The 144,179-nt window shown below is 37.8% G+C and overlaps 2 protein-coding genes across 3 annotated transcripts; one reads left to right on the top strand and one right to left on the bottom strand.

The window, feature by feature from the left end:
• Positions 1–12,743: 12,743 nt before the first annotated feature.
• On the top strand, positions 12,744–113,708 carry RFX3 (regulatory factor X3). Of its 2 annotated transcripts, XM_069880354.1 has the most exons (17): positions 12,744–13,051; positions 61,824–61,948; positions 63,573–63,670; positions 72,300–72,558; positions 81,210–81,284; positions 86,722–86,903; positions 87,460–87,579; positions 93,845–93,966; positions 95,205–95,317; positions 96,090–96,205; positions 96,698–96,852; positions 99,171–99,268; positions 99,578–99,727; positions 101,224–101,432; positions 103,869–104,022; positions 105,889–105,931; positions 106,915–113,708. In XM_069880354.1, the coding sequence occupies exons 2-17, from the start codon at positions 61,832–61,834 to the stop codon at positions 107,151–107,153; spliced, it is 2,250 nt and encodes a 749-aa protein (XP_069736455.1). In that variant the 5' UTR covers positions 12,744–13,051; positions 61,824–61,831; the 3' UTR covers positions 107,154–113,708. The 2 variants fall into 2 exon arrangements, with proteins under 2 accessions (XP_069736455.1, XP_069736456.1); XM_069880355.1 differs by lacking the exon at positions 81,210–81,284.
• Positions 113,709–118,206: 4,498 nt separating this feature from the next.
• LOC138733702 (uncharacterized) lies at positions 118,207–119,127 on the bottom strand. The gene has a single exon (XM_069881168.1). The coding sequence runs from the start codon at positions 119,125–119,127 to the stop codon at positions 118,207–118,209; it is 921 nt and encodes a 306-aa protein (XP_069737269.1).
• Between the last annotated feature and the right edge of the window lie 25,052 nt (positions 119,128–144,179).

Consider the following 144,179-nt stretch of genomic DNA (forward strand, 5'->3'; position numbering starts at 1 on the left):
TTTCCCCAAACTACTGAGAAAGTACAGAAACATGCAAACTAAATTTTTCTAAAAGCCTCCTCCTGGCTCCTAGAGCTTGTAGACAAACAGATAAGTACATATAACTATATACATATACATATATATATATATGTATATGACAACACAGTTACCTTTAATGCTTATTCTTCTAACATTTACCACAAAAAATAGGTTGAAAGCTTATTAAATTTGTGAAGTTATGCTTCGAATTCCAGAAATGCCAGAATAAAATTCTAATATACCATCACCATAGTGTCTTTGGTCTTCACATTAACAGCAACATGCAATGTTGGCATCCTGCAACTAAGAGTAACACACAGCAGAACTGCACCGTGTACAACGGTAACAGGCTACAACAGGTAAAAAACTTGTTACGTGTTAAAAAAATAAATATATATTTTATTTGTTTACAGTCCTTGATGGGTTAGGTTACACCTGCTACAAATTGTCTGCCAGGATCCTCACCATTAAAAAGCATTAGACCTGCTGCCGAAAGAATTTCTTCTTGACTACTTTTAGGCTTCGCTTTAGGACATATTCTCTCACTTCTCCTACAGGCCTAATTTGCAGAAAATGTTATCTTCATGCTGCTTTTTGTCCTTCTCCCAGGATTTTGTTCTCAGATATCCAGTGAGTAATGGTGAGCAGAGGGAATCAGTAACGTGCGTCATGGCTCTGCTAGTCCATATTGTAGCTTTACCAGGATGAAAGGCTTAAGTGCACAACACGGAGCCATGCGTGGGCTGAGAACTGCATGGGTTTCAGCCTTCAGAAGGAACACTAAATCCCTCCTGTGGCAACCAAATCTTCCTGTTAGTTGCATGGACAACATCCAGTATGCAAGCTAGGAACTAGTTTCTGCTTTTGGTAGATATTGCATTCTTACTTCTGCAACATTTATGCTTCTGTGTGGATCTAACTGAAAATATCTTTCCTTCCATCACAACTTCTTTTCCATTGCCTGGACAAGAGCTGCCCATGATTTTAGACAACTTCCTTCCCTTCTGTCCACAGTGAGACTATGAATGTATAAACATGTAAAAGCTGTTTCTTGTCTCTCTGCAGCCACTGAACACAACTTGTAGGTTGTACTCTATGAATGTCCAGAGAGATAATAACAGTGCTTGATCCTTGATAACCTGAAGCTCAAAGAAGAACTTTGCCATAAAATGTCTGCTTTTAAGTAGTGCCTTATAAACTTGTGTAATAATTATCCAGTTACAGGTGAAGTTAAATATTCTTACTAAGTTGCAGAATATAAGGATCCACATTTCTTGATCTCCCACTAGCTCAGTGTGTGATCCTGGAAAAATTTTTACACTTTCTCATGCTTCTATCCTCCTGTGTCCAAAAACTATGCTTGTTCTTTCCATGAAAACATTGTATTTGAATAGATATTAAAGTTGGCACTGAGCAACTTGTACAATCTAGATCTTACTGTTCCCCCTACATCTTGCCAAAAATAAAAGATAAACCATGCTACAGTTACTTTAAATAACTTCTAATTTGTGATACATCCACTTAACCACGGTCATTTTAAAATGTGTTCATCTGAAACCTTACATGAAATTCTGTAGAAGGGATGTCTAAATTCAGAAGTTATACCCTTGTTTTTCTTAAATGTGATGGGAAGTAAGGCTGCATGCTTATCACATATATTGCATTTAATACCTTGAAGCAAGAACTGGTGATTGGATGGAATGTCGGGATAGCTCACACAACATGGGTGCTGCAATGGGCAGATGCAGGGTCTGTAGAAAGGACAGGCTGGGAAGGTGAGAGGGGGAAATCATCTTTTATGTGAGAGAGCAGTGGGATGTATGCATCTCTGCCTTGGGATGGAGGCTGAGGTGGCTGATGGGTAAGGATTAGTGGGCAGATCCTAATGTTAATAAATGTATTTGTTCCGGGTTATGAAATTTGACTCTGATGAGGGATGTGAGGAGAAGAAGAAAGCTTTCTACAGGTAATTTGGCAGGAAAAGGAAGACTAGGGAAAATGCAGACCCACTGGCGAATGGGTCAGGGATCTATAAGTAACAGACATGCAGAAGGTCAAGGCAGACAATGCCTTCTTCACCTCAATCCTTAGTGGTAAAGTAATCCCAAGTCACTAAGACCAGTGGGAAAGACCAAGCCAGAGAATACTTATTCTTGGTGGAGGAGGGTCAGGTTAGAGAACTTTTGAACAGACTGGATATTGATACATCCACAGGACCTGATAAGTTGCAGCAACAACTGGGTTTCTGGGTGGAAAACTGGTTGGATTGCCGGGCCCAGAGAGTGGTGGTAAATGGTGTGAAATCCAGCTGGAGGCCAGTGACAAGTGGGGTTCCCCAGGGCTCAGTGCTGGGTCCAGCCCTGTTCAATGTCTTTATCAATGACCTGGATGAAGGCATCGAGTGCACCCTTAGCAAATTTGCGGACAACACTAAGCTGGGTGGAAGTGTCGATCTGCTGGAGGGTCGGGAGGCTCTGCAAGGGGATCTGAACAGGCTGGACCGCTGGGCAGAGTCCAATGGCATGAGGTTTAACAAGGCCAAATGCCGGGTCCTGCACTTGGGGCACAACAACCCTGTGCAGTGCTGCAGACTAGGAGAAGTCTGTCTAGAAAGCTGCCTGGAGGAGAGGGACCTGGGGGTGTTGATTGACAGCCGACTGAATATGAGCCAGCAGCGTGCCCAAGCGGCCAAGAAGGCCAATGGCATCTTGGCTTGTGTCAGAAACGGCGTGGCCAGCAGCTCCAGGGAGGTTATTCTCCCTCTGTACTCGGCACTGGTGAGACCGCTCCTCGAATCCTGTGTTCAGTTCTGGGCCCCTCACCACAAGAAAGATGTTGAGACTCTGGAACAAGTCCAGAGAAGAGCAACAAAGCTGGTGAGGGGGCTGGAGAGCAGGTCTTACGAGGAATGGCTGAGAGAGCTGGGGTTGTTTAGCCTGGAGAAGAGGAGGCTGAGGGGAGACCTCATTGCTCTCTACAACTGAAAGGAGGTTGTGGAGAGGAGGGTGCTGGCCTCTTCTCCCAAGTGACGGGGGACAGGACTAGAGGAAATGGCCTCAAGCTCCGCCAGGGGAGGTTTAGGCTGGACATTAGGAAAAAATTCTTCACAGAAAGGGTCATTGGGCATTGGAACAGGCTGCCCAGGGAGGTGGTTGATTCACCTTTCCTGGAGGTGTTCAAGGCACGGGTGGACGAGGTGCTAAGGGGCATGGTTCAGTGTTTAGATAGGAATGGTTGGACTCAATGATCCAGTGGGTCTCTTCCAACCTGGTTATTCTATGATTCTATGATTCTATGAACAAGTGCTGAGGAAGATGGCACATGCCAATGTGAGACCACTCTCAAGTATCTTTGAAAGGTCACTGCAACTGGGATAAGTTCCTGAAGACTGGGAAAAAAAGGCAAATGTCATCCTTGTCTTTAAGAAGGGCCCAAAGAAGGATCCAGAAAACTACAGACTGATCATCCTCACCTCATTCCCAGAGAAGATGACTGGAAGCAAATAATCCAGGACAGCATTTCCAGACATTTTGAGGAAAGAAGATGACTGGGAGTAGTCAGCATGGATTTATCAAGGGTAAATCATGTGTGACCAACATGATAACCTTCTATAATGAAATTACTGGCGGGGTGAATGAGCGGGAAGTAGTGGTTGTTATTTATCTCAGGTTCAGCAAGGGTTTTGACATTGTCATCTGTAACTTTCTCAGACAAAGTGATGAAGCACAGACTACAAAAACAGAGGTGGACTGAAAACTGGTTGAACTGCCAGGTCCGAATGCTTGTTGTCACTGGCACAGAGTCCAGCTGGTGCGGGGTGGTCACTACAGGTATGCTATAGAGATTGAGACAGAGTCCAGTAGTATTTAACAACTTAATAAATGGCCTAGAGATGGTGGGATGAGAGCGAAACCTTAAAAATGCTATAGAACTGAGATGAGTGCTTCTATTCAGAGGGGTTGGGACAGGCTGGAGAAATGCTCCAACAGGAACATCATGACATTTAAGAAAAGAAAATGCCAAGTGCTGCCCTTGGGGAGAAATAACCTCCCACACTAGCATAGACTGAAGGCCAACAGCCTAGAAAGCAGCCTTGAAAAAAAAAAACAAAACCAAAGACCTAGAGGTCCTGAAGGGTAAGTAGAACATGAGCCAGCAAATGTACCCCAGCAACAAAGACCAACAGCCTCCTAGTCTGCATTAGGAGGAGTGTCACCAGGAAACAGGGGGCTGCCTGCCTTCCTCTCTGCTCAGACCTGGTGCGAGACATCTGGAGCACTGTGTGCAGTTCTGGGCTCTCCAGTCCAAGAAAGACATGGACATACTCGAATGAGTCCAGCAAAGACGATTAAGAGACTGAAGCATCTCTCATACAAGGAAAGGCTGAGATATCCTGGAAAACAGAAGGCTCAGACAGATCGTATCAAGGTATACAAATACTGGATAGGTGCAATAAAGAAGATGGACCCAAACTCCTCTCAGTGGTCCCCAGTGACAGGAGAAGCAACAATGAGCACAAATCAAAACATACAGAATTTCATTTAAACATAAGAAAATTTTTTTTACTGTGAGGGTGGTTGAACACCGGAACATCCTGCTCAGAGAAGCTAAGTCTCCAGTCCTGGAAATAATCAAATTTGACTGGACATGGCCCTGAGCAACCTGCTGTGGCTGACCTTTCTGGGTAGGGGTGGGACTGGACAATCTCCAAAGATGCCAGCCAGCCTTGATACTTCTGCCAACCTGTCACCAGAACTTTAGTGAAACTCAAAAGGTAGCACAGTGCAGTGGTAGGAACAAGAATTTGCTATATTTTGCTGCTGCCAGTGTGATCTTAGCAAGGAGGAACAGGATCTGAAAATTGTATTTAGAAAATACCAGGGGCACATAGAATATAGATCTGTAGTCTTCAATTTTATACATTATGTGTTTTATGCAAACTCAGACAACACTTGGTAAAAAAAAGAGGGTTTAGGCTGAAGAAGGATAAGACCAAAATTCTTTCTGTCTGTATCTTGTAACTGCAGTCTGAGACACATCTTTTAACGGTTCACTTTTTGCCTTGAGTTTTGGCCTTCATCTTTCCTGGTTGCTGTGACAGGGGACTTACTGCCCAGGCTTCCACTCTGCTGGCTCACCCGCTGTGCTGCCACCTCACGCTCCTGCCTGGCAGTCCTATGGCCTGGGGCCTGGTGTGGAGGCTCTGCACACCCAGGTTGCCCCTGCTTCCCCTGGCCCACAGGTACCCGTCTTACTGGAAGCCCTTTCTGAGTAAGTTCATGCAATAGTCTCAGCAGGGAAGAAGTTCAGGCACATGTTTGTCAAACCACTGGAGCCTGCTTCGTCCTTAGGCTGATGAGCCAAGGTTACGGACCAGGCTGCTGGCAGCACCTGCACTTGTCCTGATTATCAGGCTCTTGGAAATATTACTTCTGTTCTTCCTGCTTCCTCCTGTTTGAAACAAGCACCAGGTTTGCCACAGCTCCACAGCGAAAGTTGCCTGACCACCCTACAGCAATAGCCCTTTTGGGCTGTCAAAGTCCGCCTTGCTCGACCACTACTGCTAGGACAGACATGTTTGCCCCCATTTCACAGCCCTGCAGCCACCACCAATGGACACAGCCAGCACCTTCACCTGCTCCCCAACTCCGCAAACAAACATGTGCCTGGCTTGCTGGGGTGCAGATCAGAACCAGCAAGGAGCCGCAAGGGTTTCCACAAAGGCTGATGTGCCCAAAGCCACCCCAATGTCAGGCAATGTGTCGTAACACAAGTACTTGCAAGGCAGCCTACAAACCTGTGGTTTGGACACAAAGCAGTCATGCTAGCTGTGAGTACAGTGCAGGATCAGCCTCCAGAAAAGGTATCACGGGACAGTGAAAATGAGCTGAGGAACCCCACAGAGCCCTAGTCGAGTAAATGGCACTCTACCTGTGCAGAAGGGGCTGCACATGCACTTCTGAGTCTTTTTACATGCTCGTAATTTTGGATGCTACCAAAAAAAAAAAATAAATCCCAAAACAGCAACAGATTTTAAGCTTTAGTATGTAACAGGGCTTGAGTTTGACAGATTGGATTGTGCAAATTAAGAACGAAATGAAAATACATGGAAGAGGCTTGAACGTTTTCTCCGGGCTCACTGCAAAAGAGGGAAAAAGCATCATGCAAAAATGTACTGTATTGATACTAAAAGCAGGCCCCAATGCCTATGACTGCATACCACAACTCCCACTGCAAATTTGTTTTTTCATAACATTGTATGAGTTTGGCTAACTGACTCAATATACAATGCATTATATCACAAACAACGGCTGTTGTCAGGCCTACTGAAAGACCCTAGATAGGTCTACTCTAGCCCACCCTAGTAAAGAAGTATCCCCATTTGACTTCAGCAAAGAAGCCAAATCTATGTAAACAAGTGGATGATTTTGTTTATACTTGTATGCTGAATTTAAATTAAGATCTACTAGGCATATGTTCTTGAGGGTGGATAGTTGTATTAGAGAAGGTCTCAATTAGATTCTTAAAATTCATCTGCAAAATTACCCAGTCCTGGAGCAGGTAGTATAGTTCTCACAAACAGTACTGTGTTGCATTCTCAAAAGACATTCATTTACTCCTTCAGCTATCCAACCTTCTTTTTTCTAGAAAGAGCAATGCTTACTTGGTCTTCATAGCAGTTACAAAGTCCAGTCACAGTGTATTGAAGACAAGGACTTGCACTAACACCACAGGACACCAGCGTGCAGAAAGTGACAATTAATTACATTATCCTTTGACAATGTCTGGAGTGAACTGATCTAAACAGAACAGATCAAAGGGATAATTCCATCCAACCCACAGATTTTTTTTGCCATGGTCTCTGAGCATACAGGATAAAATTTAAAGCCTCATGAATGGCCATACAGCTGAAAATCTTCTCTGGTGTCTGTACAAAAGCCAATGCTTAGATGTAGAAACATCTGGCATCACCAAATCTACAAAAGTCATCAAAGTGGCGTTATTCCCTGACATTAGAAAACCGAAGCAAAAATAATTCTGTAGTAATTGTCTAAATTACTATCCTAATTCTGGTATAACAACTACAAATTCAGTAATTAGAGGAATTTCTCCCAGGATTAAGGCTGGAGAATTTAGTCACTTTCTTAAGGAAAAGTGGATTCTCTGTAATTGGTATAATCTCAGATTTTGTGTGGCAACCAAGCAAATCTGTATTTGTTTATTTAATATATACAATGTGGCTTAACATATGCCTATGTTTTTTAAATTTTTTTTACATAAGATACTGAAGAATGATTAATTTATTTTATACTGGATTACTTTTATTTATTATATAGGTAAAGTCGCTTTAGGAATATATCCCAATATAATTTTAAAAATAATTACTGATGCTTCTGTGTATGATACTGGCTTTTTATACACTCAGTGTAACCAAGCTTTAAGAGATTTTAAATACTGATTATCATCTCAAGCTTCTAAAATAACTATGGATATGCCTACTACAGTATTTTAGTTCATATCAGCAGTGCATTGTCAAGGGAAATCTCTTATTATCCCCACTCACTGTGTTTTGACTCTCTTCGTAATGCAATCTTGGTGCATGCAAACTTCACCTGCTTTTTCATGACACATCTGCAATGCAACCAAACTGGAAGATGCATTCCACTGGTACACATAGTATGTTCCAATTTCTAACATGGAAGCAACAGTGAGAAGGCTGCACCCCTTTAAGTCCTGCAGTGTATAGCAAGCACAGAAGTAGCAGTGGAAAGCTCTCAGTACGTACAGTGTATGCCACATCCTGGAGTGATTTTCATGCACATAAAAAGTCAGATGTAACCAGTTTTACATTTGCTCTTTATGGTCAGCTTTTACGGTCAGTTCTTGTCATCTTAGTCCTTCCTTATCTCTGCAAATGATTGTATTGTCATAGAATCATTAAGGTTGGAAGAGACTACTAAGATCATCAAGTCCAACCAGCCCAGCACCACCATGTCTACTAAACCATGTCCCAAAGTGCCACATCTACACAGTTTTTGATATAAACTCACACTCATCAGAACCAAGGAATTCCAGTGCAGCGTATCAGCACTGTCTGCAAAACAGAGAGCCTAGCCAACAACGAGGTGGCCACACTACTGACCTTCCTGCCCAATAGAGCAGTGTGACCATCTGTTCCCATCGCCAAAGTGAAACAGAGATGCAGGATGCACTGGTGGCTGAGTTAGTGGAGAAAAAAAAAGTTTCCATTCCTCAGCTATCTGGTACAGGTTGATGGAGGAATCCTGGTGTTGCTGAATGAATGGCAAGGACACTCCAGAGTGCTAACTGAAGAAGAAAAGTCAACATTGAAAGCACATACTGTTCATGCAGACTGGAAAGGAACAGCTTATGGCCCAGGCTAACCTCAACTAATCCTATAAAACCACAACATATTAGCAGGTAGTTGGAGAATATGTATCACACATTGCTGGACTACAGGTATGCAGATCACTGTGCAAGAAGCAATGTCCACATCATGAGGGAGATACAGAATACCAGTGACTGACTTGTTATGGTTATAAGATAGCATAAAGTGTAAGAGTGTTACGTGTATTAGTATATACCAATTAGCTAAGTAATAAATAAGTAAATTCCGTGGTGATCTCTGTATTTACTACAGTATCCTAAAGAAAGATAACAAGCAGCCAAACAGTGTAGCCTCTAAATCTGCACTAAATTGCCTCTCCAGTAACATCAATGTCTATGTATATCTCCTTTGCTTTCTCCTGTCTTGATGAGCACTCACAGGAATGGAAAAGACAGCAACCAATGGGACTAGGCTTCAAAGAATGCAAATGTGCATATTTCTTCACATAACATTTGCTAGACAGTTGGCTTTTCTTGATGAAAGATGTTGCAAATGCAAAACTTACACATGAGTTTAAGAGGAGACTGGACAAATTCTTAGCAAAGATTTTCTGACAGTTATAAAACAGACAAATCATGCAGGGTTTAGAAAATCTCTGAGCTGAAACTCATCACATGCTAGCAAAATTACCAAGTAAAATGCACATATATGCTTGTTCTTGTATTTCTATTAGCATTAACTTACACTAACTGGGCTAATAAGAACACTGTATTAGTGTACTCATGGTCTAAATCAGTTTGATCGCTCTCACACAGTTTAATATTTTGCATTGTATTTGTACTGCTTTATAAGATGTATAGATATTGTGTTCTGCACAACACGGCTAATAGGAATGCTTCAGGGTATGTTTCAGATATGCCACAAACAACAGGCTATCTGAAAACCATCTGGAAATTCAAACAACCTAGGAAGTGGACTTAATTAAAAAATGGGCTATGCTGTGTGAGATTACTAGGCAGGGTAACTATGGCCTTATAAGGAAAAACCCAAACCATAAGATTCTGTATGTTAGAAAAATCCTGAGGAATGGTCATGTAATTCTGTTGAAGAGCAAAACCTGAATTACAAATCTAGTATCAGAAAAAAAGGCAGTTTATAGAAATAGCTTTTCTTCCATTATCATTCTCAGTATAAGAAATTGCAGTATTAGTTCCTGCATATGAAACTAGTTCTTTTTCAGTGATATTGAAGTTTTGATTCTGACAATCAAAAGCAGTGCTTTTCAAAGTACATGACCAACTTACGTCCAGCCCTGGTTTAGTTCACTGCTGAAGAACTTCAACTATTCTAATTATTCCTTATCTGCATAAGAAGGCATAAAACTGTTTTAAGATACACAGTATATTCTGTATCTAAGTATAAAATAAAAGACAATACAACAAAAAACAATACACCCACTTTTAATCAATAGCTCTTTCATATTTCAGTTTGGCAGGTTAATACTGTCATTAGTTACACAAGTTTTATGATGTGATTGAATGTTTCTATTTACTTTCCTGTAACAAGTAACTGTTGCCAAGTTCAAAAAAAGAGATCATGTCTTCAAATATCAAGATGTGATATGCATGCCTTGACAAAGATCAAATTTATAAAATTTTGAGAGAAAAATTTGCAGAAATGCAATTGAAATTATTTTAAATAGAACTTCAGTTTCCATTAGGCCCTGACTCATCTAAGTGGGTATCTCTGCAAAATAATTTCATAGACAGAAGCATCAAAACATTGAAATGATTAAATAATTCTCTTGTAACAAAAGTAGCTACTACCCTCTTCCCAACACAGCAGATGATTGTGCATTTATACACTGAAATGCTAGTATACACTAAAATATTCTGGAAATATACTGGCTCACGAAGTGTAGTGATATTTACATGTGTGTATATTCTGCCAAGACTGAATAAGGTTTGATTTGTTCTCTCCACGTAGAGATTTAATGTTCCATGATGTGAGAATGCAAATCAATGGGCCAGTGCTGTTATCATTCAACTTTACAACAGCTCACACTGTTCACCTTGCCAAGCAAATAAATATGCAAGTGACAATGGACATGGTATCATGAAGTGGAAAACTTACAATCAACACTTTTAGCAACATGGATGAAATGAACAGTTCTAAAGCTTTATCATGAAAATGGGTCACATTGCTTTGGGAACAACTTTCTGGTAAAACTACTCAGCGTCCAGCACTCCTTTTTGTTCTACACATTGTTCACATGAAATGAAAACACAAATCTTCAAGCATTTCAAGGTATTACCAGCTAAATAAAACTACCTGTATTTCCTGGATAGATAGAATGAAAGATGCTTATTGAAGTATCTTTCACTTTCAAATGCATTTACAGTGACTGCTTAAATGCACTGCTACGCATTGTTATTAGATTAGATTGGTTATGGTTGTGTATCATTTCAGAATTTCTGAGTGACAAGGTGACTATTGCAAGCGTGCAAATGTGAGCTCTTAAAACACCCAGCCAGCCACTGAGGTTGAACATCCCACCAGAGCAGTTACTAATTTAGCACCTTAGGTAATTAGGTTCCACTGTAGGAAATACTAAGACATAGCTTCAGCTGCAAAGTGCACAGTTTTCTTAATTCAAGATTATTCTGTTATAGACTAAGCTGTTTTATTTTTATACATTTACGGATTTTTCAGTGTTTTTAATAAATACGTGTAAGGTTATGACGGTTAACACAGGGCCTTGAAAATCACAGTAAATCTATTAATGTTTTGAAAACATTTTTGTAGCATGCAAGAGGTAATTTGATTTCTTTTTGTAGGGACAGGTGTAGTGGAGTGTTTCTAGGGTACATGAGGCAAACATTTGGTGCTTACAGTAAGAGAGATGAGAAAGATATCAAGACTGTTAAACCATGTGTTGGTTGGTAACAGCACAGGCGAGGATACAGACAAGTACATAGAGAAGAATTAGGAGGGAATTACATGGTCTATACAGTTACAAGCAACCACTACCGGCTACACAGGCAGGATCAGTGTGTGGAGCTGGAGAGATATGGCCTGAGCAGCCTTTCATGTGAGGTGTGGAGTTTTAATTTCCTTTCATTTATACAGGCCTTTTTTTTGGTCCAAAGAATGATAACTAATCTTATTTTGTGAAGAAGCAGGTACCTTATCCTGGATACATATTTCTTCTTTGAGAACTAGTTTTGGTGTAGCAACCTTCCAGTACCTGAACGGGCTACAAGAAAGCTGGGGAGGGACTGTTCACAAAGGCTTGTAGTGATAGGACTAGGGGCAGTGGCTATAAACTGGAGAGGGACAGATTTGAACTAAACATAAGGAAGAATTTCTTCAGGATGAGAATGGTGAGGCCCAGGCACAGGTTGCCCTGGGAAGTTGTGGCTGCCCCATCGCTGGAGGTGTTTAAGGCCAGGCTGGGTGGGGCCTTGGCCAGCCTGGTCTGGTGGGAGGTGTCCTTGCCCATGGCATGGGGGGCTGGAACTGGATGGGCTTTAAGGTCCCTTCCAACCCAAGCGATTCTGTGATACCATGATGGTCTTTGATACCTATAAAACTAGATTCAACGTGGAGGTACCTTTTTGGTCATTGAGTGGGATCAGTACTTTTAAGCTAAAGGAATATCAAAGTCGGTCACATTGCATACTTGTGGAGACTGTGAGACAGAATACAGTAGTAATGCGCGTGTGGATATTTGCTCTTGGCAATAGAAGAGAGAGCAGCTTAGAGGCTGGGATTCGCGGGGCCTAGAGACTCACTGTAGCGGCCACGAGAGCTGCGGGCATCGTATATGGACCGGAACCCCGCACCTCCGCACCACGCGCCGCCCAAGCGCACCCCTAGAGCCAAGAGACGCGAGCTGCCGGGACAGCGGCCGCTGTTCACCGCCGCCGGCCCCGGAGCGCGGCCACGGGCTCCAACGCCAAGCCTCAACTCGGCAGGGCCGCCGCGCAGCCCTAAGATGGCGGCGTCCGGGTAACCGCCCCGCCGGGCCTCGCTGCCGTGTCCCGAGGCTAGCGGGGCGCTGGACGGCCGCGGCGGAGAGGCGGGGGGAAGCCTCCCCGTCCCCTCCGCCGGCCCCGGCGCCCCGCGGGCCCCAGCGCCTCAGCCCGGCCCCCTCCCGCTCGCCCACCGGAAGCGGCGTCACCGGCCGCGGCCCGCGCGGGCCCTTCGCGGCCCCGCCCCTCGCGGCGCCCCCGCGCCCCCCGCGCGCCCCCGCCACCACCCCAGCCCGCGCCGGGGTTTGGGGGCGGGGGGGCGGTCCCGCAGCCGCGCGCGAGCCCCGCGGCGCGCGACCCGGCGGGTGGAGGTGGGTAGCGAGCCGCGCCCAACCGGCGCCGCGGCGTCCGTTAGGGCAGGCCCCGCCTCTTCCGGGCCTCTCCGGCTGGGCCGCCGCCTCCTCCTCCCTCGTTCGCTCTCCCTTTTGTGAGTTATAGCAACCGTTGCCTTGTGAATCAAGCGCCATAGTCACCGTAGTCCTGGCGACTGTTACCCATCAACAACAACCGCTCCTCGCCTGCTCCTCCTCCTTCTCCCGCCGCTGCTCCTCACCCCCTTCCTCATCGTCACCCACAACAACAACAACAACAGCCGCCTCCGGCAGCGACGACAGCGGGAGCAGCACCACCGCCCGCCGCAGCCCAGGTGAATGTGCCCGCCGGGCCCTCCCATCGCAGCCTCCGGGCCGGGGCCGCTCCCTCGGCCCTCCTGGCTCCCCCCCGCCGCCCTCCGCCTTCCCGGCCTTCCTTCTGCCTCCCCCCCACGGTGTCCTTTGTAACAGAGCGGGACGGCGGGGATGGGGGTGCCCGCTGGGCCGCGGCGGGGATGGAGGCGCACTCCTGGGACCCCCGGGACAATCGCTCGGATGCGGTGGGTATGCGTTTTACCGCGGTTCCTCGTTTACACCGATGGGGCAACGTAGAAATCGGAGAACGAGGCTCCGGCCGCAGGCTAAGGTTACTTACTTTAAACCTGAAAAAAAAAAAAACCACCGCGGGAGTGGGAGGAAAGATGCAGTCGGAGTCGGATCCTGTAGCGCTGCGAGCAAGGGCTGTTTTTCCCCTTTGCCTCATAGGGGCCTTTTTCTGATTCGATGCGACTGCCGAATTTTGCTGATTTTTGTGAACTTGCTCTACGTTTCAGTCATATTTTCGTGCTATTTATCACCTCGATCGCTTTTCTGTGCTTTATGTAGCTATGCACTTTTTTCCTTTAATTCATAATAAGCGTTATTTATTTTAGTGCAAGCCGTATTTACTTTGTATCGCGGAGTGGATGTTTTCGTTTATTCAGTACCCCCACCCATACACACACAGAGTAGCAGATTTTTTTTCTTCTTGCCTTCGTTCTGCAGCGGGTTATTATTTAAACGATGTTTTCATACTGGCGGTGTAGTATGGAACAGTGCATGTGTAGATCTATTTTATGCACAGTGAGTTATGTTCATGTGGAGAGAATCCATATCAATTTCCTTTAACTCTTCACAATGAAGGAAATCCAGGATATTGGCTGTGAGTTTGTGTGTTGAGTAGCAAAGAAAGGAGAAAGCAAGAAATACTATTAAAAATAGTCTTTGTGGTTTTGTTACTACTACTGTACTTCTAGAGTACATTTGGAAAGAAGAAAAGGGGCAGCTTTTAACCTTTAAAGGAGCTGTAGTAGAAATTGTATTATCGATAAGGAAGTTTTGCAATATTTTTTTCCAATCCAAAATGATCATTTTTTTTCTTCGTTTTTGTGATTTCTTATTAAGATCTAAAGATGTATGTTGTCAGTGGCATTGAATCATCTTTTATATAATTCTTAAATTCTTTCAGGTAAAGTGATTTGTTGACCCTTATTAAAGCAATGAAATTCTCTTTCAGCACTTCCATATCCAGTTGTACTCTCCTGTTTAACTTGTCAAATCCTGTGTCATTGTGGCAAGCTTTTTTTTTTTTTTTTGAAGTGATGACTTATTTATTTCCTTATTGCTTTATTTCATAAAATAGTTAGGGAAAAGGATGTTCTTATTTTCAATCTAAAGTCTCCATCGTAATTGAATATATGCTTTTTCTGGGTTTATATCTGTAGAATCCTGTGTAAAATGTAGGCTTTCCCATTACAATTTCAACAATATATTAATTTGTCTCACATTGAAACTACCAATGAGTGTAACAGGAGCAGTTTTTCCAAGTGCCTGTCTACTCCAAAATGTGCCAAGTAGTGAGTGCATTGTTGATATTAATATTTCTTGAGCTAAGGCATATTTAATGTCTTTTTTTTTTTTTTAGATGTCTGTTTCATGGGCGAATGAGAACTTAGAAAATACATTAGTTTGAGTAATGACCAAAGGTCTCTGTGTTGTCATCTTTTTATTTTACTCAAGGTGAAACCACTGACTGCTAATTTTCTAGATCCTACTGTGGTATAAAGACATGGAGAATTTTCAGTGTGAGTTATAGTACTAAATCAGTTGCATGGTACATTTAAATTTTAATGTATTTGTTATTAGTTATAGTGCATCATTTATGCAATTCATTAGTTGTGAAATCATTCCTGGTATTTACTGTTGTTGAAGAGAGAAGATGTCAGTTTTGCACTATGCCTTCTTGAGTAGCCTCTTAGAGCGGGACAAAGTACTACTCCAAAAGGAATCCTTGGGTGTTGAAATCTGTCTTTGCATAAAATGTATCCAGACACTTGGTAGCAAGGGAAGGTGCATGCATAAGGTATAAGACAAACTTTCTGTTTTAACTCTGTGAGGAGGCATAAGGACACTTCTTGAAAATCAGATTAAATGTACATGATTTTGTCTAAAGACAAAGGCCTTTGTAGCACTATTTACCACATTTTCTTTTTTTTCAATTTGGAATACAGTAATGCAGCCATAATCACCTCTTTTAATATTATGGGCTTCACTCAGAAAAGTATTGACTCTTTATTCTCTCTGAAATACTGTAATGGTTGCAGATGAGATCTGCATTATGCGTTCTGATTCCCTAATGCCTGCAGCTATCAAAATAGTTGATGTTTGTCATGCTAACCAATACTTGAAAATGAGGTTGGCTCATGGTTTGTCATTTTTTTTATACATTGGGGTTTTTTTGTGACTTAGACTATGTAACTGTCTAATTGTGTTTCAGCATATCCTTATGATCCTATCTGGATCGTATTCTCTGTTGTGCTGTTCGTGAGCAAACCTACGTTGTGCTACTGTGGAGAAACGTGTTCAGCAATGTAGCATAGGTAAATTAGATGGGAATCAAAGGTATAAAGCTGTTAAAGAGTTTAAAGTCAGGGTACTTTATGTGATGATTAGGTTCAGCTTTGTTAGCTATCTCATTTTTTTATTCCTGACTGGTACAGTAGTTTGTTAGTCACAAAACTTTCTACAGAAATAGATGTTGCAGTTTCTTTTCATTTACTGAGCTTTACGCTGAGGGAGAAAGCTGTTACTGTTTTCCTCTCTTCTTACTTGAAACCAAAGCAAGTATGTAAAATGCAATAATCTTTTATCATTGCAGTTCCTTTTGGTGTTTTTAGCTGGTGTTTCTGGTTTTCATGCTTTACTTTGTGCCCTTATGAATGGCTTCCTTTCCTCTTAAAATGTTTTATGTTAGTTGTATTTTCACCTGCAGTCTCCAGAAGTGTACCAGCTGCAGGTATTGTCATGTGGAACACTTAAAAAATGAATAGGCTTTTAAAAATAGTAGTTACATGACTCTCTTAAGTCTCTTCTTAAAAATCATCTTCAGTTGAAACAACATGTTGTGAATGTGATACAAATACAGACAGAATAAAAAAAAAAAGCTTTCAGTGATACTGCAGTGTCTGTGTTGTTGGAGTTCCATTTCAAAATTAGGCTCTTTGTCAAATGAATGTATTAGAATACCAACAGCAGTGCGTTTTTAAATTATAAATTAAACTACCTATTTTTTTGTTAAGAATGAGGGCTAAAAAATTAATGAGGCTTTTAAAATGAGTAGGTTAATGTTTAAGATTGTTTTCCTGTTGGCCACAAGTTTGTTATTTACATATTTCTGTTAAAGTCAGTTGTCAATTATAACAATACTTCTTTTCTCACAGATGCTATATACACAGCCGTGTTGTAGAAATTCAAGGAGTAGATGTACTGATTTGGCTAAATCTAGCTTGTTAGGGACAGATGGCTAATTCAAACAGGTGTCGCTTTCATTCCTTGTGTATTGTATTGAGACTTCCAGAGGTTTACAAAAGAGCTGACTAAAGCAGGTGGTAGTCTCTGCTTTTGTAGGAAATTATTTTCCTGGTGACTAGGTGTGTTTTAGTAGTTAGCATATCAATCGAAGTTTGAAGTGTTCTATACAGTACAATCATGTTATTTTTTGATTCTTTTCTCATTGGACTTTTAAGGGAGATGTGATTATTTGGGTGTAAAATTCAGCAGTTTATGTCTGTGTAGGTAGGTGTAGCCATAATAATTTTCATGCTTACAAAACCAAGAACTGATGTATTGCTTGATGTAACATTTTGTTTCACTGAATTACTTACCTTTACTTTGTTTTTCTTAAGAAATATTTTCCTTGAGAGTATTTTTTAATAAAAATGACCAGTTACTAAGAACACAAGATTAGTTTCAAACTTCTGTCTTTTTTTCTGGTACCCTTCTATATTAGCATACCTGCAGTTTCCTTTCTTTTTAAAATTTTATTCTTCAGTAGTTATTATTTCCTCAGTTATTAAAAATTTTAATAGGAAAGAACAAAATGAAATTTGATTTGTAACAATTCGTAGGCATTTTTGTTTCTGAGGGGCTCCTTTTTTTTTTTAAAGGTTATCTCTTTTACAACAATGACTGATGTTCATTCTTAGTTACTTTCTTTCTTGTAGATGCACCAGAGGGTGCTGTGCTATTTGAAATACAAAAAGGAAAGAAAATCCTAGAACATCTTTCATTGAAATACACTGATAATGTGTATGGGATTTGACTAAATCTTACTGAAATTTTTCTACTTATATCTGTACATTGGAATATAGCAAACTTGCTATTTTGGCAATATTGTGCTAAAAATAATTTAAGAAGTTGGCTGTTCTGTATCTGAGTGTGCTTCTGTGTGTATATACATATACACACACACTCTTAAAATACAATTTCTGCTCAGTGAAAGAGAACAAATAGTTATATATAAATTATGTCTGTATAGCATATAGTTGAAACAGTTTATCCTCATTGAAATAAATTATTGTTTACTGAAAAGCTAGGTGAACTTACCTACAAATGCATATATGTATTTTGGAGTGACATTTATTGTACATTATTTTTCATTTATAGATCTGTATTTGCATTTTACATAGCTTGTGCATTTATGGCTGAATTCTTTTTAAAAATGCATTGCTGTATAGAGACTGTTTTTCATTCTTGCTGAAACTCTTCCTGGATGAAACTCGGGTTGAAGCTTACCTGTTTGTTTGTGAATTGCAGAAGAGATGGGAACTTTAATTGATTAGGATAGATATCTTTCTCCATCCATCGTTACTTCTGGGAAAGAAAAAAAAGCTACCCCAACCTAACCCCCCCTCCCCCCAGCCAATATAATAGTAGTATCCTCTATATATTTATAAGTACCACTGTGTATAATTTGAAAATTTTTTCAATGGATACATTAACCGGATACATTAGAATTGCATTGTTGTAACTTCTGTAGTTTGATAATATTGGGTTTTTTTCTATATGCTGTAAGGATAATAAGGGAATGCTTTTTTATGTGTATGGATAGATGATGGTGTATAGTTCAGTGCAATTTCCCTTTGGAAACTTATGAAAAGGTGCAGTCTGGAAATGGGATAGTACATGTTAAATTGTTTGGCTTTGCACACTACTTATAGTTTATTTTTTCTGTTTTACCATGGTAAGTTTTTGTCTTTGGCCTTCTAACTTCAAATTTAGTGTTCTAGAATCAAAAAGTCATGGATGGATTATATTGTTAGTTGTATTTAATAAAGGAATTGCCTATTTTACAGTATGAATTGTAACGAGGCTTGGAAGTTTAAGTTCTAGCAATTCAGACTTCCTCTGTAAATGCTTAACTTATTTCTAACCTTTCTTACTTGTTTAATTCTTGCGTAACATCCATAATAATGCTATTGGTCCACCAAAGACGTGTACTAATCACTAAATTTGAGTGTAACTTTAACATTTGTGACTTATTCACTATGAGAAAAAAAGTGTCTAGCGCTGTTTTTAAAGGTCATTTCACCCACCCATGGATCCAGTACCTTGAGTATGTATTAGCTTCTTGGACGTTTTCTGAGTAAACAATTTCTTCAGTTTTTTTCATTTTTTTTTCTTATTGAAGTCTTATTTCAAAAAAACTTTAAAATATCTTTAAGGCAAGAGCCACGTCCTTGGATTTTGTTCAGGCTTCAGATGCTGTCACTACAGCTAATGACTCAAAGCCATGTTTGCTGTTTATCTGCCAAGTAAATGGCTTCTTTCTTCTGTTGTCTCGTCATAATTAATCTGTGTTTTTTCTCCCATACCACCTCAGAGGTGTTTTCTAAACACTTAAATTTAGTGTACTTAAATCATGCAACGTTACAAAGTAGAAATAGAAACAAACATACCTGTTAAGAGATGCAGCTTGCCACTTTTGCAGGTGTCTTTGAGTCAGTTTATTCTACTTTAGTTAAGGTGTTCTATTTTCTTGTCTAATTACTTCTTTTTCTCTGTTATTAGCTATAATTCCCTTACAAACAACTGAATAAGTGTAATAGGATTCTGAGCCAGGACTACTTACAACATGGTTAAGGTTATAGATATTTAATTATTATAGTTCTGTGGAGCTATAATTAAAAAATACATTTTTACTTCCAAAAAGCTAATTAATGTCTGATGAAATTTCAGATGATGCATTATATATTGTTTCTATTGGTTCTAAAATGTACCTAAACTGGGATGGGGGATGGAGGAATGGAGAGGGTGAGCAATTTTACTTACATAGCTGTCTTAGCCTATAAGCATCCACTATTACTGTTATATTATCTAAGGGGTTTTCTTGCTAGTGTATTAAATGACTCTGGTTGTGAATTTGAGCTAGTGTCTTTCTGTGTGACCTACTGCACATGCATATCCTCGATGCATTTTCAAGAGTTGCTATGGTCTGTGTAGCCTCATCTAAACAAAATTAGTACTATCACTTGAGCTTTTTCTTCCTTGTCTCTTGGTAGCATTCTGCACTGGCAGCAGCTGAGGGTGCAGTTTGACAGAACACGCCTTAGATGGGTTGAACTACAAAAAGTAAGTGGTATTTACTAAGCAGGACTAAGCCTACTCTTTGTAGCTAGGTGAAAGCAAAAATTACAACATAGTTGTCCTCATGCCATTGGGAGGAGTAGTGAATGTCAGGATTTTGTCTTATGTTTAATGTGTCATAGATCTGAAGATTTGCATTCTATTTAACTGCTGTGAGAAGTTTTCAGAATTCTCAATCCAGATCTCTAACTGCTTGTTTCCAATAAGATCTGTGCTGTATTCTTACCTCTTCATTGTTTTGTACCTTCATGTAAGCAGGGGCGACAAAATAGTTACAGATTTAGTGAAGGTTGTTTCCTGCTTCACATTCTTGGGATATAAGTAGTTCTTCCATTAGGAAGAATATGTGAATTTACACATAGGGTTGATAATTTGTATTTCTAGCTAAGTTTTTTTCACACCATGATTATTGTTGGTATCCAACCTTAATTGCTTTGGGTCTTTTGGAGGTTTTGGAATGATTCAATAAAGAAAAAACGTGTGCTAAAACTGCTTACTTTAAACCCCCATACTTGCGTTTATAAGTGGTTTTTTTTAGAAAAAGTTATTCTATAATCACCATTTTTAAACTAAATTTACTCACAATTTATTATTAAAAAATCTAAAGTAACTTACTGATCAGATCATACACATTTTACAGTTCAGTTATAGTAAATTAATGTTTAACTAAATATCTATAGCTCTACAGACTATTACACTAATTTATAAAAATAATATATGATTTATGAAAGCTATTTCAATTACTTAGACAGTAGAGTCTGGCTGTATTCAAAATTACGTTAGCCTTGTCTAGTGACGAGCAGTTGAACTACCTGAGGAGTAGCTCACTAGCCAAATGAACTCTTGGCCCTGAGCTGACAATGACATGTTAATTTGTTGAGCACGTGGTAGCTAAGGTCATGCCAACGTGCAGTTTTCTGTTTAGCGCTTAGTTCTCTCCTATTTCATTTGGTCCACTCTGTGTTAAACTCCTTCAACTGAGTTGCAGTTTGCAAAAGAATTGATAAATAACTCTTTGTATTCGTTTTGTTGTTATATATCAGATTTAGAGTCCAGTACATTTTAAACTCCTCAGAGATGATTTTGTGTAATAGCAATTCCCTGTAACTTCTGAGAAGACTATTCTTTGGACTTTGTGAAAGGCATGAAAGCTATTCTGTGAGCTGCACCATCATCAGCATTGTTTCAGGGAGTAAAAAAAACATGCTTAGCTTTAGAACGGAGGTAAGTAGCACAAAAATATGCCTCCATTACTTATTTTGTGGAGACCCTTTTGTGCTCAGATTCTGGGTTTTGAGGTAAGGCAAGTGTGTATAGAGGCTCTGCAAAGGGATCTGAACAGGCTGGGCCACTGGGCTGAGACCAATGGCATGAGGTTTAATAAGGCCAAATGCCGGGTCCTGCACTTGGGGCACAACAACCCTGTGCAGTGCTACAGACTAGGAGAAGTCTGGCTGGAAAGCTGCCTGGAGGAGAAGGACCTGGGGGTGTTGGTTGACAGCGACTGAACATGAGCCAGCAGTGTGCCCAGGGGGCCAAGAAGGCCAATGGCATCTTGGCTTGTATCAGAAATGGTGTGGCCAGCAGGTCCAGGGAGGTTATTCTCCCTCTGTACTCGGCACTGGTGAGACCGCACCTCGAATACTGTGTTCCGTTCTGGGCCCCTCACCATAAGAAGGATGCTGAGGCTCTGGAGCGAGTCCAGAGAAGAGCAACGAAGCTGCTGGTGGGGCTGGAGAACAAGTCTTACGAGGAGCGACTGAGAGAGCTGGGGTTGTTTAGCCTGGAGAAGAGGAGGCTGAGGGGAGACCTCATTGCTTTCTATAACTACCTGAAAGGAGGTTGTAGAGAGGAGGGGGCTCGTCTCTTCTCTCAAGTGACGGGGGACAGGACAAGAGGCAATGGTCTCAGGCTCCGCCAGGGGAGGTTCAGGTTTGACATCAGGAAAAAATATTTCACAGAAAGGGTCACTGGGCTTTGGAACAGGCTGCCTAGGGAGGTAGTTGAGTCACCATCCCTGGAGACATGTAAAAGATGGGTGGATGAGGTTCTGAGGGAGCATGGCTTAGTGATTGATAGGAATGGTTGGACTCGATCATCCTGTGGGTCTTTTCCAACCTAGTGATTCTGTGAAGTGTGAATGAGCTAAGAGGAAAGCACAACTCTTTATGGTATTGTCTCTTTCCAGCTGATTTCTGAATGAAAGTTGTCCTGATCTGCTCTGTTTTTCTCCAATTGCTCTGAAACTCGTTTCTACTGTTAGGGATATAGTTCTGACAAGGTATTTCAAGGAACATTAGTGAGCAAAGTTTTAGTGCTCTGGGTCTGTAGTTATGTGGAGATGAGAGAGGCATAGGGTTTTCCAATCCTCAGGCTGGTTCACTAGCAAACTCGTATAAAATCAAGGGAGGTTTGATTTGCAGTGGGCTGAGAATTAGAGCTGGTCTTTCAAAGCCATAGCATAATTTATCATGGAACTAGCAATGTAGGCCTGTCAAACGGGGCTTCTCCTTGTATTTTGAAGGTTGTGTTTTTTACGCTAGTTCAGCTGAAGCTGTTTGGTGTGTTTTTTTTAAATGCTGTTGTTTCAGATCATCCCAGATGGTCAGTAGTGAAACAGTATAAGCTTATGAACTTGTGCAGTCTGGGATATTCAGATTCCAGTGACCATCTTTTATTACTCTTTGTTTGGGAAGGAAGGTCTTGCTAAGATTTCAGATGAGTCACTGAGTTAAGTTTCCTGTCTTTGACAGGGAATGAAGGTATTCATGGTCTTCACTGCTTTAGTGTGTGTTTCTCGTGATCAGATTTTGAAGAAACTGACATTTCTTGACTTAGGGGAAGAGCTAGGCACAGGATCCTGACTTCAGTGCACTGTCCAACTCTGGTGACCTAATGAAGATATATTCTTTATGCGGTCTTGGGTCACAAGTTGTGTATCACAAAGTTATTTCAGGCAACTAAGATGAAGGGGACTTTTAGGATTACTGTGCATGTGGAGAACTGCCTTTTAAGGATTCCCACTGCTTGATTTTGGGATAATATACTGGGTTATATGGTTACAGTGTTGAACAACTCAGTCCTGTAAATCTCAGCAGCCATTAATGGCTGGCATCCTCAGTACAGTCATAAGTTGGGATACTCAAAAGTTCTTGTGTCAGCATACTTGTATTGTTGTTTACATCTTATGATCCAACGATCGTAACTCTTCAGATACAGCTGAATTTTTTAAAAATTCAACATCAGCAGGCTGGCCATCTGTAGCCTACTGAAACATGGTTAAGCTGGAATCAGCAGTACATTTTTTTTCCTGTATTGTAAATAACTAATATTTTAATGCATTTGAAGTTTTTTCTTCTCGGATTTTATATCTGAGAAAAGGTATAACGTCCAAGGCAGAAAAACACATGTGTCTGGCAGGTAGGAAATCAGAAATTATGTTTTGGTTATCTGTGATGACGAAGGAGGGGGGAGGGTGCAGAATTTTGATCTTTCTGTCCCCCTCCCCTTTACTGCAATGTGAACAAAAAGTCATGTGGAAGTTTTTTTGAGTTTTTGGCTTTTGGAATTTTTTTGTTTATTTCCATATCTATGAATTTATTTGTATTCTTACATTAGAAGTATTTCTTCATTGTGTGTGATGCCAAAATCAAGCTTTAGTTTTGAAACATTTATAGTAGTAAGTGTCTTGTGAATAAATATGCATTTGCAAAAGCCAGTATGTTTGGAAAAGTCACATGAGAAAGCAAGCGAGGTTAAAATAAGTATCTTAAATGTTTTCCAGGGTGATACTGAATTTCAAGCATGTTTGGTAAAATGACGCTCATGCAGGGAGAGCATTTCTTTGTTGTTGCTTCCAACAGAATAAATTTCTTGTGTATTTCCTGTAGAATTGCTGTTGCTTGATTTCCTCTTAACTTGAATATACATTTCTTTAAAAAAAAAAAGCCCGAATAAAACAACGTAATAAACATGGTGAAATATTAGCCATCTCATACAACTATCATCAGATGGCAGAGGACTTGTATGCTTTCATCATCAGTTACCATCTGGCTTTGGCTTTTTATCATATTCTTTTACTAAAGCAGAATGAGATTGTTTGATTTTCTTTTCAGCTGACTTTAATACATTATTAGGAAAACAATAAATTCATTTTACAATGACTGTATTTTTAAATATATAGATACAAAGCCAAGCGGTAGATTTTTGAAGACATGCTTACAATTCAGATGATGGGGCAAGGTGAAGGATATCTTTAGGACATAAAGCAGTATTAAGAAATAAGATAGCTTTTTATTGATGTGTACGGGGTTATGTGATTTCACTGTGAATACTTGTTTGAAAGTTTTCTTTGTATACACAGTTAAAGGTTGGTTGTTTGTTTTCTGTCTTTTTGTTACCTTTTCCTAGACAGGAAATTAAACTATATACCACTCTTTAAGTCTTCCTTTATGTCAACTTTTTTTTGTTCCTATGCAGCATATGATTTGGTACGTTTTTGCTGCCCTGTTATATTATCATTGATTGCAGTGATATCTATTCTTGTGTATTTAGTAATAACAATTATATTTTCAGTATTTTTTGGTACTAATCTTTAGTTATTAAGCTCTGCAGTTTGTTTCTTTTTTCTGTTCCTTGTTGGATGCCTAGATTGTATGTGGTTTAATATTTAACAGTTTATCTGAAATAGTGGAGTGTGACAGGGCTGCTAAACATCACTCATTGCTGACATATATCTGGCTGGGTTTTGAGGGTGGCCTACAGCTACTGGTCTCTGGTTCCAGGGACTGCATGATTCCTTCTTTGCCAGCAGTCACTTTGCTTTTTTTTTGTTTGCTAACTCTAGCTTTCTCTCAGGGTGTTTTAGCCTGCTTCATATCAATGTAAACAAAATTGACACTTAAAAAATAATCTGAGGTACATTCTCTTAGGCAATTTGATGTAATTGGAAAGAACATGTATTGAGAAGTTCAGAATCAGTTTCTTTTACCAGGAATATGAGAATAGGTAAATCTCCAGACTTGGGGGGAAAAATAACCATGTTGAGTAGTGGAAACCTCTGAGGATATCTTAAAATAAGATCTTGTGTCATTTGGGGATTTTTTTTCTTTTTTTTAAATCCTTTTGAACTTATAAAAGTGTGCTCACTTGGCACTTATGAAGATTTCCTGCAGAGTCTGTTGATATCTGCCATCTTTGTGGAATGACAGAGCAAAGCTCTGACACCTGTTAGGGCTGACTGAGGAGCTGCTACTTGCTTGGATTTGCTAGAATATGTCCTGGAAAAAAATATGCACAATCTTCCAAGGCAATTAGAGGCTAACTTTTGAAAAATCTGCAACTAATCTCAAGGTATCATTGTTTATTGTATTCTTTATAGCAATAATCTTTGCACTTTACATAAATGATAGTTTCATGGTCAAAGTTTTGAACTGTTCATCCACAGCAGTTTTTAAATATTTAAGTAAGTCTGACCATATTCATCAGCTTTTTAATACTAGCTTGGTGTTGTTTAGTTCAGGAACAAAAATGAACTCTAGGGTTTGAAATGTTCAGATTGGGTAATTCCATTTTGGTTTGGAAGTCTTTATAATGGAATGAGAAGTGTGTTTTTAGAGGTCCAGGTTTATTTAAGAGTTGTAGTGGATTCTCCCAATCCTTTGTAGTCATATACATATTCATATTCATAATCCTTTATATGCTTTATGTGATAAATTTTCATGTGTTTTCATATTGGAGTGCATTATCCATACACAGTGGTATAAAGTCTTTTAAATGGTTTACAATTGCCATTTTAATTTCCCATCCAAGTATGTTAATTTGATAATGTTATGTTGATAGCTTAGACTATGACTTTAATTACTAAAAGGACAAATTCAGGTTTTCACTGAAACTATAACAAATCAGATAGCTTTCTTTGTTATTGATTGCCTAGAGAATATGCAAGCCATATTTAAGGCCATACTTCTATGTTTGAAGATGTGAAAAGAAGAACTTCTTTGATATAATTGGTTGTAATACTGAAAAACCATTGCAACATAAATTTTGCCAAAATTTTTGTTAGCATAAAAATAAAGGACATATTTTTTATATCCCTGTGGTCACTGTTCCTGTAGCACTTGGTTTTATGTCCTCCTAAGTCTGTTATTTCTAACTATGATATTGGTAGCTCTCTGAAAATTTTATAACTTTTGCAAATGGGAGGTGATATGATTCAACACAATAATGTAGTTTTCATAAACAGAGATTAATTCTTGCTGAAATGTAGTACCTTCTTGTAAGCAATTAGTGAAACATAACTAATCTTGTTTAATTTTAAGTGAAATAGTTTTATTATTGTAAATTTTGTACACTTTTAACCTCTCTGTATGGTCAATGTGTTCTGTATAGTAAGGATAATCAAACTTGTGCCTGCTATGTGTCTGTTTTTTTTCTTGTGTACAGTAGACCAGTTTTACAGTCATTCTGAGGATATATGGACAGTGTCTTTTAAAAAGTAGCTTTGCTCCTTTTTAGTTTTAAAGGAAGAAAGGTGAGATTTTGAAAAATCTGAGGACCATGAATTCCTATGCATTAATTTTAAGTGTATTCTGTGCTTTTCACTACTAGCTTTCACTTGTATCTTAGCTAATGGCTGTTTTCTACATATCCTTTACATCCCTTATCCTGGTCACTGTCTTATGTTCTTGGCCTTTTACAATTCATTATTGATCCTGCTTCTGTTCTTTTATTTGTCTTCCACTTCTTCATGCTGCTTCTGTGTTAGCTGTGGGAGTGCTGGGGAACAACATTTTCTCAATCATTGTATTCAGGGTTGGACATCATAATTAATTCGTAGGAAGGTAGTTTAGGAGAAAATCATAGCTTCTGCTGTTTACTGGTCTACGGGTGTGGTGTCAGTAGTATGTATGTGGAAGATGATTAAGTGTACAATTTTTGCACTGTTAAGCAGTGTCTCAAGAGAAATTTAGCAGTTCAGTTGAGTGACAGCTAAAAGCCTGATATTGCCAGTTTCTGGTAGAGAAGTTTAATGGCTATGCCACTTTTAAATTACTGTTGGAATTTTGTGCATTTGCTAAAACTGAGTGTTGAAATATCTGTGTTTTAAGTATCATAAAATATGTATACATTTAAATACGTAGAGGCAAATAACATTTTTTTCCCTGTACCCTGTTCTGAGCATTGCTGTGAACTTTAATCTTCTCAAAGTGCTTTTATGTGATGGGAACTATGATTTTTTTTCTTTTAAGTTAAATGAAAACAATAGTATCATGGAAAATGTTCAAGAATGTTAAGTATGAGTAACAACATATTTGACACCTATTTTGGATGGTTGGATGTCTGTATCTTTTAAGCATGAAGCAGCTGTTTTGTTTGTTTATATGTATTTGCATATACACTATATGTGTGTGCAGAGCAACAGTGTGTATGCATATATCTCTTGTTTACGTATATAGACAGTACATAGAACCGAATGTAGTTGATCTTCATTAAGTAATTTGACATCTAGAAGGACATAGTGGAAAAGACTTTCCGTGGGATCCCTGACCCCATGCACTGTTTCTGATGGCTGAAACCTTTTTGAGCACCTTAAGTGATTCCGTTTTTTTCTGCTTGTAGCTGTAGCCATAGCTTATCATTTTCATGTCACTCATTAAATTCTTTTTTTTTTCTGAACAAGAAACGTAAGGGAGCAGCTCTGTATGTGTTTTCTCAGGTATAGTAGTGGTGATTGGGAACTATATGCTAAGAAGAGGAGTTACAGAGTTGTGTGAGACAGCATTAACTTCTTAAATTAGCTTGGTAATGTGGAACTGTCTCTTAAAGCTAGCTGCTACTTGCTGAGTGTACACAGCTTCCTTGAATGGCCAGTTCTACCTGTGAGAGATCACCTGTGTTAAAAGATAGAGGAATGCTAGGCTAGATCTTAGGCTGCTCATGGCCAGATTCTTGTCAGATTTCTTTTACTGAGTTGTCAGTGAAGACAACTAGGGTATATCATCAGATTTAATAAATCGAGACCCTATTCTATTTTATGGAAATAAAACCTTGATGTCTGCAAGTTTAATTTATTTACTTCAGTGACATTGAAGGGAATATCAGACTTATGAAGTATCAATTAAAGAAACATGGTAGATGGACATTGCATTATATCTCTGCTTTCTAACAAACTGTTGACTGTAAAACACTTCAGGTAATCAATAGCTAGTTTTTAATTATAAACCAGTAGGTGGCTTTACAGCATAACATGCTTAGATTGTTCTAGCTGTGCCTCTGTTCATGTTTTCCAAGCTGCCTGTCATCTTTGAGATCACAACCACTAGGGTAACTTAACATTACAGTAATCTTTTCTTTATAAAGTTACAAAAAGTAAACTAGCTATGGTGATCATATTCAGTAAGTCTTTAGGTTTATGATTTTGGCTTTAGAAGCTGTTGGAACGTGCTTGATTGTGTTATTGATTGTAGACTCTCTTAGTGTAATGGCTGTCAACTTTACTAGGCTAAATCCCCCAAGTACAGGGGATAAGGCAACTTCTTTGTGTTTTGAGTCTAATTCTAACTTAGATGAGAAGTTTGGGTTTACTTTAGGGAAGGATTCTGCAAACTTAAAAATTCTGGAGAAGCAGCAAAGTTCTAGTTAGAAGAGTTTGTATTTATGGGTGCATTCTGATGAAGTTTGCTGAGTTTTTTGTCTTCAGAACAGTCTTCATATTTGTTATTGTTTCCAAGGTTCCTCTAGGAAACCTCAACCACTAAGCAGTATGAAGCATTTTGGAAGGATAAACCCTTCCTCATCTGACTTCTTGAATCCATTTTGTGGCTCTTACTGTTACGGCCATTGTGTAGACAACTAAGCTTAGCATTTCTGATAAATAGTTTGGGAAGGTAAACAAAAATGTTTTCTGCCGCTGCAGAAAAGGCAGTTACAACTGATTTTACACACCCAGCCTTCTGTTGGGTCAGTCAGCAAACACTCCCAACCCATGATGATGTGTTGTAATATGGATCCATTTAAAGGACCAACCTAGTGGAAACATGACTTTTTTAATTCTGGTGCTGAAGAATGGCTTATTCTTTGATACAGTCTGGAACAGCTTCACGTTATTAGAAAGTGTAAAGAAAAGCCATAAATCAGCTCTTTTGCATATTATTTCTTTGCCATTCTCCAGAACATCTGCAAAAATATTGCCAAAGGAGGTGGATCTGTGGAGATGTGAATAGGTGTATAATTTGGCTTGCATAATCTGTAAAGGTGACAAAGACATACAAGGCCTGAATTCATTTTGACTGCAAAATCTTAAAACCAAATTGCGGGCCATCTTTTGATACCAAAAAAAAGTAGTATTGTTCTGCCATTTTAGAGTTATTTAGACTTTTTATTTTTTTTTTTCCACAGTGTGAAACTCAGTATATTATTCTGTCAAAGTTTACTATAGTAATATCTGTGCAGAGCATGTTGTGCAACTCTGTTACACTAGCTGTTAATCTCTGAAGGGTTTTGAAGTTTATGTATTTTAGCATTCTTATATTAAATGCTGAATTAGAGGAAATATTGCTGCTTACTTTGTCATAGCATGCAATAGAGATCAAGTTTATGATCAGTTTATATGTATATCTGATGATATATGACCAGTATTTTTTCTGGGTTTGTGTTTCTTTAGATTGTTCAAATCTGTCATTGTAATTTTTTTTTAAGGTTATGCCTGGAGTTGAGAGCTGACTGAGGAGAGTGTTAATCTATTTAAATAAACTGTTTAGAGACGTACAAGGAGGCCTGTGGTGTTTTCAACGCTTCTCAGCCTGAAAGCACTGCATAACTCCTTTAGGTTGCATAGCAACAGGCTCCTAGCAACAATAATAGATTGAATTTCCAATAGTGACCAGGCCGGATGTAATAATAAAGCAAGAGTACAAACAATTGTCATGGTTTCCTTTTTGTAATAAACTAGTCTCAATTTTGGGAGGTTCTGTTTCTCAAAGTGGCAAACCTCTTTGCAAACTGGGAGGTACTTTTGAAAAGTTGTACTACCGGAACCCTGACAAAGCTACTTAGAGTGAGTGACTTTGAGGTCCAGTAGCCTGAAACCTAGGAGAAAACAAAGAATATTGCGTGAGTTATTGAGGAAAGAGGATATTTAATACCCACTTTAAATGACTTGTAAATCTCAACTTCTTTTATAAATTTATCTGTCTCAGGACTTAGAAGTCCCTAGCTATACAGGTAAATGCATATTATGGGAAGAATATGGTCAGTGACACTTGAATTGATGAGGCTGAAAAGAGACTTTCCTGGAGAAGGTTATTCTGTAACTGCCTACTTTTTGGATTCTTGGTGTCTCTCTTTGGAGTATGTGGTATTGGCTCCTCCTGGAGAGTGGTTGCTAGTCATAGTCAGGCTTTTCTGAAGTTAGTATTTGCTCGGTTATCGTCTCTTGATGCAGCAGTTCTCATTTTTTAGAGATACATGTGGGTATAAAAATCTACATAAAAGGTCTTGTTTTGTAAGGTGTACAGTAAAATAGTTTATTTTAAATCACTAAAATTTTAAAATGCTGTTTGGGAAAGTTTGGAAATGTCATGTGGAGATACTGTAAAAATGGGTAGTGAATAAAAAGGAGTAGCTGCCAGAGAAGTTTATCTCATATCATGCCAGTTTGTCACTATTTCATGTTTTCAAGACCTGTTATGTATGAAAAGCAGAAATATATGAGCAAGCAGGTGGTTTGGGATGCGAGAAAGAAATTGTCTCACAAAATAGTAATATGTGTAATTCTAGGTGATTACATTTGAGTTTAAATGTTTTCACTTTGCTAACTGATTTGAAAATGGAAGCATACATTGTTGAGTAAAGATGTAGATCTACACTAGGTAAATACTGATTTTCAGTTCTTATGTTTGCTTTTGGGAATGGTGGTTCACATGTCACTATGTTAAAGGCCAGTTACTTTAGCAGAAAGCCAAGGCAGGTATTTGTAACTTGTCAGTATTGCATTAAGAGGGCACTGGGGTTTTTTTGAATGTGTGAAAGCTGTTCTAGGACTATAAAACATCTTTAGTTACTGATAAAGCGGGCAAGTCTAGTAGCTACATAGTGTAGAAGAAGAAAATAATAAAATGTAAACAACTAGGAGTTACAGGCTTGACTTGGGACGTTTCAGTGGATTCCACAGTTCCAGTGAGTTCAGATGCTGATCGATAGCGTTTTCTTTTATCGCAGGAATTTTAAAAATTGCATTCTGAAAAAAACTTTTATTTTAAATAGATAGGATCCTCCAGCTTACCTGTTCATCTCAGAATATCTTTTCTCAACATCATTTAACATTGGAATCCTCACTGCAAAGGGGATTAGTATGGTGATGGAGAGATATTTTGGGTGTGTTTGATGAAACAGGATGATCTTGAAATTTATATTAAAATGTGGCATATATGAATCCAGATCTAGAAGGATGGCTTAAAAAGGTAGTTTGGTTCATCTGAGTAGTCTTTAGGCAAACTGCTTAGCTGGCACTAATTTTCATGTATGTGAATTGTTGGTTTAAATATGAGTTAAGTGCTACTCTGAACAATTTCTGAAATTGTATGATGTTTCTAATTTAAAATATTGATTCATTTAAACTCTAGACTTGTAAAATTTAAAAAAACTGATTTAGCAGTGTGATCTAGTCTGAGTATGATATCTGTGCTAGTAGCATTTGAGTACTGTTTGAAGACTGCTAAGTAATTTTGTGCATTACAGAGGTATTTGTGGTGAAGAAACAGCTTCTTCTCTGCCACAGCTGGAGAGCTAGGAGAGTTTGAGAGATTTAGGAAAACCACAGGCTTATAATTTAGAAAGGGGCTAAAATCTGATAATGTAATTTTAGATAGTATATTGGATGCAGAAATTTCAAAAACCAAGAACGTACTTTTACAGTGTTCAGATTTGTGGATGATATCTTTTTAAAGTGTACCAAAAGTTGTGTTATGTAGTACAGTTGTGACACTTTCAGAGGATCCTGAAGCATTTTAATCATGCATTTTAAGAAATAGTATCCAATATCTTTTATGGCAAATACATATTTCCAAATATTGTAGATTACTCTCAGAATTTCTGTAAGGACATCATTTACTTCCAGAATTGTAGTCATTATCTTCGTTAAATTCCTTGCACCGCTGATCCCAAATAGCTATATTTCTATGTATTATATTGGTGCTTATCTTTATTTCTTTACCAGAAGATGTTGCTTAGAATAGTTACTTACTATTATTTTTTATATTGGAGTAACTTAATAATACAGTAATTGAACAACTGTATTTGCAGGTTAATGCTTCCATGGCGTCTAGACCTAACCTACTGGACTATTTGCTTCATGATTAAAGAACAAAACCAAACTCCCCCCAAACTTCCTCCTATTCAAAACAAAATAAGCAGATGTTACAGATAGTATACTGTGCTAAATATCATTGCAATGAGTGTTTCATTGCTGCCTGTCTTTTCAATGGAGTTCAACTGAAAGTTGTATCTGAAAAGATACTTTGCAATTCTTAGAACTTTACCATATTTATAAAAGTGAGATTAAAAAAAATCAGTATTTAGGATAATAAATGAAGACTGAAATGTCAGAAAAAAATTGTGTATAGAGCGTTGTAGCAAGTAACAAAAGAAGATTTTGGGGACTAGGGAATAAGAAGGAAAATAAGCAAAAGAGAAAATATAACAGACTTATTCCTCGTTTTATTTAAGTTTAGGAAATTAGAGTGTTTGGAATTGCAGAAAAATAGGCTTGGACAAAGGAGACTGGAGGAGAATAGAAAATAAGTTTGGCAAAAAATCTCTGCAGTCTGCTTGCCTGTGCGTCTACCCCTCCAACTGAATTTCCATGTAGTTTAATGTGTTGTGGCGTTGCATTATGTGCTTACTCTTAATTTCTTTCTTGATTACTGCTGTTGATAAGCATTTCCCGGAAACATATTTGATTTAGTGTATGAACCAGTGTATTAAGGTTGATATTATTATTTATTTGTTTAATGTCTGTAAGCTGAAAGCATAGCTAGAAATAATCAGCCAGATGCCAATTATGAAACAAACTTTTCAATCTGCTTTCAGTTTAATTTTTGTACTGATTTCTTCCTTTCTTCAGTACACTCACTATGACTGAAACAACAAACACAAACAGTAATGTTAGTTTATGTAATGTTATTGAAATGCTGTGTAAGATTACAAGGTGTTTAAAAATACAGGATTTTCTTTTAAGGGATGAAGGAACAGTTTTAAATAGTAAATGTTTTCAAGCATAAACATATACTGGCATTAAGTGTACTTACTGTGTGCTAGAGAATTTATGATATTTTTCCTGAATGAACTTAGCAATATACAATATTCTGTGTGGGATCATATACTGTATTTATGCCACAGTTATCTGCCAAGAAGAGTGAAGAATGTAAATGAGCTGTTTTTCTGCTTAATTAAATACTTAAGACCCAACTTAATGGACCTGCGTCACATATACATAGCATTTGATCAGGTGTAAGCACAAAATGCTGTTTGTGCGTTGAAGCTATGTTTGTGTATGTCAGTATCTCTCTTGTTGATATGCCCTTGAAGATTTTGAAGTGACTTGTACGGGAAAGGTAGGTGTAGGAAGGTACAAGGCAGTATTCTTACAAATCAGCCCTACTTTTATCTAGAGAGGACAAAGCTATACAAAAATAATCTTTACCGATGAGCCTTTGAAGAGATGGATAGAATTTTCAAGTCAGTAGATTTATATCCCTTCAATCAAAAATAATAATGTTTCAGGAAATGGACACACCAAAATGAGTTCCCTTGTGAACCTGGTACAAGTACAGAAAGGATGCAGAATTTTCAGAACATCATTGGACATCTTTGAAACTGGAGAACTATTTGAAAAATTATTTAAGGAATTATTTTAGTTTTATTTCTTAAACTTCAAAGAAGAAAACTACTTCCCATTGTATGGGTGTATTTCTCTTGACTTCAGGAAATATGAACATTGCGTGGACACCTATGTTTTCACTGCTATGGATGAAGCCAGATCATTGTCAGGTTCAAGTTCAGGACAGCACTTTCTGATTATTAAAGTAACTTGTATTTAATTGCAAGAACTTGTAAATCTGCGCGTGTGCTTTCCAATTGTCTGCAAAACAAACTTAATGTTTCTTGTTTCTTAAGAAGTGAAGAGATATTTCAAGGACTAATGAAGCCAGAAAGTTCTGTTGTATTATGATGTTAATAAAAAAGTAAAAAAGCTTTTCATGTATAATGTGGGTTAATATTTAACATTGTGTATTTATAATACTGACCTATGAAGGGGATCTGGCAGTTTTGTTTGCCACTGGTATTATCTGAAAGAAAAATAGTAATTAATACAGGGATTTGACTGTGTGCTCAAATAGAAATTAGAGCAGAGATGTATAAGAGTTCAAAGGTGTAAGTGAAGATAAATGGGTACCTGAAAGTTGTAGGCTTTCCTTTGACTGTTCTTTAGGTTGAGAGCTTTGAGTAGGTTCTGTGGTTTAATTGTGATTGGAATTTATTCAGATGTTTAAACTTCTTTTGAAAATGCCACTAGGTGTGTATGTTGTACCAGACACAACTTAATTCTTGAACAAGTTTCTTCTGGGCATCAAAAACTATGTTCAGTGCCTGTTTAGATGTACTAAACTTCCCAGTCGTCACTACAGTTAGAGTAAGGAGTTGTGGCTTCTGCCAGATGAACAGTCCTTGTTTAGGCCTTTAGCAGTCTAAGTAGAAAGTTGGCCAGAGTGGCTTCTTTAAAGGAGTAGTTGCCATCTTAATCCAACTGTTTTGTTGAGGTTTTGTACTGAGAAGGGGTGTCTGTATTTACGGGTACATGTGCTTGTCCTCCTTTCCTGCTCTCCACTTGCTCATTGTTCAGGAACTTCTGACAGTGCTCCTTATTGGGCTAGTTTGTTAAATACTGCTCATATTAAATTATTGTTGTTGGATTCTCTTCCCTTCTCTTCCTGTATTTTGAAAGATGTCACCATGGGATTTCTGGAAAGTGATTCTTCAGAATATGCGTGTTTTAATGTTGTTCTGAGGGTTTTTGGTACTCCAAAATTATGAGGTACCCAAGTTTTATAGGTTTTCCTTGGTGCTTTCTTATATTTGTGCTGATGGACACTACCTCAGATTTCTTTAGAATTCAGAGAAGGAAAATATTAGATGTTTGGAAGCAAAGTGGCAAAAGAATACTTTAATAACTAGGAGGATATCTAAATAATCTCACAAAATATTTAATATAGCTTCATATTCATAAACTAATTCACTGCATTTCATTTTGTTAATAATTTTTAATAGCATTTTTGACTATTGAAAATGCTGACTGTGATAATACAATATTAGATAAAATTCTCACAGCAGAATAACTTATGCTGCTACGTGTTTTGTATTAGTTTATTGATGAGCAAGTTGTCAGTAAGGATTTGAATTTTGAAGCATACTAGAACAAAAAAGTCCTATGTTTGAAACTTGGGTAAATTGTAGATAGAAGCACAGGCATTTCCTGTTATAGTGGTTGAAGGCACTGACCTTTAAGACAAATTCTATTTTAGTTTTCTCTTAGTTAATAATGGAATTTAGCTATCAAGCCAAAATTACAGTCAGTAACACAAAGTTATTCATGCCTTGAGAAAATATGCCATTCATTTCTTCTGTGTAGCAGTGATACCACCTTTCAGTCATTCTGTAGATTGAAATAAAATAAATCAAATAAATAATATTGTAGTTAATTGAAATGTCAGTAGCTAAGGCTTTTTTTTCCTTTTCTATAAAAGACACCATCTCTTTTGAACTTCAGGATTGCATTGACATGACAAATGTGATATTAAGCAGTGTAGTTCTTTTGAATAATAAGTTGGCGTGCCAGTACACTTACAAAAAGTGGTGAACATGGGAAGTATCTGCTGTTATTGCTTCAAAATAATGTTGTTTAATAACTATGGGAATGCTCAGTACAGAACAAAATGTAGGTTTGACCATGCATCAGTCCTTTAAACAACTTCTGCTTCCTTAGATTGTTTGGCTAAGTTATTGTATCTAAGTTTATTAACAATTATGCCATGTTTTGAGTTTGTGGGTTTTTTGGTTTTGTTTATTTATTTTTCAAATAAATTACAATGCGATTTCAGCTTTCCTTGTTACTGCTGTTTTTTTCATATCTGAGGTGGAACCGCTGGAGTGTTGAAAAAATATTTACCAGGTAGTGAAGCCCTAAATACTTAGGCTCCCAAATTGTGCCTTTAGTGAGTTCTGGCTACAGTTCTTTTTCCTGCACTTGTCACTTTTGTTCCTTCTTTATTCTTCAGCATGTAAGACAAAAATGTAACCAGTAAAGTGAGTTGTTTAGTTTTGAGTTGAATAAGCAAAATATCATTCAAACTGAAGTTATATGACTAAAATGATTTTAATATTGCAGTCCTACATACCCTGCAATGAATTTGCTCACAAGAGAATGTCAGGTCATTTTAAGAAATAAGTTGCTTTAAGTAGTCTTCTTCAGGGACTACTTAAATATTGAACCATGTAGAAGACAGAAGAAGGAATGAAATGTCCGGACAGTAATAAGTTTTGTGGCTGCAGTTTGGGGCAGATAAGGTGGAAGAGATATGGAAGAGGCCATGGTACCCAATGCCTTCTTCATCTTGGTCTTTATTGGTAAGACATGCCTTCAGGAGGTTTAGGTGGAAGAGACCAGTGGGAAAGCCTGGATGAAGGAAGGCTTGGCCTCTGTGCCGGAAGACTAAGTTTTAACTATTTGAACAAATAAGACATACAGAAGTCTACTGGACCTGGTATCCTGATGGAGCTGACAGAAGTTGCTGGGAGGTCACTTTTGCTTATGTTTGAAACATCATGATGATTGGGGAAGTTCTTGAGAATTAGATGAAAGCAAAGGTAACCCGTCTTCAAGAGAAAGATCCAGACAACTATGAACAGAACATCATGACCCTTATCACGGAGAAGGTGATGGAGTGAATAATCGTGGAAACAGTTCTGAACTGCATAAAAGAAAGGAAAGTCACTGGGAAGTTGTCATATCTGAGCAACCTGATAGCCTTTTACAGTGGGATTACTGACTTGATTGATTAAAAAAGAGCAGAGGATCTTGCTCATTTCAACTTTAGCAGGGCATTTGACACTGTCGCATTACATCCTCATAGGCAGACTGATGAAGTATAAGTTAGGTAAGTCGACACTGAGGAGAACTGGAAACTGACTGAACTGGTAGGTTCATAGCATTGTGATCAGTGGCACAAAAGCCAGCTTTGAAGCCAATCACAAGGAGGGTGCTACAGGAGTTGATACTGAGTTCAGTGTTCTTAAACATCTTTGTTAACCACCTAGAGATGGTGGAGCTGTGTGCTTATCAAATTTTTGAGCAATGCAAAACTGAGAGGAGTGATTGGTAAATGAGATGAGTATGTTGCTGTTCACAGAGTTATTGGCAGACTAGAGAAATGAGCTGATGGGAGCTTCATAAAGTTGGAGAAAAAGAAATGCCAAACGTGGCACCTGGACAGGGATAAACCTGTGCAGTAGGATGTACTGGGAACTGACTGGCTGGAAGGCAGCTTTGCCAGAATAAGAACTTGTTGCTCCTGGTGGACAATGAGTTGACCACAAGACAGCAGTGTGCTTTCGTAGTGAAAAAGGCCAGCAGCCTTCTGGGCTCCTTTACGAAAAGTTCTGCCACTGGGTGGATGGAGGTCATCCTTTCTCCTTAGCTTTGGTGAGAGGCATACATAGTGCTCAGTGTAGTCCTTGGCTCCTCAGTAGAACAGAGGAGAGAGAACAGATATAACTGGAGTGAGTCCAGCAAAGGGCGATGAAGGTGATGGAGCATTTCTGCTACAAAAGGCTGAGAGAGCTGGGACTGCTTAGTCTGGAGAAGAGAAGGCTCAGGACCGTATATGAACACCTGATAGAATAATGTAAAGAAGACCAGGCTCTTTTCAGTGGTGTCCAGTGACATAGAAATCACCATAGAAGTTCAAAACACAAGAACTGAAATAAAAGAAATCCTATCTGAATATAAGAAAACACTTTTCTTACTTCAAAGGTACTTTGAACACTGGAACAAGCTGCACAGATAGATTCTGGAGTCTCTATCTTTCTAGATATTTAAATGGACTGAGGGGGGCAATTGGTTCATTATGCAAAATGCATGAAGTTGCACATGAGGGCATTCACAGTTATCAGAAGGAATAGTTTGCCCATCAGTTGCATGCGAGTCAACACTATGTTTTGAAGATTGATTGTAATAGGAGTGTAATACACTTAAATTTCTACCACTTCTACAGATCTCCAGAGAGGCCTGGCTTGTTGGTGAAAATACATAGTAACAAAGCAGTAATCTTTGTTTATTTTTAGTAGTCTTTGAATACTGTTTCCACTCTAGATGTTCTCCTGGTGGCTTCCATCTTGGGTGTGATGTTGCAACTCTTTTCCTATACAAAGGAAATTGAGAATTTCTAGTCAACTTCATTGACTGTTCTCACTGATTCTTGAATCAGTCAGGATCAACAGTTTAAGTTTTTTGTTCATCTGCTTCCTGACACTAAGTTTGAATATACTGGTTTAGTTGCAGTCTAGATTTCCCTGATGTCTGGACAGTTGAACAGCACAGCACCTCCCATTGCCATCCAGTGGGAAAGCATGGAGCTTTTGGGAGAAATCTTGGCATAGCCTGAAGACCGCAGAATGGTGTGGAGGAGGACAAGCATGCAGTCACAGCAGAATGATGAATTCTTCTGAGAAACTGTTGAACTGGGTGCTAACGTTCCAAATCTGTGTCAAATGCTGCATGTCGTCACTTTGATTAATTTACAGTTTTTCACATTGCCAAATTACCTTCACAATGCTGAAAACTAGATGATATTTTTATAAATGAAAACTACAGTTTTGGAGCATACTCTCCAGTTAATCTGAGAGTCCTGCCTAAGTGATTGATTTAGGTATATAATGTCAAACTGCCACAGTTAGTAAAAAACAGACTTAAAATTTTGTTTTCATCTTCAGGTCACTCAGTTCACAAGCCATATATTTTGTGGATCAGGATACGTGTGTTAATTGCATTTTTATATCCATACGACTGCTTGTATTTAAGTATCACAAAGACATAATTAGTTTTTGTATTCTCGTCTTTTTATGTGTATTAATGTTTTATTAAACTTTATTTCCTGATTAATGGGAAAACAGTGTTCACTTTTACTTAGAATTGTATTAACTTTTCTAATACTGTACAGATTAAAGAGAGATTCTGGTAATCTTAAAGGCTTCACTGTTTTCTTTTCTTCCTTGCTATTCTAGCATTGTACAATTGAGCTATTCAGTTTTCCGAGTTTCATAAAATTGAGATTAATTCTGAACACAACATATGATTTAGTTGGGATGTTATAAAAGCTTGTTTGCGATTTAGTTCTGATTTAATGAAGCTGCTTTAGGCTAGTTCAGAATCTGCTAGTAAAAGACTAATATACGGAAGTAAACAAAGCAGTAGAATTGTCCACAGTGGTTGGATTTCATGAGTGTAGTCAGTTAAAAAACTTAATTTTAAAACATATTGAGCTATATTGAGTTAGAGTCATAGCAGAGCATAGTGGTAGTATAGGTAAAAGTAGATTGTGTGGAACAATTAATGGAATCATAGGATGGTTTGAGTTGGAAGGGACCTTAAAAATTCTCTAATTCCAATGCCCTGTTGTGGACAGAGATGCCTCCTACTAGACCAAGCTGCCCAAGGCCCCATCCAACCTGGCCTTGAACACCTCCAGAGATGGGGTGTCCACAACTTCCCTGGGCAACCTGTGCCAGTGTCTCACCACTCTCATTGTGAAGAAATTCCTCCTTATGTCTAGTCTAAACTTGCCCCTCTCCAGCTTATAGCCATTGCCCCTAGTCCTATCACTACAAGCCTTTGTGAATAGTCCCTCCCCAGCTTTCTTGTAGGCCCCATTCTGATACTGAAAAGTCACTGTAAGGTCTCCTCAGAGCCTTCTCAAGGTTGAACAAGCCCAACTCTCTCGGCCCATCCTTGTATGGGAGGTTCTCCAGCTCTCTGATCATCTTTGTAGCCTCCTCTGGACTGGTACCAACAGCTCCATATCCTTCTTATGTTGGGGATTTCAGAACTGGGCACAATTCTCCAGATGAGGTCTCACAAGGGAGGAATAGAGGGGCAGAATCACCTCCCTTAACCTGCTGGCCACACTTCTTTTAATGTCGCCTGGGACATGGTTGGCCTTCTGGACTGTGGGTGCACGTTGCCGGCTCATGTCAAGCTTTTCATCAGTCAGCATCCCCATGTCCTTCTCTGCAGGGCTGCTCTCAATCACATCATACCCCGTCCTGTATTGAAACTGCAGGTTGCCCCAAGACATGTGTAGGACCTGGGCCTTGTTGAACCTCATGAGGTTCTCGCAGGCCCACTTCTCCAGATTTCTGGTGTGGCAACTGCACCACTCAGCTTGGTGTCATCTGCAGACTTGCTGAGGCTGCACTTAATCACACTGTCTGTATCATAGATGAAAATTCTTTGCCTTGAGTTTATGCTGTCTTGATGAAAAAGATCACTGAACTTGTTCATATATGTGAGGCTTCATCACAGCATATCTTACTAAGTGATCTGATGTTCGGGAATGAGCTTATTCCTCTTGCTGATTTGCTTCTAAATCAGAAGGTTAAGTATTACAGATTATATAATTGTTATCAGTGTCTTGTAGCCATTTGTGGCTGTTTGAATTTAAATGACATGATAACATGGGAACTGGTTTATCAGTGCTAAGCATTAACTGGAGCGTTTTTCAATAGGAAATATGTCAGGACTCAGTTGGTCCTGTTAGCAGTTTCTGTCCTAGAAATCGGAGAATAATCTACTTTGTGCTGTATACTACCATTTCTTTATTACTGGATCTCAGTGGATCAGGTATCTCAGTGTATTTTCTCATCTGACGCATCTCTGAGATAGAAAAATACGGCTCTTTCCATATTAGAGATAGGAAGGCTGAAATTCAGGCAGGCAAAGTGACATACAAGTGGTCGTGAAAAGGAATATGCAGAAGCAGGGTAATGAATTTAAAGGTCCCAGCTCTTAGGCAAGGAACTTCACTTTGTGGACCAGGGCTGTTCTGAAAGTTATTTTGGTCTTTCTGTCCTAGAGGCTACATAGAGAATAAAATATGTTGTCTACTGGATATATTTAGAATTCCCTTTCTGCCTTTAAGTCACTGAAATATGCGATATTATGTAATCATTAAATGATTTATGGAGGTAGATATTGGTCATTGGTGTGTATATTATTGGAGTCTTGAGGTGAAGGGACTCCCTTCTGCTGTTATTTCGTAATTGACCCTCCAGTGAGATGAATAGTATCTCTTTTATGTCACCCATTAGAGAACTGAAAATTTGCTGAAAAGTGATGAGAAAAGCAAGTGGGTTAGTACACCAGTAGCATTCTAAATAAATTTATTAAAATAATTAAATATTTATTAATGATTTAGGTATTTATTTTTATCACATTGCACAGTGGACCCCTTCTGTAATGATCTTGCAGTTGTCTAAATCAGGAAATATACTGACACAGCATAAATAAACACAGCTTGTCAGAAAATGCAGTCAGTAAGCATTGAAAATATAGTTTCCATAGACTAGACCTTCCATTCTTACTGTATTTAGGTCTGTGTAATTTACAAGTTCATAATTAAATTTCAGAACCTAACATGAATGAATGAATTAATGAAAAAATTGACATTTATCCCTGATTGTAATGTAAGATAGGAAGAGATAAACTGGTTTATCAGCTTGTCTTCACTGATACTATTGGAGTTGACCTATTAACAACTTAATTAACTGAATTTTAAGAAGTAAGTTTCACATGCTTTGTCACTGTAAGGGGGCATTTAATATAGCAATTTTTTTTGATGGCCAGGTAACTGATTTGTCACTGTGACCTAGACTGAGAGAGATACCTACTCAAAAGCATTAAATAGCAGTGATTTTACTTTTTTTTTTTTTAATTAATCTTTCAGAGTATTTCATTTACATCAAATGTTTTAGGGAAACTTATGGGTATTGCAACCAGAAAAATCAACGGAACAGTCCAAATTAAATAAGCTTTTGCCTTGTGGCTTCAAATTCTGTATAAGTATCAATCTATCAGTCATCATGAGAAAGTAGGAAATAAATGAGATGTTTGATAGATTTCCTGTCCAAAGGCATGCATTTGGAATTAAAACCCACTAAGTATGTAGTTTTCCTGAGAGATGCTAGTCTTAGAAATACAAATTGGTGCGTCACCTTATTCTCCACTGAAATATCTCCACTAGCCTATTATATTTTTATGCATTTGCTGTTTAAGGGTTCATTGAGATTAAAGACTTCTTTTGAGCTTTTGTGCCATTAAGTCTTAAGGGATGTTTGTCTGAAAAACTGTTTTGCTTTCTCTGTATGGTACTTGTGCCATTGTATCATTTAGATGCTATGAGGACAGTGGTGATGGGTATCTTAGGAAATGTGAAATTCTATGTTATTTCTTGTTTCAGTTTTGGGTTTTTTTATTTCCTTGAAAATGTTTGGATCCCAGTCCTGACTATTTTTTTTAGGTTGAACTGGAATACCTCTATATCCATGCTAAAACTAGAACTAGAACTGTACAGCATTCATTGTAATGAAGCTTTATCAGAAATCCTAGAGTCTGGGAAAGTGTGTTTACATATTAAGGGTAAAACACAATACACTTCTGGAAACAGCTGTGCTTGCTAAACTGCATGTCTAGATACTATATTTAGAAACTATATAGGAAGTATTCTTAAATCATGTGGTTACTGTGTTATAATACACTGGTTTTCCATACTATAGTGAACGTGAAATTAAGTCCTGTGAATAAATTGATACCTTGCCTCATTTTTACCCCTAGCTTTTTTTTTTTTTTTGGTCTGGCTACTAGATGAAGTGCTACTAAAGCTAGATACTTTTCTTCAACTATGGTTTGGGAATTTTTCTTGGATTTTTTTGGGTGGGGATGTGTTGTGGGTGTGTGTGTATCTTTTCTGCCACCCTGTGGGCAAATTGGCCTTTATTTCTAGAATTGGTTCTTAATCTTTTTCCTGGAAGAGTTATGTTTTATCTTACATGGATTTTTCTGCAGTTGACATTTTACTCATTTCTGTTTTCAGAGCAGAAGTTTAACTCCTCCTGGTATTTTTTATCTTGCATTAAATATCTTGAGAAGCTGATCTGTTCAACTTCTGTTAAAGGGCTTATCTCTGTCCTTTTTTTCTGAGCTTTTGTGAGCAGATCAACAAAAGGAAGAGACATCATTTCTAATTGCTGTTCTTACATTATACACTTTAAGACAGAAGAATGAGTGTAGTTCAATTTATTTGTAATATTAATATTAATTTAACTTCTTCTCGTAAAGCAAACCAAGGATAAGTCTTTGAATAAGGTATATCTTATTTTACCAGGAGAATATGTAGACATAATACAGGAATGAATTTCAGCTTCTCACCGGAAATACTTATAAAATAGTCATAATTCTTGTGTAAGAAAACCTTTCAGTTCGATTATATACCATTTGCTTCCCTTTCATCCCTCGTAGAATTAAACAATTTTTTGTATGTTCCTTTTTATTCCCATGAAGACTGAGTATTCCAGCAGGAATTAATCCTGTCAGTTTAAAGTATGTATGTAATTTTAGAACATGAGAAAGCAAGGATGCTTGTTTTCAGCTATCTGTTCTGGAATAAGATTATTGTTCTGCAAAAGCATTTAAGTTTTATTTCAGTATATATTCCAGTGGAACTCCTGACTGTATTACATTTGCGTTTGATGAAACTTAACCTGTTCTCTGTCTACTGATGTAAGTTAATCTACAGTATATTTAATAATGATCAAGTTGTTAACTTTAGATCCTCCTCCAGATGTTTTTCCTCTGGATACATGAAGATTTTTATTACCTGTCTCTAAATCAGAATTTTAAGAATTCTTCACTTACTTGGTGTTTCAAATAGCTTTGAATTTAATGTCTGAATGTGTGTGCCATTGGAAGTCAGTTCACTGTAATTGAACTGAGGTTCCTGTACTGTATGGCTGATGAGCTGGCTGAAAAAATGCATGGAAGTAAATGATGAATATTTCAGCAGAAAACTGTCAAGCAAAAGACCTTCAGTCAACATTGACTGTGGTACACATGCTTGCCAGAAAGGATAATTTTAAGTAACTGAAGAAGTTTGCTGTATTATTTTTTGTTGTTGTTCATGCCATGTATGCCTACATCTGAAATACTATGAAAGTATCAGTGGCTAGAATTTCAAGGGATTCTAGCAAAATATTTTTTCTTCAGCTAATTAGTAGCAAATGGTTTTAATTGAAGAACAAAGATTTAAGAGTGGCCAAGTGTTTGAATTTTCAGATAATTGTCTGACAAAGTGGTCCATTTGTTTGTTTTCCTGTACTTGGGCAACTTCCTGTATGGATAGTTGACTGTGATTTGAAAGAGAAGAGACTTTGAAAAGAGAAGATCTTTTAGACAAGTGAAGGAGAACTAAGGAGTTTGTGAAAGCAGGCATGAGGAAAGGCAGTTGGTCAGACTTTGAACATAGCGTGGAGTATTGAGAAAGCATATTTTGGTAGGTATGTTCTGTAGATGAAAGCGGGAAAGGATCATGGCACTAGGTATAAGAGAAGGGAAATTTGAGAACTGCTGTGTCACAGATGGATTCTTATAAAATATAGTAATTCTTTAACAAACAGGTAGGAAAAAATAAAATTTTCTCATTACTCTAGATGTAGCAGCTTCTGTGTTTAACTGAATAGAATAGTGAGGAAAGGAAGTAACTTTTTCTTCTGTCTCTTCCCCCCTTCCCCTCTTCCTCTCTTCCATTCTTCCCTTTCCTGTTCTTTTCCCTTTCTTATTTTTTGCTGTATGAGAAATTGTGATAGAAGAAGACAGTAAAAGAAAAGAATTTTAAAAACTTACACCTTGGGTGATTGTCCTTAAAACTTTGTGAAGGACATACATTTCATAGTTTGTCAAGACTTTAGGCTTATCTTTGAAGTTTGAATCGAAGTATTCCATTTTTGTGATATATACCCAACCTCTCTAGTATAAAAATTTGAACAGTGCTACATTAAGTTTAAATTTGCAACCACAACTCTTTTTCTGATTTTTAGGTTTATTTTTTTTATACACAGAGATTCTTTACAACTGTTGAAATTCTGGATGTGAATGAAAAAAACAATATTGTAATTATATATGGCATATGCATCTTTAAGGTAATACAGGAAATAGTTCATGAATAATTAAATTCTTACTTTTTTATGCCTGATATATCTTTATGTGTGTTTTACAATAAAATCCTGCTTTACAGAAAGGAGGAAAACAATGTAGTTTAAATGTGAAAGACATTTTGGCTTGTCCAAGGCTTATGTTGATTTTAAATAGGTCTAGGTCTTCATGGTTGACTGCTGCAAATAATTGGCTTTTTCTTCCTTAACCAAGAAGGCAAGTGGAGCTGCAAGACATGTGTTGCCTTTTCTGTCATCATAATAATAATGTATGTATTTAACTTCTGTAATTTCTTAAATTGTTTTACTGCTAAGCTGCCTACATTACATGTAATGAGAGTGACAAGGAAAAGCTGCAAAGCATATCTGTGTTGCAAAAGAAGGAGTGATTGACAGCTACTTTCCTCTGCAGGAAAAACTGTGTTGTGAAGTCTAAAAAAATGTCCTAAATGTATAATCCTTAAAACTTTAGATCTCAGAAGTTAACTTTGAAAAGTGATTAGCAGTTCATTTGCTTTTAGTATGAAACAACAATAATTAAAATATTACTTTGAAAATTAGTTCTTTTTAGAAATTTGTTATTGCTACAAGTAATGGAAATTACAGGTAAAAGAATATGTATTTTATACTCTGAAATAATGTTTTTCCCTGTTTGAAAGACACAATATAACAATGTCAAAACTAATCCAAATATATACTCTGGAAGGCGCAGGAACGTCATGTGATGTATTAAACCGTATCATTTTGATATGAAATAATTTAGGGCTTATTAGTTTTAGTAGGTGAGAGATGGTTATTATTTACATTGATACATTTTTGTAAATTATAAGCTTAGCTCTACTATGTGACATTTCTAGTTAAACATGAAGGAAGATAAGATATAAGGGTGTTAGTCTAGAAACCCGTGGTTCATTCCTTCATGTTCTCTAGTAAGTGAGACACACTACAGAGGATACACTTGCTCCTTGCCAGCTTCAGAGTCTGTGGTACCCTCTCCTTCCATTCTCTCAGTCTGCTTTCTGGCTCCAATACAGTAATGCTGTGAATAACGTACTGCTTATCATGAACTAATACACATCTGAAGTTTTTAATAATTTGATTATAATAAAGATACATTAAGCTTCACACAGAAGTTAGGCAGTAACTCAGAAATTGAAATGTTAAAATGTTAAATTATGAATCTATTTTTATGTGATGTTTATTGCAGAATGGAGTAACAGTAACCATTTAATTTGTGATAGCTTGCTACAGGAAGTATGATATTATTTAGTTGAGGTCAGATTCTACTTTTGCAATTTTTATACTACTTGTGTGTACTTCCTGTTAAAATCACCCACTTCATCTCCAGTTTCTCTTTTCTTCTTGCTTAGGTATACTTAACTGTGTTATCATTTGTTGGAAACTTGCTAAAAATAACCCAACAAAATCTGTTTGACTGCTTTTTAAGCCATGCAATTTATCTGTGTACAGTAATCTAATAAAAGGCAAGGAACATTTGTATTTAAAAAAAAAAAAAGAGTATCACAGAACTGTTTAGGTTGGTAAAGGCTTTCAAGATCATTGAGTCCAAGTGTAAAATCATTTAAGTATCATTTAAGTACAGGTTGTTTCAGTGTCTGGACCCCACAGGAAGTTCTTTTCAGAAGACAGTCTGCAGTTCTTATCAAAGATGAATATGCCATGTAAAATTGGCATGCTCTTTTACCCCATCTCTCCTTGTTGCTCCTGGCTGCCACCATTTTGTGATTGCTGTTTCCCTGGATGGGCACAGAGTACCCTGGAACCAGCTGAAGCAGCAGCCCCTGACAATTTGTTCAATGCAGTGAGAAACTGGAGGTTCATTCCCCCCTACAGAGTCAGGGCCACCGCTTTGCTTCAACAGTCATCTCATGGCAGGAAGCCATCAGGTCTGGCCACCTCATAACCCACGTGCTTACATACTACCCTGCAACTGATACATTACCCTGGGCTGACAGCATCAAAGGCATGTGACCGTAACACACTGTCCACTTGGATGCATATTTCCTTTGGACCAGAAAGTTCCCAGATATATGTCTATTGATATGTAGGTATATTCGTAGTAAATCTAGATATAAAATGTTTTGCAAAGATGTAGAAAATATGTATTTTACTTATAGTTTGATGTACCTTATATATAGCTTTATAGAAATGTTACATACAGTCCAAATATAGATGTACTTTAGGTAGTGTGAGGATACATATATTGAATACATAAAAAGGTTATGCATAAAAGTAAAAACATTTGTTAGAAAGAGCTAAAGAAATTAATTAATTAAATTTTAAATGTGAATGGAAAGTAATAAAGAACACTATAAAGTAGGTTGTGGCCCCCCACTTCACAAGTCTGATGAACAAATCCTGACATGTTTGGGTGGAGAGAGATGTAAGAGGATGAGGAGAGCAGTGTGGAGAGAGAGGCGTGACGAAGTGGGAACATGCGCTGGGTTTAGCAGCCTGTCCTCAGAGATGGCCCACCAATGGGCCCCTGTGCATCCCCCTGCACAAAAGCAGCTGCCCAATCCTGGATCCTCACATCTGGCACCATGGCCTGTCAGGGTGGCCATGTACTGTTTGTTACTGTGGTAGCTTTGACACTTTGCACTGAGTCACAATACATGCACAGCACTGTCTGCAAAAGTGGAAATCCAGAACAAAAGGCCAACTTCAGAACGACACTGGTGTGGACACAATAAGGACAATCACCAGAAAGACTCCTGAAAAAAGACTGCATGAAGCAGGGGAGCCATCTGTAGGCCCATGAATCAGGAAATGATTTCCTGGTAAGTTTCACAGAGAAAGGGCAGGTGCCAGTGGAAGCAGCCTTTGCCTGCTTGTTTGGGGGAAACCTTGTAGTTCCCTTTAACATCACTGACAGATACAGGATTGTGCTATATCTGTTTCTTTATCCTCAAGTCTATGTCCTTGCAGAACATTATAAAAAGCTCCATCTGGCTAGGTGAGGAGGCAGAAGACAAAATTCCTATCTGGGCATGCAGCAGTTAAAGAACAAGCAATGAAAGTATAGTGGCCTTTCATGGAAGAGCAGAAAAAAAAAACCCAACAAAATCTTGGAAAATTTGACCAATGTCTCTCAATGCATCTGTCAGAAATGGCAGACTGATGGGAAAAGGATTCTTTTTCAGACAGCCTTTGTACTGCTTTAGCATCTTTTTTTAGTGTTAACCATGTTGTTACTAGCAAGAAAGCAAAATCATCCACTGCAGAGTACTTTTACTAAGATGCTGAGATACTTCAGTGTGCAGTGCTTCTTTCTTTGCTGATGTATTACAAGTCTTTATAAAGGATTGTAATCATAGTGGCTTCCATGGAGCTACCAGAGCCAGACCTGTGGATATGATCCTTTAAACTAGGTGAGGGTTTGGAAAATAACGTTCAATGATGGATTTAAAATTAAAGAATGTATGCCTTTTCTCAAAAAGGCAGACAATAAAAGACATTTGAAGAAGGTTATCATCAGATGTTCATGAGTGAAATTTTCTTAATAGCTGAAACTGTGGGAAGGGAGCAGGTACCCACCTGTGCAATTTAATAGACCATAGTCATGAAGCAATGGAGGGGACATTTTACTCTGAAGAATTCAAAAAAGTGAATCCCGGTGAGGTCAGAATCTACAAACTGACAAAATCGTTGCTGTGAAAGTGACAATAAGAGAACAGCAGTCCCAAGTCCAGGATATGTAGCAACTAGGAGTGCAGGTGGTGGTAAAAGGATAGTAAGTGACAGTTTCTACTTTATGCTGGCCTGTAATGCCAGCACTAGGATTTTCACACAAAATGTCTCTAACCCCACCACAGAGTTAGTGAGGACCCTGGAGCCCTTTGGCAAGTGGGAGCTGAGGTGGACAAAAATACACCACCTGCATAGAAAGAATAACATCAGTGAAGACAGCACCTTTGAAATAGCAAAGTAAGACATGTAATGCATGGCAGTATTCTTTGCAGAAATCCTGTTAATAGCTCTCGCACTGCTGATGGATTGTATGAACTATCTTACTAACCCCCATAATTAAGCTTCAGCCATGAAATCTCCAGCTGTTGGCCTGGCCTGTGATTCTGTCTTAAAGAAAACAGCTTAAAATGTATGAAAAATCCTTCCCTTTATCTCTTAGAATGCTATTCATAAAATGCATTGTGTGAAGAAAACTTAGAACCCAACTGGAAGTTTGTGTGTGTATGCGATGTTCTACTATTCCCCCAATTATTATTTTTTTCAAATGGACAACAAAGGTGGAAATTTTTATGATGATTTACTTGTTATGCTGAATGCTACAGGGTGTGGCACTGGGCTTTCTAGGTAGTTTTCTGACATGGTGTGTGTGATGCTTCTCAGTTGTCATTCACCTCTTACTGTTCCAACAAATCCTGATTTGCTGCATTACTTGTAACAGAAGGTGGGACATTTACCACAGACAGGGCATTAGTAAATATGTGCCAATATTTAGGTATTTTCAGGCTCAAGGGGACTTTGGGCAAACTGATGGGGGCAGCTACCTCAGCTGGTGCCAAAGTGCTTTGTTTACTTGCAGGGACAAAATGATGACAAATGGTAGCTCACAGGGGCCAAAAAGGAGGGGATGGGTGGAGCAAGCCAATGACATGGATAGAGGGCATGAGAGTTCAGACCAAGTGATGAAGGGGGCTGCTGAGGAGCGGGGCCTCCTTTCCAGGCTGAGTGCTATTCTAATACCCATCATGTACAACTCTTCAATCTGGCTGCATCTTTTTCTTTTCCTGAGATTTCAAAACACTGAATGGAGTGAGCAATCATGCTTATTCTTTGTGGACAATACTCTGAAGTTGTGCAACAGCACTTCACTGGCCTCTTGAAGGACAGCTTGTTGTCTTGCCTTTCCTGCTTACGTGGCCACTGTTTGCAGGAGGCAGGGTGAAGTTGTGGGATGTTTATTGATAGAAAGGTAATTCATTGGACGCTGTCATTCTAAGCCCATCTTCCATGGGTCATTGTAATAACTTATTTCATGGATAAAATGGACATACCAGAGAATCATTGAGGTTGGAAAAGGCCTATAAGATCAGAAAGTCCAGTGGTAAACCTGCATTGCCAAGTTCGCCACTAAACCATGTTCCGAAGCATGTTTTTACACATTATCTAAATACTTCCAGGGATGGTGACTCAACCACTTCCCTGGGGAAGCCTATTCCAATACTTGACAACTCTTACAGTGAAGAAATTCTTCCTAATATCCAATCTAAACCTCCTCTGATGCATCTTTAGACCATTTCCTGTTGTTCTACCATTTAATTACCTGGGAGGTGAAGCCAACACCCACCTTGGTACATCCTCCTTTCGAGTAGTTGTAGAGAGCAATAAGGTCTCCCTTCAGGCTCCTTTTCTCCAGACTAAACAACCCCAGTTCCATCAGCTGTTCTTCAGAAGATTTGTTCTCCAGGCCCTTTACCAGCTTTGTTGCTCTTCTCTGTATGTGCTCCAGCACCTCCGTGCCTTTCTTGTACAGAGGGGCCCAAAATGGAACTCAGTGTTTGAAGTGCAGCCTCACCAGTGCTGAGTACAGGTAATGATCGCACCTGTCATCCTGCTGACCACACCGTTTTTATACAAGGCAGGATGCTCTTTGCCTTTTTGGCTACTTGCACACACTGCTGGCTCATATTCAGCCAGCTGTGGACCAACACCCTGAGGTCCTTTTCTGCTGGGCAGCTTTCCAGCCATTCATCCATTGATATTTGTAAGCCTGGTTTACATATCTGCTTTATTGTAAACTTCCCATTCTGAGTAGTCAAAACCAAGCAGTAGTGTATGGGGTTTCCAGAGCGTGCTAGACCTCAGCAAGTTGCTGTGTTACAAGTGTAAGGACTATTACATGTTGATGCTGCTTTCTGTGACTCATTCTGTCTCTCTTTGCATAGTAAATGACAGCTTTTATTTATGTGATACACAAAACAAATACTCAGCCCGGTTATGGAATGCTGCACAGAATTCCCTGAAGCTGTCACAGCCTTTGATGAGAGGTCGTGAAAACCAGAACTGGATTCAGAGTAGTGGCTGGACATGAAGCAGCACAGCAAACAGGTCCTGGAGGAATGGCAGGCATCAAGGAGAAGGACTGTCCCAAGAAAGCCTCTTGTTTATATAGGCAGTGTGGAGTTGATGGTATGGCGTACTTCCTCTATGAATAGTTTGGGTCAGCTGTGTGGAACTGGCTCCTCCCGGCATTATACACCTGCAGAATTTGAAACTGCAAGAGTTCTTGGGTTCCATGGGGATCATATTCCATGGCTGATAACAAAACTAAACCAGAATGTCTTCTCAACTTTGTTCTTACAGAATCTGAAATGCTGCAGCTATGTAGAAATGTAACTTCTGAGAGGAAAACTTACTCTATCCCAGCTGAAACCTGGACAGAGATAAAATAAGAACTCCGTCCACAACCAGTTTAGTGAACAAGGACGTTTGCCAGACTGGCAGGGTGCTCCCCTGCATCCTGCTGAGTGGCAGTGTGGGGATCCTTGGAGCTGTGTTCCCCACCACTGCTCAGTCCCTCTGAGCACGGATCCTTCTCCTCCCAGTGGGCTCATCGTCATTGTTGTTGTTGGGCCTTGAGCGCAGTTGGTAGTGATGTTGCAGGGATCTGCTCCTTACCCTCTGCCTTGCTACAGCTGGATGGCGGTTGGACGATCTGACCACATAAACCTTGTAGTCATTGTCTGCCCTCACTGTGTGCAGGATGAGGCTGAAAGGCAGCCTGCAGACTGGGCACTCAGCTCTTTCGGCAGCCCATTGCAGAATGCAATCATAGCAGAAGGCGTGGAAGCAGAGTTCGATGTAGGCTTTGTTATCTATCGTGTCCAGGCAGATGGCGCACTGGACTTTTTCCCCTTCCTCCAACTGTCCTGCCTGCTGCAGCTGTTTTGTGCCAGCCGTGGCGTCAGAGTCGCTGTCCTGCAGAGCTTCCTCAGCTCCTGATGCCATGTCCTGTCAAGAGACATACCAAGTGCATGAGCCTTTGTGGTGCCAGGGAGTATGCTAAGTTATTTCTTATACCTTATCAACTGGTTTTGAACTAGCTGGTTTTTTTCCACCTGTCAAATGGTGGAGAAATTTGAGGCATCTTCCTGTTTTTATCTAAGAGCTCTCTTCTCACATTTTATTTGTGAAGATGATGTCCAGGTCCAAACTGACTTTTAATTGGAAATTTTCCTACCTTAAAAACTTAGATTTTTTTTTTCTTATGTGTAGTGTTTACAACTTAACCTTCCAGTGTACTTGCCTAATTTTTATTTCCTGCTATTCCTTTGTATATAACCACAGTACATCAGATGCAGACAAACTGTCACTCTTAAAGCCCAGTAGAATCTGGAACCAAACTGTCAGTAACTTCTCTTTGATTTTGAGTGCATTTTCTCCTTAAGCAATCTTGTCGGCTGCTGCAGCCAGTATGTATTTTCACTTTCCATATATAGACTTCTTAAATGTAAGTGAAGCTATCCGTAAGAAACTAAAATATGCAAGATTGATAAAATCTCCACTCTTTTGATGCCTAGAAAATAACAATGGCTAAGTATCAAGATGGCTAATTAACCTGAATATATATTAATGTATTATTCAGTAACTACTGATTTACTTGTTTTTTTCCCAGGATGTTAGATCAGTTAAGAAGAGATAAACAAGTTATGGAAAGAATGTTGCTAGCATTTTCTAGATTGGATGAAGAAATATAGCTACTCTGCTTAAGTGTCTACCTTTTTCAATCAGGGTCTAGGTTGTCTTAGCAAAACTACTGATTTACTCATGTGTTTGAGAATTAGAGTCATTGTGCTACATAAGGATTGTCTTTAGCATTTAGAATATATGTAATCTGGAAATTGGTACGTTTTAAGACTGAGTGTGTGGGCAGTCTACCTCAGGTGAACTCTGGTAACAAGAAAATAATCTTACTGCTGTAAGTACAGTTTGGTCAGCCTTTTCTACCACATCAAGTATTCTTGGCCCCTGACCATCTTGGTGACCCTCAGCTGGATTAATTGCCCATGTTTTTTGTTAGGTTGGTGTTACTGGACAGAGCATTCCACGTGTGGTATCAAGTGTGAAGCAGGCACTTGCTGGCTACAACCTTTCAAATGCGATCAAAATTGATAATAATGCAAGAATATATCTGTCTTTTAACTTTCCATTTTCTCTACAGAGTACCAGTTGTGTCTGATTACTTAGTGGTTTTTAACATGTCTGGACTTAATACTGTTTTTCAATGAGGTTGTTTAGGGAGCTTACAAAGACTTTAATGTGTACGTGTTTCAGTGAAGCAAGTTAATGTCAAGAATGATTACAGCTGCCAGCACAAATATAGCATGAGAGAATCTTCTTTTCTGTGATTTTCATTAGAATAGACAGCACATAATGTGTTGAGTTTTGTACCTTGTAAATTTCACAGAGATAAATTAATAGCTACTCAATTATCAATCCATTAAACAGTCCAATCCTTGCAAATTCTCTTTGCAATATAAAATAAAGCTTTCAAAGTATCTTGAGACAAATGTTCTACTATAGTAAATGCTCTCAAGCCAGGGACAAATATTCTACCAAAGCAAATGTTGTCAAGCCAGGGACAATCATAGATAGTCTTAAAAAGAGAGAGGAACACTGTCTGTTGATACATAAATTATACCAGATTATGGCTTAAAAATGTACAAGCATCCTGTTCTCCGAAGTCTTAAGCCATGGATTTGTGGTTGGTTTAGGACCTATCTTATTCAAAATGTTAATGTTTAAAAATACTTCCATTATAAGTTCCATAATTTCGGGTTCCAGACTGCGTGAATTATTTGGTCGTCTTGTCATACCAGAAAGTTTTCTTAATTTCCTTGATGTAGTTCAGAAAATGCTTTTCAGTAATGGTAATTCAGAGGATAAATCTACATAATAGAGCCCAGACAGAGCTGAGCAAGCTATGCCAGTGTTCAGGGCTAACAGAATCTCTAAGGCTGAGTTAATTACTCTGGTGCCAAGGAGTAGTTCACATGCCCTTAACCAGAGCATTCCAGATTTCTAGTCTTAATATGGTGACCAAAGAACCTTTACATTGAAATTATTTCAACTCAGTAAATTTTGTCGCATTCTGTACTCATCCAGTATAATTTCTGCCTTATTTCTGGTGCTTTTTATTCTTTTTTTGTCAGTGCTTCTGAGCAGAGTGCACTTCTGCCCTTTGGAATAATTTTTAATTTTAAGGATTACATAAATTTAACCTTCTTTTTCCCCCCCAAATGCTCTTTCAGCAGAAGCATAAGCAATGGTAAGTTAGGATATAAGGGTATTTAGGAGGAAAATATAAAGATAAGCAAGGCTTGTTTGACTAGACAGCTACCAGGTGCAGAATGGAAGATGTAGATGAACATGATGCAGTTCCATCTGGACAGAACTCACTATGTGTCCTTGTCCCATTCCACACTCTCTGCCTGTTGACATTTTAAGTCTGTTTTAGTTGTATTACAATTCAGAATTATCTTGCTTTTCCAGTGCTTTCCTCCCCATTTTGCAGTGTTGGCACCATGCCAAACAGATTTCCAGGTGTAGTTGTAGTGTAAATTGGTGCAAATATTGTTATTGGGTAGCTGTGGACTGCTGTAATGGCACTATTCTGAGAGACACCAGACAAATCTCCAGACTTCAGGCAAGCATTTATTCATGCTCAACTACTAGCCAATTAGTCTAGTAACAGTTTAGAATCAAGCATTAGTCAAATATATTAGTTAAGCCATAGGTTTGCACTACTGTAAATCTGATGGTTATTGCTGGCTTTGGTGGCTAGGGTCTTTGATGGTTCTTACTCTCTGAGGTCAAGAGCTTGTGAGCTCTCTGGCATAGTAAGCTGGAGTAAAATTAGGCATTTTGTCCTCTTTCCTAGGCTCTGCTGGATGCCACTAGCATTTTAGCAGTACTCTGTGGGCCAAGACCTATATGGTCCAAAGGCAGGCTCATGGGTGTTGATCTAGTCTGGTTTCTTCAGAGGGTTGTTTCCTATTTGCAGACTACTTTCTAGTCTTCTGTTGCCTTCAAATAGTTGCAGACTATACCAAGCAAGCAAATATGATAAAGTATTGTACTTGGTATTCCAGTTCAAACAATCTTTTTAGGTGTTTGGGTGTAAGGCAAACAAGAATTTCTCATTTTTCTGCTTTAAAGAAAAATGAGTAAGAATAAAAGGATATGTTTCACAAATAGGCCTTCACACTACAGTGAAGAAAAGCTCCAGTGAAAGACATATCCAATCCCTCTATCTTTAGCGTGGTAAAGTAATCACTAATTAATCTGCTGACCTGCATGACATTCATCCTTCTCCTGCAAAATGATGTTGAAGTCTGAGGAAGATAGGAATGGGAGAAACTGTTGAGATTTTATCTTCTCCATTCATTGTTTAAGCAGATTACATATAGTTATCCCTGCAGTAAGCCTGGAGATATCCCACTTGTAAGCCTATTTGCGTGTGTACCAGTTCAATAGGGAAAGGATTTGCTTTAGCTTGCTTATTTGTTTTAAGCCAGTATTTTTATTTACTGATATCAGTGTTATTGCATTCTTGTTGAAGTCTTCCTTTTCACAACTGTAATTTCTGTATTCAGTAGCTGAATGGATTTTGCATAGTTCTTTGTCTTTTTTATGATGTGTTTTCCTGACCCTAGCCCTGATACATTTAGAACACTCTTCTCTAAATGACTTCCAGTCAACGGTATTTTCAGTTAAGACTCTGAAATCTCAGAAGTATTCTATATCTTGGTAAGTCAGGAAAAGAGTGTCATGTGGAAGAAATAGGATCAGTGGAAAGTAAGTGACTAAAAGCTTATACAATACTGTCAGAAGATGTGATACCTTTTTCTTTAAACACTAACATAACATGGCATATTAGTAAAATTTTCTAGCATAGACTTTGTTTTGTTGATTGCTACTAACTACTGAAACACTGGGGTTTTTTTTAAAGAATTGGAAATTTTCTTTGTATTGTAATGCAGTTCTTCCAGTAAAGATGGCAAAACCAGAATATAGAATTTTACTTACTTTGAAGGTGTTGCATTCATAGGGTGCCATAACATAGTTATCTAGTTACTGTAGTACATAACATTAGGTATTGCAACTAAGTGTCCTATGGATTAGGATTCTAATATGAGTTACCAAGAGTTACCACTTGCATTGGTTCCTTCCAGTGTCTTGTCTCAGTACCTAACCCCTTCTGTTACTTTGCTGTTGTAGGGTTTTGCTGCTGGAAACTATAAGTGTATCCAGAGAATTAGCTTACATACTTCATTCTATGCCATTCAGTTAACTATTATTCCTCCCATAAATCTGTAAAAAGCTGAAGAAAGAGTAATGAAATTCATGTTGCAAACTGAAACATTTATAATGCGTCCTTATGTCAGCAGAGTCCAGCTGCCTACCAAGGTATCCCTAAAACCTTGGGAGAGTACAAATAATCAAATAGTGTTTAGTAAGAAACTGGTTTTCTAATACGAAAATACTTTGGTACCTAAAATTTATTTATAATATTAGTTTTTTAAACCAATGAATAGCATGTATAAACTGTCTCCTGCTTTACTGCTAACACATGAAGTTCATAACATCCCTTGTTTGAAGGCATTTATTCATCAAATTTTTGTTTACACAAAAATTGAAAAGGAACACTTATCTAAAACTCTAGTGTATTATTGATTCCATTTATAGTATTGTCCAGGAGCCAACCAAGCATTCTGCATTACTTGTTGAAACTTGATGTTCCTAGAAATCTTCTTTTATTGTGAAACACATTATGTTGCTGGGAATTCTTAATGAGAATATTGGTAATTCTTCATTATGAACAGGTTAGATCTTAAGATTAGCCTTTTATTCTGACCATTAAAAGCCTGCCATTACTGCATGTGATTAAGAGATCTAGTTCACTTTACCTTCTGTGATGTTTTATTTAGCCCTATAGAGGAGGAAAAAACCTTCATACTGCACTTGAAAGTAAATTACAGGCTTTCATTTTCTGCACTGAATTAAAGCCTGCTACATTATTTGATCTAGACAATAAAGCATATGTAGCTGAACAAAACTTCGTAAACTCTGGTAGCTTAAATAAAGTAAATTAGTTCAGCATGAAGTAATCTAGGAACAAAATAAACAGTAATCATGAATATGACACATATTAACAATCTCATTTAGTAAGAAATTGATCAAGTTAGACTCTTTAACCTTTCAGTCTTGATATGTCAAGTCTAGAAAATAGAAGGATTCCTACAGAGAATTTGAGTGTATTAGAAAATCTTTAGGGGACTTAACAGACACCATGAAATTGCACAAAATGTACAGGAAGGGAGTAATTTTCAGCATAGCGTCTTTGCCTGAATTGTTATTAAACTAAAGAAATACTAATCTTGTCACATTCAGCACCTGGGCTTGGGCAATACCCTTTGCCCACTTGGAGGGGTTAATTAACCTTCTCTCAGTGTGGCCTCTTTAGCTTACATTGACATGATGGAACAAGCACTGGATATACAAAGCAAAACCATTAACAAGCTGGAGTATCTGGCTTAATTAGCCAGATTAAAAAGGGTCATTGTCAAACACTCATCTGTGGCTTGTGATACACCTGACACTCCCATTAGGCAAGGCTGATGTATTTTCTTCAGTAATGTGCGGTTCCCTTTGCTTATATGCAGTATCAATATCATTTAGATTATAAAAATATGTTCATATGACTGCTCAATATTGATGCAATGTAAAAGAATTATTACAGCCTCACTAATGTGATGCTAGAAAAACTTCCAGTGAATAGGAAGATGATAAAGGCTGCCTGCCAAACATATTGTATGGCACATACCAGGAAAAATCTGTACTGTGTAGTGAGCTATAGTAAATAATTGCATTTAGAGTGGAAACTTAGAGAAGAATAATGGAAGCAAGCTAAACACTTTTGCATAAAATAATATTAAGTCATTAGGTTTATTTCTCCTTAGACGAAACAGATGGCAAAGTTTGTCTTCCACAACCATGCCTTAGCAGTCCTAGTTTACCTACTGATAAGTTAGTCTACAGAGCAACTAGTTAACTTGCCTACCAGATTATTAGTAAAAGCATATTGCAGTTCTGAAGTGGAGCAGCACATCAGATTGCATGCTTAAATTTAGGGCTGACACCAAATTGACAGTGTTAAGATAAAATGGAGTCAATCACCATAGCACTTCAATCAAAACTATATGAGCAGTTTTCAAATTACATGGCTTCCCTGTCCTGTGGATGGGATTACATAGCCTCAAGTTTCCTTGGTCAATGTAGCAGTGCCAGCTATATGGTGGGAAGTCCTAGGCTGCGCTGTGAGATCCTTTGAGGTCTTCCTACTTCTCTCTGAGGATTCTTTCCTACCCAACTCTGGATTCTCTCTCGTGTGTTTCATTATGTCTCTGGAAATCATCACTTCCAGGACTGGGCAGAGTATACCCATTCTTGGTTATCCCCATTAAGCATCATTCAGTGCCTAACAGCAGATTGTCAGCTGTCGCTAGCACTTGCAGTCTGCCCATTTCAGAGCTTCTCTACAGTGACTGACAGCTGGTTTACAACCACAGTATTCTCTGTTTTTGTAATGAAGCTGCCCCCTTTTCCTGAAGAACTAATGCTAATGTCAGCCAGACACAATCCATGATAATTGCCGCAAGGAAATTAATATGTTATTCTCCTTACTTAGATGAGAATACCTGGCTCTGGTTTCTGGAGCATTTTGAATTGCAGCTGTAATGCAGAAGTACTGCCTGGGATGTGATGTAGTAACTAATATCTGTATGGCAATACAGAACTGTCTTTGACCACTCAAAACTGTATTTGACTGTAGGTAGTAGCATTGCTCCTTCCTTCCAGTGATTGATGTACGTGTACCCTGTAACCACAAAACCAGTATGTAGTAAAGTAAAGCTAGGAACTGGTACAAAATAATGCCTTTTTGATTATTTTCAACTGTTGATTTTTGCTTTCCATTGGGGCTGCAGTATCTTAAATGGTCATTTATTGGAATTGGTCGCTTAAATTGACTCATTTAATTGTGCTCAGAAGCTGAGCGGAAGTGCTTTCATAGCAGAGAGGTGGTTTAGGAAGTTACTTGCTGTTTAGGTTTTGATTTCCACTGTTATGCCAGCTTGCTGGTATTTTTGTCTTCCTTTCCTGATTTCTTACACCTGGAGACTGAGCACTCTTGCACATTATGGAAAGCATTCTTAAAGATCTGCCAGCTGTGTTCTGCTCTCTTGTCCTTGAGGGCAGTTTCCCAGGGGTCCTTTTGACTAGCTCCTTGAACAGCTGGAATTTTGCCTCCCTAAAATTCAAGGTCCTGACTTTATTCTTTGCTAGGACTGTCAACTCCACCAATCCATGATCACTGCAGTCCAGGCTGCTTCCGAACTTGATGTCACCATTTAGCTCACTTGTGTTGGTGACCGTAAGGTCCAATATTGCATCCCCTCTGGCAGGGTTGTCTATTACCAGGCTTAAGAAGTTACCCCCAATGCACTCCAGGAGTCTCCTGGATTGCCTACAGCTCACCGTGCTACTTTTCAGCACTTGTCAGGTTTTTTTCAGCCTAGCAAGATAAGAGTCTGCAAGCGTCATGCCTCTTGTAGCTGGGGTAAGAACAATTTGTCAATATACTCCCCTTGATTAGGTGCTCTGTAGTAACCACTGACCACAAGGTTCAGTTTGTTCCCTTAATCTCTGATTCTTACGCATAAGCTTTCAACCTGCTTGTGGCTGTTTGAATTTCAGAGACAGCTCTTAACACTCTATCCATTTCTTAGCACTGAGAACAAGACCTCTGCCCCTTCTTCCTCTCCTGTCCTGTCTGAACAGCCTGTAATCCAGTCATGGAATTTGTCCCACCAAGTTTCAGAAATGGCAACTAGGTTGTAGTTTTCTAGTAGCATAGTGACTTTCTCATTCATATTTATCTTATGGACATACGTTTTCATTGTTGGGATTTTTTAACATTTCCGCAGTAATCTGTGTAGTTCTATTCCTTTTTTCTTTTCATTTTGTATCCTGATTTTGTCAGGCATGCTGGAAAGAGGTGGAGGGTTCAACCATCATAGCTCTGAGGTTCTATTGATTAATCTCAAATAGGTTTTATCAAAAATTTCTCAGTCTTTCTGAATATTTCAGAAGCAGTTAAATCTGTCAGATGCCATAGGCATGGTTTCTTGTAGTTTAAACCCATGATCGTCTCAGTTGGCAAGGTCTTGCCCCTATCCCATACCCCCATACTAAATTAATGTAGGCATTTCTTGCTTTACACTGGCTGTATTTGAATGGAAAATGAATTAAAGGTTGTTGGAGTGAGGGACTGCAGAAACCCAGCTTTAAATCAGCTTAAATTGCTGTAGAACTCAGCCTTGAAAGGGAGGTCTGTGGTTGCAGCTTCTTCAGCGGTCAAGCAATTTTCTGAGAGGTTCTGAGGTTTTTTTGGTACAGGAATGGATTCCTCCTACTATATATTGGTATGCCATGCCCCTGAATAGACACATTTTTATTATGTTTTTTTCTCAAAATATTGGGGTTTCTTTGGTGGAGGAGGGGCATCTTATTTGTTTGTTGGTGTTGGGGATAAAAGTCTGGTTTCTTCCTTGTCAGCGGTCTGTGCAGTTACACTGAAAAATCACCCTAATTAGGCATGCTAAGTTTTAGTAAAGTTTTTTTCATATAAACTTTTCTATTATCCGTGATAATACTACTAACTTTTAGAGACATTGGTGCTCCAGTTGCTGAAATATTCTGTAGCTAGTGTAGATTAATAGAGATTAAGGACAGTAAAATTTTCAGATCACTGAACATTTGGTAAACTGGCTAGTAATTTGTTTGCTTTAGTTCTTCACAGAAGCATACAGTCTTCTGTTTTGAAGGTACAACATGAAGAAGAACCTGCCTCGTCTCATTACTTTCATTGGTTAATCATCTACTGCTTAAAATAATTTTTTAAGAAAGGAAATCTAATTCCTGGTTTTGAATTAATATTTATTTGTCACCCAGTCAATTTTACTGCCATTTCTGCTCTTCAAAATTGAGAAATCCTGTAGTTCCCCATATATATTTCCTATGAAGGCCAAAGTTATGCTTGATTGTCTTTCTGATGTTTTCTTTGTAAGACATTTTCCTTGATTCTTGGACTATTTTTGTATTCTATTCAAATTTCCAGCATGCCCTTAAAATGCCAGGGTCACAATCTTAGGCACTTTTCTACCACATCTGGTTTTGGTGTCAGAAATGTCCTCTCAGGTTTTAACTACGATGGTTGCATCAGTGCTTTCTATGGAAGAAGGCTATTTGAGTTGCATTTCCACTGTGACTCATGAAATGCTTTTAAGATTACAGCTGTTCATTCTGTGGCCTGCCAGAAGTTTAACTTAGAATTTGAATGTATAGAGTTCTTAGTGTAATTCAGTAAGCCAGAAGAAAAACCAAGTTTTTCTGAGTGATGGCTAGTTATTTACAAGCTGAGAGAAGATTTACTGCTCAGTTTTCTGAGCCACCCCTAAATTGACAAGACTCAGAGAAGTGACATATGTTTCAGCACGTGTAAATAAAAGATACTTTGAATATAAGATAAAAATAAGATAAAACTCTGTCTGTACTAACTTCTGTGCTAGGAGGGGGAAAAAGCTTTTGGCTAATAGCAAGATTGGTATTAGCTAATTTTAAGATCCAAGTACAGATAAGCGACAAATTAATGTGGTAATGTAAGTGACAAAATGAAAAAAATAACGCACTAACCTTTTAATTTTACTTCTTAATTTTATTCAGAGATCACGATGCAGACACCAGAGACTGGGTCGGATACAGGTTCAACTGTGACTTTACAGACGTCTGTGGCTGGCCAGGCAGCAGTGCCAACACAGGTAGTACAGCAAGTGCCAGTTCAGCAACAGGTAGGTGGCTGTTAGCTTTGGGAAGATTGAAAAAAAGAAAAATCAGTAAGGATTGTTATTCACAGTGCAGTGAAGAACTTGATTTTGTGCAAGGCTGCTAAGCGAACTTTCTTGCCCTGCTTTTATCAGCAAATATAGCCAGAGAAAGGCAAGCTGTTTGCAGGATCTTCTATGTGTTTCTGTTCTATTTTTGTCACAAACAAATGAAGAATGAGCAGGGCTTTGCTGTTTTTACTTGTGTGAAATTTCTCCCCTTCTGAAAACCTGAAGGATAGAATCGGCTCCTTATTTTCACACATAAGTAATGCATTAATCTTTGTCATGAATTTTCTATATCTTTTCTAAAATTATTCCAGTTGTCCTTTATTAATATGATACTCATGTCAAAACACAGAAGCCTAGGAGTAGCTTGTTTTTTTCCTGCTTTATTATAACTTAATGAGAACAGGAAACTAATTATTTTATTGCAGTGTCTGAGCATGTAGAACTGTCCCTTATCAACATTACATACATCTCCATTAGTACTGCTGCTTCTGAGTATTCCCTTTCACTGAATGCTCCATCATAATTTTGGACTATTTTTCCCTGTGGGGATATTACATTATATTTTTCCACTTGACTCTTAACAGTGACTGTAGGAATCAGCATAATGTTCCAGAAGGGATAAGGGGTCAGCACAGCCAAAGAGTAGAAGGCATTTTTCACTACTGTATCATTGTTTTTTCAGCAAGCACTCTTTAGCATGTTGTAGGAAGCTTCTAAGGATTCAGAATTAACCTCACTTTTTAGTTAATGCCATGCAGAGTGGAAGGATTGGAGAAATAAAACTAAAAATGGTAATATAATCTATTTTGTAGAGTTATATCAATGTATCAGAAGGTGAGCAAAGCATTCCTTCATATTCACTGTAAGTGATGAACATTGTGTTCACTACGTGTTGTATGATTAACTGACACTGCAGACTTCTGCTAATCAAAATTGTTCTTAATGCAAAATCATGCTTAGCATATGAAAAACATAATCATGAATTGACATCAGCCATTATATAAATATGAATGTACTTAAAATATTACAGCATGTGCTATTTATATGTTACTTGCCAAAAGTAATACAGACGAATGAAAGTACAAAAATTATTTTTATGTCTGAGAACAGAAAATTATGCATATCCAAGCTGTTTGCATAAGCACTGTAGATAATTATATGTTATTTTCTAAAAGAAGTTTAAAAATCTTTATATATTTTTCCTGATTGTTCACTTTGCTTAGTAGTACTTTGAACATACGTACTTTTTTCTTGGAAATCAAAATTATCTTTTCAGTTTTGGTTTTGCGTTTCAATGTAATTTCTGCATTTCAGTATGCTTTTATGCACTTTATTTATTGATTTTTAGTTAGTTCCATCTTCAATGGTATCTATGCTTCATGAGCATGCATCTTCAATGTTAGGGCTCAATATACGAGACTTTCAGCACAAATATTGTGCAATAACAGTAACTTTGTTTGCTATTGCTATGGCATACTTTTAGTAATATGGTATCCCATATTATTTAAAAGTCATTAGGTGCACTGAAGCATTGATTCTTCTTTACAATATCTCAGATCTCTGGTGTTCTTGTTTTCAGGTACAACAAGTGCAGACTGTGCAACAGGTACAGCATGTCTACCCAGCACAAGTTCAGTATGTGGAGGGAAGTGACACAGTCTACACTAATGGAGCTATGTAAGTTGCCAGATAATGGGAATTTGAATGTTTATCAAAATGCAAAGTTATATTTTTTCAGTTGCATTTCACCAACTAGTGTATTTTAATATGGAAAGAAAAACAATACAATCAAAGCTTAGTTATTGTCAGAATAGGTTTTTTGGCTGAAAAGCTTAATTCACACTGTTTGTTTTTAGTAAGGAAGAATTTTTGTGTAAAAAGAATTCTTGTGAATGTTTTAGTTGGACTTACATGAAATTATATACACAGCTTAGTGTTTTTTGAAAAAGTACATGTCTGCTTATGGGTACGTTCTCTCCATAGGATGTACTGTGTCACTTCTCAGGAAAGAAGTCAGAGCCTTCAGTCTTGCTGACTGCAATTCTAGTAACAAACGCATAGGAAGGTGCAGCAACTGCAGTTATCATTTTATCAAAGTAGTATTGTAATATTATACCTGTGTTTAATAAAATAAGTATTTTTTTTCCAAATCGGTCAGGAAAGGCAGAGGAAGGATAATAACACTGGGTTTTTTTACTGCCTCTTTACCCTCTTTTCTGCATGTATTGTGCATTTACTGCTTCCCCGAATATGCTTTTCCACTATGAAGTTCCCTTCGCCAGTACATAAGGTGAGAAACATAGAAGGAATAGTCTAGGTTTGGTGGGACCTCTGGAGGGTACCTAGTCTAATCCCTGATGTGGAGCAGCACCACCTTTGAAGTTAGATCAAACATTGTGCTGCTTGGGAAGGAGCTTCTCTACCTCTTGTTTTCATTTACCTACCTTTTACCTTTTTTGCTGTGTTACTGGCTTTAGGAAGAAATGATTTAGAAAACTTCTTTATTGTCTACATCTACTTGTTTGTTGATAGTAATCCAAAACTGAATCAAAAGAGCAATATTACTTGGATCAAGACTTCTGATGTTAACATTGATAGCAGTCTTTGGTCACATCTACTAGCATATTTTGCTTAATTCATTTTCACATACTGTCTTATCTGAAAGCAAACTGCGGCCTGCTCTCTACTGCCACGTGGCTCAAAAAGAATGTGTTAGGGCTATCAGATATAGCATACCACTTGGCTGCTTTTGATTCTAATTCTTACTGAAGTTTTAGTATTTCCTGAACAGCAGCACTCAGTGGTGGTATGGGCCTTGGGCAGCCTGGTGTAACAGGAGGTGTCCCTGACCATGGTAGGGGTGTTGGAACTAGATGATCTTTAGGGTCCCTTCCAATCCAAACTATTCTATGATTCTGTGATTCTATTTACTGTTTTTATCATTACCTAAGTTCAGTGGTTTAAAAAAAATTATATTTGTGTCTCTTCTTGTTTTGCCACTAGATTAGCTTGATCAGAGCTGTGTCAGTGTGGGACTGACATTTTAGAATTTTTTGAAGTGAACAAAAAGCTTATCATATCCCTAAACAAAACTAGCATAAACTGTTGCAAGTTCTGTCGTGACAAAAAAAAATGAAAGACTAGCCTCTACCATGCTAAAGCACTTAGGCAGGTATTCAGATTGCAGTTTTTCTAATCGTACTGAAATCTGTGAAAGAAGATCCATATGAATCCTGACAGGTTCACAGAAGTGTGTTTCAGCCAGTTACTCCTACTCCAGAAATTTTCTGTTTCTCTTTCAGAAGATAAGATTAGGTTTGAAAATTATGCGATTGGCTGAAGTAATCACTTTTTCATCTCTTGAGTTATCTTCCTATGACTTTATGTTTGATTTATTTTATTACGATGCTAAATTAAAATCTTAATTCTAACTCAGAATTAGATATAAGATGCTTCCATATTATACCAGGTGACAGCACTGCTCTAGCAATGGAAGAAAAAGTCTGCAACTCATAGTTAGGGTAAAGACATTAATTCAGTGCACAGGCATCTCTGGAAAAAAATATAGCAGCATGTCTGATGAAAGAATTCTTCTGTATTTCAAAATTAAAGCACTTGCAAACTAACACTGGTTTAAGTCCATATATGATGGCAACAAAAAAATACAATTAGAGTATATAGGAGGGAAGAGTTACCTGATTCTTTTGGTTTTAAAGGTAAGAAGTCTGCCAGGTAACTTTTGTGTTTATAACACAGGTCTTCCCATGCATTATATATCATGCTTTGTCTGTGCTTTACTGTTTTATCATAATTGGAGGCATAATGATAATACAAGGAGTGTATCCTAAAACTTGTCGCGTACATTGCAAGATATGAGGCTATTTGAATTATGTTACTTATGTTCGTGTCTGGTTAATAACAATTTTGCTTGTCAAGTATGTGACTTTATCCTGAAACAATAATGCATTGTTGTTGCAATGTCACGTACAGTCTGCCTTATCAATACAGTTAAAATTGTTATTTCCAGTGCCTCCTAGTAGCCATTGTCTTTTCTCTGGCATTATGTGTACGCTTTTACTACCTCTCAGTACACTAAAGAATATGGCTTCTGTCTGAGAAAGGGTTGCAGCAAGTTACCACCATCACAAGTGTTATGTGTGGAGAAGTGTGATGGATGGTGGAAGGCTCTCTCCTCACACTAGGTCCACTTGCAGCTGTTTTTAAAGTTTTGTAGCACAGTCTACATCTTTGTTCTTCACTGGCTTCCATTTCCAGATTACATCTGAATTTACTGGATATTGTGTCTTCTACATTTGCTGGATGCTTCTTGAGTACTGTCATGCCACCCTCATGATCCTGTTTGTTATATTTTTAATCTATAAAACAGTCATGGATTGTTTATTCTACACTGAGTAGCTATTTGATATTACTGTGTGCTAGAGCAGTGTGTCAGCACTTTAACAATAGCATTTATACCACACAACTGTGGAAAGCTAAGCTAAAACAGAAACATATTAAGTAACACTTATCTGATTGTTTGACAACTGCTGTTACAGCTAGGCTAGAACAAAGCTCTAGACTAGCACAAACAAGTCTAGCAAAAAAAAAAAAAAGCCTGAGAAGCCCAAGTCTTGAGGTCTTGCAGATTGTACAAACCCTGTGACATGTTCCTAGCAGTGACAATACCATATTTCTTGGACTATAGGTCTGCAGTACTTCATCAAAATTTTAGAGTTTTGTAACTAAGGTTTCCTTTTGTGTCTAACATACGGGTTCTGAGAATATAATTTTATAAGATTACTCCTCTGTTTTCGTTTACTTTGTTCCCTGTTTTACAGACTTTTCATTTCCATGTGCAAAAAGATCTTGGACCAAGTGTTGAAGATTGCGGTTCTTTTTTATTGATAATGAATGCCTGTCAGTAAGATAATTACTTTGATTTTTGAATGTGACAAGTAAGAATTCCTTTATATGGAATAATGCAACTCTATTTTAGCTAAATTTTCTGGCAGATAGATTTTAAGTTGTCCCTGTAGAGAAAATGTGTATGCATAAAGCAAGTCAGCTATTCACTATTACAGAAGGAATTGCTTAGTTTGACTTTTGTGCTCTAGTTATAGATGCATTAATTACCCTTTCTTAGTGCAGGTGTTGATCTTTGGTTTTAGCAGTTTCGTTTGATAAACGTTAGTTGGTGACTGTACGTGATAACTTATCAGTTTTCCCATCTATTTCACCAGTTCAGCTGAGGAGGGGTTTGTGGAAGAAGGTTATTGCTTAATTGGGATTTGATCTGTTATTAAAAAGGCTTGAATCAGTTTCCTCTCTATTGTCATTTGGCTGCTGTATCATGTTTTGTTGTGTCAGTGTTAAGGGTATATGGAGCTTCCCCTCTCCCCATTACTTATGATCCACCACCTCCAGAGGCTGCAGCAATGCATTTGTTATAATAAGGCCTTCTCTCAGAATTAGACACATGAGTCTGTTCTCCTTAGTTTCCATGAAGCTCCTATCCCTTTAGGATCTAGGATTATACTAAAATCTTAAAGGAGTTTGAGGATATTGTTCTGGCATGAAAGACTTTCTTGGCTTTAATGCATGCGGATTTTCTACCATATTGCAGTACCATAGCATTCATCATGAGCATTAGCTACTATGCATATAAAAGTGTATCTTGAAATATTTATTTTCATCTAGTGATGATCACATCTATATAAAAGGAAATAATACCTTATTTGATTAAATACTGTAATAGATTAACTTAAAATGCAGAGATGGCAAGGAAAATCTGCTTAGATGACTGCCTGCTATGCTGTGTGGATAATCCATACCAAAACTCACAAGAGTGATTCTGGGTTTCTTACTTGATGAGTAAGATAATAATTATTATTTTACCTATTTGTTTGAGTTAGAATTACAGAAAAATTTAAAAATTGACACTGAATAGTTTTCTTGTTTGAATTAAGATGCTGTTCTTGTACAGCCACTGTGGAGAGATGCTGGTATTTCAAGTTACAGTATAAAAGGTATACATCTTAAAGTAAAAATAATAGATTTATGTGTGTTTGACCCAAGACATAAGTTTTCCAAGTCAGTGCCTACAGCTAGTGATAAGAATTCATTACTTAGTTACTTATTTTGCAAGACACAGAAGTTACTGGAATATATCTTCAAGGTAAAACCTAATTTAAAACAAACACAAACTGGACTTGAGTTAACTTGTCTGTATTCTAATCTGATTTGAGAATTTTTATGTCAAGACACTGCATTTCACAGTTCCTGTAAAAGGAAATAAATCTGGTTTTTTTTACTAAAACACAGAGCGATGGAAAAATCTTTCAACAAGGCAGACATTTGTAAGACACAAAGAAGAGTGGGATAAGTCTGTACATGGTGTTCTCTAGGAAAATATAGATATGGGAAAGATAAGTCTCTCCCATCAGCTACTTACTCAAAGAAAATTTGGGGCCATAAATTACTGAGACAAAACGGATGGCAGGAACACTGATTTATAGTAGTCAATAGATCAGATTCTTGACATTTACATAGAGCCAAATGATAGGTGCAGCTGGGAATGAGTGATGTCCCATGTGTGCATGTGCACACTGAAAACCAATGGCAAAAAACAAGGTTTAGTCTTCACGAGCCATTGCTTTTATTTATCTCCTTTCTTCAGTCTGTCCATGTCTTTGAAGAGAAAAAAGTGTCTTTAAAAGTTAAACTCATTAAACTAACATTATGTGAGTGTCTGTAATATGGCATAGAACATTGCACTTAATTTGTGTGGTATGCTGGGGCTTACCAATTTGCAAATAACTATAAAATGTATGAAAGCAATAATAGATGATGCCTTGAACTGTTTTACCTTGCAATCCTAGCCCAACTCATACTGGTCTTATTAATTTCTAATGTGGGATCTCAACATTGGATCCATTTTCTGGGCTTGCTTAATCTAAACTGAAATCACACAGCATCTGACTTTGTGTGACTTTCTTTCAGGGTAAACATCATCTAGTTTGTACAGCCTTCTGGAAACTAAGTTGGGCTTCAAACTTGTTAGTAGTTCTGATGAACTTTCTAATTCCATGTTATAGTAAACACTGAATTCTAAGTGTTTAAATAGGAAGAACTACTAGATTCTGTTGCCTACCTTGCATCTCAATCCACTATATATCACCAAGGTGTTATCATAAAAAGCCAGAAGACTTTAGTTACACTAGATTAGTCGTTAAAGGATCTTTGCATGCAGCTTTGGAAGGAAAGAAGAGCTAGGAGTGCTTTTACAGCCTTTTCAATGGGAAAGAAGTCACTATATAGTACGTGTCATTATTTAAGTATTGCGTGTTTGTGCTACAAGTGCTATGGAGAAGTAGGAGATCACTTCCTTGTTTCAATTTATCCCTTGTCTGTGTCTAAAGAGGATAATATTTTAGCTTCCCTTTGTTACACTTTTCTGTGGAATGGTCGTATTATCATATGCAATGACCTTAAAAACTTTGAGTCGCAGCTTTTTAAAACATCATCTCATTCCGATGAATTTTTAATTTCCAGAAGGTTATTGCATGTAATAATAGTGAGTTTATCTCACCTATAATTACCCTGTTGCTCTCTATTTCTAAATATTAGCTTAATCATCTCTGATAATCAGGTATTCTGGAAGATCCTGCTGTTTGTTGGAACAAAGGGAAGAGTATAATTATCTTAGAGTGTGACCCATTGATGTTCTCCAGTGATTGCTTGATTCATACAGAGTACAGAGACTATCCATGATATACAGCAAACAAGTGATTTCCTCTTCTCTCCCTTTTCTGCAACAAGTCTGTGACTTGATTTTTTTTTATTTTTGGTGAAATTTTGAGTGTTCTGTAGGGTTTGCATTGATTGAAAAACCTGGCTCTTGAGTTTCATTGCTGCAAATGAGATTTGCCTTCTTTGTGTCTTTTGGGCAGTGTTTTTCTTCTAGATACATCTATTTTTACTGTCAGCAATGGCCTTGCCCTTTTGTTCCTTTCCTTCTGATACTGACACAAAGTATTTCTGATCTCTTTTGGGAGAAATTACAGTGTTCAGTCCCTTGATGATCAGTTGCATGAACTATTTCCCCTGACATTTTCCTAAATTGTCCTCTGCTGCATAGCACTGTTCATGTTCCATAAGGTGTGATTCTGAGACAGAAGCAACATCAACTCTGCTAGTGGTTGTCTTGCTTATCAGAAGATAAACAGTATTTCAGTGGTGCCACAAGGTATCACAATGATACTTTAGCATGCTAAAACAGATTAACTGGAACTTGCACAGTGCTTAAACGTGTACAGAGGTTATTACAATGCAAAGATAAACTAATTTAACTTCTTTAAAAGAAATGTTAATAGGTTAACTGTCTGCTTGAGCATTAGTCCCTAAGAGAATTATTTTGCTTTGTTTTCAGTAGACTGCAAGGCATTTCTTCCAGATTAATTTAAAGTTTCTTGCAGCTGATCTTGAGGCTTTTGAAATACTCAAAGTAAAAAGGAAAATGTTTAAGTAGCTTAAGAGGCATAAGAGTAAATAATGTAGTATGAGGCTTATAAGAAATTTAAGATTTTAAAACTGAAGTTTTGGAGTTTCTGAAGTCTCTGAAGAGAAAGGGAGCTATAATTAATGCAACAAAAGATTTTACTTTGGTTGTTGGTAAGATGCCATATGTTCTTCAGTTATTTAAAAGTAATGGTTTTCTGAAGCTGAAGAGGGAATCATTATCTCCAAGTCCAGTGTTTACTAATTAATTAATCTTGTGTAATTTTTTACAATTAAAAAAAAGCATAATAGTAAACACTAAATTATATGTTGATAAGTAACTAATCCCTATCTAGATAAAGGAAAAAAAACCTGACTTCAGATTTATGGATAAGTGTATTACTCACCAGCTTACTGCATAGAACAAGGATGCTGCTTCTTCCTCTTGTGTTGTTGGACAAAAGTATCTGATTTTTTTTGTTTAGCTTGTTTAGTTGCATCGTGTTGCGTGATTTTGTATTTTGATTGCACTAAACAAATAGGAGACTCATGGAGAGACTGGGCTGTTCTGTTCTCTCTGAATCATAATAGTTTTTAAATTTATTTACTTCAACTAAGTGCATTTCAGCATAAGCAACTCCAAGTTAATAGAGAACTTTGAATCTCAAATGGTGTTGCCTGTTGATTACAAGCAATATTACAAATTTTTAGGCTTAAATAAGAAAATTAATGATTGTGTAAACTGACTGGATTTTACAGTTGACCTTTCTGTTATCATGCTTGCCAAGACACAAGGCTTATCAGTCACAAAATAAGATAAAATTTCCAATTAGACTTTTCCAAAATGAGGAATCTGGCCTTTGAAGTAATGACTGCTATTTACTTACAATTTTGAAATACATTGATTTGAAGATCAAATTTAGTGCATGGGAACAAATGCACATTCAGAAACTATAAATAGATTATAGCCTATGAAAAGTAATGATTCATGATAAGTGATTAAGAATGTAAAACATATGATAGAAGGTTTCAGGAGCTGGATAGTTCATTAGGGTAAATTGGTTAACGAGGCAGGAATGTTTCACAGTTGAAAGAGATTTTTAAAATGTTACTGTTGCATTTCTTTAACTTTTTTAATCTTTGTGACTTACTTACAAGTTATAGTTCTGTTTTGATTCCTAGAATACAGTTTTTTATCATAACGTTCATTCATGTCCAATTTTGAGTTCACCTTGTAAAAATAATGGCATTTCCCAAAAGAGCAGTGAACTCAGAATTTCAAGCTTCAGCCAAGAGCTTTAGTGCATTTAAAAACAATAGGTAACATAGGACACTTGGAACATTGAACACACTCAGCTGACATTTGTATGACTTATTTGCAACTTGGCAACATTCGCAGTATGGAAAATATATAGTATCTGAGTAAAAGTCAAAATTATATTTTTTAATTACAACAAGTTAAAACAGAAGGATCTTTATAAATTGCTTTTCAATATGTTAATCATTGGATGAGCCCTTTCCACCTGTCTCCTCAGTTTTTGCCATACTTAACTTCTTTCCTCCTCTTCAGGTAAGATCAACAAATGTTTCTGTAAGGTTTGGTCAATATTTGGTTTGACGTTGTCACTGAATTAGTTATTTAGTGTTTTGAGTTGATTAAATGTTATTCTCTGAGTGGGCAGGGCTTGTTCACCAATCTTATTTAATATGGTTATAGCTATTGTACATGCATTTCTAAACTTATAGCGTTTCCCTCAGCTAAATGAACAATACAGATAATTTCTTTTCTTTTTGTTTTCTTTTCTTAAAGCCGATCAACAACTTATCCTTACACAGAAACCCAGATGTACAGCCAAAACACTGGGGGAAATTATTTTGATACTCAAGGAAGTTCTGCACAGGTGACAACAGTGGTTTCATCTCATAGCATGGTGGGCACTGGAGGAATTCAGATGGGAGTCACAGGAGGACAACTCATTAGCAGCTCAGGAGGGACCTATCTGATTGGCAATTCAATGGAAAATTCTGGTCATTCTGTGACTCATACAACGCGGGCCTCCCCAGCAACAGTAAGTATATCAGACTGATACATAATCTTTGGGACTAGTTTCTTAGTCACTCAGATGTTGTGGACTAATGTGGCTTTTGTTGTCAGAATAAGGATTATACAGTACTTTCTGTAAAATAAATAATCAATATACATGTAAGTAAGACCCAGGAATAAGAATACTGTGAAAACTTAAACTTTCCCTTGACAGCTTGCCAATAGTTACATTTCATGTGTTAAGTTTTTGCGTATATCAGTGAGTGGTTTGGGAGCGCTCATATGACATTTTGTCTGGGTTGAATATCTATTACATTGGAAACTACAACAGCCCCCATTAACATTTTATATTTTTTTCTGAAAACGTAAGAAAAACACAATGTTGTTGAGTATGACTATGTTACGATGTAAATATTAAATAGTATAACGTACAGATAGGTATCTGTAACTTCCCTGCCTTTTTTCAGTTGGTTTGCTTGATATTAGTGCAGGTTTTTCCAGTTGTTCAGAATATTGAGATACTACTTTTCAACTGTTTATTCCTAGTTATCTATGCTGTGTCTCCAAAGTTGTCTCCAGATTAAAAGCTCACTGTGGAAGTGTCTTACAGTGCTATGGCAAGTTGCATTCTGTTTACAACTGTGATAGATAATAACTATTGTGGATACTTAAACACAAAGTCAGAACTTTCTCTTATGAGCTTACTCATTCAGACCTTATTTCAGTTAGGGAAATGGGTTTATACTTTGCTGCATAGCCTTAATGAACACTTCTACCTAATTCTTCTGGGTATTCTGGTCTGGTAGTGAGGCAGGTTGCCCAGGGAAGTTGTGGAAGCCCCATCCCTGGAAGTGTTCAAGGCCAGGTTGGGTGAGGCCTTGAGCAACCTGATCTAGTGGGAGGTGTCCCTGCTCTTGGCAGGGGGGTCGGAACTAGATGATCTTCAAGGTCCCTTCCAACCCAAACCATTCTATGATTCTATGAAAATATTAAAAAATGTGCCCTATCAGAACTACTCCAACATATATATGCTTGTGATTTATCTTAGCATGTCTGAAGAACATTTGTTAGCGTTTTCTTTGGGGATTTCATTTCCATTTATTTCATTGCTTCTTTCCATTAAGTCCTTCGCTGTCCTATTAAAATACTTTTCTACCTACCAAAAAAGATTTTTTCATCAAAACAGAAAGGCATTCCGATTATAAGACCTTCTATATAAGATATTAGGAAATTAAACAGCATTCCAAGATGACTGTTTGCATGTGAATATATGTGGATTGGTCAAGAATAAATTGTCATTGTGTTGAAGAAGTGATTTACCCTAACTGGGTGTCTATTTGAAATGAGTTTGCATATTGAAACCTGTTTGAAAGAGTAGTCTGTTTGATTTATTGGCAGCTATCACTGAAGAAGGGGCAGCTATATTGAAGAGACTAACTAGAAAATAGGATTGGCATGTTAATAATAAAATCTGAATCACATTCCATTTTTTTCCATATGTAAATGTCTAAGGAGAGATCTTATCAACATTTCATAATATCACAAAGTTAAAAATTTAATCCTGTTTCTAGTAATAAATGTGTTGTTATTCTTGCCAGCCAGTAAGAGGCTTTTGTCTATTAGTCCTATTTTCTAACAAGCTTTATGACTGATCTGCAGTTACAGTTGTCATTCATCAGTCATCACTGACCGTAGGAGGTCTCCACTCATGCTGTTGCAGAGATATATTTTATTTCAGTGAAAATTTAAATTTACATGAAAATAAAAGCAAAATTTATATGAATATAATGTATCACCATAAGTTATTATTTCTCATAGTAAGCAAAGTATGCAAAATTTGCTCTTAACTTCTAAGGAACAATGATACCTACCCAAAATTGTAATTAATGGAGGGAGAAGAACAAGAAGTAAGAAGGCTCATTGTAAATATTATGTCTTGATTTGTAATTGTAATGGAAGTATTATAACTGTTTTAAGAACAAAAAGTAATATGTTTAAATGGTTCGTTAAAAGTGGAGGTGTTGTAATTTGGAAAATAGTTTGTGATGAGGTTTAATTTATCAAGCTCTTTCTTGGTAGAGGAACTTTGTCATCCTCTATACAAGAAGGCAGATAATCTTTTTCTTCTTCTTTTAAGTGAGTTGTAAGAATGTTTAATCACTACTACTGCTAAAAGAAATTTATGTGATATGAATTAATGGGAGGGGTGGGAAGAGGTTTTCTGGGTGTTGGGCCTTTATAAACTTCTGCCTCTGAGACTTTTCATCCTGCTTTGGTTTCTCCTTCAGAGCTGTGGATTATCATGACTTTTCTCTTTCAATCTAGCAATGTGGCCAAAATAGTTGTCTTTCTATGTGCCTTTGAGTGCCTTACTGCTCCACTGTAGCGTCTCGAATTAAGATTCTAGTCTTTTCACAGGACAAGGAAAGTGGGGGAAAGGGAGAATGACCCTACTAATGTCAGCCACACCTACGCTGTCTGATTTCTGGCTTCATCTGCCTGTGCTCCCTGTTTGTCTTCTGGTACAGTCTGGCTTTGGCTTTCAGTCATAGGCTTTTCTTGTGCTCCCTGACTAAAAAGCCCTGTAGCACCTCATAGGTTGTTTCTAGCTTTGGCAATTGAATATTTATTCTAGTATTTATGTATAAAAATCAAGATGTAATGCTGTTGGAAACAGCATTTATTCCCATATAGCATTGTAACAAATACAATTATTTTTATATTATAAGATATTAAAGTCAGTTGTCTTTGAATCTTTGGGAAGACTTTCTGTTAATTCCTGTTATTTGAAAATGCATAAGCCGGGTGCAGGAGGACTTGCCACTGATGTTCTCGTAACAGTCTGATTATCAATGGCATGGAGGTGTCACCTTTCTAATGGACTGGATATTTTTGTTTCCAATTAAGTACACATTTGTTCTAAAACAGCCGCTCTACCTCTTTCTAAGGCTGTCTTGGCATAAGTGTTTTCAAATTTACTTTTAGTAACAATCTGAACTAAACTTTTCTTGTAGTTTCTTGTTCAGATTTTCTGATGCAACTCTTAATGTGTTTGCATGTGGTTTTCAGTGTTAGGTTGAATTTGTATGTTCTAGAAGTCCTTATAATCAGTTTGACAAAGGATTTTCTTTTGGTTGTTTTCCTTTAAATGTTTGTACCCAGTATAGGGAAAACAACCACAAAGAAGAAAAGTTTAGAATCTGTTTGAAGATGAGTATAGTAGAGGTGAGCTGTAGAAGGTTTATGGCTGGACTTGATGATCCTAAAAGTATTTTCCAACGTAAACAATTCTGTGATTCTGTGAGATGGTGAATTGTTCAGTTTGACTACATGTTTGAGAACTTCTAGCAAGGAAGATAAATATAAGAAGCAATGTTTCATCAGAAGGTTTGGAAAGAGATAGTAGTCTGACCTAAACTCCTAATGTTTTTTGCTTTTCCAGCCTATGGCTTTTAGGTGTGCTTTTCCACCCTGTTTTGGCTCCATATATTCTTTTGTAATCACTAGAGAGCATACTGTATTCGTTAGTGAGTATGCATGTCTTATGTACATGGAGACTACTGGACGTGTGCATTTGCAGCAGGCATTTTGAGTAGTATATTTTATGTATATTTAACTTGGATGTTATATTTACAAATAAATCAACTTTAGAGGGGGGAAAAAAGCACTTTTTTCTGAGTTTCTAAGGTTTATCAGGATTCTTTTATGGTTAGCATATGTAAAATACCATGTTTATTTTACGTCTGTCTGTGTTCTTTTCCTAGTGAATATACTTAAAAAAAATACCTTTCCACCTTCATAGTACTGTTTAATTCTCTTGAGCTAAGTTTCATAGAACCTTGTACAGGTGTTGCTACAGCTTTGTCTGCTTGGAATGTAAATTTTTTTATATTTAATTCTTCCAGCTGCAAATGCTAGACCTCTATTCTTTTAGTTTTGTCAATACTACTTAATTTTTGAGCTTCTTTTTGCTGGGCAAGCTTGTCTGCCTAACACAATGCTCTTCAGAAAACAGTACAGCAGCTGTAAATACTCTTTTCTGAAACAGAATTTAGTGTCACTGTAAATAACATGTTTGTGACATCCTGAAGAGTGAAAGCATCACATTTTCAAATGCTCTCAATCCGTTTATATTCCAGCTTCAGGTTAGTTCATCATGTGTGTATGCTTTATTTAGGTAAGTTCAGTTGTCGGAAGTGCTCAGGACTTGGCTAGCTTTATCAAATTCATTGTTCTTGTACACACATGATGAACTAGTAATTCCTTTAAATAGAGAATGTGATGAAAGCTGCTTTAGAATTTCACTTCCTTTAAAGCTTAAAAGGGCAAACCTTTAGAATTGGATTTAAAGGCATTTTGACTGGGAGGTGCCTGTGCAGATACAGACAGGAGCTGTATTTTTTAAACATTATTTAGAAATGTATTGAATTTTAACTGCCTAAAGTTGCCTGCTTTGCTGCTGGTGGAGGGTGGTTTGCAGGGAAACAGGGAAAGAAAATAAGTTGTAGGACATCCAGATTAGTCACAAGACTTCAGTGCTTAAACTACTGCAGATTGTTTTCTTTGTCCTCACTTCCCCAACAACAACTTACTGTAAATAATTTGTGTTAATTAGTTGAATCATCAATTAATCAGTTGAATCATGAAAACATACTATTTTTCCCTTTTTCCTAAAAGGAAGGCAGTTTTTTCCAAAAAAGTAGGTTAGGGATAAGTATTTGCTATGTCTGTGCTAAACACATTTGAGACTATTATACTTAATACATTTATCTAGTAACATGTTGATGAGCACTAAGACATAAACTAGCAAGAATAGTCAGTAAATTCTAAATCAGTGAATCATGTGAAGGCTGAACATTGTAGGATTCTGGAGGCATATACTGGGATCAAACTGTTGCAGTTTTTTAACCACAAGAAAATACCCATAATTGTTAACAACAATGTCAGACTATAACGCAGTATTTTAGTTGGCAAGTGAAGTAAATTGAAGAAGTCTACAACTGTAGTTTTTCTAGCGATTGTGCTCTAGTTTATTGTCTGCTTATGTTCCTGTTACTTTACAAACTGATTATCTCTTCTACCTGTAGTTAACATTTAACATGATTTAGCTGGAGTTGCAGTGGGAATAATAGTGTATATTTCACTTATTATTCACAGCATTTTAATAAACAATGTTTTTAGTCTTGTTAAGAGAAGAGCAGGAGAAATGTATAGCTGATCACATACTCAAATAAATGAATGTGTAACTCGTGTTCACAGTAAGCATTTCAGATACATATCTAGTTAATTGTGGCTGGAATCTCTCATTGCTTTGCATTGCTAAGAATGCAAGGGTATCAATCTTCTTTTTGTACTTATGCAGAATGTAATTTTAAATCTTAAAATTATTTTCATATTCTTTCTACCGTATACTGTATAAAACCTACTGCAGTACCTGTGTAATTAATCTTTACATGGGCTTAACTGCTGTTATGAATGGAGATGAAATTATGTTCAGTTTTTCTGGAACCTGGATAGAAGTCTCTGTCCAAAACTTAGAACTTGAAGTCTCGAAGAAATAGATCCTTCACATAAACAACTTTTTGCTCAGGTAGCTATTATTCCCTGTACACATGGCACTCTGTGTCACATAGATCATCTTGAACACCCAGAAGTTTGGAATAAGGAAATAGAATAAACCAGACCATTTTGATTGGAAACAACCTACAACAATCATCAAGCCCAACTGCTGGACCACTTCAGGGATGACCAGAATTTAAAGCATAGCATTAAAAGCGTTGTCCAAATGCCTCTTAAACCACCATTGACCACCTCTCCACCTCGACCACCTCGAAGCCTGTTCCAGGGTTTGACCACCCTCTCTGTAAAAGACTTGCTTTCCAATGTCTAGTCTAAACCTTTCTTGGCACGCTTGGAGTGATTTCCATATGTCCTCTCACTGGATCCCAGGGAGAAGGGACCAGCAGGTCCTTCTCCACTTGCCATCCTCAAGAAGCTGTAGAGAGCAATGAGGTGGACCCACAGGCTCCTTTTCTTCAAACTAGACAAACCCAAAGTCCTTAGCTGCTCCTTATAGTACATGTCTTCCAGCCCTTCAGCTAGCTGTGTTGCCCTCCACTGTATGCATTCAAGGACCTTCACGTCTTTTTAAAATTGTGGGGCCCAGAACTGCACACAATACTCAAGGTGTGGCTGCACAAAGGCTGACCACAACAGGATAATCACCTCTTTTGACTGGCTGGTTATGCTGTGTTTGATGTCCGCCAGGATGCAGTTTGTCCTCCTGGCTGCCAGGGCACTGCCAACTCATATTGAGCCTTCTGGGTACCAGCATCCCCCGGATTCCTTTCTGCAGGGCCACTCTCCAGCCACTCCTCTCTCAATTTATACTTGTGTCCAGTGTTAGTCTGTCCTAGGTACACAATCTGACATTCATTCTTGTTAAATTTCATGCCATTGATGATTGCCTCATGCTCCAATCTATCCAGACCTCTCATCTCTCAAAAGAGTCCACAACACCTCCCAGTTTATCATCAGCAAACTTGCTAATGGTGCATTCAACTCCTGAATCCAGACCATAGTTAAAAATATTTAGTAGAACTGGCCCTAGAATTGAGCCCTGAAGAACACTGATAGAGGATAACAAGAAGTAGCCAGAGATTTTCACAAAGAGCAAGATGAATGTTTTAATATCTAGAAGATCTATCTTCAAATCAAGCATATTTTATGCTCAGAAGTAGTTAAAAAGTGATTGTGTAGCCTACAGAGGAAGAAGGTTATTAAAGAGATGTGTATTGGTCAGATAAAGCTGAAACATTCATTTTATCAAAATCTAGACTAGAAACAATGAACAAAAAATTAGTAGTGATAACAGTTTCTCTTGAGAAACTTGCCCTAGTAGAATCTGATGAAGATTCATTTTAAATATAGATCACATAACTTCCTGAGCCCGACAAAGTAATTAACATGTTTTACTGATGACCAGCACTGCTTGGCTTACGCTGTGCAGTAAAAGTGAACACAGATTCATTGTCTTTGGTGGCCATACTGGTGAAAATCACTTCAGCAGTTACTACTGCTTTTTAACAGATTGATTCTCTGAACAAACTAGGCCACAAGTTGTAGCAATAAAATGAGAGTCATGTAGTACTGGGAATAGGCAACAGGAGGTGTAACTTCAGCGCTGTAGTACTATTGTGGACTAAGCATTGTAGAACAAGTAACCTAAAATTCAGAATTAGGGTTTAAGTGTGTATACAGTGTTACTGTTTGATTGTAGCATTATGTTATGAAGGGAACTTCTATGGCTACCGGTATAGGTAATAGTAAATTAACTTTAATGATGTTTTAAGCTTGTAGGTTTTACTACGCTTCATTCATTTAAAATTTTATCTTTCCTATGTGCTTGAACATTTTGACCTTATAGTATTTTCAATTGAAGTAAGAAGAAATCAGAATATTAAAAATCCCATTATTGCCATGAAATATGTTTTCTTACTTAGTAGTTGTGTATTTTCAATAATGTACTTTTTGTTAAAAGGCTTGTACAGCTAGTACTAAACTAGGGTTTTTCAGTTTCTGTGATACAGAGAGTGAATTCAGCCAGTATTGATAAATGATGTCACTAAAATTATGGATGCTACTGTGGCAGTTGAAGTAGGGTAGAGAGGACTCATTAAAAAATGCCTACTTGAAATATTATAAGTGTTTTTAAAAGTATAGGTGTTGGTTCCATTGCTTTCATTTTGGCATTTAATAAAGCTAATTAATTGCATGTGTTTTCTTACTGTACATCTCGTTGTCTCTGTCAGTTTCATTGTTGTTCTTTTAGCTCCCCAGTTAAATTACAGTCAGATTCTAATTTTTTTCTTTAATGCTATTTTTGTTATGAACTGACCAGAATATCCATTGATATTAAAAAAAGAAAAGAATGTGAATGGATGTAAGATATTTGTTGATTTGCATTTGAAGAAATACTACCTTATGCTTTAGTAGTAATGTGTTTTCTTTTCCTATTAAAAGGCAGAATTATTGTGAACAAATCTACTTTTCCAAAGGCTGGATTCTACAGTCTGTATAACTGACTTTCCATTTACTTGGACAGCTGGAGCTATTCAAAGGCTGATGGTAGTTGTAAGGGTTATGTCTTGTGGAACTAATGGAGGCAAACCTATTTTAATTATTTGTGTTGGGGATTTAATGTTGTGATTCCAGGGAGCTGAGGTTTTATTTCTAATTCAGTTCTTATTATAAGGTGTGAACATCTCTTTCTGATACAGTTGGAGGAGAAACATATGGAGGCCTTTCTTAAAATTCTGTTTAGGAATTTTATTTTTTTTAATAAAAGATATTTTTGTTCAGTCAGGATTATTCCTGTTTCAGTGCAGCTCGCTAGTAAATCTACTCATTTAATTTCCTGAGCAGCTTGGAAGGCAAAATGGAGTTTGAGACTGTGATCTTGCAGTATACATGCAATCAAAATGCCTTTCTGACATCACTGGGGAGGCTTGTGTTCACTGGGACTCTGGAATATGAGGCTTTTTAGTAGAACATATTCCTTAGCCAGGAATAAAGCAGGCATTTCTGTTGATCTGTGAGAAATCTGTCAAAACTTCTCTGATCAGGCTTTTTTACTATCTTGTCTTGAGTCCTTTTTTTAATGACATCTATTATCAGATTGAAATGGCGATTGAGACACTGCAAAAGTCTGATGGGCTGTCCACTCACAGAAGCTCTCTTCTCAACAGCCATGTAAGTTGTCTCTTCTTCACATACGCTCTCTCTTGCTTGTTCTGCATGCTCAGCTTGCCTCTAAATGTTTGTTTTATTTTATTACCACTTTTTGCTCTTAATCTTCTCATCTTAGTTGCTTGTAATATTCTACTACATCGCCCATGGCTTTATTTGGTCAGATGGAATGTCTTTATGCTATATTGCAGAGTGTTACCTGTTTCCTATGCTCTACATCCATGCTAAGACAACTTAACACATTTGACTGTTTTGCAGATTATGGTATAAATGTCAAGTTCAAATAATTCTTAAATAGCTGGCTTTTAACATTTTAAGTGAAGTTATCTACAAAGCAAAGTTTGCGTACTCTATATTAATTTCAGGGCATGTGAAGAGGAAGAGAAGAAACAAACAACATGCCTAAATAATATCTTTAGATAGTTTTTAAGCGTTTCTTCATTTATTTTGAGTAGAGAATTTATTATTAAATTACATACTTGCAAATCCTGAAGATCCTTATGATTACCTGGAAAAAAGTGAAATTATTAACTTAATTTCAAGTACAGAAAAATGTTTAATTCAGCTGCTTTTTGTTTTGTTCTTATTCTGTAACTCTTTTAACAGTTAAGAACATTCTATATAAGAAACTAAAAGATATTTGGGTAAAAACATGATCTCCAAATGTAGTGATAAATCCATTATGGGTAACTTTAAAGGAAAAAGGCCCAAAGTTAATTTTAAACTTATTATATAAATAATAATATTGCTTTGTAATTTCTTAGTCTTTCTTGAAATGTTGGGTTTGGGGTTTTTTTCTGTTGGTACTTATGGGTTTATATTTTGAGTTTTTGCCATGTCGATTAATTTGTATCTATCTTGCCTCTTTTTTCCTTCTCAGCTTTACTGATTATATGAATTCAAATTCCTTTATTGCCTTGCAGAGGACATTTATGTTTGAGTTGTGGTCTTAATGTAAGAATATGGTGGTAGAGGCTGTTCCTCAGAAATGAAATTAAGAATGTATGCCTCAGCAGGTTTGACGTTTGGATTATTACTGTATAAGTCTGGTCAAGTCAAAACTAGAATTATTTTGTGCAAATTTTAAGCAACCTTTTTCTTGTCTTTAGAAAATGCCAGAATTGAAAGAGGAAAACCTCATTTTAAAAAGTTCTAGAAAATGTTAAATCAAAGGACTTTTAGATTCCACCTTGGATGCTTACAAAACAGTTTTTTGGAAGATAAGACAGTATCAGAATTATTATTTAAATAATAATAGATAGTACTAGACAGATAATATCAAAATCATTATTTAAATATCATTTTTAAAGGGGCTGTAGCTTTTTTGGTGAAGTGTCAGAATGTTGTGTTAAGACTTGAAATGCTTGAGTTGTTGATAAGCTTGTGTTTAATCCTATTATGAAGTCCAGAATCTTGGTATATAAACAAGAAGAATTCAAACATAAGCTGCTGCACCCCAGTAAACTATGTTCTGCTTATTGCAGATGCTCTGCACTGTTGACAACGTGTTACTAATAACGAGGTTCTCATCCAACTATTAATTCTTATTATGATATTTCTTTCTTAACTGTGAAGGTTTTTTCAAAATGACCCTGATAAGGATATATCTTTGACTCTGTAGGGGAAAAAAAGATCCCTGTACATATTTTTGTTCCTAGCAGTCTTTCTTAGCCTTGTTACTTTGGAAGAAGTTTACAATCTAGATGAAACTTCCTGGACGTTATGCCTAATTTTAAAGCAATGCTCGTTGTCTTTGAAGTCAACTATGAACAGTATGGAGGAGGTTTGAGTATAGATTTAGTCTTTGTTTCTTTAAGCTGTTCTTGATTTTTTACTTGGTTGGTTTGGTGTTATTAGAATAATTGCATTTAATAGGTATAAGATAGAATTCCAAATTGGTTATTAAATTAACTTCACAGATTATATTAATCTGTTCAAAATTACTAGTTTTAGGATTGGGATACCCTATGATACTTCTATGAGGTGTTCTAGGATTTTTTTTCTTGCCTAAATTCTTGTGTGCTCATTTTAAGGTGTTTGTAATTTCTTCTCTGTTTTCTGTTCTTTCCTGACTTATTTCTGCATGAGATTGACTTATTTGATTAATTGCTAGTTGGTGTTTTATAAATGTTGCAACCTAATTGTCAATTACAGTTACAACACAGTCAATTTAACAGGTCTGACTCTTTAACTGTTTGATGCATCTTACCCGTACAGTACAGTCAGCACTAGGAATTTAGAAGTCAGGATTCAAACCTGAATAATTCCACTTAGAATTATGTTTCATCTTAGTGGAAAATTTTAAAGTTGTTTACAAGAATTTTATAATATTTGGATTTACCCTTTTAAGTCATATATTAACCGCACTTTTTCTTCCAGGCTACAATCTAGCAAATAAAGACCTCAGGACTTTGCTGCTGAGTAACTCCATACAGAAGCAAAAATCTTTATATTAAATTTATCGTCTCATATGTTGATTTGGGGTTTTTTTTGATGTTGAATAATGCAAGTTATGGTTGAAATAACATCTGTTAGAAATTAATATCATTAATGAAGTTCTCTTAAAGTGGTCCATAATAGGTTAGAAGCCATCTGGAGGAAAACATCTTTAATGCCACATGCCAAACTTAATCGGAAAATAATTTCTTTTTGTTTGTCAGTCTGAGATTAACAGAGTTTTTCTCTTTGGGGAAAACAGAAATAGGTCACATACCATATCTGTTTTAATTAAATTATTGTTTACTAATATATTACTAATTATACATAAATTGATATGCTATAAATGTAATTGGAGATTTAAAATATAGATAAAATGCACAGTTGAAAGATATCATTACCTTTGTTTTTAAGTCCAGACAAGTTTCTGCCGGGTTGTTAGGGAAATAAATTTAATACATTCAGATGAAAGTTAATATTTATGTTTATACTTTTTCTTCAGCTTTATGTCAACATGACAAATGCTCAGTTTGGAAGCACTTCTGAATGCTAAGACACTTAAAGTGATTCAATGACTAATATAAAGATGAACTGTACTTTCACTTTGTCTATTTGAAGTGCAAAGTTACCTGCAAACAGAGCTAAAAATTTTATGTCTTGGAAGCATTTACATCTTACTTCTGTGTATGTTTCTAGATCTTATGCTTATGAAACATGGAAAAGTTTTGGGCAAGTTTTCAATAAGGAGCAAATATGGAAATGGTGTTTGAATGGTCTAGAGTAAATTTTGTAGTATTATTTTTGCATTTTTATTGGTGGATTTCTTACTGTGACTAAAACTTAGCTATACATTCAATATATTTGTTATCATCTGTACTTTAGTACGTTAACAGGTCAGGACTGCAACATTTCATGGTTATTGCACACTAGAATATTAATGTTGTTTGCATGATGAGCTACTCTAAACATTGATGGAAAATAATTTGTGCACTGGTCTAACAGAAAATTTTGCAAAGCAATAAATAACACACAAACCATGTATCTTTTACTGTCACTCAATAATTTGTGTTTCGGTTATGCTAGTTACTGCTTTACTGGACTAAAATTTTTACTCATCTATGTGAAGACACAATATCCTCAGTTTGTGTTTTCACTGGATAATCAAATTAAATCTGGAGATTTGGTATGATCTCTAATCTTAGCAAGCTTGAACATTTGCACTGTACTGTTTTGGTATAAGTACTTAAGAAAACAGAGAAATAAAATTCAAACAGAAAATTAAATATGTGAATCATTCCGGCTATAACTAAAGGAGAATTTCAGGGAACTGAAACCAAGTGTTTGGGAAAGATAAGGAAAATGTTAGCATATGACAAAACTAGAACAGCAGAATTGAAATGCATCCTCAACCTGTATTATTTTTCCCTTGTATTGTGATTCCCCTATAAGTTCAATCTAGGAACTTTTTTTTTTTTTTTTTTGTATTAGTGAAAGCTAGAGGTGTTTCTTGAGTGTGCACTACTTGAAGAATTGGACGGGGAGGTGATTAGAGGCAGCTAGCATGGCTTCACCAAGGGCAGGTCCTGCCTGACCATCCTAGTGGCTTTCTGTGATGGGGTGACCACATCGGTGGACACAGAAAAACCAACAGATGTGTTCTATATGGACTTCTGTAAAGCCTTTGACACAGTCCCCCACAACATCCTTCTCTCTAAATTGGAGAGATATGGATTTGATGGGTGGACTGTTCAGTCGATAAGGAATTGGTCACGTTCAGAGAGTAGTGGTCAACAGCTCAAAGTAGAGATGGAGATCTGTGACAAGTGGTGTCCTTCAGGGGTCCATACTGGGATCAGTGCTGTTTAATATTTTCATCAAGGTGATTATAGACAGGCTGAGAGAGTTGGGTTTGTTCAGCCTGAAAAAGAGAAGGCTCTGAGGAGACCTTATAGCGACCTTCCAGTATCTGAAGGGGCTACAAGAAAGCTGGGGAGGGCCTTTTTACAAGGGCATGTAGTGATAGGATGAGGGGGAATGGCTTTAAATTGGAGAAGTAGAGTTTTAGACTAGAGATTAGGAGGAAGTTCTTAATGATGATGGTGGTGAGACGCTGGCAGAGGTTGCCTGGGGAAGTTATGGATACCCCTGTTCCTGGAGGTGTTCAAGGCTAGGTTGGATGGGGACTTGAGCAGCCTGATTTAGTCAGAGATGGAACTGGGGCTGGAACTCAATGATCTTTAAAGTCCCTTCCAACCCAAACCGTTTTATGATTCTATGAAATCCAGTGGTTTTACATAAAGTTTTTCTTGCATGTGTCTAAATTTACCTGCCACAATTACATGAAAATATAAATATTTTTCCAGGAACCTCATTCTGTTCCTCCTTGAAGCTAAAAGCAAACAGGATACAACTGAAAAAGACTGTACTAATGCTTTATAGATGTAGCAGTTCTTTTCAATGTTATCTAGATTTCTTTTTGAATTGTATGCAATCGCTTTTTTGGTTTGTGTGTCTGAGAGTGTAAAAATATCCTGTTAAGTGTCATAATGTTTTTTAACATCACACAAAGGAAAACAGTATGATAGTCCAGGTTTACAAATGCATTAACTGACCATTGTTTGTCCAAGGAGTATGTTTTCTGCAATTTATGTGAATTACATTCATGATTACATTTTTTCTTTGCAGTACTAACAGTTTGCCTCCACAGTATAAACAACTATAAAGTATTGGTGTGTAGTACTGAACCAAAAATATTTTGAGAAGTAGAATCTTATCTGAGGTCACAAGTGCATTTCTGCTGCTGCCTGGTAATTTTGAAGATCCTAAAGCACTGTAGTATAGCCAGCATTTGAAGAATCTTTGAAGAAGGAAGTAATTGTTTTAATAGACCTGAAAAGTGTTTTCTAAACTGTCATAAGTTAATGTTGTGTGGCTAAGGTATTTTCTAATAAAGTAATAATAATGATTTATTTTTTTTTTTTTATTTTTGTTTTATGTGATGTAGCTTCAGTGGCTTTTAGACAACTATGAAACTGCAGAAGGAGTGAGCCTTCCAAGAAGTACCCTTTACAACCATTACTTGCGACACTGTCAGGAACACAAGTTGGATCCAGTCAATGCTGCCTCCTTTGGAAAACTCATAAGGTCAATCTTTATGGGATTACGGACCAGAAGACTTGGAACTAGGTTTGTGTTGATGAAATTCTGAACTGTAACAGAAAATACATGTAAGAATTATAAGTAAGAATTTTGTCTGCTAGTCAAAGAATAGATAAAATCTATGTTTAAATACTACAGTGGGTTTCTGTCAGTTCTGTCTCTTAATATTAAACAGCTTTATGCTTTTTGAGGTGTTAGGATACTTTGACTTCTATTTTTGACTGCTTGGGTATTTACATTTTGCAAAATACACTACAGATTTTCATCAGTACAAATAAAAGGTACTTGTTTTATGGAAATTACTAAGAACCCTGTTTCCCCATGGCTAGGTAAGTTGTATTTATTTGCATTTTATTTTTCTTACACAAGTGGATTACAAGTTAAAATGATGGATAATGTTTGTTTAAAAGTGAGTTTATTTCGCAAAGGTGATAAAATGACATCCATGTTAAACGGGTATGAAAGGAGAGTCAGGCCTGATTTAAGTGTATTGTTTTACAGTCAATGTGAATTGTAAAGTAAATGTAATGTAGATGCATAAAACTAGTGTTACTGTTCTTTTAATTTGTGCTGTTTTGTAAAGGGGGAACTCCAAATATCATTACTATGGGATTCGTGTCAAGCCAGACTCTCCTCTTAATCGACTGCAAGAGGACATGCAATATATGGCTATGAGACAACAACCCATGCAGCAGAAACAGAGGTAAAGTGTGAAATGAACATAGGTACTAGTTTATTTCACCTTACTTTATTTCTAGTTCATAGCACCTTACTTTTCCTTATATGGACGAACTGAAATTCTGAGGCACTTTTGTTCAGCTTCTCTGCTGTGTAAAATAGAAGTTTTCTAGATATCCAGTTGACATCACTCAAGTTAGTTATCAGTCAACATGAAAGACTATCTAGAAATTGTCATAAATTTGTAAAAAGTAACAATAGTAAAGTGATGTGTGATAAGAGCACTCTTAACTATCTTGAGTTCTTGCTCCACAAGCTGAAGAAGAGCAGTAAAAGCTTGAACTTCAAATTTTGCTGTTCACTGTTGTATTATTATAGGAGAGCTTATGATTAACTTCAATTTGATGTTTTTTGTCTCTCCCTGCTAAGAATGAATGTGGCCATAATGGCTTGCCTGTAAGCTGATTTTAGTATTTTCCTTTGGCATCTGTTTTTCCTGACGATCAGGAGACATACTTGAAGTATTTGAAAACAGTGGCACAGTGGGCCTAAATGGTTATGCTGGCAGTGAAAAAATGTATGAATATGCATATTCTTGAATACATGATTTTAGTAATAAAATTCAAATAACTACATTGATTTGAAAGTAATTTTTATTCATCTTATGTCACTAGCCTCCCATATTTTGCTAAAGAGAAATATGTATGATTTCATGAAAATCATAGGTAGAACAGCAGCTTATCAAGCAAGACATCTTTAGAGCTATTGCCCCAAAAATTCCATTTGATTGAACAGTTTGGTACAGTGTAAAAAGCAAATTTTATGGCCTGTGACACAATTGGGATATGGAAAACACCTTTAACTTCAAACACAGATATCAGTTTATTCTGAAATTATTTTACCATCACTTCTAGAAGTAGTTACAGCCCTAAATACGTGTTCATAGTAAGATATATGGTCTTAACTATTGTGCATGTGGAATGATTTCAGTTTTTTGTTAAATAGGTTTTCTTGGCTAAATTTTTCTTGAAGTAGCATGTTACTGAATTGTTTATATGATACTAACAATTACAGAAGTGTGTATTATTGTCTTGTTTACCAACATAATATGTTTAACAATGTGATAATGCCTTAATGATTTTATCCCTATTTCATCAAAGGGGAACTACAGTAGGAGAAAGGAGGTACTCAAAAGCTTGCTTTCTCTAGTAAACAAACCGCCTCTGTTCTTCATGAAGATGTTATGAGGCCAAGACATTTTTGTTTAATGTAATAGTAATTTTTTTTTCAGGAGAATGATCAGGGTCATTGTAGTAGTGAGTTTACTTTTTACTTCCACCCCCCCCCCAATCAGATTTACACTATAAATTCTTTCCCTACTTTGTATCAAGGCAGTAGCTATTTTTTTCTTTGGCTTGAAGGTGGAAGATATTCTTTAGCTCTTGTGGAAGGTGTACCTGCCCATGGCAGGAGTGTTCAAACCAGATGATCTTTAAGGGCCCTCCAACCCAAAACCATTCTATGATTCTATAGTTCGGAAGCATGAGATGTCTCCCAATATTATGATGTAGGGAATTTTTGTTACAAAAATCATCACAGATCTGTATGGTAAGAAGGGTTGACAGATATTTACAAAATCTCCAAGCAAGCTTACTTTATCCACTCAAGCTCATTCAATTACAGATTTCATTCACTTACAGATTTAATTCACTCACATGTGCATACCAAGGCATATGCCACAATGGTCTAACTGAAATAATTTCTGTGAAATTATTTCTGAAGAATTTATGCCAGTTGTTTGATCATCATCACTTCTTTTATCTTCTTCATGATTCACAATGACAAAGTGATTTTGAACTTGCATTATTCAACTCTTAGGAAGGGATGCTACTTTATTATAATATTTGCTTTATTATTTTGTTTGCCACTATCATATATCTTACATAGTTCTTTGCCTGCATATGTAACATTATCGTTATGTCAGTTTGTTCCCTGACAGTATTTGAATGAAATCATGCATAAGGCGTTGTGCCACAGTTAAGTGCATACCTTGCTTTAACCCGTCTTTTGCATGTGCACACACACATGTAAAGGCACGCTCCCATTCATACCCAATTCATACCGATCTTAAGCTCTGCTGCAACAGGTAAAGATATTCATGAGGGATGGGAACTACAAGGCACTGGTTAATTATGCTGGATAGATAGCTGTTAAATGAAAAATGTGCTGTAGTAGAAAACCGGGTTATGCCTTATCTTCAGTTTAAGCCAGCAGTAAGACAGAGGAGAATAGGAAAAGAATGGAAATGGAAACCTCAGTCACCGATCTGCAATACTATCTATATTTTTTCTACTCTTCTCTTTCCTGTATTCTCGTGTTTCCTGGATGTACTGTCTTTCAGGCACTACCTTTACACCCCGTCACTGTGAGTCCAAAGCTTCAAGTAGTTATAGATCTTTTTAAAAGGAGCTTGGGTTTATGGACCACAGAGAAAATAAGCATTTTTATAGTGGTATTCCTTTTGAAGGTAGAGAGCAAGGTTTCATAGTCCAAATACTGATATCTGTAAAATTAGGCTATGGGATAATATGCTAAAATGATAATAAAAGAGTCCTTACATGATAAACTACTAGTAAACAGTTTCCTAGTAGAGTAATTCAGAAAAAAATGACAGCCCTTCTCTTGAACAAACACAGATGTTTTATGTATAGTATGGTTCTGATGCTGAGGTGATTGTGGCTTAAAAAACTAGGAAGTTCTGCTTAAGCTTCTAGATTAGACATATCTCAACAATGGCTGTTGGACCAAGGAGAGGCATTTTAAAAGCGCACACATGTAATTTACGTTCTTTGAATTTCTTTTACAGCTTTATGTTATTTGATTTCAGATAACCATGCTTTTATGGAAATTAGTTTTGCATTATTTTTGAGGCTTTATGATGTATGCCCAACATTATACTTGGAAGTGTTTTTATTTTCTTCACAACACTAGAAAGCAACTAGTACTAGCCTGATCGTACACAGTAAAACTTTATCATAGAGTCCAGATGCATTCTTTGTTACTTGAATGTTTTGCATCTTCAGTAGAGTTCTAAACATTTGAGTTTCTTCAATTTTCCTATAGTATAACATCTATGTGTGTGTGTGTATATATATATATGTAACAGCCTTAGTGTGTGTTGCCTGTGGTGTTACAAGCTGTTCGAATCAACTTTTGCTTCCTGCTGATTTTAAAAGCTGGATTTTTCCACTTTTAGCAACAATGACAATATTTTATTTTCATACAGTAGTAGAAATGCTTTAACATACTTTACACATTATTATGCATAAGGTCACCATATTGTTACATAGTTTGGTCCATTAACTGACATCACAGGCATTAGTGAACTGCTAGTGCTAAATCACAATAGCAGATTTAAAGAAAAAGCAAGCAGAAGTGAATCCTTAGAGCCTAGCTCTGTTTCTTTCTAGAGCCCCAATAGTTTGGTTTTTAGTGAGCCATAAGGATAGAAACATTAGTTTTTAAGAAAAAGTGAGATTATTATAAATTATATGACAGCATGAGTTGAATTTTTCAGAAAAAAATACTAAATTCTAAGACTTATAATAAAATCCAGATAGTGCCAGCATAGCAACAGTACAATCAAACAACAAAATCTGCAGAAGATTTAACTAAAAAAGCAGTTGTCTGATTTTTGTCTGTCTCGTGTCTTGGTCAGTTGATTTTGACTTCTCAAAGTTTTTATTGTTTTCAGCTTGTTTCTTTTCCCTACCAATTTCATATGTGCGTTTCAAACTAAGCAGGCATTTTATATTTCCTCCTTCTGCTTTATCTTATTGATGAACAGGGATTGCTTACTGCACAAGGATTTTAGTCAGGAAGTTATTATTCTGTTCTGCAGTGAAGGAGAAATTTCTCTTAATGAAGTTATGTCACAGTTTGGCTGTGGAAGTCAATTAAGTTGTATGCTAAATAAACTGCAAAGTGAGACCAGCCTACCGTTCAGTGTCATTTCTGAATTACCTGATTCTGTGTTCTGGTTTCAGTGGTTTAGGGGTTTTCTAATCTTTATAGCTTTGCACAAATTGAGAAGGTTTCTGCTGTTAACTAAAGACTTCATAGACTTCTATTGTGTTTATGCTTACCTATGTAAAATTCAAATGGTGTCCTTTCTGGGTCAAGTGTCACTAGAAAGCTGTAATAGTTGTGTAAGTTCAGTTATTATTTTCTGCTCCCAGTATCCTGGTACCTAGTAATTTAAAAGAAAAGAAGAGGGTTAAAGATGAAATAAGATGTAGGTTGATAGTGAGTAAAACAGCAAAACAGAGTAAAAGTCTGGGTAACTTTAGAAAATGTAACTCTTACCAGTAAGGAAATAGTAACTATTCTTTCTATCCACCAAATATGGCTCAAATTTAACTGAAGAATTCTAGAGAGCTGTTTGATGTCTAAAATGCTCAAGCTCTACTAGTATGTGGATAGCAGATCTAAAATTCTTAACCACTGCCTGCTTATGTTTCACCTGAGGATTCTGCAAAAGAATTTTTTTTTGTTCTTTGGTTTCATTTTGCTAGTGATTTTCTACTGATGTTGAAACTGGTTAACTCCTGTGACAAAATACCTGTCACTGTGCCAGAATTAAGAATTTTGCTCAGCATATTTTATATCTAGAGCAGTGGAGTAAGTAGGGAGGTAATCCTGATTCCTAGCACCAAAGGATTAAGTTGGCTTTTATACCTTTTAATTAAAAGATTTTCTGCATAACTGAAAAACTCTTAGAGAAGTGTGTTATTTCTATGTATTAAAAACATTTTAAATCCTCTTTTAGGAGTTGAAGGGTCAGTAAAATAATACGTTTTGCAGAAAGTAATGGAACTGTCTTAAAGTAGATTTAGATATACAAGTGTTTCTAAAAGTTGATCTTCTACCTGATATTTGTCATTATAATGTATAATAGAGAGAAGTTAAGAATTCTTCACAGATGAGCTGCGTGCATTGCAGGCAGGTTTATGAAGTAATAACAAGCTCATCCAGAAGAGTTCAGTGCTACCGAGATAACAGAGATGAAATTTTATTCTTGAATAAAGTTGATTAGAGTTTCACTGTTTTCCTCTACAGACATAGGATTTTACACTGGACCATTGCAGAAAGAGAAATTTGATATATATGTTGTAGAGATAGGATAGTCATAGATATTTTCTTTTTTTCCCCAAGCACTGAAATTCCTGAAGTTATAAAGCTATTTCCTAATTGGGCCAGGAATCTTTCTGTTGCACAGTGTATGTTCTGTCTGTCTTGTTATTGAGTGTTTAGATTCATGTCAGGAATACCCTAAATATTGAACAGATGTTTTTCACAGGAATTTCCTTTTAAAGTTTAAATCTCAGCAATTCCACAAGACAAGGCTGGTTCATGTTTACTGGAGTAAAAATGAAATGTTCCCAACTGATTAAACTGCTTCTCAAAGTAATGCACTGAGAGTGGAATTTGTCAGATTTCTGAAGTTAGCGTGGTAGTTTATAGTCTGCACAACAATTCCAATATGAGTGATTGTTAGAACACATTTTATTTAGCTTTGGGCTCTCTCTCATTTTATTTTCAGTAGCTGTAATTCTCTTTCAAAAGTGCATTGTGTACAAGGTATTACCGATAAGACCTAGGACAGAGTAAATTCTCAGTTGTGTTGGAAGTGACAGGCATGATCTTCAGCCCATCAGACAAATGTTCAAGACAACACTTAAACATCTAGACCAGTGTTCCCATTTATATCATTTTGAGTTTTGTCCTTTATGAAAGATTCTTGAGAATAGACTAGTGAAGATTTTAGGTTTCCAGGTAGCTTTCTGAGGCCTTCTGTGCTTATGAGAGAAGTTTGTTGGATTTGAAAAGTCTTTCCCTATCCTCAGACAGTAGTGTTGCTTTTCCTTAAGGTAACGAAACATTATTTTTGAATTACAAAATTATTGCTAAGTCAAGCTGTTTGGAAGGGGAAAGATTTGATTCCTTTTGGTGTAAATTAGCTGGTCTTATGGTATGCTGTCCCTAAGCTAAATTCCACAAGTAGTGCTGTAGTATCACCTTTATCAATTCTGTAATGCTTTCCTAATGTTCTGGTTTCCCATACTATTTTTTTTCAATTACTTGCAAAATAAATAGAATTGTGTAAATTCTTTTGCTACTTCTCAAAATTTTATTTTGAGATGGAGAAATCACAGTGAACATAGATTATATGATCTTGTTTATTAAGAAGTGAACAGAAAAGTGTAATTTTGTACTTGATATTTTTGTAGGTATAAGCCTATGCAGAAAGTGGATGGAGTTGCAGATGGCTTCACAGGAAGTGGTCAACAGACAGGCACATCTGTTGAACAAACTGTAATTGCCCAAAGTCAGCATCATCAACAGTTTTTAGGTATGAAAGCAAGTTTTATACTGCTGTAAAAATAAGTAAGTGAGCTTCATTATCACTGTGAATATCAGATCACACAAGTAGAGTATTTGCTTCTAAAGTTATCTTGCCTTCTTTGAAGTTCTTACAATGGTACAAAAATGCACTTAAATTACTTGTTGTGTGTTGTGAGCTTTATGTAATATTTGATATGCATCATGTAAATACAAAAGGAAAAATATGTATTTGTGTGATGTATTTAATATTATATGAATCACAGTGGAGTTGCTCTACAAAGTTATATTAGACACGTGTATTGAAATTCCTGCAATGAAACTTGTTCCCTGCATTTGCATTAACAGTGCATTTTATTTAATAAAAGGGTGGGCAGTGTCATTGCACTGCTATTGTGGATTAGCCATCCAGTGGGCTGTTTTGAAAGTGTGTGGTAGTGTTTAATAACTCAAAAGAGCCATATAGTCTCAACTAGAACCCTAGAGCTCATGTTTAAAAATATCCAAGTTGTAAATTCATTGATCCAGCTAATTATGTATTCTCAGTTATGGAAACAAATTTTTATTTGATTATGTTCAACGATTGTTTGGCTGGGTTACTGCAGAAGATGTGGGCTCATTTGGTTGGGATTTTCAAGCACCAAATCATTTGGCCTAGTTTTGCCGTTATTGAAATCATTGGGAACACAGGGGTAGCATTAAAATTATTTAAATCTTCCTTTCCATGTAGCTTTCTGTCCAGCATTTTTCTTTTATATCACCTTGCCTCTTGGAAACATTTGTGACAAAAAGTAAAAGCACATACTGGCCCTAGTTAGAGGTCTAGTAAATTTCAGGTAATGATGAATATTTAGTCTACTATGGCCCATCATACCTGGCTACAGAAGAGCTCTTCATTTGAACAAGAAAAAAACTGGTGAAGGATTTATCTTTCATACACTGCCATAGATATTTTCCTTCCTTCTGTAAGATTCTGAAAACTTGTGTAAGCTTTTCTATACAGGTGTAGTATGTACATGATGTCTTTTTAATGTCTTCAGAAAGAATTTTCTATTTCTTTTTGATTGAAAAATATTGGCTGAATATTTTTACATATTAAACGTACAACAGCTATAAATGACTTTCCTCTTTGAACATTATGACCTTTTGGAATATGTTTCTTTGTCTTATACTTGAATTTTTTCTTAATCATGCTGTAACTGGCTCTGTTCAAAATAGCCTTCTTTCATTATATTCTTATGGAAACAGATGCATCTCGAGTACTTCCAGAGTTTGGAGAAGTTGAAATATCTTCTCTACCGGATGGTACTACCTTTGAGGACATCAAATCACTGCAGAGTCTTTATCGAGAGCACTGCGAGGTATTTCCTATAATCCATTTATTTTTTAAAGTTCATGATTTCTAGTGGAAGTTAGTAAAAGACAGTAATGCCAAATAGATTGCAGCCATGTTAGTGGCACGTCACTTTCCCCCAGGATATTTTGCTTATTTTATTGGTAAGGTCATTAGTGAAAAGGGTTTGCTGGAGGATCCTCTTTAAAGGGAAAAAAAGTAATATATGAGACATTGGGAATGAAATGTAGTTATGTGCATGTTTTCAGAATGTTAGAGGACTTCAGATTGCACATGCAGATCTTTGGTTTAGTCAACAGGAAATGTAGATCAGGTTAAATTATAGATATATATGCTTACATTAAAAGCAGTAACTTTTTTCTCGTTTAAAAGAATAAAACACACTTGATATTGAACAATATATCCCTTAAAATAATTTTTGAAGGTTCTTCCCAAGCTATACTGAATTTTGGAAATTAATAAAAACACAGTTTCCTTTGTGTTTGTGTTAGCATTAAATATTTTCTTTGAGTGAATTCCTCTGACATGTTCGCATACGCTGTGCTCATTTTTGGAGGTATCTGTGCATGTGCACCTGGCTTTAGTCAAGTTCTGTGAATACCAGTTTATAGCGCTGGGTAATTAGTGGATATCAAAGGTATTAAGCCAGATAATATTTATAACTTGAGAAATGGACAGTTTTCCTTTGCTCCAGTACATATTGAAGAAAAATAATCTATAGATCTGTCTGGAGGGAACCTGGGTAGCAGACAGTCTGTACTTGTGTTTTATTTTTTCAGGCAATACTGGATGTCGTTGTGAATCTTCAATTCAGCTTGATAGAAAAATTGTGGCAAACTTTCTGGCGCTATTCTCCCTCTGCTCCACCTGATGGCACTACTATTACAGAACCAAGGTCAGTAAAAGTTTCTCTTCATTTACTGCTTCCCATGATAATATAATAGAAGTGTCAAATTAAAAAAAATCTTATTTATTTCAACTGCAGAGGTTTCTTTTTTTTCTTATCTAATTTTTCAAATTAAATTTATATTATCCACTAGTTTTGTATGGGTGGGTGTATGCTAAAGTGCATTGTTGAAATGATTGTGTCATCCATTTTTTTCATTGCTTGGACATCTACATTAAAGTTGTCCTTTCCCAGTATTCTATCCAATTGTTTCAACCCAAAAAGACCATTCATGTCTCTGCATAATTTATGAGTTGTAGGAGAGCTATGGAGGCATTTTTTAAATCCATTTCCGTATGACACTACGTGTATAGTTCTGTTGGCTGTAGTTGATACATCTATGACACCTGTATAAAGTAATTTATTTTAACTCCCATTGCAGGTTTTTATCTGCTGTAAATGCATTATCGTTTATTTGTTTTGCTATATTTTTCACAACAGCAATCTGAGTGAAATAGAAAGTCGGCTTCCAAAAGCAAAGCTGATTACGCTGTGCAAGAATGAGTCTATTCTGAAATGGATGTGTAACTGTGACCATGTCATGTACCAGGCTTTGGTGGAGATTCTCATTCCTGACGTCCTTAGACCTATTCCTAGTAAGTTGAGCACCTGAAACATTTTGTTAGGTATTTTGTGCATGCATGTGTATGCTAGTAATGGTCTTGCACCTCACAGGGCAGCTTTTGGAATAAGTTTGAAAGTTAGGAAAATAGAGTGTATCATTTATCCCTAATTTTGCTGTGAAGGAAGTTGTGCGGAGACTTAATGTATGCTTTATATTTTTAAAGTAACTGAGGATTTTAGTGCAGTTGGAAAATCTAGTTTTCGAGATATAGTTTCATATTAAAAGTACTTCTTTCTCTGTGTGTTACATTTTTCAGATCAAAATGTTTTCCTTTTACCCTGGCTCTAGGCTACCTGATAAATGTCAAGTCCTGTGGCCTTGAAGCAATGTGCACTAATGTCATCGATCCTTCCACTAAATTCAGTAGTTTTTAGCTTAAACATTACATATTAATCTTTGATTAATCTGTTAAAAAATGTGTATGATCCTTGTGATTCCATTTCTGGACAGTTAATCTTTTGTACCTTATCAGTGGCTGCCGAAATCAATTTAAATTACTGTTAAGGCAGTGCAAAAATAGCAGAAATATTCAGTCCAATTTATTAGTCCAGTCAACTGCTCTTTCTGTCATACATCCTGCATGTGTCAGTAACTGGCCATACAGCCATTACTGGGGTGGAGTTTCTTTTCAAAGATTCATTTTACTAAAATATATTGTTGCTCCAGCAGTGTATTTTTATGGCCATTTTTGTTAGAAAATTAGTTTATGTGAAGGAAATTGAACTCCTTTATAAAGCATTTATTGTCTCACATATGTTGTTCTAAATATTATAAAGAAATTATGTTAGCAACTCATTATAAACCCCGTAAGCCCTACATATCACATCTTTTCAATGAGAAGATAGTATTCATTTTATAAAATTGGATGAATATTTTCTAAATAATTAGGGCCTTAGCAACCTGCAGTTAGCATGCAGCTAACAAGCCATTTTTTCATGGTGTACACCTCTTCTGCTTTGGTGACTCCAGCAGTAATAAGCACTCCATAAAAATATTTGCAGGTACCGCCTAGTAGAAAAGTTTCATTGGCTTTTTGCTTGTTATTGAAATAAAATTAGGATTTAGTATGGATAATACAAAAAAATTTTGTAAAGGTGTAAAATCTAAAGGTCAGCCGTTTACAAAGGCAATTTTACCATTTTTTTAAGTAGAGTACATTCTTGGTAGAGACTGATGTAATTTATCATTTCATCACTGTAGCAGAATAAAGGAAAAATGTTTTGTCAAATACATGAAATTATTGACAACTATTACTTGTATAAATTCTTCTAACTTAGGTTTTATTTGGTGTTTTACTTTTCTGTCTAATGACAATGCAAGTAGGTAAGATATTTTTAGAATCACAATTGAATAGGCAGTGGTAAAAACCCCACAAAATTTATTACAAAATTTAATAGGTTGAATTAGAACTTTCTCTTCCAAAAGCACATTGTTTTTTCAATTAAAAGGTAGTGCAGACATGTTTTTTCATCAACCTGCTTTTCCCTTTGATTTTCACCTGTTTCTCCTGCACAGCCTGGCAGTCCCTAAAGCAGTTTTTATGTACAGCGTTTCAAGAAAATGAGACACAATCATTTAGTATCAACAACTACAGGCATGAAGTCCTTTAATGCTATTTCTTTCTTTCTAAAATTACCAGTCGTATTTGAATAATTGGTACCTACTGTGTTTGACATTCCTGTTTTGGGGATGAATGTCAGACTTCCTGATGCAAGCACAACATCTGATCCCAGGACAAATTCATCCCAAGAGACTTCTGCCTCTATTTTGTGAATAATACAGTGGTTTTCTGTTCAGAAGTCCTTCCACTGGGCTGCCTTTGGAAGACAGCTAATGTATTTTCATAGAATCATAGAATAGTTTGGGTTGAAGGAGACCTTTAACAGCCATCCAGCTCAACCCCCCTGCAATGAGCATGGACATCATCAACTAGATAAGGTTGCTTAGAGCCTCATCCAACCTGACCTTGAATGTTTCCAGGGACAGGGCATCTACAATCTCTTTGGGCAGACAGGAGGGCTACAGTTCTATAAGGAAAACAATACTGCTGGTCACAAACTTCTTGAAAGACTGTCAGGTGAAGAAGTCAGAACTGCTTATTACACAAAAAGTAAAGTCATTATTGTATAATCTCTATCTGAGTGAGACATTTTGAACCTAGACCGGATTTGTCTTTTAGTAAATAAAAGCAGCATATCTCAACATTGAATATGTAAGAACTGAGGATGCAAAACGTCAAGACAGGTACTGTGCTTACTTTTCATTCTCTTTGTATTCTTTAATGCACAGGTGCCTTGACCCAAGCCATTCGCAATTTTGCAAAAAGCCTTGAAGGTTGGCTTTCAAATGCCATGAACAATATTCCACAGAGGATGATACAAACCAAGGTAGACATGACTATTACAGTATTATTCTTTCAATTGCAAACCAAGTGGGCAGTAGCATCTAAAAGTAGTACCATTTCAATTTTAATGCTAGATTTCATGTTTGGCATCAAGCATCATATTAGGGGAGAGGAAATAACTTAGTTATGTCAAAAAATTGTAAGGCAAACATTTTTCATCTGCTGCATGGACATAATTCACGTATGAAGGCTCTTTGATGTTGAACAGAAAAATGAAGGTAAAGACTGAAGTTGTAGAGTGAATCTACAGAGAAAGAGTACAATATTTAAAAATATATTAATTTCTTCATAGGTTGCTGCTGTAAGTGCCTTTGCCCAGACTCTGCGAAGATACACATCTCTTAATCACCTGGCTCAAGCAGCTCGTGCTGTGCTTCAAAATACTTCTCAAATCAACCAGATGCTGAATGATCTTAATCGTGTTGATTTTGCCAATGTTCAGGTAAAATGTAGCTTTAAATAATAGGCTTCTTTTTCTTTTTTTTAAAGAAAGGTTATTTCCTCTGTGGTTTTGAACTTTATTGTTAGCTGTCAGTATTCTATCAAGAAAGTGAAGTGAAAACATTTTGCTGATTCATATATGCAGTGATTCAGTTCAAAGGTGACAGCTTACACTTTAGGAAATTGTGAAGTCAGAACCACTATCAGTTTCCATTTACTGTATTCTCCAACTTATATGGAAATGTAGAGCAGATACATTCTTAGAATGGGTACTATCAGTGACATCTTAGTAATAGCATAAATTATTATCCTATAATTATGTCTCAGATAATAGCATAGCTTCTGAATGTCTCTAGGAGCTATTAAATGAACATCATTTTTAGTATAACTGTTCCATTATTTCAAAGACAATACCATTAGTATACTTCACCCAAGTGCGTATGCTTAAATTTACAAGATCTTCTGAGTAATTGCCCAGATTGTAAAGAATAGAACTAGTTTCCAGTTAGCTATAGAATGTAAATTTATATTTTCATTAACCTTAATTTGTGCATATGTTTCTACTCCTCTGAGGAAAAGCTTGGTTTTTTTTCCCTTTGGCCCAGCAGAGTCAAATGCTCCAGATTACTGGTAGTTCTGTTTGTCTCTTTTCATTTTAATGTGCTTGTTAATAATATTAACAAAAGTCAATCAAGAGTACTTGACCAAAGATATTGTAATATTAGGTATTGTAATACGTTAATTCAGAGTCTTTGTTAAGGTGTTTCTTTGGCACATATTAGGTAGAGTTTAAGGACTTGCAGTTAGAGTCTGCATTTTTGTCTCTTAGTCTCTGAATTTACCAGCTAGTCTTATTTAAACTTGATAGTACTGGCAAAATTACTTATTATTGTATGCAGAGTGTGTTTCTCAATTTGCATGCTATTTCTATTGTACTTTAATGTGTAATCTATTATTGCCCATGGACAGCAAAAAAAACAATCCCTGTTTACATACAAAGCTTTCCTTTATAAGTTGATAGAACAGTAATTGTCTTTAAGCTTAACTTCTTTAGAATGAAAAGAACCTTTGATTTCTTGCTACTTCTTTTATTACTTTAGCCCTCCAGTATTCCCCTATGTTCTTCCTGCTTGCTCTGCCTTTCAGTCACTGGAAAAACTGATAGCTCCTGAGTATTGAAAGTAGAAAAATGATGAATGATGAAGGTAGAAGCCTTCTTTGAAAGTGATCTTGGGAAACTACAACATATATGTCTCATTTACATTGTTTGTTCTCAATTTTTATTTGATGTTTGGTCTTACGTTACATCTATGCTTTTCCTACACATTTGCTTTCAAAAAATTTTGACAGGCATAAAAATGAAACTTGATTCTTAGTTTGTTTAGTAAGTGGGTTTGGTCTTTCAATCCACTGGATTGGTTGATCTTTGAGAAGGAATTACATTCTGTGCTTTGGCTTATGTATTATTAATTCAAGAGTTGCCATGTGCTGTAACAGGAGCAGGCTTCCTGGGTGTGCCAGTGTGATGACAACATGGTTCAGAGACTAGAAACAGATTTCAAGATGACTCTTCAACAGCAGAGCACTCTGGAGCAGTGGGCTGCTTGGCTTGATAATGTAATGATGCAAGCATTGAAACCATATGAAGGAAGACCCAGCTTTCCTAAAGCAGCACGACAATTTCTATTAAAATGGTCTTTCTACAGGTAGTATTTAATAGACTAAAGCATTCTAACTGTTCTGTTATTTGCTGAATTGTTCACTGTAGTAAAACTGACAGATATATAATCATATAATTGCTTAGTCCGAAAAGGCCTTTGAGATCATCAAGTCTGACTTTGTCTGTCTACTACTAAACCCTATCCCGTAGCACTTAATCTGTCTGTCTTTTAAATACCTCAAGGGATGGTGACTCAACCACCTCCTTGGGCAGCCTGTGCCAGTGTCTGATAACCCTTTCAGTAAAGAATTTTTTCCTGGTCCAGTCTGAACCTCCCCTGGTGCAACTTAATGCCATTTCTTCTTCTCCTATTGCCTGTCACTTGGGAGAAGCAACCAACACCCACCTTGCTGCAACCTCCTTTCACGTAGTTGTGGACAGCTAAACAACCCCAATTCTCTCAGCCCCGTTCCCTCAGACTCTCCTCATAAGACTTGTTCTCAAGCCCCTTCACCAGCTTGGTTGCCCTGCTCTGGACCTCAGTGTCTGAGGGGCCTAAAACTGAAAACAGGTATGGCCTCACCAATGCTAACTACAGGATAAGAATCACTTCCCTGGTCCTGCTGGTCATACTGTGTCTGATACAAGCCAAGATGCCCTTGGACTTCTTGGCCACCTGGGCACTCTGCTGGCTCATGTTCAGTCAGCTGTCAGTCAGCACCCCCAGGTCCTTCTCTGCCAGCTTTCCAGCCACTCTTCCCCAAGCCTGTAGTTCTGCATGGGGTTGCTGTGCCCCAAGTGCAGGACTCTGCATTTGGCCTTGTTGAACCTCATCCCTTTGGTCTCAGCCCATCAATCAAGCCGGTTTAGATCCTTTGCAGATCATCCCTGCCATCAAGGAGGTCAACACTTCTGCCAGCTTAGTGTCACCCATGAACTTACTGAGGGTGCACTCAATCCTCTCATCCAGATCATTGATAAAGATACTGAACCCAACTGGACCCAACACTGAGCTCTGTGGAACACCACTTGTGTGCCAGCCCTCAACTGGATTTAACTCCCATCTACCACCACTTTTTGGACCCAGCTGTCCCACCAGTTTTTAACCCAGCAGAGGGGGCACCTGTCCAGGCTATTGGCAGCCAGTTTCTCAAGCAGAACACTGTGAGAAACTGTGTCAAAAGCTTTACTACAGTCCAGGAAAACTACATCCACAGTCTTTCCCTATCCATCAAGTGGGTCACCTTGTCATAGAAGGAGAAAGAATGGCTCACAAAATCATGTAAAAGTGGGCTTTTTTTCAGAAAGTTATTGTTGTTAACCTTGAACTCAGGGCTACTTGCAAATCAGCGGGGACTGAAATGACCCTGGTTTACTGTTTTAAAGACCAAGTGCAAATGAATGCAGGTAGAATTTCGTCCTCAGTTAGAAACATAATATGAAAGTTTTGGGTTGAATAACTACACAATTATTAAACCACTGTTCTTAATATTACTTACTAAAATACTGTGGCATCTGTACTTAATAGATTAAGGAAGACAAAACCTGGTTTTATTTGTAAGAAGTACATTAAGACAAGCATTCCATGTTAGTTGCTTTTTGAAACAGTTATCAGAATATAATCATAGAGTGGTTTGAGTTGGAAAGGACCTTAAAGATCGTCTGAGTCTAACCTACCCTGCCACAGGCAGGGACACCTCCCACTAGACCAGGCTGCCCAAGGCTACACCCAACCTGGCCTTGAACACTTCCTGGGATGGGGTAGCCGCAACTTCCCTGGACAGCCTGTGCCAGTGCCTCACCACCCTCATTGTGAAGAAATTCCTCCCTATGCTTAGCCTAAATCTGCCCCTCTCCAGTTTACAGCCATTGCCCCTGCCCCTAGTCATGTCACTACAAGCCTTTGTGAACAGTCCCTCCCCAGCTTTCTTGTACACCTGAAGAGTAAATCTTGTTCTTTGAAAATGACTGTAGAAGCAGAATTTGTCATTATAATATGTACGTGCAAGCCTATCTTTTTGTAATTTAAAGTTGCAAAGTTTCAAAATCATGGCAATTAAAACCTTTGTACTTGTAAGGTGGGTGCAACAAACTATTTGAGTATTATTTTTAAAAAAATAAAATAGTTTTCTTACTATTTTAGTTGTTTGTTTTCAACAAAGTTTTCTTTCAAGTTATGTTTTACACATGCTCAAGTATTGGTAGTTATGCCTATATCAAAACAAAGAAAAAATGAAACCAAAACCATCTGGTTATTTCTTATGCAATGTTGTGTCCAAAAATATGTTCAGAGAAGGGGGAGGAGCAAATGCTTACCTTCCCTGAACATGTCTTCTTGAAGACACCATAAATCAGACATCTGTGGATAATGTCACTTTTGAGAAAATTGATTTTAAGGTGAAATGCCTACATGGATAAGTTTTAAAATTACTATGACATATAATACATAAATATGTATATATATTTTTCTGTTTTTGAATAGCTCAATGGTGATTCGGGATTTAACCTTGCGCAGTGCTGCTAGTTTTGGCTCTTTTCATCTGATCCGCTTGCTTTATGATGAATACATGTTTTACTTAGTAGAACATCGCGTTGCTCAGGCAACAGGAGAGACACCTATTGCAGTTATGGGAGAGGTAAGATAATATGTAAATTGCTAGATTTAGTGATGAATTTGGGTATGTGTCTTTGCAAAATTTTTAAACATTTATGTGAAGCTGTGGGATACATAAAACAGTTTAAGACTTGTTTCTTTGGTTGATTGTCAGAATACTAAACTTATATTGAATTCTAACAACCAATTATTTCCAAATGAGCTTGCTCATTTACAAATCTACATGCAGACTCTTGTACAGAGTTTGAAAAATGTTGATCAAGATACAACCTTTATTCCAGTTTTTGAGAACTGAGTATTTTATGTGAAAAAAAATAAGAACAGAACAATAGGAAAGTGTTGCTGCTGTATTTGCACACATTTTGAATTCCCACACAAATGTTAAAACGAGTGAGCTGAGTACCCCCATTGACTTGAGAAGGATGGCTTACAGAATTTTTGCTTGTAGGGTACTGTTCATATACACGTAAAAAAACCAGCACAGACAAAAAGGTTTGCAACACGGTTGGTTTTCATACACGTGTTTCAGAGATTATTAGTTTAAAAAACAGAATAAGAGTCTGAATTCATAACCAATTTTTTATAATTATCTAAGGCATCTGCAAGGCAAAGTTTACCTTATTCCTCCTTTTTCTCCAGTGGTTCATCTAGCCTTTTATTTTGAGTAAGACAGTGACGAATTCATAAATTGTCATCAAAAAATTGCACTTCAAAAATGCTGGAAAATGGATATATTTGAAAATATGCCAAGTAGTTTAGGGGATTGATTTGTTACATTGTTACGCGTGGGAGTCACTGTATCATAGTCTATGTTACTGATAAGTTGCAAGTCATTTTGCAAGTTGATGGCATCAGGTATCATTCTTCCCTCAAGATATATTGTTAGGCTCATTAAATACTGTAAAGAGATGCTGTATTTTCAAGAGATACTGGAAATATTTCAGCTTTATTTGTCAAATATTATTATGAAGGAGTAAGTAACTCAGAACTTTTGCAAGTGGGAAGATGCAGAATAGAAGTAGTAAATACTTATTAAATGCATGGGTTTTTATGATTCTCTGTATTCAATGACTGTGACTGAAATAAAATGTGAAAGTCTAAGACTATGGTCTAACACCATAAAGTAGTATAAACATGTGCTGTAGGTGAGAAAAGCATTCTTATTTTTCTTCCTTCCCCTTCTCTTAGCTTTGGACAGGTATTGGCAAAATTCTTCTGAAAAAGACTGGTGTCATCATTTATGGTTAGAAATGTATTTATCTAAATTATAAACGCCTTTCATTTGAGATTCATTGATGGCATTTTGTTCTGCTGATTCTTACTTAAGAGAAACTTAAAGGGATTCAGGAAAGGAAAAGGAGGAAGGTTGTATATCTAGGTTGTTTGAAAAGATTTTTTTTTTGTAAGTAAATTGGTAACCATTTTGCAGCAGTGCTTTTTCGTCTACCTTACACATACATTTGCAACATTGTGACCTACCTTTGTTTTTGTTCCAGGATAATTAAAGTTGACCCTGGGAAATTTTTAAAATTGCTTATTGTTAAATTATTGCAGTTCAGAATGGTTATCCATTATAATTTAATGCTTTATACAACACAGAAATAGTTCACTTCAAGCAACAAAGTTGCTTTGTTGATGAAGTAATCTTTTAAAAGTTTGTACTTCTCCCTTTTAATTTTTGAAGGTTTACTTAGTGATAGTTGTCTTAATAAGCACAAGAGTAGGGTGCAACAGAAAATGAATTGCTGTGCTATGGATGTGGCTGCGGCCAAGATCATACATTTGAATGCTATCCTCAAACCCTGGCGCACAGCTCTGCTCCATCACAGATGCTCTAAGTTTATATTTATTAAGACTGTGTCCAGGGATTTTATTGTTTATTTTGCAGTTTGGTGATTTAAATGCTGTGTCCCCTGGAAATATGGATAAAGGTAAGCATTTTAATCTCTCCAGTGCATTGTTCTTTTTAGAGGTAATAGAGCTAATGAGCCTCTTCGAGCAAAATAAGTCCTCATGTTTGAAAAATACAGTAAAATTTAATTTAGAGCTATATCATGCTTTAAAATGTATGTGAATGCTGTGCAGATATGTTGATGTTATAAGGCTACAATAAGCTATCTATTTAATATGTAGCTTGTAATTATAATAACAACTAGAATATTGCAGGTTTGTTTATAATAAGAATATATTTTGAAGATGTATATTACTGACACAAGAAATACCCTGATTTTTATGCAGATTTAGGTTGTTGCTGATAGGGTAGGGGAGAGTAACACCTCTGGAAAGGAAGACAGGAGTATTCTTATGTATGTTTATCTATTGCAAAAATTTTGCCAAGTGAAGAAAGCAGAATTGCATGCAAGTAGTTGTTAGATAACTTGTCAGTGAGAAGGACAGAAAGACATGAGTTCCTTATAACCTCTTCATGCCATATTATGACATACATTCTTATACTGACTGCTTGAGTGACTTGAGGTATCATGATGCCGATCACTCAACTAACTAGTGAGTATAAAGAACTGTATGTCTGAATTTGGGGTCAAGTGACCCCAGATCTCTTCATCTCAGTTCCTTGCCTGTAACTAAGGGTAACAACTCTTGTTCATGTCTTAGAGATGAGAAGCATTTTGCAATGTGAAGTTAACATTGTTAGAGATTGGTTTTGACACTGCAATTGTTTTTCGATATACTGTATCAACAGTGTGTAAGTCAAGTGATGAAAGCTGATAGTCTGTTTACCTCTTTGAGATAATCATTGACTTTTTCCTTTAAAACTTTAGATTTTCAGTTTGTGCTTTATCAGATTGCTATTCTTCCCTATATTTTTGTATTTCAAGTGTTATTTATAAAATACAGGCCCTTGTAATACAATTGTTTCCCTTCATGCTAGTTTCATGGTGCTTTGTTTGTGCAGATGAGGGCAGTGAAGTTGAAAGTGAAATAGATGAAGAACTGGATGAAAACGGAGAGCCACAAGCCAAGAGAGAGAAAACAGAGTTAAACCAGCCATTCCAGGTGGGCTGCATGCAGCCAGTGCTTGAGAGTGGAGTACAGCAGAACCTCCTGAACCCAATTCATAATGAGCACATTGTTGCAACTACTCAAACTATCAGACAATGCAGTGCTACTGGAAATACATATACTGCAGTCTAATATGAAACCTCTCCCTTGACACGCATCCCATTACATAGCCCTTGGGGATTAATTATAGATATAAAGTCTGAAGGTCGACTGTTGTCAAATTTTAGCTGTGCTGAACATTTATTTTATTGGAGTTGTTAAATGGAATGGGTGTATGTATTTTGCAAGATCTGTTTAAAAAAAAATAGGTTTTTTTGTAAACAGAATCATTTTACATAGGCCGCTCAATATGAAGAGTTTTCTTAGTATCAAATGCAAGGAGGATTTTTTGCAAAGCTTGCTGTTAATGTTTTTGTCCTCTTATAATAATTTAATTTTTTTCATAGTTTTTTAAAAGTATTTTGACGTTAATTATTAGTTATGGTGATGATTTCATATACATAGGTTTGTAATTAGATGCAATTCTGTGAAATATCAGATGAAGTATTTTCTTTGAATTACACTGTAGGCATACTTATTTGACAGCAGATGTATCAAATTTGTTATAAAAGGTGCTTTTCATTGGACAACTAGAGGACACTATTTTAATAAAATTGTGAGCATTCAGGGGGATTTTTTTGTAATAACGCTGGAGGATTGGGAAGATCTCCTAGTTTCTTTCTGTGAGCAAGAAGCGAGTTTAGGTGACTGAATTGTGACAGATTGTGGTAATGTGTACATCGTAATCATACCTAATTATCTGACCATCACGTAAACAATGCGAGCTTCTTTTAAAATCAGTGATTCCAGATGTTATTTGCATACCAGTTTCTCTGTTTTGAAGACTACTGATTCTATATGTGGGGCCACTGAACAGGTGCTTTTGACTGTTGAGTGGTACTGTAGTTGTTAGAAACTGAAGCTAAAAAAATAAGCAACTTGATGATTATTATTATTATTATTAATTTTAAGTGTATGTGCTACTTATGCTGAACTGGACATACAAGAAAACATTCCATTTGGATGAATTTCTTCTATTCCAGGTCTTTTCCTACTAGTGGTTCAGTCTGCTGCTCTTAGAAAAGATGATTTATAGAATGCAAGGAATGTAGCAACCTGCATCATTTTCTTTAAAAAAATATTTCCTTGTTGTTAAAGTGGATTTAAATTTTTACAAAAATTAGATAAGGCAGTGTAACTGGCACACCTCACTTGTACTTATTCCCAATTGTGTAGAAATTGAATAGGTGGCTAGATGGACCATTGCCATTTAAGAATGTACATCAGGGATTATTGTACCTCGGCTATTACCTGGTGCCTTAAACAGAACTGAAGCTAAGACTTAGTACTTTTTGTTATTCTTAACTCTTAAATTAATTCTACAAGGTGTGCCTGTCATTTTCAAATTCCCTAAGAAGTAAGGACAGGTTACATAGACTTCAAGAGAATAGAAGGATTTTTTTATTATTAAATGGTTTTAATATCCCTCTTAGAATGACAATAAACCTATTTTTTCTCATTTCTAGCTGGATTTCACTTTATTAAAAATAAAATGTGCTTGGGAATTTGGAAAGCAAAACTAGCTTTAATACCAACTTCAAATGTCAAAGTAGATTGACCATAATCCCAAGCAAGATTATATATTTTCTAAACCCTTGCTTACTTTTAATTTTAAAAACTAAAAAGAAATAAATGAGCAGGTACATAATGCAGTGCATGTTTTCAATTTCTATATTTTGTGGGATATCAGCCAGATATTATGACAGTTTTTAGAGACTATATTAATTGACATTAAACAACTCAAAGTTTTCTTCTTAAACATTTCATTATGCAGACACATGAATTTGCTACACTAAAACAGTGGAATTAACTAAGCAAAAAAGCCAAAAAGTGAAGGAGAGCACAAAAAGATAAACATTACAGAAAAGACTGTGTATGAAAATAAGAGGTTCTTTTATTTTGAGATATCTAATGTGTCTGAAAATGACTTTAAAGTCATATATACCAAATGGGAGAAGAGCATGTAACATAAACAGCATATTTAGCAAACAAGTTTGTTGCTAGAGTTTACTTATGCTCCAAACACAGCTGCACATCAACTGAAATATCCTAACATTATTGGTGCACAAAATTAAATTTTAATTCATTTGCAGAATTGGGGAGGTGAACCCATCCTGCTCATTCTAGTAATGTCAGTAGATGGCTTTTGCCTCAGTAAAAAGTGAAAGTGAGGTTTATATTCATTATTTCTAAACTCATAAATGCACTGAATCTCACTCATTATAGATTTTGTTCTCACGTATATCACTCAGTGTGTCCTGATTTTTCCTTGGAAATCAGTACATCTGTACCTTTCACCAAAAATGCTAAAACTAAGCTGTGATAAATATTTACTCCCCTTCATTGTGCATTATAAGATGTTTACAAGTAAAATAAAGTGAAATAATTAAACATTTTTTTTTCATTTTCATGTTTTTTTAATACTGTACTACTTGTTTCAGTTTTTGTGTTGATAGACCTGTAATGTTTTCTTATTATTGTCCTTTCTTGGTTTAATGTTGGATTATTTGTTGATGAGAAAAGAGTACGATTGTAGTAGGTAAATCTAGATTGCTAAAAAGGTGGGACCTGAATATCTTTTATTATTTAGCTCCCCACTCCACTCAGTTGTTCAGTGTTCACAAAGTGCAAATCAAAACTGAACAAAAATCTGAACACAAAAATGGAATGTATTTCATACCTTCCGAAAACATGGAGTTATCAAAGCGAATTGGACCTACCCCAGGCTCAGAAAACTGAATGGAGTTTGTATTTCTATGCTTAAATTCTATAAAGATTTTACCAGATTTTTTTAAAAGAACTGTGTTGCTGTAAGGTGTTGTATCCTTACAGATTTGGGGATCTTCTGTTTTGTTTTTACATTCACTGAGATTTTAGTCAAACATTTAGATAAAACATTTTGCACACTCCTGCTATTTAATAGTTGGGGTTTAGTAATCATTAAACTACAGAGATACAAATACCTCAGTCCATATTTTATAATGTGTAGCATGCGGTTGCATTGCCATACCAGCTCTGAAGTCTGCTGTTAGTGCTCTGGAGAGGTGTAGCATGTACCCACAGGGTAGACATTATGACAGTTGACATGCATTATGTGTTTTATCTAATCTTGACATGGAATCCGAAATAACTATTTCAGAGGCAATTCCTCCATTAGGTCAAATAATACAGTGAACAGCATGGGGGAGTGGACATTATTGAACTACCTTTTCAAAACACAGGGCCCAATTTTCAAAAGTTTTATATTTATTAAAATGTATTGGTACATTGTCATCATTCTCACGGTAAATGAGTTTTAAAGCTTTTCTGTTTTCAACTATTATTTCTGTGTTTTGCTCTTGTACTGTAGCATGCTCTAAGCACCTTCTTTTAAAAATGTTCCATACAAATTTGGAAACTAGATTTTAGATTATTTACCTATAAAAATGATGATTTACAGCATTACTGCCTTTAGTTCAAAAGTAAGAAAATAGATAATGTTCTGTCATTCAGGAATGTATGGGTCTATATACAAGTTTAATTTAAAGCAAGGTATTTTTAAAACATCTAAACCACTTCATTTGTTCACATTGCTTTCCCTAGGAGAAATTATCTGATATCTTTGTCATTCTCAACAACTGGCATCTGCACTGTTTAGTAAAAAAAAAAAATTATATTAGAGATGCACTGCAATCAAATTTAATTCAGAATATTTTCACAAAGTAAAAAAAAAAAATAAGATAGCCATAAAAGTGCTGATGAGAAATAGATCTATTAGTATTGTAAGTATACAACAGTAATTTCAGAGTTTAGAACATTCGAAAGAGCAGTATGAATTTCTGAAAATTGGGCCCTTGTCTCTCTAACAAGACTTCCTCTTTGTATATGGTTTAAAACAAATGAATAAATGGAATTCTAGTATCTCTGCTAATTTGTCTAGTGATTTAAGACAAACAAACAATAAAAACTGGAATAGAAGCATAAACACACAGTGCTTAGCTCTAGTATTAGAAAATTAATTTGATATAATGCCTTGCATTAACCCTTTGAGCATTGTAAATAACTTGATGGGAACAAAGCTTTTTAGATAATTTAATTAGTCCATTGAGCATATACTTTGAAATAGCTGATAATGTTGTAGGTGTTTTAATTATGTCTAAAGTAAATACTTGCATACTATACAGGAATGCTTTCTTTATAGGAAGAGATGTAGTCAAAATATTCACTGCCATTGATGTGTACTGTCTAATAGAAAACATTAATTCAGCTCCCTTGTTTTCATAATTGCTTAAATATATAAAGAAAATCAAACATATGTTTCTACAGATAGGAGTTGTCTGCTTTAGAAGATAAAGGTTTAGAAAATATATTCAGACTATTTTGAAAATCTCCTGAGGTAGGTTAGTATTGGCATACTCTGGTACTGTAAAAGAGAATCTTTAGAATTAAAAGAAGGCTTATTGAAGAATAAATTTTGCAGAATATTTGGTATGCTTGCATTGAAATTTTTCACAGTTTTTGATAAACTAGAACAAAAAGTGCACATTTATATTGATATTCCTCTTAAAACTCAGTCACTGCAATAATGACTAGCTAAAAGATGAAGGTATTTTATTCATGTTCACCTACAGGAGTAGTTTGGGTGACCCTTATTGAATGTCAGAATTCTAAAGGCAATTTAGAAATTGCACAAGCATTTTGCCATTTCAAAAAGACCCTTTTGTTCTTACAAATACTACTTACAAGTAAAAAGTAGCAAGTGTAGTAGCAAATAAGAGATTCTTTGAACTTGCAGTAGAAATGTCACCTTATTAAATGAGAGTACAATACATTTTCTACTGGTTTCTTGTAATATCAATCAGTCAGCAAACACTAATTGCAGCTGTCTAGCTGAGGTTGAAATGTAGAGTCTCATTTTAAGTTATTTAATGGAAATACGTCAGTAGTATAGTGCAAGTAAGTTGTAAACATTTTTAGTCAGTTAATGCATAATTATTCATGCATAATTAATTAACAAATGCAATACTCAAAGGGTTTTATTTAACAACTTTTTTGATTCATAATTTACTGTAAATGCTTCTAAGTTTGCATGCCTTGATCATTGCTGCTAGTGATTTTATGTGCCAGTAGACCTGAGTTTAATTTACCAGTTTAACTAAGAAATAGTAAAAGCCACTTACAAAGTGACTGCCTAGGGTTTGTTTGAAGTAAAGTATGCCTTAGTTTGAAAATGATAATTTTAATTCTTATTTTATTCAGATTTTTTTTTCCTTTTCCTATTGAAAAAAATAAATTAGCGTTTTGGCATTGGAAGCCCTGAGTAGTTAAATATTTGGTAAGAATTGTAGATTGCTCATTAAGGCTGAAATTCACTGTTGAAAAGAAGGCCCAGAACAAGTCTACGAGCATCAAATGAGCCTCACTTAAATCTAAATCAGGAAAATATTCTTTATATGTTCTTAAGCACTTTCTTGATTGCGGTGCAAACATCTTACAGGAGTTTTCAGTTCTGGATGAATTTTAGGCTGAAATAATGGATGTCTTTGTAAGAGGAATTTAGACTTCAGAGGAAGAACCTTGCATGGATTAGTATTTATCAGGAACTCAGTTCAATTCTTTTTGACTCACTGATACCAGCAAGAGCTTTTTACACAAAGAATACTTAAAAGGTTCCCCAAATAAAGTTTCCTTCAATACAATATTAAAGTGATTGCCTTGTATTCAAACATTGAATATCCATCTTAAAGTAACACAATTAAGGAATTTAAAATACCACGTTGTACCAAAGCAAGTTGCCCATCTCCACTCATCTTCACTGAAAATTTGGATTTACAGTTAATAACCAATGAGGCTATTAAAGAAACTTTGAGTGCCTTTCAAAAACTTGGAAAATTGTGCCTGAGGTGGTAAACTTTAATTAGGTTAATTCTAGAGCTACCAATCAGTAATTTTATCATCACTCAGGGCTTTCTTACCTTCTAGAAAACTTCCTTTGTTGCATTTCTTTTATACTGTATTTTTTTTAAGTGCCATCATTTAAATTTCGCTTAGTAAGTGGCAGTTTACATTATTCAGTCCCACAGAATGGAAACATCATAACGCTATGACATATTCAAAGTTTTATTTTCCTGTTGACTGAAAATATTATGTAAATGAGGTAAGCAACTTTTTGTAGATCGTATGTGTGAGATAATGTAATGTTCTTTTCCAGTTTTTGGACTACATTTGAATATACTTTTTAATTATTTAAAGAAGACATCTTTACAGAATAACGTGATGGTTTTTTTTGTATACTGTATTTGATTTTGTAAATACGTATTTCCTGATGTGATTTTTGTGAGAAATGCTAAATCTTTTAGTATATCATGTCCTCTCAAAACTGGCAGGAGCTAAATAATAGTTTGTGGGCAATTTGTATTGTGTACTGTAAAATAACTGGGGAACTTTTATAATTATAAAAATATATATTAACTTTTAGTGTGTTGTTTAAAAAATGACTGGAACATACTAAAGACAGTAGGATTTTTCTGAATATTTCAGACTTGAACTCAGGCTAGCTTTCTTGTGTTTTTCAAAACAAAATTGTGTCTTGTCTTTTAAAATCAATAAATTTGTTTTCTTGTTACAAACATATCTGAATTGCTTCTGTTTTTATATAGCGAAGTATTTTGGATTTTGATACTGTTGTTGAAAAATTGTTTCAACTTATGTCTTTTAAATAAGACTGATGGGGTTTTTTTCTTAGCAGCAGCAGAACTAAGTAACCAGTGTGTCTCAGACTCCAAAAGAAACTATTTTGAAGTGTCAGTTCAATTAAGTAGGTGTCAGATTCCCAGTAAATGTAGATAGTAGTGTAATAACAATAATTTCCCGTTACAGATTTAGCTACTTAACAGCTGTCAGTAAGGGGTTATGCGGACTTGATCCTCCAGGAATTAGTAGTGTCAACTCATTACCAGCAGGACTTATTTTTGCAAGATTTGCTCTAAATATTCTACAGTATGCCGCTGCATTGGATGTTTTGGCAATTTCAAAAAATGTAGAAAAATGCCTAATCCTACTGGGTGATATATCTTACGGGTCTGTAGTACATGTTGCAGGCAATGTTTTGTATAAAAAAATGCAGAGTGTTGCTTTAACTGGGAAGGACCCACTGAGTAATAGAGGCTAGAATATCAAAATAACTATTGGATACCAAGATTAAAACGGGTATTTCACACAAAACTATGGTAAATATAGAAAAGCTGCATCCTAAAACTTAACTTTCTTAGGAACTTCAATGCTAAGTTACAGTCCAGTCATTGCCTATCTAATTTCAGCCACACCTATGTTCACAGATTAATCCTAATTTGTTTAATAATCAAGACTTCATTTTCTAGCTTGTTGCTTGCTGAGGCTAAATAGGTCTTGCTCCAGCACACCTGCACAAGAAAACCATCTATAGAGGGACATCTCCCTCTAGAGGGATCTCACACCAACTAGCAGTTGGTATAGCCAAGACGCTGCATTTAATACATAATCCATTTCCACTGACAGAGTTACCAGGAACAGCCTGCAGCTTTCAACCTCTTCTGCTGTGTATATTAGTTAAAGTAGTTTAATTAGCTAACAACTGGAAGTTTATTTCAGCATCCCAAAATACTATGATCCAGAGTTCAGTGCATGAAGCATAGCTGAAATGTAGGAGAAGTTTGGAAGTGGGAAGTACTGTAAGAAAATGTAAGGAATCCAATTTGCACCAGCTGTTTATTTCCACATCCAGGTTTATGCCAAAAGGCACCTGAAATATAAGCCAGTTATTTTTCCACAAAGGTGTCTGACCAAGGCAAGAAAGAAACCTTGATCCATTCCTGGCACTGTTACTGGTATGCTAGAGAGAGTTTTTACTCTGACTTGATTCTGCTAATCTTACTTCAAATTTTGCTAAATCCTATTGTATATGTTATTCCACAATATATGAATTAACCTCACCAGAGGACTTTTTCATTCAAAAAACAAAACTACCCTTCCTTGATCACAATGTACTGCTCATGACAGTTTATTCTAAGCTATTCTATAAGCACAGCTGTTATTATGTTAGTGAGAATCTCTCTGTATGTAGACATTTTCCACTGGCACCCTGCACACAAAATCTGCTGCTCCTCTCAGTTTAGGGCTGACACAGTAGGTCAGTACTTATTTCTTAACTAGTAGTTGATAAATTGGACATACTTTAAGAGATCTAGCTGGAAGTGGTATAAACAAATTGCTGCTTCAAGCTGTTCTTTGTAGCTGGATGTTACTTTTCCCTATAATGTGACCACACTAATAGATGGTGTCCTGGCACAATTTTGTTTTAGCCACCTTTGCCCAGACTGCTGCTAAAAGTGGTCTGTACTGATGTCTCTGCTACTGCAGCCATTTGTTGTCCCTTCCAACCCAAACCATTCTATGATTCTATAATTCTATGAAGTATTGCTGGCAGAAGCACATTTACAATACTTGAGTTGTTAAAGCACAGTTTAGGAGAGCTACAAGGTTCGTGAACTGCTCTGTTGCAGAAGCTGTAATTTGAGGTTCTATTATCTTCCACTAATATTGAAAGGCTGCAGAAACAGCTGAAGAAGCTGCTGTAACACATGGACTAAAGTTAGAGCCACAAAGAACAATGTCACAGACATTGAATTGACTGTGAGTGACCAGGTGACTTTTGCTCAGAATGAAAGCAGTCACTGTATAGTTTTATTTCCCTGGTTTTCAACAGCATCTGATGCCTAAGAAAAGTTTAGACTCACATTCATCCTCCTGTTTCACCCAGGTGCAGTAACATAGCTAGAAATGGGACAGACCTAGCCTGGAAAGCTCATTTTCACCAATGAAGAGAGGCATGGGGCTAAAGTAGCATGCTCCCTAGATAGTTGACGGATCTTTTCACTGACTTCAGGGCTGCAGAAGAAAGACTTATATCTGGGATCTAACAGTGACTGGCTTGATATCAAAGTAATTCCAGGTTGACATAGGAAGTAAGGAAGCTGTCACTTTAATGTTGCCCAGCCGTTGGATTAATGTTCCCAACTAACTTGTGGAGCTCATCTCTGCATGTAAAAGACACCTCCAAACATTGCTTGTTTTAGGGCTCCAACATTGCTGCCTGGTGCATTCTCTCACATTATGCTGTCTCTCTAGATTTTGGCATGAGAAGAATCCTGGAAAATACTGATGGATATAGTTGTTGCTATAGAGATCAAGGACCATTTCTCAAGTTGTACAAGTTAGTTGGGAGGAGCAGAGACAGGACTGCTGACCCAAACTGGCCAAAGAAAGTATTCCATAGTATAAGCGTCATGCTCAGCATAAAGCAGTTAGTTTTCTGGGGACACCCCTCTCTCTCAGCCCCTGTGCTGTCAGAGGTCCCTTGCTCCTGGTGCTCCTGATCCTGGTGTGTGGTATCTCTGTGCTGTCTGTAACCTCCCACTCTGGACTGAACGGCTGCGCTTGCTGTGATTGCAGTCTGGCTGTCACTGCTGGGAGTGGGCGTCCCGCGACTCTCTCCCGGATGGCTAACCATGGATTTGTATTTGTAGATTGCATTATTCTTATTATTATATTGTCTTAGTATTAATATCATTATCCTTTTTTGCTGCTATTCTATCTAAACTGTTTTTATTTCAACTCACAGGTCTTCTTCCCTCTTCCTGGGAAAGGTGAGAGAGCAGCTACCTTAGCTGCTGCCTAAGGGCTAGACTAGGACAAATCGTGTTTGGCATTCGTCCTGTGTTTCAGCTGCCTATAGATATTCAACAGAGTCTTCTTGCCTTACCTGTATTTATTCAACCTTTCACAGCAGTGGTGAATGTGACAGCCCAGAAATCTGCATTCTTTGGCCTAGAGGTTAATTAAGTGACTGTGGACTTCACTTTGGGTGTAGCAATCTAGCTGAGTGCCAAAGCACTTTTACTTTTACACTTACTTGACAGAAGGCTGTGCACAAACACCTGATGGCATATGCAAATTGTGATATGCCTCCTTCATACAGAAGGAAATAGCAACAAATTCCTTCACAGAAGAATCAAGAAGGGTAATCAAACCCAGGCATGGAAATGTGTTGTTTTCATAAACAAACCATCCCAAGCATTACTGCAAGCATGGGTTCAGCAAAACACATGCCACATCAGTACATTTTGTGGCTTCAGTCGCTCAGAGGAACAAGTGTCTGTGTAGTTGGGAGATCATCTCTTCTTTACAAGAACTCTTTTCAAACACCATCAGGCTGGGTACATTTGCTGCCTTTCAAGCCAGCTAGACAGGACTAAGGCACATAATTGAACACAGGTATATGTGAAACTTTGCCACCCTGCCATCTGTTAGCTCATTTTATTGAGGAACCAAAGCTGAAAATACTGTGAAGAACAATCATTTCAGTCAGAAATATCATAGAATAGTTTAGAATAGTTTGAGTTGCAAAGGACCTTAAAGATCATCTAGCCCAGGTCACCATGTGGGTCCAGAGAACATCGCTGACATACACAGACTCATAGAATCACCATGTTGGAAAAGACCTTGGATCATTGAGTCCAACCATTCCTATCTGCCACTAAACCATGTCCGTGAGCACCTCGTCTACCCATCTTTTATGTCCCTTCAGGGAAGGCAACTCAACCACCTCCCTGGGCAGCCTGTTCCAGTGCCCAGCGACCCTTTCTGTGAAAATTTTTTTCCTGATGTCCAGCCTGAACCTCCCCTGGAGCAGCTTGAGGCCATTACATACTACAACAACATCTGGAAACTGAACAAACTGAGGCCTGTTTAAACTGTATGCATTACCTTTAAGCTTGAAGCACTACTCAAATATTCATTAATTAACCTTCACACTTGCTCATTGACAGGGAGGCACATGAACAATGTAATGGGCAGGGGGGACCCAAAGGAGAAAGGAGCAAAAAGAACCCCCCCCACCAAAAAAAAAAAGTATAAATGAACGAAATGTACCAGGGGAAACTTTGATAGTGAACCAGCTACGCCTACTTAATATTATAGTTTCACTCATGATCTCAGAAAAAGAAACAGAGGGGGAAAACACTAACGAGGGAAACCCCAAATCCTCTGGCGTTTATCGGAGCTTCCTAAGTCACCGCCGCAAACGCCCCGACACGGGCGGCGCTGCCCTCAGAGCCGGCCGCCCCGCTCCCGCAGCAGCCGCGGGGCCCCCCGCACCCCCGGGAGGCGGCAGCGCCCCGGGCGCGCTCTGAGCCGCGGCTCCCCCTGCGGCAGCGGGCGGGGAGCGCCGAGCCGCTCGGATCGCGCCGCTGCCCTCGCAGCCGGGAGACGGGGGGCTCGGGGCCGGGGGGCCTCGGGGCCTCGGGGGCTCGGAGCTGGGGGGCTCGGAGGGCTCGGGGGCCGGGGGTCTCGGAGACGAGGGGCTGGGGGACTCGGGGCTGGGGGTCTCGGGATCTCGGAGCCAGGGGCTCGGGGACTGCGGGGCTGGGGGGCTGGGGGGCTCGGAGCTGAGGGGCTCGGGCCGGGGAGGCTTGAGGGGCGGCGGAGGTGAAGTCGGCGAAGTTCGGGGGGCGCGGGGCTTTGCGGGGCTTTGCGGGGCTTTGCGGGGCTTTGCGGGGCTTTGCGGGGCTCGGAGGACTTGGCTTTCTCCCCGCCGGGCGGCAGCTCCGGCCCCGTGCGGGTCAGAGCATCTCCCGGAGCGGGGCGGCTCTGGGCGCTTCGCTGGGGTTTGTTGCGCTGCCCTGGGTGGAAGCGGGGGTGAAATAGCAATAAACTCACCGTGAGAAGGCGGCGGGGGTCGCGGCGGCGCCGGGGGCTCCGCAGGGCCCGGCTCAGCGCTGCCCCGGCGGGTCGGGACGCGGCTCCGCGGCCGGGGGTGTTTTATCGGGGAAAGGTTCCGAGTGGCACCGCGGGGAAAAGGTGCCAACCGGCGAATCGGGGGCGCCTGTCCTTGGGCTTGTTGTTCTGCTTCTAACTTTAGCCAGAGATGGTCACAGCCGCTTCCCCCGTTATCTGAAGGACGAGGTCCTGATTTCTTCCTACCGAGCCACATGGAAGAGACAAATCACCAGAACTCTAAAAGGGAGGAGGTGAAGAACTCACTTTGGGCAGACCGCATCTGTTTCTCTTCTGCTGTGGCGTGGGAGCAGCAGCCGCCTCGGGATGCGCTGTGCTCTTGGGAAGGTCCAGCCTGGCCTAGCAGGGCAGTGCTTGGCACTGAAGAAATTCTTTCTTCTATGTGTAGGTTGACTGTGTTAAGACGCACAGGTGATGTCTACACGCACACACTTTATGGATTGCCTCAAAAGTAATCGTTCTTTTGGATTCCTTTCTGTACGGGCCAGAAGCAGAGCTAGTGTTTCACAATAAGATTCTTGAATCTGGTGGCAAAAAAAAAAAAAACCAAATTGCTCTGTGTATAGGAAGTAATTCCAAATAGTCTCAGTGAAACGGGTGAAGATGAGACTAGTCCCAAGCGGGTCTACCCACACACTACCCGTCGCGACTTTCATAGAATCATAGAATCACCAGGTTGGAAGAGACCCACTGGATCATCGAGTCCAACCATTCCTATCAAACATTAAACCATGCCCCTCAGCACCTCGTCCACCTGTGCCTTAAACACCTCCAGGGAAGGTGACTCAACCACCTCCCTGGGCAGCCTGTGCCAGTGCCCAACAACCCTTTCATGAAAAATTTTTTCCTAATGTTCAGCCTTCAAAAGTGATCTCAGTGATTTCTAAAAGGATTGCTGGAATAGATGGATTACAGTTGTGTTGAGTTTTTGGTCAGCACTGTAAATAAATCAGTTCACATGCCAGTTGATACTGGATATTTGCTTATGCTATTAGTCATTTAATGTATCATTTAAGAAAGCGTAAGTGACAAAACACACTAATCACAGCTGAGACTTGCTTCTGTCTTGCACTGTAGTGATTTGGAGACTGGTCTGTAGCTACTGGTCTCTTGGTCTTTCATTTCATACACAATCATTCTTACATGCATATGAATGGAAGACATGGTGAAAGCAGATTGATTTGGTTGATTTTTTTAATTATTTTTCAATTTTTTATTGGAAGGGGGTCACATGGAACGCAACTGAAAACTCTGAAGATATAGAGGGGAAGGGTGATATAGAGGTTTGGGGTGAGGATGCATCAGGAGGCATAAATGTATTGTTGTTGGTATGACAGGGGAATTTTGCAAATGTGTTTTGAGGTGCAAGCTGTCTTCTTTCATCCTTTTCCCCTCATACAAAGATGTTCAAGCTGTGCCCTATTAGATCCTGTGTGTAACACAGATCTGTTTATTTGTATCTGGGTGTTCAGTGAATTGGTGCTTGAATACTTTGTATGTTAGATGAGAGAAAAATTCTGCAAACAGCTAAATGACATCCCCCATTATTACTACTGCCAATGTGGTGTGTTTTTCTGCCATTAATATCTGCTCATTAGAGTGGCCTTACTATTTATGTTGTCTCACTTAGGATGGACAAATATGAAGACAAAAACCATTTTCTTACAAATCTTGGATAGAATTGATCAAACTGTGGTGCCTTTTGTTGTGATGAAAGTTACTTAATCAATAAAAGAAATTGGCATAATTTGAAGTCTTGACAACTTTTTTTTCCCTCCGTAATTCACACTGAAAATTACTTTCTTTGCAAACTTTCTATTGTTTATGTTTCGGAAAAATAATTTGGTTGTAGTTATTGTGATTCTTTAATTGTGTCTTGAAGGGGACTTGCTGTTTCTTTTCTGATTATTAAGAACAAACGAGCAAACAAAGAACAAGACCTCCCAAAAAACTAAAAAAGCAGTTCTAGTTTAGGATACCTTCTACTCTCTTCACCTGTAAGGGGATATTTGTGGGAAAATACTTTTGTGGAGAATGAAGCATGCTCTTTTTAAAGTTGTAAAATACCCCTGATCAAACTGTCCTGTCAAACATTACTCTGACTGCAGATCTGTGGTTGATCAGACTGTCCATCAGGACTGTGTTCTTACCTCTGTTTTAGCATACAGTTTATCTGCAGTTTTTATATTTATTGCTGTATTTGTCTGAACATGTTCTACCAAGCTGAGTGGTGAAGTTGCCACACCGGAAGGACGGGATGTCATCCAGGGGGACCTGGACAGGCTGGAGAAGTGGGTCTGTGGGAACCTCATGAGGTTCGACAAGGCCAAGTGCAAGGTCCTACAGCTGGGTTGGGGCAATCCTCAATTTCAGTACATTGAGTTGTACATTCAGTACAGTTGAGAAGGACTTGGGGGTGTTGGTGAATGAGAAGCTCAACATGAGCCTGCAATGTGTGGTTGCAGCCCAGAAGGCCAACTGTACCCTGGGCTGTATCAAAAGAAGCATGGCCAGCAGGTTGAGGGTAGTTATTCTCTCCCTCTATTGCTCTCTCGTGAGACCTCACCTGGAGTACTGTGTCCAGTTCTGGAATCCTCAAAATAAGAAGGATATGGAGCTGTTGGAACGGGTCCAGAGGAGGGCTACAAAAATGATCAGAGGGCTGGAGCACCTTCCATATGAGGACAGGCTGAGAGAGTTGGGCTTGTTCAGCCTGGAGAATAGAAGTCTCTGAGGAGGTCTTATAGCGACCTTCTAGTACCTGAAAGGGGCTACAAGAAAGCTGGGTAGGGACAGTTCACAAAGGCTTGTAGTGACAGGACTAGAGGCAATGGCTACGAACTGGACAGTGACAGATTTAGACTAGGCATGATGAAGAATTTCTTCACGATGAGAGTGGTGAAGCACTTGCACTGATTGCCCAGGGAAGCTGGAGGTGTTTAAGGCCAGGTTGGATGGGGCCTTGGGCAGCCTGGTCTGGTGGGACATCCCTGCCCATGGCAGGGGGGTGGGGGGGTGGAACTAGATGATATTTAAGGTCTATAGCATAGTATATAGCATATAGTACACTGCTGATACTCAAAGTGATTTTAAAGGTAAATGTGTGAGCAGGTTTGGCTGTAGCTTATCAGCTGCTGGAGTTTGAACTCCTCACTGGCAGCATCAGAAAGAATTTCACAAGCTCAAGCCTTGTCTTTTTCATGTGGATGCGCGCTGAGGCAATACAGTGTCTAATCTCAAGGGAAATCAGGACAACCACCCTGTTCCCCAGAAAGGAGCATGAATCAGTAGAATTTCTCTGCAAGCAGAGCAACTGTTTATGATCCTGAGAGATGCAGAAACTGCCAAATAAATGTTAAAAGAAGAAAGAATGAAGGATTGTGCTTTATCAGGCAATGGATCTGTTTCAGCTGTGGGACAAGAAAAGCAAGAATTTCCACAATATAGCATCATTGTATGTAGAGTGGAAAGAAACACTGGACTTAGTAAATTCAAGTGCAAAAGGCAGCAGGTGAGTATATTTCTGACTGCATGTTTCTGGAGAGCTGTGGACCCAAGGAAACCTGGAGAGTGATGACTCTTGTGGATCAAAGGTGTTGTCAATAGGATAGATGATCACCTGGTTCTGCTGATTTTCTGTGACACTTCACCACCACTGTTTTGGAAATGAAAATATAGTCTGCAAAACTTCTCTTGAAAGGTAGCTTGCTGCTGCTGTGAAAACTCTGATCTTGGGTCAAAATATTTTTGAAGGAGCTTAACAGAAGAAAAAATCCTGATAACCGACGTAGTGCATTGCTCTGGTAGGATAGAATATTGAAAATTAAATGTATAGTTGGCTTACAGAACGATGATAACAGAATTGCAAAAGTTCTGATACGAATAGTGAGAACTTTTGAGAAGAAAGTAGAAAATTGGTACCCAGGAACTATTCACAGGACACTGAGAGAGAAAGGTCTGGGAGAGCTTTTGGATTCCCTTTCCTGGGGTGGCTGGTATGTAAAGATGTGGTGATATTAAACTGAGGCCAATGATGTTCTAATTGAAGGCTTCAAAATTTGGCAATGTCTGGAGGTTTCTCCTATCCCCAGCAACTCAACTTTATTTCTGTTTTATTCTTGTTTAGTTGCTTTGAAAGACCGGTTTCTCTGAAGTATTTCCCCCCCCTTCATCTGAACAGCTCTTTAGGCAATTAAAATAAACTTATTTGAATACTTTTACAAACACCATAAAATCCTTCTAAACGTTTATGGATTCTGATTCCTTCTGTTGATGTATTACTGTAGTGTTTTGTCTCCTACGAGTATCAAGAATATACACATAGAGAGGATTTAACCTTCCTAAGAGCAAAACACATTCAGGTCCTCCCTACCGAACAGAAGTAAATTACGTTGTGCTCACTCATGGCACTTTTAATGTGACACAAGGTTTGGGGCTATGAAAACTGAGTATAGGAACCCAGCAGACAGCAGCTGCAGCATCCATATATTTCTGCATTAAGACACAAGTTCTGGAGAAGTGTGTATTGTATCAGTTCTTTATGCATTAGGCTCTTTTGCCTGAGTTTACTAGGAAAACCAATATTCCCAGTATATTTTTAGGAAAATATAACCTTTTCCTCAGGGTTATTGGCTGTACCTCATAGTTTGGGGTGAGGGAGAGAGAGGAGTATTTTTTTCTGATTCAGTGGATAGTTTGACAAAACTCAACAGCAGCCTAGCATATACATAATTTTCCTCCATAGTTATATGCAGAATAAACACAGCAATATGTAAGTAGGCTGCTTTGCACACCATCGTTTCATTCAGAAAACATGAAAAGAGGCTAGATGAAACTGGAAGAGTAGTGCTTTCTTTTGTTTTAAAAAATGAGCAGTCTTTTTAGAAATTCTATTTTTTTTCCCGTCTTACTGTTGTTCCAGTCTGCAGTAGAGGTTGTTAGTGGTAAATGACAGACATAAAGATTATGAGGCTGGCACATTATTTTTTGGAATCTGTTTACAGTTGAAAGAAAATTATGAAGTCCGTATTAAAGATGTGGTTTGTTCTTCATATATGTTAGGTGAAGTAAAAAAAGCCCAAAAACCATAAAACTTGGTTATTACATACACAGAAAAAGGTAACTTGGTAAATTCTGTCCTTCCAGATTGCTGCAGAAGTGTCTTCACTTCTGTTTTTTTTTTAATATATTATTTAATTAGTATCTGCTGGTCAGGAAGTACGAGCATTAATGGATGGCCATGAATTTTGGAATTATTAATGCAGTAAGTGAAAACCCCAAGGAAAGTCTATTGTACTTTACCATGTTTTTACATCATTAACTATATTTGTTTAAGATCCTTCACACCTTCCTTAAGAGCTGCCTTTCTTGAGTTCCAACTTCTGAACGCCAGGAGAAATGATACCCATTTTTTTAACTGAGTGCTTAATGATGGGCTGGGCGTTTTTTGTTTGTTTAAGAATGCCACCTTCTCTGCAGGAGATAGTCCTGCACCCCCAGAAATAGATGGAAAATTTGTATTGGCTTCAAATATGCTGATCATGTCCCAGCTGTGGCAGAAGACAAACTACAGCCAAGTTGGATGAGCAATCGGTAGCATATATCACATGATATACACTGTAGGGAAGACCTGCTGCCTTTTGTTTTAATAAGTACTATTATTATAGGACATATATTGAGCTTATTAAAAATTACAGAAAAGGGAAAGTATTCAGCATTGTTAGACTCAAGGGGAATGTGTTCTATTTGTGCTCCTGGATGCTAATTGAAACTTTGCAGCTTGGAAAATTGACCCTGTTTAGTCCAGTTCCACCAACTCTGTGGTAACAAAACATTCATGGTAGTGAGCTTCAGACACTGTTGAGGCGGACGGGATATGAACCACAAGAGATAAACTCCACATTCTTTTACTTGGCCATTGCTTAGTCCTCACCATGCAGTACCTTGCAACAGAATATATTGTGTAATTTTTTTTTTTTATTCGATACTGAGAACCAGTTTTAAATCCTAAAACATTAGGAGATTTAAAAAGTAAAATAAATGACTTACTAGATGAAATTCAAAAGCAGCAGACTCGAATGTATTGGAAAGTGTATTAATAGCATGAATGCTTATGTTCTAATGCTGTAGATTCACATGCATTGCATAGAGTGTACTAGCATTAGCGGCCTCAGTGTGCTGGTAGGGGGCAATCACTGCCCATGTTCTAGACAGCAGAACGGATATCACTCCCCATTTCCTTTTCCACTCTGAAAATCTTTTTCCTACTGGGAAAAAAATCAGTTGCTTGAGGAATTTTGAGCAGACAATATAGATAATATTTTATACACAAAATTTGCATACCCTCTGACTTGCAGGTGACATGGAGGCTCTCAGTTGCCCTTTCCCACCTGTTTCTGCATCTTTAGGGCAGCACAAGGAGTTTTACAGGGGAATAAACAAGGCACTTAAAATTTCTTTTTCTTATCTTATTTTGTTCTGAGGGGAAATTGCAGGTCAGACAATACTTGAAGCAGAGTAGTTTGTGTGAAAGAAGAGTTATATGTCTGGAAGTATAGTTAGAAACTGTAGACCTGAAATATTCTGTTAACAGTTTCACATCCTAGTACTAAGTATTCCAGTAGTTAGTTGAGTAGATAAAATTCTTAAGTTTCATAAGGTTTCTCTTTTATTGCATCTCAAGATTTTTTCTGCATAGGATTTTTGCAATATGTAAGTAGATTACTGAACAGTCATGACTCTTTTTTCACACTGGAAGTGTAAGCAAGTAAAGAGTGCCTCAGCTTTATTTTTTGTCAGTTTCTACAGTGAGGGTGGTGAAACACTGGAGCAGGTTGCCCAGGGAAGTGATAGATGCCCCATCCCTAGAAATATTCAAGGTCAGGATGGATGGGGCTTGGAGCAACCTGGTCTAGTTGAAGATGCCCCTACTTATTGCAGAGGGGTTGGACTAAATGACTTTTAAAGATCCCTCCAACCCCAAACCATACTATGATTTGTGTGGGCTTATCATCATCTGCCTGTTTATCCTCTGGATAAATACCTTCTCTTGTACTAATTAACTTGCAGTTTTAAGATGCATCTTGAGTACACTTGTGCTGTTACTGATAGTACAACCTTCTAGGAAGAATTTTTGACTTAATTTTTCTTTGGCTTGTTTGCAAATGTTTAAAGACTTCCAGAACACGTTTATAAGATGACTCGAGCACTTTCTGAATGTAGACTTTGAATGTAGGCCTTGAAGAATTGAGTATAAAATTTCTCAAGCCTAAATATGTGCTAGTAAAATGAAAAATATGGAAATTTTCCAAATTTTCTTTTCACATAAATGAACTAGAAATCCTAAATGAACCAGGAGACATTAAATGCCTCACTGAATAATGGTGCTTCTGGATTTTGTTCCTTCTGCTGCAGGTTGGTCTGAACTAAATTATGACTTCGTACTTCCAGTACTTCTATCAAGAAAAGTTAATGTGGGTGGAAATAGGTATAATGGAAAATTATGCATGATTTTCCATTTTTGTATGCTTCCCCCCCCCCGAGCTTACTGACTTAAACAGGCAATGAAAATGCCTGTTTAAGCTTTTACATGTTTGCTTTTAAATGTTTTGCAGTGCTGGCTAGATATTTTTAATAAAAGCAGGTGTTTCTCGAAGAGTTCCCAGACTATCTAGAGCATAGAGATATATGAGAGAAGAAAGAAAAAGTCATTTTTGGTGTTTGGATAACAAAGCTGAGGAAGAGGACACTTTATCAGAAAGTTTTTTTCAGATCTAGGAGTGAGCCAATAAGAGTCACAGTAAATATTTAGATCGAGTTTCAAGTATGTTTTTATTTGAAGGAGGAGGAAGTACTGCCTTCTGAATAGGTTCATTTTTCTGAGTTTGTTTTGGGGGGAAAGAAAGGAGGCTATTTAGGTTTGTTGAGGCATGGGATTATTTTGCCAGACTACCTAAATGGTGTGCACAGAGAAAATAAGTGAATAGATGGCAAGAGAGTTTCATGTAAAAGCTACTGATATTAGTGGAGGTGTCCTTACTGACTTCAATGGAGCCTGGATCATTTCCTGACTGTCTCTTTCTCCCACCAAAGCCAATTAAAGTGATCAGTGTATTGTAAAGAAAACAAAATGCTGACTGAAAACCTGGAATAACCAAGATGTTTTCATAGCTGGAAAAAGGTGTGCTTAGCAATGCATTTGGTGCAGTGAACTGATACTGCTGTCTCTTGTACCCTCAAAAGCACTACAGTTTTGTTCCGTGCACTACAGATGACTGAATTATTTTTTTAAATCAGGGAAGGATTTCTATATAGTAGTAGTGTAATAATTCTACCCTCAAAGGACATCTGCACATGCTTGCCTTAGCGCAGTAGCAGTCCCACTGCTAGCTCTCTTGGTTTTATGATCGTTTCCTGATCTGACTTGAATGGTCTGTGGGTGGATTCTAGTTTATTCAGTGTGAAAGGAAACTGAAGCTGTGTAAAAATATATTTAGATCTTGAGGTAAGTAAATGTAAACATAAATTATTTTCTTCTTTCAATAATTTTACAGACTATCTATAAATTAATTATGATCTCTGCACCCGAGAGTGAAAATTGAAATCTTACGTGTATTTGTGCTTACCTATATACTTTTGAGGCAGGGACAAATCCTTTTCCTGTAAAAACAGGTACTAGAAATTTACCTCTGTGATTTATTGCCGTTGAGACTTTCATCTCCAAAAACATTTTGTGTAAAGGAGATGCACCAATTCATTAAATGCCAAGCTTAGTAGACAGTGTGAATTCAATTTAGGACTAGCAGTATGGGGTATTATGAAATGCCATTCTTGATTTTCTTATTCTAAGCCCTTTAACAGTATAAGGAAGTAGCTTGTATACTGCCTTTTTATTCTTTGTATTCTGTTGTTCTAGAAAGACCAGTGCTTTATTGCTGCAGTGTCTTTAATCCGCAGTGATTTACCACAGTAGGCTGAGATTAATACATACTGACTTAAAGTAAATTAAACTATGCCTTTTTATAGTAGAGAAGAAGCTCTTTAATACTTTTTTATGTACTGGTTTATAATTGAGAAAAAGATTTCTCAAAATCAAAACCCTTTTGATTTAATATCTATCTAAATAAATATTCCTTTTTTTTTTTCAAGAATCTGATTTCTCTAAAGACTGCTGTTGTACAACTAAAGTAGATCACCTGTGTCTCAACCACCAATGCCATGGTGGTTATTTCAGAGTATTTCCTTGAGCTCTGACTCTCTTAAAAAGTACGTCCAAGACAGTCAGGATACAGGAGGGCAGCTGTCCTGAATCACCCCTGTTGCGAATCTATGTCACAGAGATCCTTCACACCTTCTAGGTGCTGGTTTTAGTCATATGTGAGGCTTTAAATGGTACAGTAAATACTTAAAAGAGGTCTGACTCGCGAGGCTACAGGCAGAGGTGGGCATTTGGATAAGGTTGCTTGCGTATCAGAAAAAATACTACAGCCCACAACTCTAAACACTAACTTGTCTTCCTGTCTCAAGCATTTTCTTATAAACTGATGTATGCTTTTGAAACCTGGATGTGTTAGTTACACCAGGAATTAGAATAGGTACCTTTTTCTAGGCTGCTGTTATTGCAACATCTTCTTGAGGCTGACCAAATGAACAATAATACTCTTCTAGAAGTGGTACTAATTGTTCTGTATCACTGTATTCTTTTTACAATGCTGGCAACTGGTGACTCTTGACCTGTGTGTTTTATTTGTTAAGCTGCATGCTTGCAGATAAACGCAGAGCTCTGTCTTGAGGCTGACAGACCAGCACTGTGACAGGTGCATGGTAAAAAACAGCTGTGCTTTCAAAGGTCCAGTAATATATTAACTCAAGACTGTGTTACCTGTAGATACCTTCCAGATTTGAGGCAGTGTCTTTGGAAATAACTTTTGCAGTGTAAGTGTACCAGCTTCAATTAGCTGTTATTAAGAGATGTTTACATTGCACTTAGTTGTGTGGGATAAACATTCTCTGTTGTGTTTAGTGTTTGAAAAGGGATTGTGAATCAGCTGAAGGAATAGAAAGTGTGATATAGGTAATTAGTAGCAGGCATATATGAAGCCCACTATTGGTCGGGCTGTATTTATTTCATTTTATATTTTAATCAATAGCAAAAGACAAGATGATGTTGTAGGATGTGAATTGCTTGGAAATTTGCATGCAGTAGGCACTGATCTATTTTCAAAATGAGACACAGGTGTAGAGAACAAAAGAAAAAAAACCCAACTGAAAGTCATATAGGAGTAGAAAACTGTGTCAGGTTATCTTTGTTCAAAAACTGATCAGTAATAGTTTTTAAATTAATGTACACATCTTCCTTTTAACCACAAAGGCAGGGAAAATCCTAAAGGAAAAATATTTTTTCGTGGGGGACAGAATGGGGGAAACTGTCAGGCAACTGTAATTTCACAATCAATGGCAACCAGTAACTGTTAAATTTTACAAAAACCTTTTCACAATGTTTATTACATTTACTCATCAAATTTCATAAATTTAAGAATTTATGGAACTATATAGAATACTTTCAACTCTAATAATTTGGTTTATGTCTGAGCCTTGGGAGAGTTTTTGCCATTGAAATGATAGTAGTCTAAGAAAAAGAAATTCTATAATGTGGGGTTTTTTTTAGCTGATGTGAACCCAGTAACATATCTACTTTGACATATTCTTAGCTTTGCACTTTAGATCAATGCCGTTGTAATCTTCCCACAACATGGTCACGTATTAGTCAGGACTGGAATCTTCTTATCTAGTTACACTCACATTGCTGTTTTTGAGAAAAATGTGAAAAATTATCCAAAAATTTGAGCAGTAAAAATAACATTTTAATTAAATTTTTGAAAAACAATGTTTTTTATGTAACATTTGCTGAATTACAATTCACAGCGGAAAAAAACACCCACCAAAACAGGTAATTTCTTTAAGTGAAAGCCAAGCCTTTCAAACGACAAAATAGCTTTCACAAATTTTAATGAAAACTTATTAGTATGTTTCAATAAGCCCTTCCAGTGACACCTCCAGGGTGAATGGGCTGCTCTGAGACAGCAGCTCCATGTTAAGGTACAGCACAGAAAGATATGGATCTCTTGGAGCAGGTGCAGAGGAGGGCCACAAAAATGATGAGAGGGCAGGAACACTTCTTCTAGGATTGAAGGCAGAGAAGGCTGGCGTTGCTCAGCCTGCAGAAAGGACGGCCTTAGGGAGACCTCTTGGCAGCCTTTCAGTACTTAAAGGGGGCTTAGAAGAAAGATAGAGAGAGGCTTTTTATCAGGGCCTACAGTGACAGGACAAGGACTGATGGTTTTAAGCTGAGACAGGGTATATTTAGATTGGACATAAGGAAAAACTTTTTTATGATTAGGATTGTGAGGCACTGGAATAAGATGACCAGAGAAGTTGTGGATGCCTTATCACTAGAAGAGTTCAAAGTCTGGTTGGACAGGCCTTTGAGCAACCTATCCTAGTCAAATAAGATCCCTGCCTATGGCAGGGCAGTTAGAGCTAGATGATCTGTAAAGGTCCTTTCCAACCCAAACCATTCTGTGATTCTATGAGACTTCGGAATGGTGTCTTTACAGTTCAGAGTAGCTGATAACTGGCTGTACAAGCCTAGTTCCACTCATCATTCTACACTGAAAGTAAACTGGAATTAAGACCAGATTGCGGGAAGGTAGTTGTATGGCAGCATAAATTTCTGGCAAGTGTGCTCTGTAATTATTCTGCACTAACCACCCTCTGTGTGAGCAAACTTCTACATGTGATGATTGACTGCTTTGGTAGTAGTAATGAAATGCTCTGAAGGCAAGTATTTTTATCCAGAGGAAGGTAGGTTGTATGATTCAAAATGTTTTCCTAATGCCTAATAAGTTATGCAATATGGATAGCCACTGCATCTGTTTTTTCCAATGTTAGATTCTGAGAAAACCAGCACTTTTTTGAGGGGAATAATATGTTTCTTCCTCAGCCATACATTTTTAAGCAACTTACAGTTAAGCAGATTGACTTTACCAAAGTGTCTGAGGTGAAAAATGTGCTCTCACTGCAGGATTCAGGCTGCATTACTTCAGCCAAATGATTCTGGGGCTTTCTGCAAGAGGCTCTTTTGTCATTGTTTGAGAAAGTTTAGGGTCCTGAACATACAGACTCAGAATCAGTAAAGCAAGTGAGCTGCAAGTAAACTGAAGTAGATATAGGATAAACACGTTTCTTTCGCAACAAATTTTTTATTTTTTAATTTGTAATTTGGAGTTGGATTTGATTCAGAGGTCTTCTTTGAAGTTGGATTTGATTCAGAGATCTTCTTGTGGTTGAAGTACAGGATTAGCAGACATTGGTTCTTCCTTTGACCTCCTGTGGAATTTCTGTGGGAGGCCAGGAAAATTTCTGTCTTTCTTCATGACACGACATTTGGCATAATGAACGTGGAGGAGTACCATGTAGCTTAGTTCACACATTATTATAAAGCCTATTGAGAGGCTCGCTTGGCTAGCATCTCTGAATAAAAGAAATTATCCCATGAACAGAAGAACTAATGAAGCCTGGTTTTCCTTCAACTGATTTGCTTTTTTTATGTCTATTCTAGTGTCTTCTTTATTCTTTCCTGCCACCACTTCAGACCTTCCTCCTCTCTGCCCCACCCCTTTCTGTGACTGCTTGGTTACTCCACTGCTATGCATGATTTTCTTCATCTCCTGCTCATGTACCACCAGCAGTAATTGACATTGGAGTTGACTTGTGCTGAGAAGAAAACATAGCTATTAAGTGTGTCTCATTTCCTTTAGCGAGAATGGCACACTAGACCTCTCATTTTTATGCAAGCACTATTTTTATGCAGCTTTCAGGAACACCATGGTTTTGGCATGTAGGCTAAGTGTGATTTTAATCATCTGAACAATTCAAAATTTAGGAAAGATGGGATTATCCATCAGCACAGCTACATGAATCATGCTTGCCCAGAAATGGGACTGGAACAGGGCTGTCTAGGAAACCCAGGTGTGAATCTATTTAAGTAAATGCTGCTGTAATCTTGAGAAATGCCGTATGATGCTATCTGAGATTCATAGTTTTTAAGACCTTATCCTTGATAAGTGGTTAAACAGAGTATCCATTGGTCAGTGAATTTAAGTGAAAGAAGACACTTCCTATCCTTTTCTTCATTCTCCTTGGGATGTGGCTGACCTTTCACCCCCTTGTGTTCTTGCTTGTGAATGGATTTCTTGTGAACTTCAGTCATTTAGGTTTGTTGTGTTTATATTTTAATGGAGTTATTTCAGCCTATGTCCCTTAATTCTGTTTTGCTGAGACAAAAAAATTCCCACAAATTTTCTCTTTATTGATAGTATCCATCAGATGAATGTTAGCCATATGCTTGGTTTTCTTCTAAGTGGCTATTCTTGATTTTTGCAAAGCTTTTTGTAGTGTCCTGCATGAAAGGTCCTGTATACAGTAGACCACAACATTGTTAGAAGAAGACATGCCTGCTTGATTTTTAGACACGGAAACCTTTATTTTATTTGAAATGAATTGTTAAGAAACATTTGTGCCCTTGAACATTAGGTAGTCAAAGCCACAAATGCTATGATGGGTTTATTATTTATTGGTTTATTATGGGTTTATTATGTTAAGGCTCTGGAGCGAGTCCAGAGAAGAGCAATGAAGCTGGTGAAGGGGCTGGAGAACAGGCCTTATGAGGAACAGCTGAGAGAGCTGGGGTTGTTTAGCCTGGAGAAGAGGAGGCTGAGGGGAGACCTCATTGCTTTCTACAACTACTTGAAAGGAGGTTGTGGAGAGGAGGGAGCTGGCCTCTTCTCCCTAGTGACAGGGGACAGGACAAGAGGAAATGGCCTCAAGCTCCTCCAGGGGAAGTTTAGGCTGAACATTAGGAAAAAATTTTTCACAGAAAGGGTCCTTAGGCACTGGCACAGGCTGCCCAGGGAGGTGGTTGAGTCACCTTCCCTGAAGGTGTTTTAGGGCCAGGTGGATGAGGTGCTGAGGGGCATGGTTTAGTGTTTGATAGGAATGGTTGGACTCGATGATCCTATGGGTCTTTTCCAACCTGGTGATTCTATGATTCTATGATTATCGGTTGCTTGGATATTGGTTTATTATCTATAGTTTGCATATTTGGATATCATATTAGTTATGATGATGGTGTTTTTACTAAAAAAAAACCCAAAAAACAACAGGTACCAATTTTTTAAATTTTTTTCTGAATGCAATGCATGTTTTTCTTTTCCATTTCCATTTCTTAAAGTCTTTCTTAAACCCTGCTAGAACAACCTGTATGATTCCACAGATTTTGAAATTACATGTGTTCATAACACATTTTTCAAAAATCCATTTCACTTGTAAGGTTGTATCTACATGCACGACAGCATAGTAGGAAGAAGCTAAAAGGAAGTGCTTGTGTTGAATTCTTGTAAAATCTGTTTCATACTTTGGATAAACATGAAAACTTATGGAAAAGAACTCATTTCTTTCACCATCAGAGAAGGTGCTATATGTGACCTGTTCCTACAGGATTGTTAGAGAATAATTTTTGTATTACTTTTGTTTTTAATGCTACCTTTTGGGACAAGGCTAAAGGAAATGTCCTTGGGACCCTTCCGTAACAGCCCTTTAGTATGGTAAATAAAATAAAATATACCCTAGGACATGGAATTCATGGTCTGGGGTCTTAGTTGAAGGAGCTGCATAGAAAAAGTGTTACTGCCTTATGTTTGAGGCCTCTGCAACACTATTCTGAGTATAAGCAACGCATATTGTAGTTTATGAATTTCATCTTTGTTTATAAATTGTAATCTTTTGGCTTACTCTCAGCTCTCTTAGAATATAGTTGTTTGGGTTTTTTTGTGGTTTTTTTTTTAAATAACTTAGAAGCAGAAGTTGTTCTCGTTGTTCTTTACAGCCTTTGCAGTTTCAAGTCTAGCTGAACTTTGGCTTTCTGGTTACCAGCCCTTTGCAGATGGATAGGTTGATTCATTAATTATGCATTTGTTTTCTGGCACTAAATATGTGAAATGAATGCAGAAGATTTTTGTAGAGATTCTGAATTGTGTATGATGGCTGTGGGTTTAGAGGCATCAAACAACAAACAACAGCTGACATACTTACTATTCCTATAATATGACCTGTTTAGTATGATCTTACTGTGATCACTCTAACTGTACATTGGGATATTACAGTAGAATAAATTTACAATTACAACCAATACAGATAGTAAAATCTTTTTAGTTTAATATATACGCACAATATTATCTAAATGTACTCACAATAGGTACAAATTTCAGAGGGACATAAGCAGAAATAAAAGTTAAATCCTTCTAGTGTGTCTGTCTGCATGTTTAGATCAATACCCAGTTGTTTTGTTGTTTTCTCTCTCTAAGATATTCCCAGTTATTAATTTCTCATGGAACTTTCCAACTACACATCTGATGCTCTTCAGCAAACTTTGGGTGCCTAGATTTCTTTGCCAATACAGGAGCCAAGCTCAGATTGCGTGTTTCTTTTGTTACAGGCATCCATGTTTAGGACTCTGTTTAAATTCAGATCAGCCTCATCTCCAGAGGTTACTGATCATTCACTTAAGGAAGAGACAGTACTGAGACACTTGCCAGATTTTGACTACATTCTGCCTCTTTGAAAGTGCTGCTTTTCCTGTGCTTGGCTTGGTACCATCATCTTTGCTCTGTATAAAAATTAGGCTGAATGACTACTCTACAGTTTGACTAGCCTGACAACAAATTTGCCATGATTTACAGGGTGATGTTCAGCTCTCATGTGGCTATCATCAGTCTGCTTTGGGGTGGTTGGCTCTTAATGCAGCTGTTGAGCAGTACTGTGCTCACTCTTGAAGGATTTGTTTGGTCTGAAATAATCACTGTAAAGATAATGTATTTTTGTTGAGTCCAGAGCAAGTTAGTCTTCATTCTTCTGATGCAGCAGACTTTTGAATTTTTTTTAATGAATACCTTTATAATGAGGATTTATTAAGGTCCTGTGAGTGTGTAAACTTATGAGAAGGCTGGACTGTTTAACAGGTGAAATATAACCTCACTCTAAATTAAGACCTGAATAATAATAAAAAAAATTAAAAATTATCAACATGTTTTCATCCTGTTATGTACAGGCTTCTTCCATGCTATGTATTCTAAATGTGAAATGTATTCTGAGGATATTTTTGTTCAGAAATTTTATTATATCAAATACTGTTTTCTATTCAGTTTTTGGAATAACAGTCTCTGAATTTGGATGGAGACAATAAGAGGCACTTATCTTCCATTCTTCAAATATCAAATATTTTAAAATAATAATAAATAAAATATAAATAAAAATAAATAAATAAAAATAATAATTTTAAAACAATTTCTAAGTGTGTTTGCATATATGATAGGAAGTAGACTGCATTAGGCCTATGAACTGTTCCTACTAATGGAAATACTGTTTTTTACAGGATCATTGCAAGCAAAAATGCTTATACAGCTATATCAATGTGCTTGTGTCTGAATTTAAAACAAGTCTGTATCTCATTAGTGAGTTTCTACTTTAATGGGGTAATAGGCCCTCTACTTTAGCTACATCACTGCCTCACATTCTCCTACTGGCTGCCTTAGTAAAAAGCTTGATTCCATCTTCTAAAAGACTTCCACATAGGTGTTAGGTTTCCCCAAATCCAACTCCAGGCTGAATAAATATCCCATTTGGGGCCTCTAGTGAAAAAAACTCAAAAAATTCGTATGATCATAGAATCATAGAATGGTTTGTGTTGGAAGGAACCTTAAAGATCATCTAGTTTCAACCCCCTGTAATGGCAGGAATACCTTCCACTAGATCAGGTGGCTCAAAGTCTCATCCAGCCTGGCCTTGAACACCTCCAGAGAGGCAGCATCCCCGGCTTCTCTGGGCAATCTGTTTCAGTGCCTCACTGCCCTCACAGTAAAAAATTTCTTCCTGATACTTACTCTAAAACTACCTTCTTCCTTTTTAGAACTATGGCCACTCATCCTATTACTGCACTCCCTGATGAAGAGCTCCTTGACATCTTTGTTGTAGGCCCCCTGTAAGTACTGGAAGGCTGCTATAAGGTCTTCTGGGAGCCTTCTCTTCTCTAGGCTAAACAAGGTCAACTCTCTAAGCCTGTCCTCATAGTGGAGATGTTCCATCCCCTTAGTAATTTTTGCAGTCATCCTCTTGGCCCATTTCAACAGGTCCATGTATTTCCTGTCCTGAAGACTCCAGAACTGGATGCAATACTCCAGGTGGGGTCTCACGTGAGTGGAGTTGAGGGGCAAAATCACCTCTTGGCTTGCTGAGCATGCTTACTTTGATGCAACCCAGGGTATGGTTGGCTTTCTGGGCTACAAGTGCACATTGCTGGTTCATACTCAGTTTTTTAATCCACCAATACCCCCAAGTTCTCCTCGGTAGGACTGATCTCAACCCACTCATAGCCCAGAATGTTTGGGATTTTCCCAACCCAAGTGCAGATCAGTGTGAATGAACTGAGACACAAGTAAAAAGATAATATCATGTGTTCTGACAGACAGTAAGATCTAGGAATACCTTGATTAACTCCTGTATCGCTGTATATTACGAGTGTTTTGCTTTTACAACTAGCCATATGTTCTCTTAGTACCGATTATTTTTTACAGCTGATGCAATGTCTATACTTTTTTAAAGACTCATATAGAAGATATGTTTCTAGGGAACAGGGCGGTTGTCCTGATTTCCCTTGAGATTAGACACTGTATTGCCTCAGCGCGCATCCACATGAAAAAGACAAGGCTTGAGCTTGTGAAATTCTTTCTGATGCTGCCAGTGAGATGTGCAAACTCCAGCAGCTGATCAGCTACAGCCAAACCTGCTCACACATTTGCCTTTAAAACCACTTTGAGTATCAGCAGTGTACTATATACTATACACTATGCCACAGAAATTAAAGATCATCTAGTTTCACCCCCCTGCCATGGGCAGGGATGTCCCACCAGACCAGGCTGCCCAAGGCCCCATCCAACCTGGCCTTAAAGACCTTCAGGGATGGGGCAACCACAACTTCCCTTGACAACCTGTGCCAGTGTCTCACCACTCTCATCATGAAGAAATTCTTCATCATGTCTAGTCTAAATCTGCCTTTCTCCAGCTTATATCCGTTCCCTCTTGTCCTATGACCACAAGCTTTTATGAATAGTCCCCCTCCAGCTTTCTTGTAGGCTCCTTTCAGGTTCTGGGAGGTCACTATAAGATCTCCTCAGAGCCTTCTATTCTCCAGGCTGAACAAGCCCAACTCTCTCAGCCTGTCCTCATGTGGAAGGTGCTCCAGCCCTCCTCTGGACCCATGCCAACAGCTCCATATCCTTCTTATTTTGAGGATTCCAGAACTGGACACAGTACTCCAGGTGAGGTCTCACAAGAGAGCAACAGAGGGAAAGAATAACTTCCCTCAACCTGCTGGCCATGCTTCTTTTGATGCAGCCCAGGGTACAGTTGGCCTTCTGGGCTGCAACCACACATTGCAGGCTCATGTTGAGCTTCTCATTCACCAACACCCCCAAGTCCTTCTCAACTGTACTGAATGTACAACTCAATGTACTGAAATTGGGAATTGCCCCAACCCTGGTGTAGGACCTTGCACTTGGCCTTGTCGAACCTCATGAGGTTCCCACAGACCCACTTCTCCAGCCTGTCCAGGTCCCCCTGGATGACATCCCACCCTTTTGATGTGACAACTGCACCAGTCAGCTTGATGTCATCTGCAAACTTGCTGAAGGTGCACTCAATCTCGCTGAAGGTGCACTCAATCTCACTGTCTATATCATTGATGAAGATATTAAACAGCACTGGTCCCAGTACGGACCCCTGAGGAACACTATTTGTCATGGATCTCCATCTGGACTTTAAGCCATTGACCACTACTCTCTGATACGACTCTCCAACCAGTTTCTTATCCACCATACCATCCACCCATCAAATCCATATCTCTCTAATTTAGAGAGGAGGATGTTGTGGGGGACCATGTCAAAGGCTTTACAGAAGTCTAGATAGATCACATATGTCAGTTTACCCATGTCCACTGCTGTGGTCACCCCATCATAAAAAGCCACTAAGTTGGTCATACAGGATTTGCCCCTGGTGAAGCCCTGCTAGGTGCCATTAATCACCTCCATGTCCTCCATGTGCTTTAGCATATGTTCTAGAGGATTTGTTCCATGATCTTCCCGGGCACAGAGGTGAGGCTAACAGGTCAGTAGTTCCCAGGGTTGTTTTTTCTGCCCTTTTTAAAAATGGGCCAAATGTTACCATTTTTCCAGTCACCAGGGACTTCTCTTTATTGCCATGACTACTCAAATATCATGGGGAGTGGCTTGGCAACCACATCTGCCAATTCCCTCAGGACTCTGCAATGCACCTCATCAGGTCCACAGAATCACAGAATCACTAGGTTGGAAAAGACCCATAGGATCATCAAGTCCAACCATTCCTACCAATCACTAAACCACAACCCTCAGCACCTCATCCACCCGTCTTTTACAGGTCTCCAGGCATGGAGACTCAACCATCTCCATGGGCAGCCTGTTCCAGTGACCAAGGACCCTTCCTGTGAAAAATTCTTTTCTGATGTCAAGCCTGAACCTCCTCTGGCAGAGCTTGAGGCCATTTCCTTTCGTCCTGTCCCCTGTCACTTGGGAGAAAAGGCCAGCTCCTTCTTCTCTACAACCTTCTCTCAGGTAGTTGTAGAGAGCAATAAGGTCTCCCCTCAGCCTCCTCTTCTTCAAGCTAAACAACCCCAGCTCTCTCAGCTGTTCCTCATAAGACTTGTTCTCCAGACCTGTCACCAGCTTCATTGCTCTTCTCTGGACTCGCTCCAGAGCCTCAACATCCTTCTTGTGGTGAGGGGCCCAGAACTGAACACAGGCTTCAAGGAGCGGTCTCACCAGTGGCGAGTACAGAGGGACAATAACCTCCCTGGACCTGCTGGCTGCACTCTTTCTGATACAAGCCAAGATGCCATTGGCCTTCTTGGCCACCTGGGCACACTGCTGGCTCATGTTCAGACGGCTGTCAACCAACACCCCTAAGTCCTTCTCCTCCAGGCAGCTTTCTATCCACTGTTCTCCTAGTCTGTAGCACTGCACAGGGTTGTTGTGCCCCAAGTGCAGGACCTGGCCCTTGGTCTTGTAAAACCTCATGCCATTGGTCTCAGCCCAGCAGTCCAGCCTGTTCAGATCTCTTTGGAGAGCCTTCCTACCCTCCATATAAGTCCCCTTTTATAAGTCCCATAGACTTATAAATGTTCATGTTCCTCAGGTAGTCATAAAGCTGATCCTCCTCTATAGTGGGAGAGGTTTTATCCCCCTGGTCACCATCTTGGCACGTTCTCTTTGACCTTCCTCTTTTGATTGACGTAAGTCCAATCTATCTGGACCTACTTTAGTAAGGAAGCACCATGAGCTCATTCTGTGCAAGAAGGCTACACCAGAGGAGCTTGCTCCGTTCAGCCCAGGGAATAGGAGGTAGAGTGTGCCTTTCATTGAAGAGAGAATGATGACAGATTGTAGCAAGCCCAGTTGCCTGCCTTCAGTCTGTTCACAAGCCTAAATTATGGAAAGGGCCACAAATGCAAATGAGCATGCAGATGTAATAGTGTGCAAGCCCAGAACATATCCCCTTTCTTAATTCACTTTCTGCTAACCCTTTAATAATTATTTATTACTTCTCTTTTCAAGATGTGTATTTTATTCCCCCTTTATTCATGCTCTGTGTGGACAACCTGCCACTTGTTGCTTCCTTTTCAGAAATTGCCTTGTAGATCTGTTTGTCTGTATAGTTAATTGAGGTAGTTTAACATACGCCTGCAGTTCTTACGTCAGATATTTCAAGGGCAGAGACACTGAAAAGACAACTCATTCTATTGAAGAAACACAACTGTATTCTAGTAGAATGTAGAATTTGTGTTTTTATAGTTCCACATGACTTGTGTCTTGTAAATCCAGCAGCTGAGACTCTTTAATTTGTGCTGTTCTCGTGTCCTCACAACGGCTTTTGGAAAAGCATTCTTATTTTATACGCTAGGAAATTCATAAGGCTGCCTATTTATTCTGAGCAGCAGGGAGCACGGCCACTACACATTTTCACATTGTGCAACTGTAGGTAACATACAGCTTCCTGTTTAGCGACTACCAGGTGTTCTTATATAGAGGCCTACATAAGTAGGCCTGGTGATTTCCAGGAGGCCATTATAGTTATTTCAATTTTATTTTGTGTTGAAAATGAGGTGCAGAGCAATTAGATTTGCCTTTTGGCTGCTATTTAAAAAAACACATACAATTTTCAAAGCTGAGAATTTGCACAAAGATGGGTTTGTTTGTGCAATAAGTTGCTAGTCCCCTGTCGTGTAGACACATTAGATGAACTCTTGAGCCCAGCTCTGCTAGAAAATACAGTTCATAGACTAACCTGATTTTTTAAGTTGTATGCCAAATCTTGGCAGCCTTTGAAGTCCTACCTGGTTACAGCTTTTCACCTACATCTATTAAGAAAAACTATTCACATTTTCAACCTCTTACCTTACTAAAACAATATGTAAGCTACAAATGACTGTGAATGTCTGTTAATCTGAGTGTTACAATTCATCATTGTTCTTCTATTAGTTATTTCTCTTGAGACTGCAATACAGTGTTGTCACTTACAGAGATTCACGTTGTAACTGAAGCAGTAATTGAGATTAGATAGTTTAGTGATTTATTAGCTCACTGCTGAGATAATTAATAACTAATAATTTAGGAGTCAGGGAAGTTTTTCAGTACTCTCTGGTCTGTAATCTCTATTATGTTTTGCATACCTAGGAAGGTTCTGATTCCAAAAGGCACTGGTAGTTTGAGGTCCCAAGGCAAAAGAATTTTTTATTCATGATCTTCCCCCTCTTCATAAATAAGTATTTGAAAAAAATCCAGATAATTTATTTAGAATTTAGTATTTTTCCTGAGAGGAATGCTTGAAGATTAAAAGGTAAATTCAGTCCTCTCTTTAGCTATACTCCCTGGTGATTTGTATTTTATTAATTTATGTAGCTACATATTGTGAAATAAATAACTACTCCACTTTTGTGAGACTCCACCTGGAGTATTATTTTGAGTTCTGCAATCCTAAACATAAGAAGGGCATGGAACTGTTGGAATCAGTCCAGAGGAGGGCTACAAAGATGATCAGAGGGCTGGAGCACCTCTGCTATGAGGACAGCCAGAAAGGGCTGGGATTGTCCCCTAGCCTGGAGAAGAGGAGGCTCTGGGGAAACCTCATAGTGGCCTTCCAGTACCCGAAGGTGGTCTACAAGGAAGCTGTGGAGGGACATTTTACAAGGGCATGTCATGATATGATGAGGGGGAATGGCATTAAAAAGGAAGGGGGTAGATTAGATTAGATTATACAGTAGGAAGAAATTCTTCATGGTGAGAGTGGTGAGGCACTGGAAGAGGTTGCCCAGAGAAGTTATGGATTTCCCCCTCCCAGGAAGTGTTCAAGGTCAGGTTGGACAGGGCCTTAAGCAGCTCGGTGTAGTAGGAGCTGTCGCTGCCTGTGGCAGAGGGGGTGGAAAAAAAATGATCTTTAAGTTCCCTTCTGAGTCAAACCATTCTATGATTCTATGATTCTATGATTCTATGATTCTATATTTTGAGTGCCTTGTGTGCTTGTAACATGAATCATAGAATCACCAGGTTGGAAGAGACCCACCGGATCATCGAATCCAACCATTCCTATCAAACATTAAACCATGCCCCTTAGCACCTCGTCCACACTTGCCTTAAACACCTCAAGGGAAGGTGAATCAACCACCTCCCTGGGTAGCCTGTGCCAGTTCCCAATTACGCTTTCTGTGAAGAATTTTTTCCTAATGTCCAGCCTAAACCTCCCCTGGCGGAGCTTGAGGCCATTCCCTCTCGTCCTGTCCCCCGTCACTTGGGAGAAGAGGCCAGCACCCTCCTCTCCACAACCTCCTTTCAGGTAGTTATAGAGCGCAATGAGGTTTCCCCTCAGCCTCCACTTCTCCAGGCTAAACAACCCCAGCTCCCTCAGCTGTTCCTCATAAGACTTGTTCTCCAGACCCTTCACTGGCTTTGTTACTCTTCTCTGGACTCACTTCAGAGCCTCAACATCCTTCTTGTGGTGAGGGGCCCAGAACTGAACACAGGCTTCAAGGAGCGGTCTCACCAGTGGCGAGTACAGAGGGAGAATAACCTCCCTGGACCTGCTGACCAAGCCGTTTCTGACACAAACCAAGATGCCATTGGCCTTCTTGGCCACCTGGGCCACTGCTGGCTCATATTCAGTCGCTGTCAACCAACACCCCCAGGTCCCTCTCCTCCAGGCAGCTTTCTAGACAGACTTCTCCCAGTCTGTAGCACTGCACAGGGTTGTTGTGCCCCAAGTGCAGGACCCGGCATTTGGCCTTGTTAAACCTCATGACACTGGACTCTGCCCAGCAGTCCAGCCTGTTCAGATCCCTTTGCAGAGCCTCCCTACACTCCAGCAGATCGACACTTCCACCCAGATTAGTGTCATCCGCAAACCTGCTAAGGCTGCACTCGATGCTTTCATCCAGGTCATTGATAAAGACATTGAACAGGGCTGGACCCAGCACTGAGCCCTGGGGAACCCCACTTGTCACTGGCCTCCAGCTGGATTTCACACCATTTACCACCACTCTCTGGGCCCTGCCATCCAACCAGTTTTCCACCCAGGAGAGTGTGCGCCTGTCCAGGCCAGAGGCTGACAGTTTCCCAAGCAGAATGCTGTGAGAAACTGTGTCAAAGGCTTTACTGAAGTCCAGGAAGATACATTCACAGCCTTTCCCTCATCCAGCAGCCAAGTCACTTTGTCATAGAAGGCGATCAGATTAGTTTGGCAAGACCTGCCTTTTGTGAACCCATGTTGACTGGGCCTGATCACCCAGTTCTCTTGCATGTGCTTCATGATAGCACTCAAGATCACCTGCTCCATGACTTTCCCATGACTTCACTGAGGTCAGACTGACAGGCCTGTAGTTTCCTGGATCTTCCCTGAGACCCTTCTTGTAGATGGGCACAACATCAGCCAGCCTCCAGTCCAGTGGAACTTCCCCAGTCTTCCAGGACTGTTGGAAGGTGATGGAAAGGGGTTTGGCCAGCACATCCACCAGCTCCTTCAATACCCTTGAATGAATCCCATCTGGCCCCATAGACTTGTGGGTGTCTAGTTGGGCAAGCAAGGCTCTGACCACCTCCTCTTGGATCATGGGAGCCTCATTTTGCTCCTCTAGCTCCTGGGTTTGTACACAGACGGAACAACTTTCTTTACAATTAAAGATTGAGGCAAAGAAGACATTAAGTACTGACTTACTGACTGAATTTCTAGTCATCTAGTTTTCCTCTGCTGACACTTGAAATGATTCCCTCATAGTGTGTTGGGATAAGATCTTTCCCGTTGCACAAATCCAGACTCATAAAAGAAGTCTGAAAGAAGGCTCCAGAAATTCACTTACAAAGTAGCATTTTGTAAGTCATCTAGTCTGCAAATTGTGATTTAATATGCAGTGATGTTTACAAGTAACATCCTGCATTTGCCGTTATCAAAAGATCACCAGTCCTACTACTGGGATGACCTCAAAAAACTGAAAGGTTTCGGCTTTTAATCTGTATTATGTCTAAACTTTGTAGGTTCTTTCCCTGAGTTAATTCATTCATGTCGCTGTCCAAAACACTGGGTGGGCTTTGGTAGTATAGAGCAATCAGTTTGACCTGTTCAGCTTCACCTGAATTAAGTGTTTGATAATTATTTTACAGATTGTGTTTGGAACTGGGCACATTCAAGATCAGAACAAATACCCATGATGGGATTTTAGAGACTGTCAGTCTGTTTGCAAGTCTTAATGGTGAAGGTTGCCACCGACCATGCCTTTGGCTCTGTCTCTATCTGTTGGTCTCGCTGTTCAGACCTCTGGGTTTGCCATTGTTCCATTCCTGTTTTCTATGCCATTGCTTTCTTGATCAACTTAGAGGCAGTCATTCTCAAGTTTTGTGGTGTTCTGTGCTGACTGTGAGTTTGTTCAAACTGGGAACATATAAAGGGAAGCTCAAGACTTAATCACTTACGGCATTGTTTTCAAATCTTTTGCTTCTCTGGGCTTTTCTTCAATGTTTTTATGGGAATGATTTTAGCATTAGCATTTTAAAGTATTGA

Source organism: Phaenicophaeus curvirostris, chromosome Z (assembly GCF_032191515.1).
Source record: "Phaenicophaeus curvirostris isolate KB17595 chromosome Z, BPBGC_Pcur_1.0, whole genome shotgun sequence".
Lineage (NCBI taxonomy): Eukaryota > Metazoa > Chordata > Aves > Cuculiformes > Cuculidae > Phaenicophaeus > Phaenicophaeus curvirostris.

Coding starts and splice junctions, on each gene's coding strand:
- RFX3 (XM_069880354.1), top strand. CDS start 61,832: ATGCAGACACCAGAGACTGGGTCGGATACAGGTTCAACTGTGACTTTA. Junction 99,269..99,577: donor AGAGGATGATACAAACCAAG/GTAGACATGACT, acceptor ATTTCTTCATAG/GTTGCTGCTGTAAGTGCCTT. Junction 105,932..106,914: donor CCCTGGAAATATGGATAAAG/GTAAGCATTTTA, acceptor TTGTTTGTGCAG/ATGAGGGCAGTGAAGTTGAA.
- LOC138733702 (XM_069881168.1), bottom strand. CDS start 119,127: ATGTGGCTCGGTAGGAAGAAATCAGGACCTCGTCCTTCAGATAACGGG.